Below are 122,500 nucleotides of genomic sequence, written 5' to 3' on the forward strand. Positions count from 1 at the left end.
TTGAGCACCCTTTACGTCTGTGTGTGGGTTTTACAAATATTGAACCAATGAAAAGTATTAAAAAGCGCTTCTGACTAAACTAACTAACTAACTAACTAACTAACTAACTAACTAACTCTATTGGGCCCTCAAAGTGTCACTCAAACCACCTAACTCCGACTTTGGAGTTCCCGCCATGGGCGTAGCTTGAACTTGACCCCAGGGGGGGCGATAGCATTAGCGTGCGGGCGCAATTTTTTTTTTTAGCTTTTTTAATTATTTTGCCGTTTTTATACAATGCCCTAACCCCTAAAAAATAGTTATTTAGGACAGCAGCGCACACACACACACACACACACACACACACACACACACACACACACACACACACACACACACACACACACACACACACACACACACACACACACACACACACACACACACACACACACACACACACACACACACACACACACACACACACGACACACGCACTACAGCCGTACAGCGAGTCATCATGTCATGATAAGAGAGATGATTACAAACTACAGTCAGAAGCACACCACAAGTTACAACAACAACCCGCATTGACAGGACACTGCAATCCTGCAAGTTTGTTTATTACCTGATTGCTGCAGTGTTGCCTTATAGTTAACTTTCTGAGTTAGAAAACTACGCAAATAAGTAGGCTAGTTCATTGCAGAGGGGTGGGCTGGCGGGGGCATCTTTGTAATATGTCTCGAATGTCCACACAATGATTATAATCAAAATAGTAAAGTTTACTGAAAAGCTTCGGCAACAACACAGCAGCATGTACATTAGAGTCACAACAACTCACATTAGTCACCCAGAGACGACCTGCTTTATGGCAGATTCATAACCATAGTGATGCCGGTCTCTTAAAGCAGGGGTACTCAACCCGTGGGTCGCGACCCCCCGGGGGGTCGCACATTTCTTTAATCCGCCCATGGTTCCCTCCTGTTTGGAGATAGTCCAATATTTGCACAAAATCATAACTTACTTTCATCCACTGTTTGCCTATGTTGTGATATCAGTCCAATTGATGTGCCCATATATCAGTCCAACCAGCAACAAATGGGTGCAAAGATGGGCGGGACCAAATTTATTGTAAATTATCATGTATTTTCTATGTATTCTCATTTTTTTGACTCACTCATTCGTTCATCCCTGTGATTTTAATATCGGTCCACCGGCACCTAGTCCCCTCTCCTCCTGCCCCTGTTCTTTGTCTCTCTCAACAGTGGAGAATCTTAATGAAGGCTTTTCGGAATTCGATGTTGAAGGTGGTGTAAATCACAGGGTTGACCGCGCTGTTGAGGTAGCCCAGCCAGGTGACGGCACTGTAGAGCGAGGGGGAAATGCAACAGCTTCCACAGTGAGCCTTCAGCACGTGGGTCAAGAAGAAAGGCAGCCAGCAGATGATGAACACGCCTGGGAGGGTGGGCATAAAGAACACACAAAGAGGATTGAGTGTTTAACCACTTTCAAACTGGGCGTCTCTATATCGGGCACATATGTGAACATTTTCAAAGGAGGTTACTGTATTTGAGGATGAACAAATAACTAATACATTATTTCACAGTTCCATCTATTCCTTCTATGCTGTTGATTTTCCTCACCCAGCACAATAGCAAGCATTTGTGTCGCCTTCCTCTCCTTCTGCTGTGACAGCCGTCCTCTCACCCTCTCCTTGATGAATCCGCCTTTGTCCCTGTCCCTGTGCCGATCCCTCCATCCCTCACGGCCCCTCATGCCGTCCTCCAAGGTGGCGGGGCGAGGCATTAGGGCCGATCTGTTCACGGTTGGGGGTGGGGCCGGGGTTGGCCCCACTGAGATGGACAGGGAGATTCTGGCTCGTCCCAAGTGGGAGGCCGGTGGGGGGGCCGGGTGAAGGGCCAGGCTCTCCTCCCCCTGGGACAGGAGTCGCCCTGGCTCTATCTCCAGGGGGTGCACCACCGCCTCCTTCACCAGCGTCTGACAGACCGGAAGAGATGGGAAGGCAACGAGGGGAGGGGGGTCAGGGAAAGGGGAGTAGATCACCTTGGTAAGCGGAAGCACAAGTCAAAAGCAGAGCATCATGGAAAAAGGCATGCCCATTTTAAATGAGAAGAAGAGGGAGAAGTGCTCAGGCATGGTAATCTTGTCCTTAGACTGAGTGTTGCTTAACTAAAAGGTCTTTGGCTTAACCCTTCCAAGAAAATGTCCATTACCATAACCACGTACTTTCAACCTGGTATGGCACGTGAACACTTAGGACTTATACATATGGATAAGAGCATCATTAAAAGCATGTCAGAGAGGATGGATGAATGGACAGCCATGTGCATGACTGAGTATTTACAACATCAAATGTCATTATAATTTATGATGAAGGTTCTTGAAAGACTAGCTGCCCTTTTCTGTATAACTATTCCTTTTTATTCCTTTGTGAAGCCATTTCTTTTCAGAGTGCGACGGTAGAAGAGTACTCAAGACACTCACCACTTTCTTGCGTTGCGGGGCAGCAGTGGGTGGTCTGAGAATCATGGTGCACAGCTTCACATCCTCTGGGTGTGTACACTTATTCTGACAGGGAACAATAGGAGCGATCTCATGCAAGTGCTCTACAGGGACGCAAAACTTACAAGTCAACATGACTTAATGGATGTCAAGAGAAAGGCTAACACAAGGTGATTTATTAACAGTGGTGGAAGTAAAGTACATTTAGTTGACTTACTGTACTTATTGTGTGTATAACCTTCGAGTATCTGTACTTTACTTGAGTATTTGTATTTTTGGATACTAATGACTTTCACTCCACTACAATACAAACATACACCTTCAAGAGCTATTGGACTTGAGGAGAAAACGTGAGGACAGAAAAGTCCTCATTCGTCAAAATGATGATGTATGATGATGTGCCCTCACTACACACAGGTGTGATTTTTAAGAATCATCTATCTACCCTTGTTTGCAGAGAATTTTCAGGGGTCACCTTCCTGTGCCGTTGCCCCTCTTCTGCCTCTCTCTGTGGGTGCAGGCTGTGTCTGCGAGGTGGGGCAGTGCGACGGCCACGCCTGCGCAGCACCACACAGATCTGTATATAAACCAGCAATGTCACGATGAAGGGAACGTAGAATGAGGCCACAGACGAGTACACCACAAAGGCTGGGTCCGCGAGGCTGCATTTGGTCCCCTCCTGGCTTGCTGGTGAAGGAAAAATATGAGGACTTGTTAGGGAAATTACAAAGTACAGGTTAGCTGTGTGAGTTGAGGAGTCTCCTTTCCTCCAGGGATGGGGGACAGAGAGCTATTGACTTTGAATAGCCAATTATGATAAAAAAAAGAAATCCCCCACAGGTTAGTTACTGTATACTCTCTACTCTGACTTTCCATCTTTCTCTGAAACAGATTGGTTCATCCCGAATCGATTTGTGAATTTTGGCTTCTTCTTCTGAAATAAATCTCTTATTAACATTGCAGTCAGGACCGAAAGCTTGCCTTTTCCCCGACAGACTGTTGGAAAGTGGACTAATTAAAAGGAACAGATTAAAGTAGGGAAAGTCGCCAATAGTTATTACGTTTAATTGTGTAAAGTTCCATCATCATTAGCTGGGTCTTGATCAAAGACATTGGTTCTTAAGTTCCCACATGAAAGGGATTGAAGGGAACAAATATTTGAAAGGCATACAGGCTCCCAAGTCAAACCGCAGAACACTTGATAGCTCATTAAACACACAGCCAATACATTAGTACAGAATCTCTTGGCACTCCACCTCCTTCAAGAACGTCCTTTTACCATACAGGTTATGCAGAAAGGTTTTAACCACATGAACCCTAGCATCCCCTATTCTGGAGCAAAGAAGGGAGACTAGTATAGATCCCTGCGGGACTTTGGTCAATAAAGTATAGGGTTTAAAACGATTCATTCATCTAAAGAGGAGCTATTCCTTTCTGTATAAAATGTTCGTACGAGCAAAGCATCTTTGAATTGAATGAATTGTCTTCGTTTTAGCATACATTTTGAACAAGAACATGTACCCTCCCTTTGCCATATTTGGTGAATATTATTGGTGAGTGAGATGAATATTACATCTTATATCACTTGCTATAGCCACTTCAGATCAAGTGGTTGCTTTTCAGCTCGACGGAAACACGCGCACGCGCGCGCACGCACGCACGCACGCACGCACGCACACACGCACACACGCACACACGCACACACACACACACACACACACACACACACACACACACACACACACACACACACACACACACACACACACACACACACACACACACACACACACACACACACACACTGCAAGTGCCTTCATTAAGGAAGGGGCTTAGGCACTGAAAACAACACTGCAATTGCCTTCATTAAGGAAGGGGCTCAGCTATCACTTGGTGCTTTGTGACACAACTCTTCAAGTGAGATGAGGTAAATCAAGGATTATGTGTGCCCACTTGTCCACCGAGCGTCACAGACACAGGGTCTGCTTTTACAGACATCAGGCATGTCTTTCAGAGGACATCTGTTCCACTGATAGGTGATGAGCAAAGCATATGGAGCCAAGATATGTTACTGAACACTCCACTCCATATATCTGTGCTTAGAAACATATTATAGAGCTCTAATTTGCCACACAGTTAGGCATCTCGAGTGAACAGATGTATAGGATTGATTGATTCATTTAGTCTCTCACCAACAGATGATAATCTAATTCAGAGCCAGCTGGGCCAGGATATTGTTGATGGCCATGTGCATGTTATGCCTGCATATTCATGACTGAGTACTGTGTCAATGTTCACTTCCCCAGTTTTATAAGTATGTATAGTCTTGAATGCCACGTCCTTTTTTTTAAAGATTTGTTTTTGGCTTTTCTGCCTTTATTGATAGTATCAAGTGAAGAACAGACAGGAAAGAGGGAGAAAGAGAAGGGGAGAGACATGCAGCAAAGGTCGTCATGAACGGGACTCAAACACGTGACGCACTGTCAGGCCAAAGCCTATATGTGGCATGCACCTGGACCACTTGGCCAGCAGGCGCCCCGAATGCCAGGTCCTTAAACGGCACATTAGTATTGTAGATCGGATATTTTTGCCCCGAATGCCAGGTCCTTAAACGGCACATTAGTATTGTAGATCGGCTATTTCCGTCAACAAAGTAGGGTTTAAGTGTTTTTTAATATAACTGACTCAGGAATATGTATGACGGCTACAGCGTTTCTTCATGGATATTATTGTGTTTAAAGGGGAAAATTGTGTTTAGAAAAATTCTTACTAAAGCAATACAGTGCAGTAGTACAGTAACTACTGTATACCCAGTCTAGCCCCTAATGTGCCTATCCCTAACCTCACAAAAAATACGCCTAAACCGAACCTCAAAACCACGCCTATCCCAGGCAAAACACCCTGAAAAGAGGGACTCCTGTGCATGCATGAATGTCAGCTGGATGGAGCTGCCTCTACCGGTGTTATTGAGTCCAAACAGAAGAGGGCAGGAGATGGCAAAGGAGAGGAACCACACCACAGCAATCATCACTGCCACTCTCCTCCTCGAGCTGTATCTGGTGTTATACAGCAAGGGCATGGCCACCGCTGTGTATCTGTAAGAGCATGCGCACGTACGTACGTACGTACGTACGTACGTACGTACGTACGTACGTACGTACGTACATGCATGCACGCGCGCACACGCACACGCACACGCACACGCACACACACACACACACACACACACACACACACACACACACACACACACACACACACACACACACACACACACGTTTGTATTACAACTCTTGTGAGGACAACATTTTAGCCACGTGAAAAACATGGACAAAAGTGGTTCAGCCTGATAGTGAAAACTGAAAACACTGCAGGTGTCTTCACAACAAATGCCCATTACCAGCAGCACCCAAAGCCTATTACCCCAAATGTTACTGTGGTTAAAGCACACGTGTGAACAGTTCTCTGCAGGAAAAAAACATTTGAATGAGTAAGAGAAGGCAGACAGGGTTAGGGACAGGGACCAACAGAGTTAGAGGGGCGAATGGCTTTACCCAAGGGACCATACTCATTCCACTCAATTTCCTATTTAGATTAGATTTGATTTGATGTCTTTATTATCCACAAGGGAACATTGTTTTGATCAGGTCAATGCATACATTCAGGACAATATACAAATACAATAAAACACCCAGCAAAGTACTAGTAAAATAATTTAAAAGGTTTTAAAAGGTATATTAATTGGCCCGCCACCACTTTACTACTGGTTAAAACAGCAGAGCAACAGGTATCCGTTTCATCAAGTCCTTCAGTTACACAGGGAAACCTGAATTCCCTTTTGCTGAGAGGAGGATATCATTTCACCTTGCAACCCAAACAACCCAATCAATAAAAACAATAAAAGCTAAGACGAGATGGGAAGGGGAAGAAAAGCTGAGGAACAATGACCCAGAGCCACGATGCATACCTGTCGATGCTGATGGCACAGAGGTTGAGGATACTGGCTGTGCACATCATGACATCCAAGGTCAACAGAATGTCACAGTGGATGAGGCTGAAGCGCCACTCTCCCACCACCTGCAAATAAACCAACAACAGCCGCCATATGAACAGGAGCTTATAAACCAACAACACCCGCCATATGAACAGGAGCTTGTGAAACACATGGCAACACGTTCTACTCAGGGACATGCACACATAGACATCAAAGGGGGCTTCAGCCGCTGCCCTTTTACCCGTCTGTAAAACAACTGCCCTTTCCAGACCACGAATGCAGTGTTTACTTTTTACTACATGGTGAAAGAAATGCAAATGCCACTCCTTTCTATGCCATACCGGAAGGCAGCATTCAGGAGAATAGCTTTTTTATTTTGCGTTGAACAAATTTGTTTTAGAAATCCATGTCGTACACCGCATCTCCACTAGCTAAAGAGTGCTGGGTTGCGCTCCAAAAATAGCTGATCTACATCCTGTATTTTCGCTATTTGTGTCCAAAAGTGTCCTCTTACGGGATTTCAGACCCTGCCCCTCTAAGACTCTCTGCACGTCCCTGGTTCCACTTCCCAATAATAATGCGACTTTCATGACTTTCAGGTGTAAACACTGAACAGTACTTCAGGGCTATAAACACCTGTAATTGAGAAATAAGACCGCACTGTACAAATCATGACATGACACTATTTTCAGAGCGCAACACCTGAGAGCAACCAAACATAAAATGACTTGTCTTTTAGTTCTGCTAGATCTCTCCTCCGCTAGTCCCTCCCTTACATTTTAGTCTATTTGTTGATGAAATTGTCAATATATTTAGTCTTAGTTTTAGTCATCAGTGAAAAAAGTATATAGTTGACGAACATTTTTTCCATAGTTTTCATGGTGTAAAGTAACTACCCCTATTGGCCTGAATATAAGACTAGACTATTTGACATTCAATGTTATTTTTCTTGAAAAATGGGGGTCGTCTTATATTCGGGACAATACAGTAGTAACGGTTAGGGATGGAGCCCGAAAATCGGGTCCATTACAAACCCGGTTTGGCATTTATCGAGACCCGAGTATCAATAAGCTTTTGGCTTGTCGAGCCTCTTATCGGGTATACCGTTACTAACGGTACATTTACATTTAAGTACTACTATATATAATATTTAGGTACATTTTTACTGGAGTATTTCCAATTTTCAGCACTTTTACTTCTACTCCTCTACATCTCAAAGGCAAATATTGTACTTTTACTCCACTACAATTATTTGAAATTTTTAGTTACTAGTTAGTTACTTTGATTATTATTACAAAACATGCATTGACCACTTCAGACATATATAAGTTTTGGCCACTTGAAAATAGCCAATCTACAAGCTCACAATGCGCTTGTAGATCTGCTAAAAGATTTTATACTGAAAAACGTTATTAGAAAACTTGTGAAATGGGACATTCTGCGTATGAGTACTTTCTTCTTTTGGTACTTTGGTACATTTTGACACGGATACCTTTGTACCTTTACTCAAGTACATTTTTAATTCCGGACTTTTACTTGTAACAGAGTATAGGCTACTTCTACATTGCAGTATTGGTACTTTTACTTAAGTAAAGGAAAATGTGAGTACTTTTTCCACCACTGATTTAGTGAAAGGAAATCAACAGTGCACCTCTAGGTAGACCCCCATGGTTAGATTAAATCAGTACCTCTAGGTAGACCCCCATGGTTAGATTAAATCAGTACCTCTAGGTAGACCCCCATGGTTAGATTAAATCAGTACCTCTAGGTAGACCCCCATGGTTAGATTAAATCAGCACCTCTAGGACTCTAGGTAGACCCCCATGGTTAGATTAAATCAGTACCTCTAGGTAGACCCCCATGGTTAGATTAAATCAGTACCTCTAGGTAGACCCCCATGGTTAGATTAAATCAGCACCTCTAGGTAGACCCCCATGGTTAGATTAAATCAGCACCTCTAGGTAGACCCCCATGGTTAGATTAAATCAGTACCTCTAGGTAGACCCCCATGGTTAGATTAAATCAGCACCTCTAGGTAGACCCCCATGGTTAGATTAAATCAGCACCTCTAGGTAGACCCCCATGGTTAGATTAAATCAGCACCTCTAGGTAGACCCCCATGGTTAGATTAAATCAGCACCTCTAGGTAGACCCCCATGGTTAGATTAAATCAGTACCTCTAGGTAGACCCCCATGGTTAGATTAAATCAGCACCTCTAGGTAGACCCCCATGGTTAGATTAAATCAGTACTTCTAGGACTCTAGGTAGACCCACATGGTTAGATTAAATCAGTACTTCTAGGACTCTAGGTAGACCCCCATGGTTAGATTAAATCAGTACTTCTAGGACTCTAGGTAGACCCACATGGTTAGATTAAATCAGTACCTCTAGGTAGACCCCCATGGTTAGATTAAATCAGTACTTCTAGGACTCTAGGTAGACCCACATGGTTAGATTAAATCAGTACCTCTAGGTAGACCCCCATGGTTAGATTAAATCAGTACTTCTAGGACTCTAGGTAGACCCACATGGTTAGATTAAATCAGTACCTCTAGGTAGACCCCCATGGTTAGATTAAATCAGTACTTCTAGGACTCTAGGTAGACCCACATGGTTAGATTAAATCAGTACCTCTAGGTAGACCCCCATGGTTAGATTAAATCAGTACCTCTAGGTAGACCCCCATGGTTAGATTAAATCAGTACTTCTAGGACTCTAGGTAGACCCACATGGTTAGATTAAATCAGTACCTCTAGGTAGACCCCCATGGTTAGATTAAATCAGTACCTCTAGGTAGACCCCCATGGTTAGATTAAATCAGCACCTCTAGGTAGACCCCCATGGTTAGATTAAATCAGCACCTCTAGGTAGACCCCCATGGTTAGATTAAATCAGTACCTCTAGGACTCTAGGTAGACCCCCATGGTTAGATTAAATCAGTACCTCTAGGACTCTAGGTAGACCCCCATGGTTAGATTAAATCAGTACCTCTAGGTAGACCCCCATGGTTAGATTAAATCAGTACCTCTAGGTAGACCCCCATGGTTAGATTAAATCAGTACCTCTAGGTAGACCCCCATGGTTAGATTAAATCAGTACCTCTAGGTAGACCCCCATGGTTAGATTAAATCAGTACCTCTAGGTAGACCCCCATGGTTAGATTAAATCAGTACCTCTAGGTAGACCCCCATGGTTAGATTAAATCAGTACCTCTAGGTAGACCCCCATGGTTAGATTAAATCAGTACTTCTAGGTAGACCCCCATGGTTAGATTAAATCAGTACCTCTAGGTAGACCCCCATGGTTAGATTAAATCAGTACCTCTAGGTAGACCCCCATGGTTAGATTAAATCAGTACCTCTAGGTAGACCCCCATGGTTAGATTAAATCACTACCTCTAGGTAGACCCCCATGGTTAGATTAAATCAGTACCTCTAGGTAGACCCCCATGGTTAGATTAAATCAGTACCTCTAGGTAGACCCCCATGGTTAGATTAAATCAGCACCTCTAGGTAGACCCCCATGGTTAGATTAAATCAGTACCTCTAGGTAGACCCCCATGGTTAGATTAAATCAGTACCTCTAGGTAGACCCCCATGGTTAGATTAAATCAGTACCTCTAGGTAGACCCCCATGGTTAGATTAAATCAGTACCTCTAGGTAGACCCCCATGGTTAGATTAAATCAGTACCTCTAGGTAGACCCCCATGGTTAGATTAAATCAGTACCTCTAGGTAGACCCCCATGGTTAGATTAAATCAGTACCTCTAGGTAGACCCCCATGGTTAGATTAAATCAGTACCTCTAGGTAGACCCCCATGGTTAGATTAAATCAGTACCTCTAGGTAGACCCCCATGGTTAGATTAAATCAGTGCCTCTAGGTAGACCCCCATGGTTAGATTAAATCAGTACCTCTAGGTAGACCCCCATGGTTAGATTAAATCAGTACCTCTAGGTAGACCCCCATGGTTAGATTAAATCAGTACCTCTAGGTAGACCCCCATGGTTAGATTAAATCAGTACCTCTAGGTAGACCCCCATGGTTAGATTAAATCAGTACCTCTAGGTAGACCCCCATGGTTAGATTAAATCAGTACCTCTAGGTAGACCCCCATGGTTAGATTAAATCAGTACCTCTAGGTAGACCCCCATGGTTAGATTAAATCAGTACCTCTAGGTAGACCCCCATGGTTAGATTAAATCAGTGCCTCTAGGTAGACCCCCATGGTTAGATTAAATCAGTACCTCTAGGTAGACCCCCATGGTTAGATTAAATCAGTACCTCTAGGTAGACCCCCATGGTTAGATTAAATCAGTACCTCTAGGTAGACCCCCATGGTTAGATTAAATCAGTACCTCTAGGTAGACCCCCATGGTTAGATTAAATCAGTACCTCTAGGTAGACCCCCATGGTTAGATTAAATCAGTACTTCTAGGACTCTAGGTAGACCCCCATGGTTAGATTAAATCAGTACCTCTAGGTAGACCCCCATGGTTAGATTAAATCAGTACCTCTAGGTAGACCCCCATGGTTAGATTAAATCAGTACTTCTAGGACTCTAGGTAGACCCCCATGGTTAGATTAAATCAGTACTTCTAGGACTCTAGGTAGACCCCCATGGTTAGATTAAATCAGTACTTCTAGGACTCTAGGTAGACCCCCATGGTTAGATTAAATCAGTACTTCTAGGACTCTAGGTAGACCCCCATGGTTAGATTAAATCAGTACCTCTAGGTAGACCCCCATGGTTAGATTAAATCAGTACCTCTAGGTAGACCCCCATGGTTAGATTAAATCAGTACTTCTAGGACTCTAGGTAGACCCCCATGGTTAGATTAAATCAGTACTTCTAGGACTCTAGGTAGACCCCCATGGTTAGATTAAATCAGTACCTCTAGGTAGACCCCCATGGTTAGATTAAATCAGTACCTCTAGGTAGACCCCCATGGTTAGATTAAATCAGTACCTCTAGGTAGACCCCCATGGTTAGATTAAATCAGTACCTCTAGGTAGACCCCCATGGTTAGATTAAATCAGTACCTCTAGGTAGACCCCCATGGTTAGATTAAATCAGTACCTCTAGGTAGACCCCCATGGTTAGATTAAATCAGTACCTCTAGGTAGACCCCCATGGTTAGATTAAATCAGCACCTCTAGGTAGACCCCCATGGTTAGATTAAATCAGTACCTCTAGGTAGACCCCCATGGTTAGATTAAATCAGTACCTCTAGGTAGACCCCCATGGTTAGATTAAATCAGTACCTCTAGGTAGACCCCCATGGTTAGATTAACCCATTTAGACATGAGGCCGATTCTAAAAAAAAAAATACAGTTTTCTGAAAAAAGAATGTTTCTATATCAGTGGTTCTCAAAGTATTTCATGTCAAGGACCCCAAAAATTATATGTATTTGGCCGCCGACCCCCATCTGAAAATATGTAGTTCCAGGGACGCCCCCGGAAAGCAAAGATTTGAGTTAAAACGTTTGCTCTAAAAGAATATATATTCAAAGATTTGCGCCACATTTTCAAGATTTTTCTAAAATAGCAGATCTACAAGCTCGTCGTGCGGCACTCAGTGCTGTGCTACGAGCTTGTAGAGCTGCTATTTTTCAACAGCTAAAGTATAAAATAATGCATAAAACACCAAAAGGGGTTCCCGTCAACAGTACCTCTAGGTAGACGCCCCAGGGCATGACCAGAGTGGCCAGCAGCAGGTCGGAGACGGCCAGAGAGACGATGAGGTAGTTGGTGGTGGTCTGCAGGGCGCGCTCCCGCGACACCGCCACGCACACCAGCACGTTGCCAAACACCACGCAGAAGATGAGCAGCACCAATAGCACCTGTCATCATCGCAGGAATATGCAACTTTACTTCAGTACTACAAAATGGGTAGAGGGTAGAGTGAAATTAATCAATGAATTTATTATACAAAAGAAATCACACCCGTGTGAAGTGAGGGGCGCTCTTATACATCATCTCATTCTGGCCAATCACAATTTGCGTCCTTGCCTTTGTCTTCAATGTTTGTGTTTACGTAATGTTTGTGTTGGGACAATGACGTGAAACTAGCCATGTTTGTATTTACACAAACCCTCAAAGCTGGACATAGGAGGTGCTAGCGCCCCTCAAAAATGAGAGCTCTCGGAGACTGCACCAGCCTCCCCATTGTCAGACATGTGTCACTTTTATACAAAAACAGACGGACAAATAGCTGGAGGTGTGGTTAGTGAACAGAGTCATACATGGTACTATTTAGAAATATTTATTCTGACAGCCTACCAACAGGTGAGAACATGGCTTGCTTTGTGAGTTCTAAATAGACCTGCAGAGTGGGCAAATGTCCTTTCAGTGGAAATATGGTTATAACTATAATCATGGAACAGTGTAGTATTGTCATATAATTCCATTACACACCGCGTAGAAGTTGTACGGGGGCGAGGGGAGAGGTGGCAGGCTGGAGCAGTTGGACGAGGAGGATGAGGCAGAGAAGGAGAGAGGGGAGGAAGAGGAGAGGGAAGGTGGCTCATGGGCCAGGGGGAAGAAGAGAAAGGTCCCATCTGTCTCGTTGAGCAAAGACATGGCTTCGCTCCCATGGACTGGAACACTCTGGAAGGTGACACCATACGACAGAAAAGGAGACAGGAATTGTAATGATCCCCCCCAGTCATCCATTTGAAAGTTTGCCAGTTGAAATACTTGGCAGCAAAACTTTAAAATGTATGCTATTCCATCGTTTCACTTTCACTTTTTCAAATTCCAACCTCTATTTATGTGGCGTTGTGCTTCAACCCAGGGTATCATGTCTTTGGCCAAGCTATAGCAGCAGCAGCACTATTATTATAGCAATTTGTCATTTCATATATTTGGGCATATGTGCACGTCCATTGTTGCTAGGGTTATTGCATTGACGTGTCGCCGATATCCTGTCCATACATGTACTTATATGGGAATATCTGTGCGCCTGGCACAGCACCACTTGAAATTTATAGTAGATGCTTTTCCAGGTTTTAAAGAAAAAATCAGACCCGTCTGAAGTGAGTGGTGCTGTACTGTACTTGTGCTGTACTACTGTACAAGCTCTCCTCCCTGGCCTGTGTGTGTCTGTGTGTTAGGCTGCGCAACAGTGACACTTGGTGGTGAAAATATGCTATTTCCGTGCTCAGCCCCAGCCAGCCAGGGACACACAAAGCAATACCATGACATTTATTTCTACATAATATATATTCTTTACAAATAGGCCTATTAATGTTATATTATCATTAAAATTGTAGTGTTTGCCAATTTGCTGGGGGCCGGCACTTGCAAGGCCCTTAATTGTGCCCCACTGAGAATCACTGCTGTATACTGTATTCAGTAGAAAAGCAATACAAAAATAAGAAAAAACTACTGCCAACTTGTGCAGGGGATATAACTAAACTGTAAGTACAGCTGCAGGATTTTTTTTTAAACTTATATACAGGAATCATCTGATCAATGCTTTTCCAGGATTCCGTAACAATGACAGGGGAGGAGACACACATAGCACAGCTGATCATAATGAAGGCATGGCTGATTATCCCTCCCCATTGGTCATGCATTCCCACCCACAGTAATCAAACAGATGGGAACAGATCAAACAGATGGGAAACGTCCCTTGGACGTTTCCCATCTCACCAGCAACTGCAGGATCAGCACCTTGGAGAGCGACATTGGTCTTCAACATTACTTTGTCTTGTGAAAATATCAGATCTACTTGGACTTCTGGTGTAAGCTCCAACATGGAGAGGCTTCACTGACAACTCGTTTAAACTTTTTCATCCATAGTACATGATTGATACATTAAGTGTGCCTATGTGTTTACATTTACAGTATGGATTCCAAACCAGACAATGTATAATATCCATACCTGTAGTTGCCATTAGGCCCATTACAGTCACTTTTTCCAACAGTTTTCTAGGGGTGCTAGTCCCTCCGAAATTACATCACGTGGCAGCCAAGTCTATGGACTTTTAATGTTTGTTTAGAGCTCTTTTAACAAAGATTGTTTGCCAGCCAAGTTTATGGACTTTAATGTTTGTTTTGCGCACTACAAAACACCGATATAAATACAACTCTTTACTAATTCCGTTTCATACAAAAACAATCCATTCATGTCTCGCAGAGGACGATGAGGATGATAGTGTTCCGAAGGCAACAATCGTGTGGCAGCCACAGTGGGCGCCCCTCACTTCACGCGAGTGTGATTTTTTTTTATATGAAGCATAATAGTATCCTGGTTATGGGAAACAATGGTAATTGTTCTCTGTGACGTTATTGGATAATATACAAATTACTAAGGGATCAATGACTATTAATCAACTGTAGTCCAATTGATTTTCCTGGTCATGTAGCTGAAGAGTCACATCAAATAGCACCGAACATTCTGTTCGTATATGCTTCTGATTTTACAACAAGCAATTCCTATTGGGCTCAGTAGTTCACTGAAACACCGTTGACTTCCAGTTAGTGTCACCTCTTAATCTGTGTCCGGAATAACATTTTAAGCACCTGACAATTGTGTTGCTTACTTGCTTCTTCCATTTTAAATACAGAATATGGACGTTAAGGTTAATGATGTGCTTCCTGAACTGTATTGCTGTATTGGTGAAGTAGAGGTTGGGGGATGTCACAGCATGGTCCTTGACCTCTATTCTGCCAGTACCACGCAAGCAGAATAAAAACAAAGATTTTAGATGTTTTGGGGCATCATGACAATCATTTTACTATAATGTATTATTATTATTATTATTATTATTATATAATGTATATTCTATTGTAAAGGTCAATATGTGTTCCTTCTGACTTCTGAGAAAAATCTACAGTACATCTCCCTTCCTGAAATATGAGCCTTTAAGTATACATTTTGTCTGGATTTTGACTCTTTGACCCCATTTGTTACTGCATTTAATTCACACAGCTGAATACAATAGCCTGTGGGCAAGGTAACGCATTAAGCCATTACAGCTATTGATTGTAATGTCAGACTGAATAATTGGCTTCATTTTTAGGACAGAGTTAGGTTAAAACGCAAATCATCATTTGAAGTGCCATTTGTCCTCGGCATAGTGTGAATGTGCATGCAAAATTTCACTGACCAATCCTGCAATATTGGAAGCCAATCTTAGCCAATTAGGATGGAATATGGAAAATCGGACAGATCCTTGTTGATCACATGACTATACTGTGTACTGATTTGCGTGATGTTTGCCATGCCTTCTATTCGGCCTAAATTAAGGCCAATATAGGTTAAATTAAAACAACACTCGATTCCCCAGAGCAGTCAATACAATCAATACACAAGAATACATAGAAGATTTGCAACCTACATATTGTGACATGGATTGATTCATCTTATTTAGAACTTCCTTCCAAAACCATTTTGATTGTCTGAACTCTGACCCACAGAGAAAATCTAATTCAGTCATGAGTTGTCTTCTGTTCTTTTTGAGGGGTGCCAGCCCCTCCTATACACAGGTTTAATGTTTGTCTTTAGTTTGTTTTGAAAATGCATTGAGAATGAAGGGATAATTTACGTCATAATGTGTAATTACTAATTTACGTCATTTGTCTCTTTATTGTCAATGGTGTTTAATGTTTGCACTGTTTGTTTTACATAACCATTACATCACCTTATCAACATGAGTTAGACTTTAATATATTAGCACGCCTATCGTAAAGGCCTTTGATAATAGCACTTGTGTTCCCTTTTCTTCCCATTTTTGAGGGGTGCCAGCCCCTCCTATACACAGGTTTAATGTTTGTCTTTAGTTCAATGTTTGTTTTGTAAACGCCATTGACAATGAAGGGAAATTTACGTCATAATGTGCCTCATTACGTCATATTGTCTCTTTATTGTTAATGGCGTTTAATGTTTGTGTTGGCACCGTTTGTTTTACATCACCATTACATCACCTAATCAACATGAGTTAGACTTTAATGTATTAGCGCCCCTCACTTCACACAGGTGTGATTTTTCTCATCAATTTCTTACTTCATCTAATCTCCTATTGCACAAATCTGGGGACAGCATTGCTACTCCTTTCAATGTTTACCATAATACCTTATTCTCTTCAGCCTAATTTATCCCCTGCATAACAGTATCGCAGATTCCTAAGACAACAATCACTTGAACATCAGTTGTATAATATATGAATATACATATTCAAACGTAAAATCAAGTCACAGGCAAGTCAGGCATACTTTGTAAAGTATGACTCACACACTGTCCAAGTAAAGTTACACTGATTTCCCAATGGATCATGAATATGGAAGTAAGCCTTGCCGAGCCATATGTGGCCCATAGAGCTTATCTCCTGTTTCTGCAGCATGACGTAGCTTGATGTACAAGTACACCCCCAGGACATGACGCTAATATGTCACAAGGACTTGGCACCAATGCAACTGTTGATGCTGAGTGCATTGGGTCCAATTGTAATAGTCTTTGGTATGACCCTGCCAGGGATCGAACCCTGACCGCCCTGACCTCCCAGTCTCAGGGCAGACACAACAAGGCCACTGTGCTGGTACTTCATCATGAATGGTTTAACAATAATCAATCAGGTTAATGTTATTGGACATACTGTAGATGCATTCCTCTGCTCTCTGGAAAGTGGTGTTGTAGAGAACAGGGCTAATGTCTAAACTTAGTGGCATGACTGTGTGAGTGACAAAAATGAAAATATGTTGTTGTCCAGCAAAACAGTCATACAACATACATGAATTAGGCTTAACAGCTCCTAAATGACACAATTTATCAACGATTATTGTGGATGAAATAATTACGATTACCGATTATATCGCGATAAAACAAATATTTTATTAAACAAATATTATGCTTAAAACTCTCAAACGCCACTTTTGTTAAACACTTGCACCCCAGAATCCATATTCTGGTGGAAACATTAGCCCAAAATATTAGATTTACATTTCACAACAATGCATTGCAATGAGCTTGTTATGAGCTTATAGATATGCTATATTTGGCAACGAGATTTGGTGTAGATGGAAAAAAGCAGTCCAAGTACAGAGCCAACAAAGGTCCAGTGTATGATGGAGAATTTCACAATAAATATATGATTATTGCGATAAACTATGATTATCGTCCCATTGTTATACAAGATAACTTGTGCAGGTACCTTTTGGTAACCTACCCAAACTACATTATACCTACACCCACTGTAGGTAGGGGAGAACAGGGTAAGATGATTCAGTGGGTAAGTTGACCCACCCCCTGTATAATATACTAGCTGGTTTTGTCTAAAATAGTATCTGTGGGGGAAAATGAGCCAAATGCTCTGGGTTAAATTGAGCCAATGGTTACCCCTAATATTAATTATTCATATATGTTTTTCACTGAATAATAATATCAAACATTATGTTTAAATTATTGTTTAAAGTTAGCTTGAGGAAAGGAAATAAGACTTGTTAGAAATGGGAAATATGGTGTTCATGTTAAATTATGTTTGATAATGAATACAATATATATATTTTTTAATTTAATGTTGAACATTTTTAATATCAGAGGGGTCAACCCCAGGACTTGGATCGACTTGAGCCATGGACATTTTTTCAGGTCATTTTTACTCATGTTTTTCAATCGACAGAAGACAGATTTTACTTCTCTCTCATTTTGCCTTGCCACAAGGACAACTTAGAATAGTGGCTCATCTTACCCCACTCTCAGTCTCCCCTAACATAGTACTAATAGGCTAAATGAGTAATCAAAATAATGGTCATTGATGAAATCAATCAATTGTTATAAGAAAATGCATAAAAAGTTAATATTATTCTCTAGATCAGTGAAAAAAGACAAATACAAACATAATATCCGTGGATCCAACAATAACAATTCCACTTACCCTCACTCAATAGTGGTGGTCACGGGTCGGGATCCCCACTCCCTCATAAGGACAACGATGAATAACAAATCAGGGTTAGCTGTCTGTCTGTAGCACATCCACCTCAAACTCAATGTGGTACGAGTTAACGGGCAGCACACTTCGCTGGCAGCGCTCCCAAGGAGCTCCCCCCCAACACACACACCCCCTCCCTTGCCGTCTGTGTGGTTGGCGGTGCTTGGGGGTCAGAGCAACTGAGCAGCAGCAGACTGAACAGCAGCAGCCTGTTTGACGAGCACTGGGCGGCCAACCGTACATTAAAACTAGGAGAAAGCAAGAAGGGGGGGCTAATCTATCACGGCAGCACACTTAGAGTGTATCTGTGAAAGAGTCAGAGATTGAGAGGTGCATGTTTAAAACAGTGTGTCCTATACTCTCTTTTCAATTTACATGTTGGCTCACATGTAAACCACCCCTTGGCTCACTACTTGTCTTTCATAAATCAAACAATGGATGTCATCAAACGTTTGACTCTTAAATTCTGGGAAAAAAAACGGAGATGTTCAGAGCAGATAAGACACCAATTAAATAATCTCACTTTAAATGTAGCTGGCTCTACAATTCCACAAAGCATTACTGTTAGAAATCTGTGTCCTATTCGACTCACATCGACTCACTCAATCAACTACCAACAAATTACAACTCATTCAAAACACCGCTGCCAGGATATTAACCAGGACATGAAAATGTTATCACTGTCACCCCTGTACTCATCTCTCTACACTGGCTCCCTACACAGTACATGCCAGATACCCTCTAGTCTGAACCAAGTACTATACCTTACAGTAATCCAGCTTGTTGCTTTTTAAATTGCTTACATCGTTTTCATGTGTGATGTTTATGCATGTGTATGTATATAGAGCAATTGTTTTATTACTGCTCGTTTGTTTTCTATGTACAATCAAATTTTACATGACTTGGCTGCAAATGAAAGTAGACACAAGCAAATGAAAATAGATGATCTTACGAGCTGGTAGATTTGCTATTTTCAATACTGTATGCTCTGCTCCTGTATTTACAATACAGGAGCAGTAGGACAAAGGCTCTATGTCCTCCTGGTGGGCGCTCCTCACTGACAGGTGAGTCAGTAGGATACAACAGCAGCAATCTGAGAACCCATCGTCAAAACATAAAGGAAAAACAGCACCCTCTTTTCAGTGAGACAGCAGTGACAAGTTGACAACACAGAAATGTGTGGGGAGAGAATTAATTGGCATAGCGATTAGATTGGGGAGTAAAAAGGTTACAAAATAATGTCTACTCTTAAAAAAGGAAAAAAGTTTGTCGGGCTCGGGACTCAAAACTCAAAACTGCGACTCGCTGTCAGGTTGCATTAGAGCCTATATGTGATATGTGCCTTAACCACCAGGCCAGCGGCACCCCAAGAGTGCAGTCAACCGTGCTGAGGACACACCAATATTAAGGCCTATTGCATACCCTCTCCAGAGTAAACCTCATCACGCCTGTCCTCCTTCCCACTTATTCATTTCCCCCCCCTAATCTCAGCAGCTAAAGAGCCCCCAGTGTCTCTGCAGCACAAAACAGGAGGAGCAATAAATTAGAAAGGAAGTGAGAGGGCTAGGGATGCAAGATGGGTGCGTGAAAGTGGCTCTTGGGCCAGAAAAAACAAAATAGAAACACAGGAGGACCATCCAATTAAAAAATAAAAACAATTAAAACCCCTTTAATTTGTATTAACAATGAATTTGAGTAAACAGTTAGAAGGCTGAGACACTTCCATTTGACAAACCACTTTCAGACTGCCTACATTGAGCATTTTGGAATGCAAAACACTGTTGTCCTCACAGCTGTTATGACTAGCTCTGTAGCTCATAAACAAAAATAAACGACTATAAACATAGAACTTTTAACACACGGCCACTCACGGTGACACCTTTCACTTGACTTGCTGCTCTCTTAATAGTGTGCCCTTTGCAGTATAGTAAGGGTATATCCTGCTACAGCTTCTTGTCTGTTTAGGTGTTGTTCCTTAGTCTTGCCTAATGTATGTATGTTTGTTTTGTAAAACTGTTATTTAGGGCCAGTCTTATTTTTCGTATTTGCCGAGGCTGCACTATTATAGACTGGACTGCACAGTGGACTGCTGGTGTTATTATAGACTGGACTGCACAGTGGACTGCTGGTGTTTGGGAGGTGAATAAAAACCTCAAATGTGCATTTTTGGACACTCTGATCTTTTTGGAGCCTTGACCATTCAGCCAACTATGACACAGTCCTTATGGGACCACTTACAGTGACACCTTTCACTTGACTTACTGCTGCTCTCTTAATAGTGTGCCCACTAAAACAAGGTGCCTGTAGCCGTCATCACAGGCCATTGGAGTAACCGGAGATAGCAGCAGAGCAATGCCAGATTGCAGCCCAGAATGCAAAGCGTTTTTAAAAGTTGAATTTTGTCTCTGCACCAAAAAGCCATCATTTTCAAATGAATAACTGATTACAAATGGACTGTCTTGTTAAATATTGAAGTAAATCCCCATGTCTAACTTTTGGCAAGGCTACTATCGGCAGACACTATTAATTTCCCAGAATATAATCTTCATTGAACCACCTAATAACCTCTCCTGAGGAAGTCTTGCATAGCCAAACCCTACACAGATACACAGGGGCGGCCCCGGGAGGCCCCGTTCATGATGTCATCATTTTAATATTTTAATAGAGTGCCTACTTGCGTGTTGCACACAAGTAGGCCTTAAATGGCCTAGTGCGCAAGCAGAGCGTGCAAGTACTGTCGACTGCTACAAACTTTCAAATCTCAGCCTCTCTGTAAAACATTGAAATTAATTACGAAAGTAATTACGATATGTTTCAATATTGGTTGGGTAACAGGTAACTTATGTATGTATACATGTATGTAAGTTGTAAGTTGAAAGTACTACTGTGGTCGGCTGGCTTTTCTTGTGTGCGTATGCTTGGTAGGTATATATACTGATGTTGATGGTGACGTAATTAAGATATGTTTCAGTGTCAATACAGGGTGAATTAAAGGTAATGTCTGTATATATACAACTATCTTTATTACGTCACCATCAAAAGCCAGTTATAACCTGGTATTGATACATATACTATATATACATGCCACTTTCGGTCCAGCCGACCACAGTATACTACTTTCAAGTTACATCTTTATACTCAGATTACATACATGTATGGGTCAGTGACATGACACCCCTAAAAAGGTGTTTTTTAAAAACCTTTAAATAACAGGAATACAAATTATTTACTTTTGTTCTACTCACTCTCATCTTTATGGAAACATATTTTGTTTTTAGATATTTTTATTGGAATCAGAATTTATTCAGCATTTTGTTGTACTAAAATCATCATATGGTGTGACATGACAATAATTGTTTATAAAATGAAAATGGAGTACACCTTTCTTAAGTTACTCACTTTATCAAAGTCCTTTATCATAACTAACCTGTAATCCACTATAGTTTTGTGAAAATGTATTAAATCTGTATATTATTTAGCTTTTTTAATGAAAAAGGTGTCACACCCACAGACAATGATAATTGATAAAAATGATAAAATGATAATTCACCACAGACACCTGTCATGCTATAGAGAGTATGCGCGTGACATCATCATCAAACCAGGAAGTTATGCAGGAATGCCTACTGAGTGGCAAAACACTACTTTCTGGCCTTGACAGCCCCTACATCCAAACAGAAAAGTCCTATCTGATTGCATTAAACAACATTAAACAATGTTAAACTCACTTTGCATGTTCCTTTGCCACTCGATGTGCCATTCACTTTAAGCATGTGCATACCCTCTATTGTAATGCAAGTGCTGAGCAGCCTTACTGAAGAAGGACCTCTCTATCCCAATGGGTGTCCAAACAATTGCCTGTTGAAATTTCCCAAAATGGTGTCACACAATATGATTTTGGTTTGGGGGACAAAATCTTTTTGATCAGAAATGACTGAAAACATTATGCTTGGACTTTGAAAAGATTAGGCTCACAAATAGACATCTATATTATATTTATGGAATTTTTAAAATAATTTTAGCATTTTTTCCCCTTAGTTTTATTCAAGTTCCTACTTTGAGAAACAGGGCCAGGACAGTCGCACCATATGAGTTTTGCTATGTTTGGTTGAAAATTCTGAAGAAATGAGGAATGAAATGTTTTAATCTTGAGTATGTTCACATGAAGCATAATGTCCTGCACAATATTCAGAAGGTTTTTGACAAATATATTTTTTATTTATACGCGTTTGACACTGAGGACAGCAAAGGGCAGCATGTCACGTCACCCACCCGTATACATACATAACCTTTTACCCACCCAACATTGAAACATATCTTAACTAGAAAAAGTGCCCCTCGGGGCACAGGTGTCCACCAGGGCAGGTCGGGTTGTGGCCTCCTGGTGGCGCTATAATAGGCCAATGTGAAAAGGGTGCCATTTCTTCATACGCCTTTGATGGCAATTGGATGTGTTTTGCAAAAATCAACCTGTTGGTGGCGCTATAACAGGCCAATGTGAAAAGGGTGGGATATATTCCTCAGCCTAGTAAGAAAATGTGTGAAAGATTTCACGTAAATTGCATGCTGCGTTCATGATTTGAGGCTTTTGTTCAAAACGGGGCAATCTTGCAAACTGTGAAAGCCAATTATAGCCAATTAGGATGGAATATGAAATATCGGACAGATCCGACTTGAGCACATGACCATAGAGATACTGTGTAACGATTTGTGAGATTTTTGGACAGAATCTGGAGGAGTAATATCCAAAAATGTGTTTTACAAAAGTCGGCCTCCTGGTGGCGCTATAAAAGGCAGATGCGGAAAATGCAGGTCAAAGGTTTGTCCTTGGCCTCTAGGGAGTGTGCATGCAACGTCACGCAGATCGGTGCAGTTTTAGGTAAAAAATGTGAAAAGCTGCCTCATGGTGGCGCTATAACAGGCCGTTCTGGAAAATGTGGGGCAGAGGTTCATCGTTGGCATCCAGGGAGTGTGTGTGCAAAGTTTGGCATCGACCGGGTTAACGGTGCCGGAGATTAGCTGGTAACAGACGGACGGACACACACACACACACACGGACACACGGACGGAGTGCAAAACATACTCTCTCCCCATGCCTTCGGCCTGGTGGAGACAATTATACGTCACCATCAACAGCCAATTAAAAGTTATAGAATATACCTACCACGCCTACCATACATACCGTACCTACTACCTTTCGGTCCAGCCGACCACAGTATACTACTTTCAAGTTACATACATGTATACATACATACGTTACCTGTTACCCAACCAATATTGAAACATATCTTAATTACGTCACCATCTGAAACCCGTAACCGCCAGCAGTACTTGCGCGCTCAAGTTGGCACTCGACAGAGTGCAGTTCTAGTTAATAATTATAAAAAAAAAAAAAATTGTGTCAGTGTGTATTATCAGACTTCAAAGCATGAACAGCATACAGCACAGTCAAGTAGAAAAATACACAAAAGCAGCTGGATTAAACAATTATTTTACTTAATTTGTCTTGAATTACTAAGGTAAATTATTAAGGTAAAACTGGGAGGCAGCATAGGCTATACAATGATGCAATCGCAACTCTCAGCGCTGCTAGTGCAGTGAATGCACACACCGGGAAATGGGAACAATTACAAACAAAAATGCAATATTACTACTACTGCTACTGCTACTACTACTAATACTACTACAAATAATAATAATTACAACAAAATGAAAAATAAATCAGGAGGCCCCTGGAGGCTCGAAGCCTGTTTCAATTGAAACGATTGAAACATATAAGGCCGCCACTGCAGATACGCCAAGTCTGCTCTAAGAAACAATTTTATTAGCTTGATTTGCACACCTTTACAGCTTCACATTGGCCTTAAAATAGACTGTCCTATGACTGTTCTACAATTAAAAATATAAGGCCCCTCACTTAACACAGGTGTGATTTTTTTAAATAATAATTTAACATTACAGTAACTCACATTGCACACGCTTGACTACCCAGATGCTTCCAATTAACCACCATACAGCAGGCTTGGAAGTGTGTGTCAAGTTGCAAAAGAACACTTGGCACTAGTCATGGCTTTAAACTTGTTCATGTATTGTGTGGAAAGGTTGGTCGACAGCACAAGGCCCCACTATTATTTAGGTCAGTCTTATTTTCGTCTTTGTCGAGGCTGCACTGCATTATAGACTGCACAGTGGACTGCTGGTGTTTGGGAGGTGAATAAAAACCTCAAAAGTGCATTCTTCTCCCTCACAGATTCTCTGCTAGCATGCAATGAGAATTTCAGAGGGTAGCCTAGAGTTCATATACACAAAAACTCATTCAGGATGTAAACAGTACCAGAAAAGACAAACAATATATAATTGATATGCCTTGCCAAGACTTCATGTAAGAAAGGTGTTCGCAATTAACATCAAGCATACTAAATCGTACTAAATCCTGGTGTAGCAGGAGAGCAACACCAGACAAGCCAAGAACACAAAAGCAAAAAGGTCCTAAATAAAAAAAGGTTCTCATTATTGAGCCAGTGGAAAGACTTCAGAATACTGGCTGAGGCTCTTTGAGGCGCTGTGCCTATGCACCAAAGAATTAAGGGGTGATGACAAATGGGACTGTCTTTTTAAATATTGATAGTTTTAAATCACTCAAACCCTATACACTTCATTGATTGGAATCCAGACCAGGGATGTTACTTTTTCCTCTCTATACCAATTCTCTTTGCAGAATATAGGCAAGCTACTCACAACACGACACATTTCAAGCTTGTAATCTTTCTCAGAATGTTCACCTACTTTTACTATGACATGCTCAAAATAGGGATGCTAGGATTCATGTGCAAAGGAGCGAGCCAGGTTTAAAGATGAGAAACTTTCTGTCAAGAAATTCAGTGTCAGAGTTTGGAAGATCTCGCTTTCATCAAAGCAACATCCTGCTGCCTCCTGCATCATGTGCAAATTCAAAACAGGTGGTACACAGGGCCGTTGAGTGATATATCACAGCGCATCTTTTCCGGGACTTATCAGACCGAACATGCGCTCTGTGATGCACGCTCATGCTTCCGCGGTGCTTCGCAAGGAATCTCGGGAAAGTTTTGCCATCCCTTGAGCAAAGAGCACATACGCTCCAGAGCCGGAAAAGGCGTCTACGTTTATGTCTATGGTAAATCACAAATGCAACTCATTGAGTTGCAATGTGTTGCATTGGTGTGGTCTACCTTAAAAACCGTTTTGTCCCAACCTGACCCTTTGGTGTGGTTTGGGCTTGAAACTCCAACACAAATAATCACCTGCAAGGAATTTCTTGACAGAAAGTAGCTCATAACATATCTACAGTGGATTTTTGATACACAGGTATACACAGGTTTAATGTTTGTCTTTAGTTCAAAGTTTGTTTAGTAAACGCAGTGACAGTGAACATTTACGTCATAATGTGTCATTTACGTCATATTGTCTCTTTATTGTTGATGGTGTTTAATGTTTGTGTTGGCACCGTTTGTTTAATACTTTAATATATTAGTGCCCCTCACTTCACACAGGTGTGATTTTTATGAAACAAACACTTTGCAGATAGAAAGAATTCAAGCTTTTTGTACAGCTGCAATGATGGTGAGTTTTATGTCGTTTAATACAATCAAATAGGACTTAATGGCAACAACAGAGCTTCTTAATACGGCACAGTTGAGAAGCAGGAGTCAAACTATTAATCTGGTGTCAGTGAGGTCAGATGTAGAGTTGCTGGCCGGCTCCATATATGCAGATCTAGTATGTCAAACAATGTATGGCTACCCAGGGTTTGATGAGGTCAGTGATCTTCATATATGGAGATCCAGGTGATGATAGTCAGCTCCACATATCAATGTGTTGTACCAACTTGGTTCATTTGCAAGTGTGACTCGCGTCACGGCAACCACACTGGTTATCATGAGACTGTCACAATATGGCCAATTGACATTCCCATATATTTCTCCTGTTTTTCATTGACCAAAAATGCACAAAGAAAAACAGGTACGGCCATGGGGTTCATGGCATATATAGCGTGTCTCGAGTGTAGAGGGTTTGATGATGTCAGATCGACATCAACGTGATCTTCATATATGGAGACAGCCATATATGGAGCGTGTCACAAGGCGTGACGGACTGACAACCTTCAGGAGCTTGTCACGAGGCGTTGTGATCTACATATATGGAGCGTATGGAGCGTGTCACGAGGCGTGATGGACAGACAACCATATATGGAGACGTGAGTGATGGAGAGACGGAAAGGTTTGGCAGGTTTTCATGAAATCTGCGACATACGGTCGCAAATTTCGCAATTATATTTTAAAATTAAATGAAGACAGGAGATATGCATGTATGAACTACAGTATAACTTTATTGCTTCAATCGAGTAATTCAACTAGAAGTGAATTGGGAAAACAAAAACAAAAAAAAAATCCATACAAATAGTTTATGGCTTTCCCCTTTGCTTGTATCATACTGTATGTATGTATGTATGTATGTATGTATGTATGTATGTATGTATGTATGTGCATTTCTAGTATTCAAGGGACAACAGAGTATGGCTGATAGGGCAGCATCTTTTGTCGTTCATTGATTGCATAAATCCATGTCGGTTTGACAAAACACAAATTGCCATTCTCCATCAATGCCTGCAAATGAAAAAAAGGTATAACATGATAGTGATGTGAACATATTACACGCACACGCTCTTTGTCTGAACAAATAAACCATATCTTTGGACATTAAATAAAATCTCCAACCAATGAACCCCTCCGCTGTTGGAATGGGGAGGGTATAGATAGACTACCAACTGCCTCACCCGACGAGTAGCATCACAGAGAGCGTAATTGCACAAAGGTTGATGCCATCTCCTCCACTATAGGTCTTCATGGGTCCAAAATGATGGACCCACACAACCGTAACACCCGGGATCGTTCAGAGATCAGATTGGGTCATATATTTTTTCATTACCACCCCGGTAGATGTGGATTCAGAGAATTTGTACCAATCCCATTCCGAAAATCCCTTGCTATTTGGTGAAAATTCACATGTGAAAGTCACTTTCAGTGGACATTCCAAGTAATGCAGCGACATGATCCCTCACTGGATTCTCACCCACAGAAACAATCAAACCTTTATGTAGTACATGTGTGCAGAAAATTGTGAAGGCAAAATTGGCAGATTTGCACATTCCTTTTTCTTTTTAAAACGAGCCTCAACTTACATCTTCAAAGGAGTCATGCCATCCTTCGCTGGTCAACACAAACTGCACCTTTTCATTCATGTACTCCTCCACCATCCTGGAGGGGACACAATGACCAGAATGAGAGAGTAAAGAACAGTATTAAAGCTATATGTTTGTCATTATAATATTTACTGCCAATCAATGTACAGGGTGGTGACAATGACAACTATCTGACAGCATTTCCTTGATAATATCTTTTGGCTTCAACGAGTTGCACCGCCAACAAAACCTCAACTTCCTCACCCGTTGAATGCAACGATGTACCGCAGAAGGAGACGTCTGTCGTTGTTTGGGAACTTGCCGTAAAGGAAAAACTTTTTTCCTGTCAGGAAGACTGAAATGAACAAAAATTAAAAATAAAATAAATAAATGGGTGTGGAGTGGTACAGTGAGAATAAGACTAGCTGTACTAATATGAAGAGAGGTATTTATTACTTCCCTTTGATAGGAAAGAACAGCTAATGTTACAAAAAGGGGTTCCCAGATTGAAAGGTATACAGTAACAACAAAAAGGGGTTCACGGTCTAAATGGATTAAACATACCATGTGCAGTTTAAACATATTCAGTCAGTGTATATACAGTATACACCAGGGGTGCCCATTACGTCGATCGCGGTCGACCAGTCGATCGCAAGCGCTGCGCAGGTAGACCGCTTGGCCTTGCCATGAAAAAAGAAAAAAAGAAAAACAATCCTCGCCTCGGGCAGGCGGCGGTGCGCGCGACCCCCGACGCGGACCCCCACGGAGGTCGGCGCGGACCCCCGCGGAGGTCCGCGATAGTCTGCGTGGGGGTCCGCGATAGTCTGCGTGGGGGTCCGCGCCTCCACGGTAGTCTCTGTGTGGTCTGTGCGGTAGCATCATGATGCCATCATCACAACCAAAACAAACTAGGACTAGCTTTGACGGTTGCCACATTTCGTGACTGAGAGAGAAACAAGCAACCAGGTCTATGAAAATGTTAACAGGCCAGATCAAGTCAGAAAATCCGAAAAAGTCAGAAATTAAGTCTCTTCTTTGCAATGCGGGGAAACTGAAAAGATAAATAAATAGAATTGATTTTGAAACCTAGATTTTGAAAGTCCTAATGCCTTAATGTTATTTATTTATTCGCCATATAGGTACATATTTTGAGTATTTTAAGCAAAGGGATAATTATCTTTTGGTTGGTAGATCACCTTGAGCTGGCAATTTTAAAAGTAGACCTCAAGTCAAAAAAGTGTGGGCACCCCTGGTATACACTGTACATGTTATGTATACAATATACAAATAAGATATAAGACCTGGTAACTCTGGGATGGGGTAGTCCACCTCTTCCTCTGCGTCGGTGTTCTCATCCGTCGATCCCCCGTAGGGATCCTCTTCTTTCACTCTGTGTTTTCCAGTCTCTGCTTTCTTGTGTCTGCTCTCAGTCTCAACTCTGTCAGGTAGACAAAGACAAGGGTACACTTCAGTGCTTCAGCTTGTGAAGCTGAAGCACTGAAGTGTACCCTTGTCTTTCCATTCCAAAAATATTAACTTGATGTAATTGTATATATAGAGAGGGGGAAAAAACATAATTACAAAAACCATGGATGTTTAATATTTGTTTTTAAAGCTGATAACTTGAACAATATTCACATTTTCCATTAATTCATTATTTTTTATTCTTGCACCCATTCAAAATAGGCTGATGTGGAGCCCGCCAAAGGTAATCTATTACTGGCCAGTTTTTAGCACACAACCCATCACGATCAATATTAGACACATTTGAATTTATCTTACCTCTTCAGCTCGTCCTCTGTGTCCATGGCAGAATCATCGTCGTCTCCTGGGAAATTGAGTGTTCATTTGTAATTAACAAGGAAGTTAAGCCAAAGACATCTTACAATGTGTTGAGGTCACAACATGGCCTTGTACTTAAGAGTCTAATTATTGAAATTACAATCACTGTACTCTAGCCCAAACCATGAAACTAATTAGGAAATTGATCAAACTGATGCACAATTACAACTTTACTGATCTCTGTGGTCTCCATCACATACATGCATGTGCTTTAAACTAAAGCTTAATCCCTTCAAACACAGATCTTTCTCCAATGGGTGTTATATTTTAAATAAAAGTATCAGTAACAACTGCACGGCTGCATTACCCATGCTCCATTCTTATGCCGGTGTTGGACATCACCTCGGTAGCAATGCAAGTTTGGGCTGATACTTTGCACATCATTTTTACCACTAGTTTCATTACATTTGAGTCTTGGGTATCCTTGCACAGAAGTGCACATCGTTTTCCAGCTGCAGAAATGTATTATACTAGAATTGCACTGCCACCCCAGAGTTGCAGCTCAATATGGGATGAAGGAAATTGCGTGTGCACGCGTGCGTGTGCCAGTCCTTATTGAGGCTGAATAGGATGGAATGGATGCCAGTCCTTATTGAGGCTGAATAGGATGGAATGGGTGCCATCCTTATTGAGGCTGAATAGGATGGAATGGATGCCAGTCCTTATTGAGGCTGAATAGGATGGAATGGATGCCAGTCCTTATTGAGGCTGAATAGGATGGAATGGGTGCCATCCTTATTGAGGCTGAATAGGATGGAATGGGTGCCATCCTTATTGAGGTGGAATAGGATGGAATGGGTGCCATCCTTATTGAGGCTGAATAGGATGGAATGGGTGCCATCCTTATTGAGGCTGAATAGGATGGAATGGGTGCCATCCTTATTGAGGCTGAATAGGATGGAATGGGTGCCAGTCCTTATTGAGGCTGAATAGGATGGAATGGGTGCCAGTAGACCAATCCTTATTGAGGCTGAATAGGATGGAATGGGTGCCAGCCATTTGAATAGGATGGAATGGGTGCCAGCCTTATTGAGGCTGAATAGGGTGGAATGGGTGCCAGCCATTTGTACGCAAGTGCTATTATGTTGCCTTACTAATGCACCTTGCCACTTTACTCCTGGCCTCACATTAACATAGAAATGAGAATCATGCACAAGTCCCTTCACGGTGATTGTGCATTCTTCATTCTTCCATTCCGTTCCTCTTATACATCGTGTTCCGTATCCTTTTCATGGTGTCCATCAATCCATCTCTGCCAGACCTTCATAAAACTAAAAGCGGTCTCTCTCCTCCAATCCCTTCTCTCTCAAACATGTGCCTTTGCCCCACTCAATTAATTTCATGTACTGTACTTAAGCCTTTTTTCTTCTTTTTTTAGATTTATTTATTTTTGCTTTTGTGCCTTTATTGATAGTTACAGTGAAGATGGACAGGAAAGAGGGAGGGAGAGACATGCAGCAAAGGTCGTCACGTACGGGACTCGAACGCGCAACAAGACCAGAGCCTAGACGTGGCATGCGGCTGGACCGCTAGACCAGCAGGCAGAATGTTTTTGAAGGTTGTTGTGAAGATTAAAGGATTCAAATTTGAGGAATAAAAAAGGCACCAAGAACATGGTAAAGCCTATATTCCACAAAAAGCACCATGGTGCATGCACGACTGTTGATAATACTGTATTATTGTACGTCTACTTGCACTGCAGCTGAACTCTTATCTTGGCAGTCAATCGTTCAATTTGTGCTGCTGTTGTCTTTCAAGGGTAAGTCTGTCAACTGTGTTACCCTCTCAGGACTCAGGATATCATTCAAGTGAAAAAATACAATCTCAGACTCTCAAAGCCCATTGTCCGTGTTTTCTCTAGCAAACCGACAGGGACTTCCAGTGTGACACTCTTATAAGACAAGTCTGGACCAACAATCTAGAAATGAACTATTGCTGTGAACGTATCCATGATGGACACACATGACCCGATTTACACCTGGATTAACGTGTCCTGGATGATCAGATTGTAACTGAATACAAAATCATACCAAGTCAAGTACCCAAGCTAACCAGCAACTCTGCCCTCCGCACTAGCAGACACTTAGCAAAACTCTCAAGACACTTTCCTCTAATTCTCAACCACACGCAAAACAGCAGTATTATTTCTTCTTTTTTTTGACAGCTTGTGCCGAATTTAACAAAGGCGTATTCCTGATCTGCTGCTGATTAGTAGAATTTGCAATTGGGGGAGGAGCTTGATTCAAACCTGGTTCATCTATGTCTGTGGAGCCGCCATACTCATCTTCCTCAGCCACCTTTGGAATCTTCTTTGGGGTGGCCTGCCTCTGCTGCTCTGTTGGAGCCCGCTATTAGACAGAGCATAGTGTCATAGTGTGTATGGGTGGCCTGCCTCTGCTGCTCTGTTGGAGCCCGCTATTAGACAGAGCATAGTGTCATAGTGTGTATGGGTGGCCTGCCTCTGCTGCTCTGTTGGAGCCCGCTATTAGACAGAGCATAGTGTCATAGTGTGTATGGGTGGCCTGCCTCTGCTGCTCTGTTGGAGCCCGCTATTAGACAGAGCATAGTGTCATAGTGTGTATGGGTGGCCTGCCTCTGCTGCTCTGTTGGAGCCCGCTATTAGACAGAGCATAGTGTCATAGTGTGTATGGGTGGCCTGCCTCTGCTGCTCTGTTGGAGCCCGCTATTAGACAGAGCATAGTGTAAGTGTGTATAGCGTGAAAAGGTTTTTTCCTCCAATTCGTTTTAATCCTTATTTTTCTGTTAAATAACAAATAGTAGTAGTAGCTAAAATAACACATTTACCCTGGTGTCTCTCTCTTCTTCGCTCTGTTCATCCATCTCCATCTCACTCTCTGAGCTGGACTCTGCTCCATCCATCAAATACCTGGCGTTAAGGTGAAAGGGAGACAGATGAACAAAAATCAACAAAACAAACACTGACTGTATGTTGCCCTGTATTAATTTGTGTCTGCAAACATACTGTTGCCTAAACCTGTGATGTGTCATGTGACAATGAAGTTGAGGGGAACCGTTGACATTCATAATTAAGACTTAATACCAATGTCAAAGCAGGTTTAAGACAGTGGTGTGCACACAAGGTGTGAAAGTTATGATGTTTTATTTGACAACACAATACCACAGAATAATGTAGACTGCAGTTTTTCTGGAATAAATATATCCTGTCGAGATATTGCATGAAAGCTAATTTCACATGTGTTGCCGTCAACACTAGAGTGGGAACTAGATGCCATCCATTGAAGTCAGGTAGGTACAGTAGCTGCTGCTTACAGTATTTCCACGATTGTTAACACGGTTCTCAAAACGATAACTGCTTTCTCAAACCCACACAAAACTGAAAACACACATAAAATGCTAAACCCTGACACTCAAATGACAAACATACTGTACCATTAATTTAGTACACTCAACTAAGCATTTGCTGCACACTACCAAGCATTTACAGCAAAATTGAAAACACAATCATAGAAATGGAATGGAACACACCATATGAATGACAATGACTCTGGAGAATGAGCCATTTCTCCTTTTGTAAAATGACTCTGCGTAGGCCTACACACAAATATTCACAAAAATATTGACAGACATCGAGTGGATCATGAAGCCCTGACAGACCTCAACACTCGCCACAAGCCTCCGCAATGGCCCTAAAGCATTGGACCCGGCTCTGTGGGTTCCGTTCATATAGCTTCCACCTCCAAGCTGAAAAGAACTCCTCAATGGGATTCAGGAAAGGAGAATGAGGAACCACTCACGCACTTGAGCAGCCCAGTGGAAGCTCACATTGTCCCAGACAGCAAGTTGCTCAAAAGACCGTAATGTTTAGAGATTTTAATATTTGTGTGTTGTAGGTTGATGCTTTGGGATTTTATATGAGAAGTGTGTGCAACAACTGAGGATTGTGTCTAGTGTTTGGAGTGGACAACAAGGTGATGTGTAACCGACAGAATGTAAATAAGTAAATTAAGAGTCTAGTGCAGATAAGGGAGCGTGTAGTAGTACCAAATTGGGCCGAGCGATTATGTGCATGAAGTGAAGGTTGTGCAAATTTTTTATGTTATAACAATCGTGAAAAACTGTAGAAATCCATGGTTACATTAATGTTGATTTAATATTAATATATATATATATATATATATATAGATATACAAAAACAGAAAACAAAGGGTGAACCACCACACGCACACACACACCTCAAACATCTCCACACACGCGCAAACACTACGTGACTATGGTATTCTCACTCAGTGAAGACCACCCCCACTCAAGAGAATGAAATACAACCACAAAGGGTAATCATATCGTGGCAAACAGGAGAGTAGGCAGTCTAGGCACAAAGGAAGAATGTGCACCTTATGTTAAATTGGTTGTTTGTTTCCCAAAATGTTAAAAAAAAGAAAATGGTCGTAATTAAATTAATGTAAAGCATAAATATTTCTACAATTACATAAGACAATTTTGCTTTTTTTCTTTCAACATGAGGTGCCCACCTTCCTAGATGTCCACACTTCCTGTATCCATCATCACCCGTCACATTGTGGGGAGAAATTAACAGACCCATGCTTATCTATCGCACAAGATGTGGCCAAAAGGAAATTTAAAAAATGAAAAAAGGAGCTTGTGGTTGCTTGTGGCAACAGAGGCTTATACCTACAAAGCAGACAGACATGTCTGCTCTAGTGATTATCACCTGGGTGAATGACTTTAGTATGAAGTGGACACAGGAAAGATGCTGTGGTGGTGTGAAGTCGTCGTCAGTGAAACAGCTCCAGGTTTTTTGTACTTGATAGGTGATAGATTTGCAGTGTGCGTTTTTTTTTTTAAATAAATATCTCACCTGCCCATATTGATCTTTCATTATATATATCCTTTGTTCCCTGGAGTGTGCAGTCCCTTCCTTGGAAGGTTTTTCCCTTTTTGATGTCTATGCCTGCTAACTAGACTTGCACCTCCCACGGGTCTTGTTGGATGTGCAGGAGTCCTTTTTCGTCTCTATATATATATATATATATATATATATATATATATATATATATATACACACACATTAATGCTGGGCCATTATCGGCGTTAACGTGCTGCGTTAACGCAAGACTCTTATCGCGCGATAAAAAAAAATATCGCCGTTAATCTATTCTCAAAGTTGGGTCTGGGAGCTGGGTCTATGTAACTGCGAGTGTAGCCTTAGCCTACTTCAAATGGAACCAAAGGAACATTTTCGAAAAATAAACTGTACAAATGGACTAGACTACCCTGCGCGGACCCCCCTTATCCGCGGACCCTTACAAAGACTACCACGGAGGCGCAGACACCCGCAGAGGTCGGCACGGGGGTCCGCGATAGTCTGCGTGGGGGTCCGTGCCTCCGCGGTAGTCTGTGTGGTCTGTGCGGTAGCATCATGATGCCATCATCCACATGTGCATCACAACCAAAACAAACTCTAGGACTAGCTTTGACGGTTTAAAATTAGCAACTATAGTGCTGACTGTCAAACATCATTGTCCAATGTTGTTTTAGAGCAGTGGTTCTCAAACATTTTCATCTCAAGGACCACCAATATTTTAAAAAAACTTTACAGATAAACAAGTCCAAAGTAGCTTATAATGACTAGACTTGGCAACACAATATGAAATATAAGGTATTAATAGGCTAGTTGTATTGTTAATATCCCTAATTAGCCGGGCACCTGGTCTAATGGGCCACCTGGCCTGAGAAACGCGTTCTCAAGGACTTACTTCTGGTCATTATTTAGGTAGCGCACACATATTTTGAATGACTTTGGCAGACTTCAAATGAGCCATTTTAATCGCGATTAACTCCAGGATTGCAGTGAGTTTAATCGCGATTAAAAAAATGAATCTATGCCCACTACTATATATATATATATATATATATATATATATATATATATATATATATAAGCTACAGTAAGAACCACATTATATGAAAATGACTTAGCCCATACACTTGAATTGTTGAATGTCCTAGTTACAGCTAGTGATGTCATTAAAGAAAGCACACAGTGGCTTCTTATGAGTCCAGTAGAACCAAGGTTAAGATCGGATCCTTTACCACGCTGAATTTATTCTAGATAGTTCTACAGAGCCAAATCCAGACTAGAGAAGCATGACTTTGAAGTTTGAAAAGATTGCATCACCACCGCCCGACTTCCCCTATATCGAACAAGCTTTTGAACATCATCACTATCAATCATGTTTTTAGTTCAAACGGTTATCATCACAGTTGGCAGGCGCATCTGCTCCCTGTGAGATTGCCAAAATGCGAATCTGAAATGTTTTCACCATGCTCTCTGAATGAATGCTACTACAGACCCTTCACATTTTAATGAGAAATTTGTTTACTCTACACGACTTGAGTGGAAGGTGGAAGCCAGAGCCACTTTTCCCCTTCTACTCTTTTCAGTCCCCAGGTTTTCTGATTGGATAAAGACTGTTGAGAGAGCATTACTGAGGTGCTTAGCTGATGACGAAATACCATAAAAATACATAAGAGAATTGTGCCTGATGCAAAGGCATTAATTATATTAGCACTGTTCCACCATGAGAGGTTGTGCATTTACATACAAATGTGTGTGAAGGAGCGACAGAGAGAGCGAGTGTGTTTATGCGTGTTCCATGTCTGTGTGTGTGTTTGGGTACTTGTCATCATCAAAGTAAGTGGCTGGTTTAATTACACATGACAGATGCAGCTTTTAAATAAGGGATACATCATCAAAGCAGCACTCTTGCACAATAGAATGGCTAGGATGGGGCCTGAGTTCATCCGGCTGGGGGAATGAGAGAGAGGATGGAGTAGGAGGTGGTCTCTGTACAATCGGATAATGACTTAAGGAAATGGGAGAGAGAAGACGATGCACTGCTTGCTACAATGTCTTTCATGGCATTTATCGATATATGGATTTTAGATAGGTCACTGTATGCCCATATATGCTTACATTCATTGAACACTTGTCTAACATTAGTTCAGTGAGTTCACTGGTTGCCCTTTAGACTATTGTAATTGTAACACTTTAACTAAATTTTAACTAAATTTGAAACCTCCTCCCACAGTTTTGACGGTACGCACTTGAGCCATATCTCAAATTGACCGGCTTCATCGGGAATGGTGTGCTTGCTCATTGCTAAGAGAAATATTGTATAGTTTAATTGATATTAATTTATTTGTGCATTCAATTTCCCCATTGACATGAATGGGAAAATGCGAAAATTCAAGTATTCTTTCCTCAGAGACCGTAAGCGCTATTACAAAACTTGGAGGGGATGTTCATAATAATTAATTAATTAACTTATGATTATATCGGTCGGCCTCATGGTGGCGCTATTACAGCCCACTTTACATTTTGGCTTATAACTCTTGAAACGTAGGTCGTAAAATCTAAATTCTCCCCATATAGGCCCGCCCATTTCCGTCAGGATAGATTTTTTTGTCCGTATCGTTCGGCCTTAATCGTCATCCGAAGTTAGTGGGAGGGGCCTATTTTACAAAAAATGCCACAAATCACGAATGGAATGTTCAATCCATCCCAAATTTGAATCAGATGTTGCAGGTGGTTTAATCGACCAAAAGCCAAAAGTGATTCCATTTCCATCCATAGGGGGCGCCGCAAATGCGAAAAATGTAACCGTTTCTTGCAGAAAAATGATTTTTGGAGGGATAAATCCCTTTTTACTTATACATGATCACAGGGGTGACGTGACATTGTAATTGGCTAGCAACATTTGTGGGAGGGGCCTATATAAGCGATTGCGGCAACCACACTTTGCAATTTTTCAAAATTGCGACTTTTCTAGTTATTGAATGTTGGGGCAGATTTAGCTATTATTTTTTGTTATATTTTTTCTGTCTTTTCTTGCATATATTGATAGACCACAGTGTAGTGAGACAGGAAAAAGGAGTAACATGCAGCATGCAGCTAGCTGGGCTCCTGGTGTCCCCAGAGTTACCTGTTCCAACTATTGGGAGCAGTGGGCACAATTAACACAACTCCCAGCAGTTAGGGGTCGAGGGTCTTACTCAGAGACTCAAATTACAAAAAATAAAATAATGAAACAATGTACTGAGGAGACTAACCAGTTCTGAAATATGCTCATCTAGATCTATCCCACCATCTAGCCAAGCCGTAATGTTGAATATGAATACTGAATATTTGACTGAGACTGTCAAAGATTTCTTACAAATGAGTTTGGTAATCTTGGGTAAGCTAACAACACCTAAGGCACAGGGGAAGTCTCACTCCTTAAGACAGATGGAATGAAGTGAAACCACAACCACAAAGCCTATTGTTATGAAGAGTGGGGGGGAACAAATACCCTTCAAATTAACTTGAGCCTTGCTCGGTCCAAGATGTGTACGACCATTCATTATTTAGGAGATACAGATTCATAAATGTCTCGACAGAGCCTCAGCAAAGTTCCCACGGTAATGAGACATATCATTAGACAACTCCTGGAGGTTGTCTGGGACTGAATGTGACATTATAGTGGCACACATCAACCACTCAAGCAAGGTCAGTCACAGGGCTTAAAGCCAAAAGAAATCCCAGGACTGAAACTTTTTTTTTTGCAATGACCCCTTTGAAATCCTCAGGACTGAAATCCGTCCCCAGGACTGATAACTTTATGCCCTGCAGTCATCTCATGCGAGTCAAGGACAAGGATCAAGATCACATTGTCGTCACTGCTGGGCCTCAGAGGTTACTTCAGCTTTACATCATGTGTCAAAGTTAACAAAGCATACAAATTGGAATGGGATGCTCATATTTTGAGCAAGCAAATTTCAATATACCAGCTCAAACATCATCAATCAGCGGCACACAACTCTGCACCTTTACGGGGGTGCCTGTTCCCTGTTCACAGAACAGGTATTCAAATGCTAATATGGTGGCTTTGTTTCACTGCTGCCAGGTAGACTATAAACCTATTTGCGACCCACAATGAGGAAAGCGAGACTAATCACCTTGCTCTGATAAACTGTCAGTGTGTGTGTTGTCGCTGCCCCCTGGTGATCGCTGATCGGGTAGGCTAATAATACAGCAACTGGCCTAATCAGCATATGATTGACTACTTGGTATGTCTGTAAACCTCGTACTTCCAGTCGCTTTGTAGCAAACGGTAGTGTGCGCTGGTTTGTTTTGGAAAACAGCAAAAAGCACCATGCACCAGTGACCGCACAGTTCATTCATACTCCTGCAGCAACACTGACACGGTCAGCGGAGAGGCTGCTGTCTGTGTGCCGTCGGCCCGTCTGTAAAGAGCCTAGCTCTGGTCCATAGCCCTAATGCGTTGCATTTAGAGCTATGTTACTCTCGACTTCCGCCGCTCGCATGAATGCAGACCAGCCTAAATAAAAAGAACGTTTTTGCTACTCACCAAAACAACAAAACAGCACTCTGAAACCCCCACCACACTTATAAACTGTACTTTTTGGCCAAAAGGGGATTTTGTTTCCACCGGGAAAAAAAACGATATTGCCCAGAGAATTGCCTCATAGAGAATATTTTTCCTCCGGTGAAAGAAAATCCCTTTCTGGCCAAAAAGTACCGTTTATATGCACCCACTGCCGTTATAAGAACTGTTCACGCCTGTCATCAATAATAGATAATTAATCAAATATATCAATAGTAGTGAAAATAGTAGATCTACAAGCTCACAATACGTCAGATCTGTAGATCTGAATAAATGTAGTGTAGTCAAAAGTACAATATTTGTCTTTCGAATGTTGTGGGTTTTTTTATTATCCACCATTGTACCACTGTACTTCAACGGTCCGTGGGACATATACCACCGGTACGCAAGAAGGGAATCCCAAGGTTTCCCGACCGTGAATCTATAACCATGCAATTGTAATAGAAAAGGCAAAAGGTTGGGAACCCCTGGTGTAGAGCAAGTGACTTATTTAGTAATACAGGAGTCCGTACTTCTCAGGCTCTTTTGTAAACCTGATGTACGTTATCTGTGTCTGCGTGAAAAACAGTGTTTTAGTTCTGTGTGTGCAATATCAATCACCCATTTTATTGGACTATAGGTCTGTAAGGTGCTTTTTGAGGGGCGCTAGGCCCTCTTATGTCCAGCTTTGAGGGTGTAAGTGTGTAAACACAAACATTGAAGACAAAAGCGAGGACGCAAATTGTGATTGGCCAGAGTGAGATGATCTATGATGACGTATGATGATAAGAGCACCCCTCACTTGATTGTGATTGTTTTATTCGTCTACTCATTATTTGTGGGAAAGTGATGTTTTTTTCCACACACAGCTTTACCGTTTAAAGGAGATCCTCTGTTTCCTTTTATGGCAGTCCATCACCCATTCCTTCCGTACAATGATGCCCCCTGCTGACTTCACTTGGCTGTACTTGGGGGTGTTGGCAAAGGCACAGCTAGACACAGATGGACAGAAACAAGACAATCAAAATTACGTTGACACCAGAGGGGCAACATTTTTGTAGCAGCAGGCACTTGTCAACTCAGGAAGTTGTGTGCCATATTATGCTTTTATTATGAAAATGGATTTTCACTGTCACTCACATAAGGTGTGTGGCGTCAGGGGTCCAATCAGGACGGTACTTTCCTCCCATGGCCAGTGCCTTGTCCCTCAGCTCCCCTCTGAACGGGTTCTGGAAGCCGCTGAGGACAAACACCACGCCCTGCATGATCTGGTTGAGAGGCACCTGCTCAGGGCTCTGTGGTTTGACTTTGTGTGGTTTAGCTTTAGGCTCTGGCTTGGACTGGCTCTCTCGCTTCTTGTCACTGGTCTTCTGAGCTGTTGAGGCTGAAGCACAAAGAGTTTTGTATTAATAAAAGACTAAATGCCCCGCGATTTGTCAATGTGATCGCTCAACTTTATATAACATGCAGTATAATAGACAGTGGTTGGAGCTAGTGCTTGTGTGCGTGTTGTGTGGGTCACCTTTATTAGTAGAGCTTGCGCTGGGGGTGCTGGCTGGGCTCGGTTTAGGCTTGGGTTTAGGAGTGGCAGCCTTCAACTCGGGTGACCCTGAGGGACTGGTCTTCTTTGAGATGGATGGAGCCGGTGCTGACAGGCGATCTTTACTGAACTCAAATTTTCTCTTCACCGGAGGCTATGAGTTAACGGAGATATAAAAGAATGTAATTTGTTCTTAATGTGACAGAGGCAATCACAAACACACAGCACAGAACATGCAAATGATTAGCCATGTCCAATTATTTTGTTCACACTCTGCTAAACTAAACTAAAGTCTAAAAATTGCAATAGAATCTCTTTTCATACGACTGTCTGATAGTGTCGGAGATGGTGTAATGGCAACATTCTCAAGTTAGTATTTAACATATTGCGTTGAAAGATGACTGCGTGATTTTGTTCTCCCAAGTCCCACAGGGCTATTCAACTGGCGGCCCGCAGGCCGCAGCGCCCCCTAGTGGCCCTTGGAATAATTAAAAAAAAAAGAAAATAAAACTGTTTTTTATTTTTTTTTATTTTTTAAGAGAGAAAGTTACAGGTATGATGTGTGCGATATATAAAGTGCTAGATTATCATGATGACAGTAATCCTAAATTATATTCTATCATATTCAAGGGCTTTTGGAGAGAAATTAGACTCCTGCAGGGTGTGTGTGTGTGTGTTTGCATTTTCAGCTAGTGCTCGTTGACGCTCGTTCTGTCAAATAGGTCTATTCTAAGGTATAGCATATACTTGTATAGACATATATCACCCTGTGCTAATACTGTGCACAAATGTATTAGCCTACATAGATCTTTGTGTTTGAACACAAAATGCATTTGTAGAATCCAAAAAAAAAAGTGTGCTTCGCGAGCACGCTGTGCGCAGTGTGCGGCCCTCCACACACAATCATTCTACAGTTGTGGCCCCGGCCTAATCTAGTTGAATACCCCTGTCCTAGGGGAATAGACTGGCTATTAATTTTGATGGATGATCAAGTCAAAGTCAGTCATAGACTGCAGAGCATTGAATACCACTTCAAATCTTCTGACTCTGCCATCTCAAGGGTCTGGCGAGGCTCAGTAGCACGCCTCTTTCCTACAACCGAGAACAGGTCGGGCCAATCGGGACACGGTATGCAATATGGGCGGGCTTTGGTACAGTGACGTTCAATGCTTGAGACCTTTGACTGACAGTAGCTCTGACCAATTGCGTCGAAGAGAAAATGTTTGAACCCGCCCCCCGGGAAATGAAATCCAAGTGGAGCCAGCCCAGACTAATATACCGCGACAGTGTTGTGTGATATTAGTCTGGTTTATTAGCCAGGCTACAGAGCTCTGGCAGCACAATGGGGAAGCTTTGGCAATTTTGTGCTTGGCGAGTCTTTGTGAGTCTAAAACGCTTCCCTGTTAGATGAGTCGTGAAAACTCCTGCATTTGATCATCCATTTATTTATATTAGAATTAGATTATTAGACCATAGACCATTTTTATGATCTTATCCAGAATTAAAACATTCTCTGAGGTAAATGAGATATAATGTTTTAGTTATTTCAAATATGCTACTGGCTGTATTCTTCTTGGAAAAATATAAAAAGATACTCCTATGGAAAGGCTATATTATTTTACTGATATTGACCAATTTAGTAGGCTATAATTTAGTATAGCCTACCGGTATGTAAGGTTTAACCTCGTCAGATAATCCCCACATAGCGTAAACTTACGAGCCTATATGAGAAATTCAAAGTTTCAACACCAAAGTAGTAGTAGTTGTGAATTAGCAAACTGGACATTTGGAGTGAATGTTTCCTTTATCCTCGTGTTGCCTGTTGGGCTTCTGTTTTCGCCGAAGTTTTTATTTGTGTCGTTTCTCATAAGCGCAGCTCCGTTGTGCTTCATGTTCCACACAGCCGCCTGCGCCTTGACTTCTGTGTGTGGCTGTGTGCTGACTGCTGCGGGCCTGTTGTAGGCTAGCCCCTCCCACCCCTCACTGGTGCGAAATCCGGTAGGAAAAACGGGGAAGCGTCTAAAACGCATTGGCAAATCATGAGGAGAAAATTATAAAGGTAGGAACTGGAAGATTGCCACAATCTACATGGTCAGGGTAGGAGGCTTTTAAAGGCTTTAGTATACTGTAGGCACAAATGTTAAACAAGGCGCCAAACTCGTTCCACTGGGATGATTGTAAAGAACGGCATTAGGCTTCTTGATTTCTGGTTAGGAACCCCCCAGAATAGTGTACACTGTGTACACTCCCACACTGGAAACTTCTCGACCTCCTGGTATAATTAAAACCCCTTTCAGAAGTGCTGCTGTAGACTGTTATTCTATACCTGTGACGAGGTGCTGCTAGAGGTGGAGGACGGTCCCGAGGACAGAGAGGCACCACTAGACTGCAGGGTGGCCGCTGCATAGCTCAGCTTCTCAATCTGAGGAGAAACTAAAAAGGAGATAGAGAGAGGACACCAGACACTCAATTGTTTGAAATAAAGATTAAACTAAACATGTTCTTCTGAAGACATCTCTACACACTCTCTCCATACTCTATGCCTTAATTGATCATACTACAGCGTCACATGAAGGCATCAAAAGTAGCAGATCCAAACTTTTCCTTTTTTTCTATTTTGTTTTTATCTTGAAAACGGTTTTGAACATATGAGGTTTCCACTTGACAGGCGATATATAGCTATAGCAAACATACATGTATAGCAAACATATTATTTTTGTGGTTTTATTTTTCTGAAAATTTAGGATTTAGATTTAGTTTTCAGAATCGGCCTCAGGTCTGGTTAATGTGCAGTGACATGTAGCAAAGGCCGTCGGGATCGGGACTTGAACTCCCAACACGCTGTCAAGACTATAGGTAGTACCCAGACCTCTACGCCAGCCATCCGGGCTATCATTCAGTGATATGTTTAATTGGTGGAGGGACATGTTTGTAAAGGAGTATTTCACTTGCATTTGCACTCTAGTGCAAACTAGAAAAGATAATTTGGACAGCATGCACCCTAGACCTAGTGTTCTTTAGTGATTAGAAATGGTTTCTAAAATTCAGTTCTACACAAAATTGTGTTCTTCGAATCTCCCCCAAAACAAAAGTGTGTTTACAATACAAATGTCAACTGTCTACTTTATAAAGACCTGCAAATAAAAGATGATCACTGTAGGGTAATTCCAATCACTGCCTCAATTCAATAAAAAGTGATGTTTTTACCTTTGAGTGTAGGGCTGGTTTTTGTGATGCTCTCCCGGTTGAAGAAAAGGTGGCCAGGCTGCAGACTGGGGGCTGCTGAGGGAGATTCATCCTTCACCTTAAACTGGCCCAGCTTTGTCAACTTCTGCCATGGGTGAAGAATTAGCCAGTTTGGTGTCAAAAATACGAGTCAGACTCAGATATATGTGACTCAAGTCTCATGTAGCCAGACGACTAGATATATCTGCCTATTGATACATCTGGTGAGATCTAAAACTGTGTGGAAACCAAGAAATTCAAATAACAGGCTCAGCATCACAGTAGCAATGTTAAGACTTTAGGGTGGTCGTTCATATTATGATGCTGATGGTATCAGGATTGTTTTTAGGTGGGGGTCACCATTACTGAATTCTTGAGTGAAGACGGAGCGAGAGGGTGCTTTCTAGAACAGAGAATGAGGACGTTCAATTGTGTGTATGGAAATATATCTCATGTGTGAATTCGAACAAAAGCAGTGAGTTGCTTCTTTGTCTCTAAAAACACTCAAAAAGAAAAAAAAACTACAAAAACCTACTTGCCAGTTCAGCCAACCAGAAAGCAAACTCCACTTGCCCAACTATACTTTTATTTTTTACTTGTCTCGAGCAATAGGGCAACCCTCGTATCAGAAGGCAGAGATCTCTGATCGTTTGGCTACACAAGACTATATGTAAATTAAAAGACCAGCAGCATCGTTTTCGAGTACTGTAAGCAGGTCGGAGAGGCTTATTGTTGCTATAGTGCAGGAGGGAGTCTACCGGGAGTCTATCCCCGTTTAATTAACAATGCACTCGACTAGACCAGTGGTTCTCAACCTGTGGTTCATGAACCTGGCGACCCCTCGACTGGCGACCCCTCCAAATGATTTGGGTGACCACCACCAACTCATTTGGAGGGGTCGCCTGTCGCCAGTTGCTTTTCTGAATATGCTAAAAAATAAATACACATTTTCTAAGTAAAAATTTCAGTAAAAACAGTCACAATACAGAATATGTATGTAACAATAATAATTAGTAGGCAAAAGATTTGGGATGCACATGTCTGCGTGTGAGACATTCACACTGGCTCTGCGCTCCCTTTGACACATAAACGTAACTTGCTCTGTGCAAGTTAAAAAGAAAAAAAACTTTCATATGACAAGAGCTAAAAGTTAAAGTTAACAGCAAAGAGTATAAGGGACAAGAGAGTGAGCCCTCCTTACCGGCGATGCTGCTGTTGGTGGATCATTTTTATCTGGTGGTGAATGAAACTTCACAAAGGCAACTCCATATGCTATGCTCTGGGGAGTAAGATAACAAAAATAATAATTTAAATTTGTATCTGTAGAATAACCTTTCCAAGTAATACAATCTTTAACAAATCTGCTATAAATGTGATAGACATCAAGTCTATCATGGTGTGCTGGTCTAATGCACTTCTCAAAACTCAAATCTGAACACATGACTGATATTCAACGGTGATGAATCAGACTATGCTTGCGGAAACATTGTAGCAACGCTTTATTATCAAATCAGTGATCATACACGTTTCGTGAATGTCATGATTCAAATTTATTTCAATTCAACCCTCTGGGTGAAACGTCACTCACCTTATTGTAAGGCTGACTGCACACAATCTTTACACGGTCCCACTTCTCCTGGGCTGTGGTCTTCTGCAGTTGGTTGGACCCAAAAAAACGCACTCGGTTCGTGTTGGTGCCGTTTCGACTCTCAGTGGGAGACATGAAGGATGACGTAACCAGAAGAACCTAGTAGAAACATTGAAATTACCTTGAACTATAAAAATGACAGATCTTTTGACAAAATCATCCCTCGCCCCTTTACCAACTCGCCCCAGGTGTACAGCCGGCGGAACTGCGTGGCCTGGTATTCCTAAAGTAACCTAAGTGAATTATGCTTAAACTAACCCTATACCTAAACTTAACCCTAAACTTATTTCTAACCTTCTCAGTAAAACAAAATAAAGAATACCAGACCCGTCGAACCGAGCGGTCGGCGGAAAAATCGAGGGGCGAGATGGTTTAGGAGCGACAGTACCTGATACCAAATGATGGTGTCTTTATTAAAAGGAGTACTTCTCCCCCAAAATAACTTTTTTCCTCTGTCAATTACTTTGTATTACTTACTATTTTTTGTTCCATTCCTTTACGCTGATTGAATAGAGTATAATCCAAGTATTTTTGTATCAGGTAGACCTGACGAAGACCCATTTGGGGTTGAAACGTTACTCCTTAAATAAAACTACCTCTGGGAGCTGCTAAACAGTGTGCAGACTGCATTCCTTTTTCCTGTACGTATCTTTCTTTTTTGAGAGATGTGTGTACTTTCTTTTGGATTCTATTTCTAATGATCACTGAGGTGCATTGGTTTTCATACTAATGAATACCTCATAGTCCTGGTCTCTGACAGCTGATGAGTTTCCCACCAGCACCTCGATGAAAGCAGACCCTTCATTCCCGATATCTATGCTGTGCACTTGCTCCTCCTTCTCAAGCTGGGAACATGAAAACAGCACATATTTAAAGCACATTCCAGTTATTTCAGATATTCATTAAATGGCTGGAAACTTCAGTTGAACCTATTTGAGCTCTGTGACTCACAGCTTACTTTAAAGAATATGGAAATGGCATACTAGGTCATATCAGCACAAAAAACATTGTTTAAACAAAAGCACAAGAGGAATACCTGTAGAATGACTGAGGTTTGTTTTTCTCCGGGTTTTGCTGCCTTCCATTTCCTGTAGGTGTCAGAGCTAAGCAAGTTTTCAGCCTTGTGAGTCTGCAAAGCAATACAATATTGATAAATAAGAATGTGGCAAATGTGCGTTAAATAAGCTAGAAATAGTGAGGAAAAAACAACGAAAAACAACAGTAGGTGTTGGGAAACTATAATTGTGATTGATTGTTATATTATTACAATTCTGAGAGTAAAAGAATGTCAACTTACAGTGTCTTCGCTGCTGCAAGACACAACGTGCTTGAGTTTGATTTCTGGCATTATGTTGTTGACACTAATAAAGTAGGTTAAGCAAATGCCTCTATCTAAATTGGCTGTTTAAAAATATGTATATATTACCGGAACTATGGTTACTACAGGTTAATATTGTAGTTAGTTACTAGTTATGGTCAACCAATGACTGGTTTTCAGCCAGGCGAGCTAACGTTTAGCTAGCAAAGCAAACAATGAGAGTCTGTGGCTAACTAGCTAGCTTGGTTAAAACAATACGTCTAAAGACTCATTTCATGTGAACGTTGAGAAGAATTACGCATTTGGATCATATCTCATTGTTATACTGGTATCTTTGCGTTTCAAGAAATACCAGAAAATAAAAAATCATACTTTAAATTTAAAAAATAAAGCCAATGACAATACCAACTCAATTTCGCACCAAAAACTGACGTTGACTGATGACGTAGTTTCCTACAGTCCGTAGTTCCAGCCAATTAGATTAGCCGTTTTCTTCTTCGAAAATTTGCTGTTGACGTGAGGTTGGTCGCCCCCTACCAACATTAAGGAGGAATTGCCTGGACAGTGGACAACTGTAAACTCTCTCAACAGTGACAACAATACTGACTTAATTATTTTAAAACTTGAAATTCGAATTGAAGACATTATGAGTGATTATGTGTGCTGTGCACGCAGTTACTGAACAGTTATTCATCATCATCAAAGATAAACTAGTGATGATGAATTCCTGTAATGTTCTTTGTCTATATAGAAGTGTCTATTTGTACGTCTCTAAATGTTTTGATGAATTGAACATGGTGGACCCTGTTGTAAACAAGTGTAATGCTTAATTGGGTCGTCCACTCACAGTTAACAGCCTTTGTATTGAGTTTGTGCTTGAAATGTACTGTAATTCTGCAAACTGTTAATAAAAATTTCAATCAATAAAAAAAAACGACTGTGGCTCAGGAGGTAGAGCAGGTCGTCCAATGATCCATGGGTCGGCGGTTCGAATCCCGGCTCCTCCTGTCTACATGTCGAAGTGTCCTTGGGCAAGACACTGAACCCCAAATTGCTCCCGATGTGCTGGTTGGTACCTTGCATGGCTTCTGCCGCAATCGGTGTATGAATGGGTGAATGTAATGCACAATCTATGTAAAGCGCCTTGGATAAAGGCGCTATATAAATGCACCATTTACCATTTAACAAAACACACCAGTGCATCAGGTGTAAGGGTCAGTCTGACTGGATCAGAGCCATGGATATCTAAGGCTCTGGACTGGATGAAAGACACTGATTAATAATAATAATAATACATTTTATTTGTAATGCACTGTTTCAAAGTGCTACATGGTTTAAAAACAATGACATCGAAAATAACAAAGGCAAGACAAAAAACAACAAAAAACATTTGGCAACATAAGACCCTTCTTGGGGTAAAAAGTATTAAAATCAAATTAAGGCATATTGTAAATGATTTCGAAAAAAATAGACAAAGCAAACGCTTTATGTTTTGAGTCCATTTAAAAAAATCATCGGTAGATTGCAGGGATTTGTAGCTGAATGCCCGGTCGCCCATGGTGCGGAGATTGGTCATAAGGGCAAGGAGGAGGTTGGAGTTGGACGAGCAAAGGTTGGAATAGAGGGTTGTGGTTTGAGAAGTTCTTTGAGGTAGGGGCGCGTGTTCCCTCTTCCGCGTCATCAGTGCCCATACCCGAGGTGGGGTTGGCGAAAGGGCCTTTCTGTGTGGAGTTTGCATGTTCTCCCCGTGTCCCCTAGGGTAGGTACCCTCACAAAAACATGCAGTAATCCTGGTCTCTAAAACTACCTCCCCCTGGCCAGCCGGGGCGCCCGATGAAGGGGAAAGGAACTGGTCTGAATAACGTGTTCCTTCCACGCGTTATGTCCGGCCAGGGAAATTCCCCCCTGTCAGGTGAACAGAAGCAGCTTGGACTCCTCATGCATAGGAGGCATGAGGTCAGTCCGCTGCCCCCCCAGGTTGGCAGAGGAAGTGTAGCGCCCAGGATTACATTAGATAATTGGCACTGGGTGAAAAAACTGGGTTGCAAAATCATGGGATAAAAATTATATATATATTTAAAAAAAGAGGTAGCATTGCCATGGATGCACTGATGATGAGTCAGAAGGGAGATCTTGTCATCAACATCACTGTTGATGAACATGGTTTTAGCCATCACGGATCCTCTGATGTAGCACTTTATTAAATTGTGATGTAGTACTAAGCACTTTAAACCAAAACAAGAACATTAACAAAGGGTAAATGTGTATTCATTAGTTGTGTGAGGGTATGTGACAAGCCCTGTGTGGAGCTCAGAGTATTTCCAGGTAGATGGCCGTCTCAGTTTCAGGTGTAGTCGTGCTGCTATGTGTCTCTTGCGTAGCTCTAACCCGGGAACCACCTTGTCTCACTCTTCTTTCTCCTCCTCTCCTCTCACCCACTCGTCTCTCCCCTCCCCTTCTACCTATTGGGCGAGTCTGGATAAGGGACACATTAATCATCAAATCAGGGAGGCACAATTATGATTTTCTCTTTATGGCCCCTCTGCAGCCAGCTATAATGTAATGTAAGGTCATCCATATACTGTACCTGTTTAGTGCGGACAAACAGAGGGGTGCAGTTCTGGTATACAAGCTGATAGCTGCCATTGTTGTAAATGTTGGTCACTTCTGTGCAGTTAATGTAGAGGGGCATCCGGTCCTGATAGATCCCCATGTCTCCTGGGTAGACTGGTGGAGGTCTACTGAGGACATGTCTGAAAGGATCAATAAAACCAATTCAATTCCAATTTGGCCAAAACATGTGACAAATTAACTGTAATGTAGGCCTACTACGGTACATGGCGGCATTGCATAGCTCCTTACTTTCCAGGCTTCCTTCGGCAATATAACAGGACAAGAAATGAAATTAAGAATATGATGATCAGGCTGATGGCCACAGCTCCTATCACCAACCACAACAAAGAGTCCATCACTGCACATTGACGACAAAAAAGAAAACAAAAAGTGCAGTGGATCAGGATATTGTTGTCAGCATGTCTTTCTTTTCATCTCAGTATAATTTAGTTACACTTTAAAAAGATGTGTCTTGGTACAGTACAGTACAAGGTACAGTATCGGTTGCCTGGCAAAAGTGCTAGAAAACAATATTTAATGATATGGGTTAATTATTATTATACAGAGCAGGCTACAGATATATGGATAGATAAATAGATACTGTAGATACAGTTGTAGATGGATGGGGTGAATGGTTTAGAACACACCTTCTTCTCCCTGCAACAGGGTGAGGGAGTCATTGCCCAACGCATTCACAGCAAAGCAAACCACCCTCACAGGCTTGAACACATGGCCCCTGAGTGAAGCTGTTTGAGTTCCATGATCAGATGTCACTGACATGTTGTAACCACTAGGGGGCACACTCCCATTGACACTCCAGGTGACTGCTGGCCTGGGGTAGGAGTCAACTGAACACTGACATTGCACCTCCAAACCCTCAATGGCACAGGAGGATGACAGATGGAGGATGGCTGGCTTGTCTGGGAAGAGAAAGTATATGAGAAAGAGGGTGTTGTATTAGTCAGTGATGGGGGGGTTATATTTCTTTAAGACAAGTGATGCCCACCATACCCTCTAAACTAAAGAATTAGCCTCTGTAAGGTGTTCAAGTTTACTGCACTTCAATCACAGGAAGTGATGTAAAGCCGTGTCATATAATCATCTGGAATAAGTATTTTGTGCCACCCTTTACTTTGTGAGCCACTGATTTACTTGAAAGCCCTGTTGGAAATATTAAATTGAATTGTATGTAACCAAGGTACTGCAGAATTACATTGCACGCTCAACGGTGTAGGATGGGACTCTCCTTGACCAATCATGTTTCGTGCTGAGCAGCGGACCCTTATGTCCCGGGTCACGTTGTACAAGCGGACCATGTGTGATGTGCGCCGGTGAAGCTTCACAGTGACACCATGCTGGGTGTAGGACCAGTGGTAGTCTGACACAGGGGGGTCAGCTTTACAGGAGCAGCTCAGCAATGCTGTGGCCCCCTCCAGGACTGTCAAGGTCTGAACCTGAACCTTCACATCTTTCGGAGGAACTGGAGAGTATGCAGAGAGGGGTATTGTATAAATATTTATTTTAAAACAATGAACAGCAAAACATTTAAAGTTATCTGCAATAATGTTTCACACAAATTAATTATATCATAGAAAAATGACACAAAAAAGACAATAGTAATCAAAATGTTTACATTACATGTTATGTGAAGATCCTTCAAAGCTGATTGTATGTTGTTGCTTGGATAGGTGGCCTCACAGCGGAGCCTGGGTTTTACATGGTATGAGGTGATAAAGGACAAAGAGGCCACTATCATAGGACTGGGCGACTGGGGATGTAGCACCTCCTTTTCCCTATGATCACTGCCATTTCCCTGCAGGACTCCTCTTTCCCAGTGCCACAAGAGTGCAGGAGGTTCGATAGGACAATAATTGCTGACGGTGCAGTTCAGGGTCACCAACTGTCCTTCTGTGGCTGATTCTACGCCACTGATGACAGGAGGCTCTGGGGTATCTGTCCATGATGACCAGATTGGTTCCATTATTTTCATTATCTTTATATTATTTAAGGTTAATTAATTGCACATAAATTACTTAAATATATTTACAATACATTGTTAACTCAAGGAATAGTAGGAATGCATACAGACTGGATTTTAGGTATCAATGTATAACTAATAAACATGCTGTAACAGAGACTTTACAACAGGCTAACCACTTCAATAGTTATGTTCTAAAAATTGTTTATTTAACATGTTTATGCAAACTGTGTGTGTGTGTGTGTGTGTGTGTGTGTGTGTGTGTGTGTGTGTGTGTGTGTGTGTGTGTGTGTGTGTGTGTGTGTGAGTGAGTGAGTGAGTGAGTGCGTGCGTGCGTGCGATAGACTGTTGGGGGGCTTTCTCCCACTCACCTGAAACTTCCAAGATGAAGTTACTTGGCCTTCCCCAGAGCGAGTCATCTCTATCTTTCAGTGCTACCTCAAAGAGGTGAGAGTCATCCATGCTGACCCTTTCCATCTTCACAGAGCAGTCTCCATCTGCCATGCGTCCGTAAAGGGCCGTGCGTCCCTGGAAGTCCCTGCTCACTTGACTTCCGTCCTCACTGTTGAAAGCTGTGCTGCGGAGAGGGAACAAGTAGCTTCCACCTTTGGCTTTGAACCTCAGCCTGACATCCACCCTCCCCCTGGCAGCATAAGGAGCTAGAGGAGTAAAAGAGCAGGGTATGACCACGCAGGAGCCCGCCAGGCCATGCACATGCTCAGGGACAGAGGGTTTCGGGGACACAGCCTGGGTGCCTGTCCAAAAGGCTGATGCTATGACAGAGAGGACACAACCACAATAAATGTAATGTTTGTATGACTATTAAGTGGACATGGACACACAGCACAGTGCATGGAACTAAGTATCAAATGTACATGAAGCAGATTAACACTACTTGACAATTTGACCGCTTAAGCCTCATTTTATACTGGATGTATGACAATAGCTATTTGATATTACAATGTGTGAGTGTGTATACAGTAATAAAATAGGGCTTAAGCGGTTCAATTAATGTATCAAATTGTCAAGTAGTGTTAATCTAATGTGACACAATGAAATATGTTTCACAACAGATGTATTTTTAGAAAGGAGAAACAGCATCCTCTTGATGTGATTCGGCAGCAACTTTAGCACGCCAAGCACGCATGTTTTCTTTTTTTACACTGGGTTATGTGCAGTGCCTTATTAAAATAAAAAGAATTGTCTTTGAAAACATAATAATGTGGACCTATCCAATGAGCAGAGTGTACTATACCTGTACTTTAAAAACCTGCATCAAACAATTAACATTTCAGCTTAGAAAGAAATACATTATTCCCTTACATCTCTTACAGTAAATTTCAATTTAGCATGATTTGTATCTGTTGTAATATACAATTAAGGCCAGTCAATAGTCAACATTTTCAAATTCAATCAGACTGACAAAGAATATCTAATTGAATTAAAATATTTTAAAAACCAATAGAATGAACACACTCACCAAAAATCACAGGACATACAAGAAACATTGTGTCCAGATGCACGACTGCAACACCACTCAGCCAACAGACAAAGTCTGGAGACAAAGTCGCAGGAAGAGGAAGTTGTGATTGGTTTCATTTGCCTTTGTGGATACTGTAGGTATCTTCTGTCCTGTTCTTCTGTCCTCTTAAACTTGCATCTTACTGGGGGACATACAATATTTACATTATTTAGAAATTAATTCACCTAATTTAGACTGCTTTTTTTTTCTTTTTTAAAAAGGTCAGTAGTTCAATTGATGGAATTATCCATTGTAAAAGTTTGCAACTGAAAGACAGACTACAGCAGAAATGCGAGATAACTCATGACACTGAATGAGTCACTCTCATGCCAGGGTTTTTCCTACTTGCCAAGCTATTTGCAATTTCTCTGACTGAATCCCTCTATCGAAAACCTAACCACTAGTTGTGCGACATTCATTCTGATGAAAATGTTGTGACTTTTCAAAACTTTTTACAACCACTATTATTACAGTATGTAGGATGTTATTGAAACATTAATGCAAAATATTAAAATGTAAAGACCAACTGTAAAACATTTGTCATGCCACACAAATTAATGTTTTTCAATGATCCAATAAAAGACTGCAATCAGGGTCATACTATATAACACATTATATAAACTATGGACTCTAGACTCTGTTGAATTGGTGTCCAAGCCTTGACACTCCTCCTTCCAGCACAGAATAAATCATCTCTATACTACAAGCAAGACAGGCAAGTAGAACACGGACTATGGAGGAAGTGGATCGATGTATTATCTTTTCTAGCTAAGTATGTTAAACACATTATTAATTTGTGTGTTCTCCTTTCTTTATGGTATAGTTTACATTCAGGGTGTGGGTCTGTAATGAGGTTAAAAGTTTTTCTCTGATAGTTTAGCATAGCATACTCTGCAAGAGACAAGAGATTTCTGCCTATAATTGAGGGACTGTAGCAGATTATGATGCAAAGCTAATTTATACCCACTTCTTTATGTGTGGGTTTGACTTATTAGCCTAAACTTCCTTAAAGACCTGATTGTGTCATTTTGTGTAAATTAGTTACATATATTCAACATTTATTCTTGACAGTGACACCGTTCCTATAAACCATGAGCTCAACCCAGCAGCTACTTCGATCTCAGAGAGACTTGCTGCTGAACTGGACCCGTGACCACCCGGCACCATTGCTGCGTTGGCTACGTGACGCCAATGTGCTCTCCTCCAGTCTCTACCTGTCCCTGCTGGAGCGGTCACCTTCAAATGCTGTGGCGCAGGCCCTGGAGGCAGTGTGTGCCAGCGAGGAGAGTAGCCAAAGTTTCTTGCAAGTGCTGAGGGAGGTGCAGGATTATTACTGCGAGGATCTTCAGGCTTGGGTGGAGAGACACTGCAGAGATGAGACAGACACGAAGCTGGAGCCTGTTCCTGTTCAACTTGAAGGTAGAGTAAGGCTACAAGAGCAAGATATATTTATGATCTCTGCGCCTATTAGGAAAATAATATAGTTTAGGTTTTAACACAGACAAATTGTAATGTTTTTTCAGAACCAAGCAATCAGAACAATAAGGGATTCGAATTGAGCCCAGGATTTACTGCATGAGCAGAAGTATTGAAGGAAAATGATTGACAGGGTGCAATTCAGATACTCTGATGTCTTGCCAATTTCAGTGCCATAACCCAAGCAAAGATGTTATTGTGCAAGTGCAATAGAAAAGTTCTATAAACTGAGAATGACCACGACAAATGAAAAGGGATAGGACTTTGAAATGTATAAATCAAGATCAAGGTTACTAGAGATGGTTCTGACTCAAGACAAGTACAGTATACTGTACGTTTATAATGGCAGCATCTTTTTCCCCCTGCATTTTATTTCCTTACTGTTTACAGACAAAATATCCAAAGGCCCATTTGCTAAGCTATTCAAGGGGAAGAAGAGTAAAGGTTTCACCGTAACCACTGAAGGTAAATTTCCTTACTCATGCATCATGGAAAGTTAGTTCCTCCTAGTACCACTATAAATAATGAAAGACATTTCATATATTCATTTGTAGAAGAAATTAATTAAATATTGAATTAATGATTTAAAAGCATGTTATGACAATTCAAATTATCTTTTGCATAATGCAGTTAAAAAAGAGTTGAAACCTCGCAGGAGCATAAAGTCAGCCAATATCAGAGGTATGTAAAAATGTTTTTTTTTACCATTTTCTCCCAATATTGACTTTGATCAGAACTGCTTAGAGATGGAGTGCTGTGATTTTTTTTACCCCTTAAAACATGATCATCAGCTACTATGATTAGTAAGACTAAGTAAGATTACTACGATTGTGTACAGAAAGTGTTAAAATTGTGTTTGTGTGTGGCCATACCGGCACACCCACCAGTTCATAAAGTATACCCGTTTTTCACCTTAGCACAACCCAACTGAACTTAAGCCTCGCCCACAGCTGTGTTGTATGATAATAATGGGGGAGGGTTTAGAGTTATGTCACAAAAATTGTGTATTTTTGATTGGGCCTTTTGACTCAAAAGCTTTCAGCTGTCAGGAAGAAACCAAAAATCACACCCGTGTGAAGTGAGGGGCGCTAATATATTAAAGTCATGTTGATTAGGTGATGTAATGGTGATGTAAAACAAACGGTGCCAACACAAACATTATACTTCATTAACAATAAAGAGACAATATGACGTAAACGACACATTATGACATCAATTTTCCCTTCATTGTCTGCGTTTACTAAACAAACTTTGTATAGGAGGGGCTAGCACCCCTCAAAAATACACAGGGAAGACATATTTGAATATTCTAACCACACCTTGGGTCTATTATTAGAGTAACTCCACAGACACATACAAAACAGAAAAAGTAAAACAAAATCACTCCATCTTTAACAAGCTATATGTGAAAAAAATTCCATTGACATAAGTTGCTTGTGATTTTGTGTTGTCAACTACAGTTCCAATTTCTGCCCACAAAACTACTCTTTTGAAACGCACAGAGCAACTAAAATGCTACTCCGAGGGTGAGGGAAATGCTTCAAACTCTGCATCTCATATCGAGATCCGCTATACAGATCTCTTTGTGACAGAAGACTATGAATTAATTGACAGCAGCCAACATGAGTACTTTGACCTAGCCAGTCGGCGTGCGCGCATCTATGTCCACCAGGCCTGCCAGCGCATCCAGCCACGTCACCTCCTTAGCCCCCAGGAAACAACAGGGAGGCCACCAAAAAGGGTTAAAGTGAAAGGTATTGCTGGCATCGGAAAGAGTGTAGCAGTACAGAGACTGGTCTATGAGTGGGCGTTGGGGAAGAACATGCGCAATTTCACCTGCGTCTTTGACCTGCGCTTCAGAGAGCTAAATCTGATTGAAGTGCCATTGAGCTTATTCGATCTGCTTGGAGACCGCTTCTTGTATCTAAAGACAGTTCTACCGGACCTTTTTGCTTCACCAAGCTCTTTGCTGTTCATCCTAGATGGATTGGATGAGTTCAAATTCCATCTCAGATGGAATGCTCCTACTTGTGACATTGGTGTGAACTCTAAGGTGCCAGTGTCAGAGCTGATGGTGGCCCTGATCAAAGGGAGCCTTCTTCCAGAGGCATCAGTCATTGTCACAATGAGGCCTTCTACAGAAGCACCCAAGCGTTTCTTCCAGAGGTGTTGCATGGTACTGGGCTTTGAAGAACAGCAGGTGAAGGAGTACACTTCAAAGTTCTACAAAGACAAGGAAGTAGCTGACAAAGTCTACGATTATGTCCTGAGCAATGACAACATCTTTGTGTTGTCCTTCATCCCCCTCTATTGCTACATCATCTGCACGGCTATGGCCGAGTTTTTCAGCTCAGGGAAACAAGATGATCACGGTGATTCAAAGTCTCTGGAGCTGAACCCACCCAGAACAGTCAGTGAGGTTTACTTTTGCTACCTGTTTACAGCCGTGAAGCACCATGCACTGAAGGGGAGGGCAGAGAGGAGCACCCCAAAATCAGAGGTCCTGTCACTGGCTAGACAACAACTGACCAGCCTTGGAAAATTGGCTTATGAAAACCTTCTAAACAGAAAGATCCTGTTTGACCGGGCAGATCTGGAGAAATACGGTGTTGCACCTGCTGAAGTACAGAGCACCTTCCTCAACATCCTACAGCCTCTTAAAGAAGAGACAGGTGACATGTTTTCCTTCTTTCACTTGACTGTTCAGGAGCATCTGGCTGCCCTTTACTGTGCGATCAACCTCGACAACGAGGAAGATATAATCCAGGCTCTGGATTTCTGGTGTTTTGGTGAAACCCCATCATCCCCCACTACTGTACCTCTACTAAATAAAGACCTGGATGTGGACAAGCTGGAGAGCCTGCACATGTTCACACGTTTCTTCATGGGTCTTCTCCGTGCAAGGCTGGCAGGTCAGCTTGAGGGGTTGGCCCTTACCCCCATGGAGCAACAGGATGGCCTCCCCAAGAAGCTAGGTTTATGGTTCCAGGCCCAGTTTAAAGGCAGGGTACTGGAAAACCAAACTGCCCTGAATCTTCTCCACTGTCTAATGGAGTTTCACATGGTGGAAGCTACAAGCACTGCAGCACCAGAGATCAAGAAACTGAACCTGTTTAAAATGAAGCTGAGTGTGGTGGACTGTGCAGCAATGCATTACGTGCTGCAGTTCTCCCCGCACAAGTTAGAGGAGCTCAACCTAGGCTACTCAAACATCGGAAACAGAGGACTCAACAGACTGGGTCCAATCCTTCATCGCTGTGAATCTCTCTAGTGAGTGTGGATACAACATACACTATATAATGTGTGATTACAATATGCATAACAAAACAAAGATAGTAACTAACTTGTACACCACATGAAACACATACATTCCAAAATGTTTTATTTACTCTAAGTATCTCTTTCAGTTTGAGATACAACTGCCTTGACAGACAAGCAGCCATTTTAGAATCTGCTGTTTTGAAATCAAACGAATGCCAGGTGAAGAAGCTGTTGTAAGTATATTAAAAAACATACTCTCTCCCCATGCCTTCGGCCTGGTGGAGACAATAATGTTGAATTCAAAGTATTACTTTAAGAACATTTCACCACCTAAAACATAATTATATAGACGGAATGCTATTATTGAATGGAATGACTTTGGTCCTGCAGTATGTGTGGCAATAATCTGGGTCCAGAAGGGGCTTTGCAGCTGTGGAATGCTCTGGAATACAACACGACAGTGGAGGAACTTTACCTGGACATCACTGGCATCACTGAGATGGGCACAGAGAACATTGTCAACTGCCTCAGCAAGAACACCTCTCTTAAGACACTGACGTAAGTACAAAGACTCCCATACATACATTGTTCAGTTTTCAGAAACATGTTCACACTGCCATGCCATCTACTGGAGTGTGGAGAGAATGACATTTCCATCGTTGTGTGTGTCTGATCAGCATTGTGGGGAATGACATCGGAGAGGGAGGAAGGAGAAGGCTGAGGGAGCTAGAGCGACGAAGGCCCGATCTCCGCATTATTGGAAACTTTGTAGATGACCTTGGTTTACTTCAGGCCTACCTGGACTGGGTGGAAGAGATCCGGGCTGACCGGGACCAGATGGACTCAGTGAAGAACGCTGATGCCTTGCAGTCTGTCCTGAAGGGTCTGCAGGTAATAGAGGAGGGAGAGAATGCAGTAAAAGCCAGGGAGCTGAAGACCAAGATTCTGGAGTTGCTGAAGCCCTCTATTGTTCGAGCTGGTGCAAAATGATCATATGATTACATGTATATTTAGGGGGTGCAGTTTGTTTTAAAGCACAGAAAGCTTGAGAAAAACAAAGAAACAATTACAATAAAAAGTTCTTAATGTCACAATGAATGAAATGTATTATAATTCATATACGACACATTTCAGTATATGTTAGTCTTTTCCAAATCCCAATTGAATCAGTGACTTGAACATTAGCTACACCACTATGAAACATGTTACTTTTTTTTTAGGATGTCAAGACCTTATTAATTGTAACATTTATTACAATTTAATATGCCATTAACATAGTTGAAAATAAAAATGTAACAATTTGAAAATCAGACAACTATACATTTGTATACATGTAGGTAGGCTATGTTGAAAATGACAAACCTTTCCAATTGAATGTATGATATCAACAAGTCCTCACTGTTCACTTGACTCCCCTTTCATAGTACCGAGGCCATTTGCCTTTCATTCATTTCCAAACATTAAAGGTAATCAAATCTAAGAAACAGGACACATAGAAACAGGCACTCTGATCCAAGGAAGTCAGTCTGATTATATTAGGAGAATTTTAGCTCAAAACTTTAACAAATCCAAATTATGCCCAAATAAAATGACAACCATTGATTATATTAGATTAAAAAACAGTTTACTTTATTGTCATGGAAGGTATCTGTACAATCTACACAGAATCGAGGCGCTTGTGGTAAAAAGTAAGCTTTACGTGTTCTTTTCTTTTTTTTCTTCTCTTGCTCGTACTGAGAGACACTATCTAGGCAGACCTGGTGCCCAGTTTCAATTATATTTTATAAAATATACAGACAAAGTCACTCAGTAGACATGTCACTAATGCTCAAGTACATATTCAAATAAACATGTTGGGCTCCATATTTACATATACCATTTACACAAACTTACACAGCTGAGACATGCCTAATACCCCGAAAATGGCCCATCTACAAGCTCACAATGTGTCGCAAAGTGACGCCCGGCGTGTTGTACGGTGAGCTTGTATATCGGCTATTTTCGGCATGTGACAACGTTGTACGATAAGGTATAATTCAGACTTCAAGTCACTTAATGAAATTGCTTTGTACCGATCATGGCAACATGTATAGTGCAATACAAACAGGGACATTAATGGATGGCGGCAAGAAGTTTGAACGTATTGCATGTTAAGAATGTTGGTGTTCTGCTGCTTCTGAAGCAGGTTGTCTATTACTCCACACCAGGTATGTAACCCACATTATACATGTACCATGTGATACAAAATTCACATAAAAGACAGGACTGGCCCCATGGGTCTGGAAGATGGCTGCTACAAGACAGTGTTTCTCAGTACTCCACCCAAGTGTACTTCTTGCTTGAACAACCGCTGGAGTCACAGTCCCAAACAGAGGGATTAGGTGGATAAATAGGCTTCCGCCACGAGCAACCAGTCCTCAGGGTAAGCTTATATAATGATGGTCCATTTATTCACCCAGGACTCCTACAAGCAAGAAAGAGAAGTCATCAGCACTCAGACATAGGTTTTAACTGTAACATTTTAATTAGTTTAATCATGAAACAATTGCTACATTTTATCTATCTATATCTTTGATATTCTATGAAGTCTTTTGATTACATGATTACATTTTGGGACATATCACTGATCACAATTTGGTCAAATATATATTCTCCCCCCTCAATTTTAATACAAGCCTTTAGAGTATTTCTACAATGTGAAATTATTATTAAGTAAAACAATGAAGGAAAATAAATCGGACTACCCTGGACCTGAATTGTTTTTCACCTGTACTATTGCTCTACAAGTCTACAGTATGTATGATGGTATTGTGGGAGCTGTGTATAAGGGAGATCCAGTAGATCCTCCACATCCACATCAAGCCAGGTTGGAATAAGCATGTGAATACACATCATGCAGAAGCTATGGAGGCATTAAAGGCTTGGGTTCAGGTAGGCCCACATAGAGCCCTGCCCTGGACTAGAAAAAGCTGACCAATTAGATTTGTAAACACGACTGTTGACAGATTCTATGTTGTCCATAACGCCAGGGCTCCACCGGACGCGTTGCGTCTCCGTCGCGTGCGTCAAAAAACGCACCGGTTCAACTTTAATGCACGCGTTAATGTCACACAACGCGGGCAGTGGAGCCCCCCCTTCATTGATTAAAAAGGGAACATTCCCTGACGGTGACGGAGACGCGACGCTGACGCGCCCGGTGGAGCCCCGGCGTTACTCTTGTTCCTGCCACCAAGGTCAAATCTGGCAATGCTGGGAGGTAATTATAGCCTAGGCCTGCCCAATTTGATTAGCTAGTGTGGTATCTAAAGTCACGGAAATTATTCTATTGGATCGGTTTCATGAATATAAATATAGAAATGATTAATGAACAAAACAGTTTGACTTCAAGGCTAAGCATGGTACTTATTTGTGCCTTGAAACAAGTAGCTGAAATGTGGAAAAGACAGTCTTCCCTGTGTTATTGATGCTGGCTTCAAATTCTTTAGACCGCGTCACAGATGAAAAGTTATTTCAGAAATAGAGTCAACAGTGCCTGATACCATGATGATAAGAATCCTGGCATACTGGCATGTCAACCAAAGTATGCAGGTCAGATGGGGTAACAGCGTTTCTGACTCCTTTGGTGTTTGAATAGACTATGACGGGGGGCTGGTGAAAATTGCCCCCCCATCTTTAATGTGTACATGAATGATTTATACGAACAACTAAGAGGCTGCAAAACTGGTTGGCATCACCCCAATTAACCATCTTAAGTATGCAGATGATGCTCCGATTATGGGGTCAAACATGATGTGTTATACAGTGAAATGCTAAAAAGAGTGTCGGCATAACCTAAAGTGCACAAAATAAACAACAAAATGTCACAACACAACCTTGTTTGTGTTGCATGTTTTACAAATGGACTCTGAACTAATTAACAAGTTGTGATTTTCCATGCGTGTAGATTTATGACCATTAATTAGTCTATCAGTCGCACCCCCACATGCTCTGCATCTTCTTTAATGTTTGACGGGACAAATATTAGCCAACTTGATGAACAAAACACATTAGTGCCCAATTATACTTCATTGTTCGATGCCAAAATTAACAGATCTGCCAGCTTTTTTCTGCAAGCAATGCTATTGTACGACTAGGGGTGGGATGATGATACTATACTGTGACAATATTTGACTCCACAATATCTGCAATAATAGATATATTGCAAGATATTTCATTCACGATATATCATGATATCTACGTAACTGAAGACAAAAAGTATAACTGTGATATACAGTAGACATTAGACAGTATTCACAAACCAGATAATATCCATAATGTTAACTATGGAGGACAGAGCAACATTATGGTGAGCAATATTATAAGGAACAGAGATGCAAAGAAATGCAAAGAGACTGCAAGGTTTGTAATGAATCTCTGCCGTTGACTAGGGTTGCTTATACCACCTGCTTTGAATGTTATCAACCGATAATCACCAATATGTTCAAGACCATGCAATGGAGGTAATATGGACATTTACACATACTGCCTAACGCCAGTAGGCGACTAGGAAACGGGTACGTGAAATTACTGTCGCTGAAGCAAAAACATGATGAAACTGCGCTATACAACAACTTCGCTTTGTTTACTTAACGTGGCCAGTTAAGACTGAGGTTAGGGTTCGGTTTCTGGTTTAAGGACTTCAGTGTTCTGTACCTTACAATTTTGTTTATGTAGGTTAGATTTAGGGTTAGTAGTGGGACAACGCGCCAAACGCAACGTTGGACAATGACTGACATCAATATGTAGGAAATGTCCATACTGGCTCCATTGCATGGTCTTGATAAGGGCTTAAATGATTAAATCATCTGATAACATCCGAAACCGCTAGTTATACTAGGTAATCTGTTCCCCATCTTATTCACCTTTACATTACAGAACCCGTTCATGTGCGTATTCATAATATTGTAGTAAAAGCTTGCGAGACGTTATTGATAACGTCTCGCAAGTTCAACATTCAACAAAGTATAAGAGATAAGTATAAGAATTGCATTGATTGCCCAGATTGGACACTGTCATTGAGGTGAGGCTATTGCAGCGGTGAATGTAAGAGAAAGGCTGTAAATGTGTGTGTGAGTTCAGTGTAAGATGTGTACATATGGAGAGTAGACTCACCCTTCTGTTTTGTTCCTGTGCTCTCCTTCTCAGCCTCTATATCCTCCCTGCCTCCCTGAGCTTGCTCACCAGGTCGTCGACCGTCTCCACTTTCACACCGGCCAGTCTCTGAGGAGGCTCATCCACTCTCACCACCTCTAATCGTGACGTCATGTCAACGCCCAGGTCTGCTGGCAGCATTTTAGCGATCTTCTTCTTTTTGGCTTTCTAATAATGGAGACGAAGAACACGAGTGAATCTTTGCTAAAACAATTTGGGTGTACCGTAATAACTGCTTATCTTTGGAGCATTAACACAATCTGTGCCAGGAACGTCAGGTTACGTTTTAAGCAGCATACCCTACCTGTGCCAAGACGTAAAGTTATTACGTGCCAAGACGTTTTTTTATCATTTTTTCAGATTTAAAAAAACGTGACGTGCACGCGATGTACACATGGATGCGCCCACGGTTATTTATTCTTTAAATTGTCCCCATATCTCTGGCAACTGCACTGCGTTTCTGTTTAACAGGTTGGGCAGATTGGGTTAATTCATGGTTGGGTAATGGTGAGTAAGTGCACAACACCAAACTACACCAAAATGCATCAAGACCAGATGAACAAGAGCTTTCTTATTTCAAGAGTTGACAGATTTATGGGTCAACACATCCCTGAAATACAATCAACTCTGTAACTATAGTGTGTGTGGATGTCTGTACCATGATATTGGGAAGAGTGGCGTATCTGGGGGTATTGAGTCGTAGGTCTGCAGTCACCACTGCAGGCATGTTGATCTTAATGGTCTCCAGTCCACCATCGATTTCTCTCACCACTTTCACCTTACCATCTTCAAATGTCAACTCAGATGCAAAGGTGCCCTGAAATAACAACACTGAGCCTCAATTCAAAACCTCGGGACAGGCAACATTAACATGACATTATCTTGTTTAAGTCCCTATGTTATCTTGTAGTCAGGATTAATACATTTCATCACCAATGTGTTTGTAAAGGTGTCTAGTAACACATCTCACAAAGACTGAAATTCAGTTTCCCTAAGGGAATCAAGTTGGTGTACCATAAATAACCTATATGCAGGCAAGATGTACACATTTGTATTATGCTTTAAGTAGCAACATCCAGCAGTCGTTAAGCATCAGTTGAATATGGAAGTTTGTTCTTGTTGGATGGCCATTTTGAAACACTCTTAAAAGTTATGATTGCTTAAACCTTAGGATGAGTTTTTAACAGTGTGTTAGTGCCTCCTCTGTTGGCTGAACATAGTAACTACACCCTACAACACTGATTCCAAGCAGCCTTTGACCTTCATTGTAGGATTTGTGTAGCTCTGACTGACTTAAACTAGTATCCACCATACTTGATAAGACACGTGGTACAGTGACATAATGTCAACACAGTATGCTTTTAGGTGCGAGTCAGTATACTATGACTCAATCACCACATCAAAGTTAAAACTCACTTGAGGCCAGTCCAGCAAGGCAGCTGTCATCTGACCTGTCTGGTTGCAGTCGTCATCAATAGCCTTTGGAGGAGGGAAAACAGCAGGGAGTCTTAAAATATTGGAATATATAATATATTGGATATAAGGAATGCCAAGGTGCCAAGCTACCAAAACAACTTTTGATGAGATAACCTAATGATATGCACTTTATGCAGTCAAGTAGACAATATTTGAATGGGAATATTATGTGGTTGGTTTTCAATCATTTTATTGATATCCATCCAATAGTAATGTTTCAAGCCGAATTTGACTAAAGTGGTAGTTTTGCTTTCGGATATCTCAAACCTGTTTGCCGAGGATGACGAGTTGAGCCTCTTCCTTCTTTGCCAGAGCCGCAAAGATCTTGGAGACCTGCAGGGGTCCCATATTAGAGTAATCCTTTGCAGGGACTTCCACATGGATGCCACGATCTGCCCCCATGGCAAGTGCAGTGCGGATGGTTTCCTGAATAAACAACATACACTTAAGTTGAGACACAGCTCTGACAAGACAAGACAGAGCTCCAAGAATGCAACCCCCAAGTAACAATTATTCGTCATTAGACAAGTTTTGCAATCCATGACTAAAAACATACAGTAGTATATTCTTTAAGTGGTAGCGATATATAGGTTTGGATGTGTTCTTTTGCTCAAAGACACATTTCACAAATTAACTGAACTGAAACTTGTATGTATTGGTATGGTTAGGTTTTAAAGGCAAAAAGGAAGTCCACAGGCACACACCCTTAAGTGACTTTATTAATCAAGACGTCCAATGTGTGATGTTTCAAGCTAAAGCTCTTGAGTCTGAAGAAGAGAGCTTTGGCTTGAAATGCTTAATTTAAAAAAAGTCACTTAAGGGAGCTACAATGCAGGCTGTGCTTCTTTGCCTTTGATCTTTGCTAATTTTGGGTCCAGCACTTCAAAAGGTTTTTGGATATCTTCTTTTTTTTATCTTGATGTGCACTTCTTTTGAGCTAGTTTCATGTTCAGATTTAGACATGTTCTTTGAAAGAATATTATGCCATTTGATCAGATAGATTAATTAGAATCCTCAGGCATGGCTCTCAGTCTCACTACCACCTCAGATGAACTGCACTCACCACCTCACCACCAATCCCATGAAATGGTTAGGCAACAAATCTTTCTAGCCTAGGATATGGGCTCAAACATTCTCAGACAGCAAACACAACAAATTGCCCAAACAGCTCATGGCCTGGACAGAGGCTGCAAAGGCGCACACAAACACAATTATGTTAATATAAGGTATTTAACATAGTTATTAGGAGTGCAACAGTAAATAAAACTAATCAATGTAATACGTCATAACAAATAATCATAACAAACGTCGTAATATAATGGCTTAGTAATTGATCCCTAATGTCATTATAGTCGAAAAGCTTCACTTTTTGTTGGCAATAATAATATAAAACTTAACTGGTTAATCGATTTGTTGATGTATAAAAACTAAGAAATATTTAAAAACACACTATTCGGAAAAGTAATCAATAGAATAATCGCTGAAAATAATCGATAGTTGCCTTGCAGCCCTAACAAATAAGAAAACAGTCCTACAATAGCTAACAAAGTACCCCATACAACTCAAAATAATTAATCTATGCCTCAATTTTTATTCTGAACACACAGCAGACAAGTTGCCACAGTGCATGTCTAGAGGACATTGGTAAAAAGGCACTTGTGCATATTAAGCCCGTCTGGGTTGTGGCCCTGAATATCCGAGAAGGGCCATAGCAGGTGGCTCTACAATTGTTAAATTAATTTGTTCTGCAAATGTACTTGTAGCTGTGAAGAAATGCGTACTATTATAAGCCATGGATGAAGCATTTCGGCGTATGGCACTACTTTCACATTTCAATGCTTAAATCCTGCTTCACCCAGCACTTCAGAAGAGAACTGCTGAGCATAGCGCATTTACAATCTATGGAAACGCTTATTTTTAGCATGGTTATAATCAACAAATGAAAACATAACATAACCAGAATAAAGATGTATTCACTCTCGGAGACTCCACGTGCACCTGCTCCAAGAATGAGTACTATATGGCTATTATTGGCCAACTCCCTGCATGTCTATAAGGACATCTGTAATGAGGCAGTGGTGCAGAGGCCTGGTGCTCCGTCACACCCACCTGTACTTGCTGCGGCCCGCAGCTGACAGCCACCACCTCCTTAATCAGCTTCTTCTCCTTGAGCTTGACCGCTTCCTCCACAGCGATCTCACAGAAGGGGTTCATCGAGTGCTTCACGCCATCCGTCACAACGCCGCTTTTGTCTGGCTTCACACGAATCTGTAGGAGGAAGAAGAAAGCATTAGGACAGCCAGAGACACGATGGGGGCACAGCATGATGAAAGGGACAAGTAGCGTTAGATTCTAGGACAACCTGACAGACGGGGTGATAGAGAGCAACGAGAGAGAGAGAGAGAGAGAGGGAGAGAGAGAGCCAGGTTGGTGGTGCATTGTGCTGAAAGGCAATAAACCAAAGTGACACTGCTTCAGGTGCTTTGATCCATGCACTGTATATGCATTAGACAACATGGTCCTTGGATGCCACTCTCCGGTTGACTACCTTTGGTGCATGCCACCCCACAACAGACCAGATGCACCAAGAAATATGTTCTAATTGCTATAAAATAAAATAAAAAGGTGGAATCTTTCTGCTGCTTCAGCACTGGGAGAGTGCAGTGTTTGCGTCCCCTTCCGAATGCTTTTGTTACCATCTGTATCGTAATGCACTCCAGTGAGCAGCTGAGAAAGAGAACAATACATTAACTACAGATTAGACTCTGACTATATATTAATTTATTCTAAATTCTAATGTAGGTCTGAACTTTCACTTCAGATAGTTGTATGCTATTTGCATTGTGTATAGTAGCGTCAAAAATAAATATTTCATCTTCTATCAGTTGCCTATTGACACATAAAGAGTCTTTACGAACTATCGTATACTGTGTGAATATTATATATAAAATACAGATTGAATATGTTGATTGACAATATATGTATTTATGGCAATGTACATTTTAATCCACAAAAACGGTTATCTAAGCCTTAGACTAATCCTCGAAAGTGCCAACTCTCCCAGAGTGACCCTTCCCTTAACAGAGCTTGGACAGACACGTTTTGCTCCCCTGTCTCATAGTTGAGAAAATTGCTAGTAGGAAAGAGTTGTATCACTGTACAAACAGACTGAAAGCCTGGCTGTATGACAGATCCAGTTGAGTGCAGCTAAAGCAGGAACACTGCAGAGAGCAGCTGTAAACAGATACACATAACTGCCAACAGTTGTGAATTTAGCAGGAGACTTCAGATTTTTTAGCCCATCTCTGGCAGTGCTTCTGAATTGAAATTTCTCCTCTGAAAATATCATCCTTAAAGAATAAAGACAACTCAACCCGCGACTCTATGTTAACAGTGAGCATGGCCATGGGTGTTACACATCCCTTTGATAATATGCAGACGGGCCATAATGTGAATACTATGTCAGGAAATACAAAGTCAGTGAATACTTTTAAGTGAATAAGTCAGTGAATACTAAGTGAATATACTCCTATTTTTCAGTTTAATGTTGCCAGATATGCAGATACTGATATATGCAGATAATAAAAATAACAAAATCACACCCCTGTGTGAAGTGAGGGGCGCTCTTGAGGGGGTACATCCTCATGACGTAACATGTCTATTTGGTCAGACTCATATGATGTAAATTATCCATTCATAATTTGCCAATGGGAATTTAATCTCTGTGTAGGACAGAAATAGCCGATTTGGTCGTCCACATATGACGTAAATTCTCCATTCATTGACAATGGGAATTTAATGTTTGTCTAAGACGAAAATCTACACTAATAGCTGAATATAGGTGGGACAGCGCACCCTCAAACATAATATCAATGTCTGGCAAACGTGGTTTGAGATGAGAGGCAATGAATTTCTGATAGAATTCTTGATTAAACAAAACACCCCAGTTATGATAATAACAGTTAAAATATCTTACACACTATACAGGTGTGTAGCACGTTTTGATCAAATTGAATAGGATTAGGTTAATCTTTGCAGCTAGATGTATGGGAATTAATAAATTATAACTACAAAAATAAATTGTTGACATTGCAGCTGACCAACTTCAGCATTGCATGGAATATCAGCCATTATCGGGCTAATTAATTACATACCTTTCACAACAACCTTATGAAAGGTATCCCAGCAGGTACACATTCTACAAACTGTTAATACAATTTTCAATCAATCAAACTGGTCAATTGATTTTCACGTTAGGTTATAACGTAAAACCGTGTGTTATTAGCAATGTATTGTAACGACGTTAGTTTTCCTACAATACAAGCTGTGTTGTAACGTGTCTACTGGCAGTGCAGTGTACGCCGTCAGGCGTCAGTCAGATAGTGATATGGCTAACAGTTTGCCTAAAGACGACCCAGAGGATAGCAGGTCACAGCACCTCAAAGAGTACGACAAATAGCATATTTTGCATGTTCTGGAAATTGTTTTTAAACAAGGAGAGTTTGGAGACAATACCTTGACTGCGTAGTCAATGACACGTTTAACTCCAACGAGAACTCGGCCAGACATTGCAGTTGTGTGGTGTTATTGTTGCAAGCTCTGCTAACTGAATTAGCCACACAGCAGTCAGTCACCGCAATGAACCTTAAAGGAAGGTCGGAAATGTTTTAGAGTGAATCCACTGAAGGCGGGACTAAATGGGACCGCCCACCATAGACGCCAATCAGAAGCTGCAAGTAATGCAAACCATCAACCATATGGAATTTTGTAGCCAATCACAGTCCATATTGTAGTGTGTTCTCGTCATCTCCGTCGCAAACAAAACCCTCGTAAAGAAACGTTCCGCTGCCGGTAAGTAGAGTAAAGTTCATAGCGGGTGACTGCTGTGATATGCGGTCATCATTGGACATAACACAGCTAATAAGTAGGCATTTATTCCCCCAACCTCGGCCGGCAGATGACATACATTACATAGGCTACGCAGTCGCATTGTGACATACATAGATTTCCTGTTTTTGGCTATATAGAAGTACCGGTATATATTTGTACGTAAATGTTATGATGAATTGAACATGGTGGACCCTATTGTAAACAAGTGTAATGCTTTATGGTGTCGTGATGTCGTCCACAGTTAACAGTTTTGTATTGAGTTGTGCTTGAAATGTACTGTAATTCTCCAAATAAATACTTCAATCAATCAATAGGCTACGCATTGATATCAAATCAAAATGCACTGTCCATGGATCATCTATGGATCATCGAGTCAAGCATAACTTTAAATCACCCATTCAGAGACCACTCTGATTTTATTCATTCACACAATCAGGGCAACTGCACAGGAGTACTGTATTCCATTTATTTTCGCAGTGGAATGAAACCATCACCAGTGAAACAATAACACACACATAACTTATTAAATTGTCCCTTTTTAAAATACATGGATGGGACATTGCAGAACATGGATGCAGACAATATAAACTCTACACACATACATAGTATAGGTACACATACATCATTAGGCTTTTGACACCGTGAACCACTCCATACTGGTTAACAAGCTAAAAGCTATTGGTTTTGATAGCACATCAGTGAGCTGGATGCAATCCTACCTGGAGGGGAGAGAACAGATGGTGGAGGTGAACGGAACACTGCCCCCCCCCCCCCCCCCCTCCCAGTGAGCTGTGGCGTTCCACAAGGAAGCATACTAGGACCTTTACTGTTCCTAATATATGTAAACGACATGACATCAGCTTGTGACTGCAACTTGTTCCTGTTCGCAGATGACTCAGCACTGCTGGTCTCGGACAAGAACAAACTGCAGGTTGAAAAGACCCTCAGCTCTGAACTCGGTAGAATCTGCACCTGGCTCGCTGATAACAAACTATCCTTACACCTGGGAAAAACTGAATCCATTCTCTTCGGATCAAATAGTAATCTCAGCAAGGCAGATGGCTTCTTGGTTAGAGTGGGTGACAATATTATCACACGAAAAGATGAAATTACCTACCTAGGTTCCATCCTGAGGCTAATCGTTCCGGTGATAAAATGGCCACCAACGTAATCAAAAAAGTCAATCAAAGAACAAGATTCCTTTACAGGATCTCCTCACTGGTCAACAAAAACACCTTGAAGACCTTAACAGGAGCCCTCGTACATATTTCGTAATATTTCAATCAATCAATCAATCAATCACATTTCACTAACAGAAATAATATTTAGTTAGGTGCATTTACCTATCCATGCATGCTTGTCATGGCCAGGAGATCAAAATCCATAAACATGTGACTTCTCAATTCTCATAGTCCGGCAGCTGGGGGTGTGGAGTGGGAAATTTGGTAGGCTATATCGTTTTTTTGTATTGGCCTAAAATATTGTCTATATACAATACATACATTCATGAATCCACTTGCTGACCGGATGTCGGTATAGAGGGTATGCGCGTGACATCATCATCAAACCAGGAAGTTATGCAGGAACGCCTACTGAGTGGCAAAATACTACTTTCCTGGCCTTGACAGCCCATACATCCACACAGAAAAGTTCTATCTGATTGCATTAAACAACAATGTTAAACTCACTTTGCCTGTTGCTTTGCCACTCGATTTGCCACTCGATGTGCCATTCACTTTAAGCATGCACATACCCTCTATTGAGCAATTTTATAGGGGTTTATATGTAACCATATCATTATTGACCGCAGGTCACATTTACTATGGAATCCTGCATTTCCTGTCAGTGAGTTGGTTGGTTGGTCACCCCCTTAGAGTAGGCCTATATATGAATAGAGACAGCACCCGGAGGAAACCCTGAGGTGCCCAGGTCTTGTGACATCATATGACATCAGGGATGGAGATGTGGAGACCCTGATGTCATAGTAAATGCGACCTGCAGGCGCAGTTAAGCCCATATATGGAGATCCCTGATGTCATCAATATTGTCCAGCAACTCTACATCTGACCTCAAACCTCAAACCCTTAGATCTCCATATATGGATATATGTCCATACCTGTTCTGACATTCAATATGTTGATCCTTCGACCATCCATCCTTCCTCTTCGATATCTCCCTTTTGACTTATACCTGTCCATTCAAATTTCAAACTCTAGACGGGCCTGCCCCAAAGTTATGATAGTGCAGCCGCACCCGGCAGCCAGCGAAAACTAGAGTTCTCAACAGGCCCAAAAATGAAGGCCTGGCCCTACCTGGGCCCTCATCAAACTCTGTACACTCAAGAGAATGTCCCCGCTACCACCCTTATATCTCCATATACTGTATGGAGCTGACCTGTTCTGACATTCCATATGTTGATCTGACCTCATCAAACCCTGTACACTCAAGACATGCTCCTTATATGGCCAGTACAGAATTCATTCCATGTTGATCTGACCCCCCATGCCAGCGCTCCCACAGCAGTCTGCCGTCAACGAGGCAGATGCGTGCATGCGACCTCGCCAATCACGAGGAGGTCGCTACTATGATGACTAGGTCGTCTATATTTCATAAGCTTAGTTAGGTCAGGTTTCACCTGACAAAAATTGCTCAATACCGACAGCCGGTCAGCAAGTGGATTCATGAATTTATGCCAATAAAAAAAATATATACCAAATTTCCCACTTCAAACAAAAGAAGCCTGTTGGCTGCCGGACTATCATCATTTTCTAATGAGTCAAACTTTCTCCCAGAGGCGGTGCCTAACCACTCCAATGAACAGCTGTGTCTGTCCCCATGTATGTCCGTTTGAGTACGGACAGCTCCTTCAAAACCGCTCTCAAATAATGCTTACGGGCAGCTGCAATTCGAAACTGGCCCCTGTAAAAAAGTTAAAGTCCCCCCGTCCCCCGCTCCCCCCCGCAGATCGCGCAAGTACTGCGATCGGCTGGGTATGTATGTATGTATGTATGTATGTATGTATGTATGTATGTATGTATGTATGTATCCTCTTAGCAGTATTGAACTGTACTTTCTTTGAACTGTATACATTCTATAAACTGAATACAAATTTCAATCAATCAATCAAAGCTGAAATACCACTGGGTGACCTACAGTAAAGTGACACTGTTGAGCAGGGCTACAGTACGGTACCAGGTCGTCTCGCCCCTTTTCCAACTCGCCCCCGCGAAAAGTGAAGACGGCTCGCCACAGAATTTCGAAAAGTGAAGACGGCTCGCCACAGAATTTCGAAAAGTGATGACGGCTCGCCCCGAGCCGTGGAGACAGGTGGATTTTTAAAAATGACTCAAATCATGAAGGCAGCGTGCAATTTACGTGGAATCTTTCGGCTACTATTGTGAATCAGTGGACCATGACAGCTTAAACACAACTCTTCTTTACTTTCAAAACTCAGAGTCAATAATAAGGCAAAGCAACATCATCACACATCATGTTGTATGTATGTCAAGACTGAAGGGGCGACCGCTCTTCCCGTCGGGGCGACCGCTCTTCCCGTTGAGGCGACCGATCTTCGCCGCTTTGGGCGAGTTGGAAAAGGGGCGAGCCGTCTCGTATTCTACAGTACAGCTGTTGAGCTTCACAGTTCACACTGACCACTATAACAGTAGAGAGTACACACACACACAGCCTGCGCCGCTCAGTTCACAAGGGGTCATTTTTTCCATAGCCTACTTCGCTAGTGACAGTTTTGACTTTTGCCATAACACCTTCACTTGAGCAAAAAATCACAATCGTGCCAAATCACGCACTTTGATGGATTGTCAACAACAAAGTATTAAGAAACACAATAGAATAATGCGACAGCCTTCAGGCCCTTCACACATCACATCTCTGTTTGGGATAAGAGTGGATGGTCTGCATAAATTCGACCGAAGGCAGCTGTTTCTGGCTGCACGGAAAGCTGTTATGATGAAGTATAACGGTAACCGATATTAGCGTAAGACAACGACTAGAATAGACACTTTTAGTTTCTCTCTTCCTATATAGCCTATATATTTTAAGTATTAAACTTGTGCAAGCATAGCTTTGAAGGGGTTGTGCCGTGCGCCACTGAAGTTCCCATCAAAAAAAACAATACTGCGACGGTCCATACCAGACCAGAGGCAGTGGATCAGACCCGATCCAGATCCACATCTGCAGCAGCGCTCTCCATTTTAACTCCGAGACCGATCCATACCTCACGTGTCTTGGGCTGTCTCTCTCACATGACCCGAGTGTTTGTTCCCGTGATCAGCACTTCCATCTCCGTCTGTGACACAGAATATCACTTTTATTCCAACCCTGATGGATATGCTCGAACAGAGTCTGGACACCACAAGGTAAATTCACTGCCAGCTAAAATGGCTAACTGAGCCCAGGCTAATGTTATGCGCGCTAGCTGGTGACGCTAGCACAGGCCTGACCTGAAAACTAACAAGTTTAAAAAATAAGTAATTATTACTTATTTCAATACACGATTCAGCTAGAGAAGCAGGCCACGAACATCTTACGGTTGAAAGCCGTTGCCAAGATGTTGGAGGCAACACGAAGGCAGAAACATGTTCGGTAGCTTAATCTAATCAACATAAAACTATCTTTCACTGTTGCAAGTAACTTAACATTGGTGACATTTTGCATTACAAACTCTGTAGCCTATGTTTCAAAGTATCTAAGCTTGAGGATGACTTTAAACTAGGCAAGAGATACTGTCAGTCAGTACTGCAGCTTGCTGCCAATTTAAAGAATATAAGGTGATCATTACATTCACCTAGTTTTTTTATTTGCTTTCAATCCTGTTTTGCAGCCAAGAAAAGCAAGAAGAGGAGATTGTTCAGATATCTGAAGGTATTGGATCCTGCGGTCATGTGTTGTCTATTATATTGGACAGGGCATTGACTCACTTTTTAACAGCATTCATGTTGATGGATAGAGTTGTCTGTGTTTTCCTGCTCATCCTTATGTATTTTTTGGTTCTATACCAATACAAAGCAGTTTGTTGTCCTACACAGCTGACTTGGGGCTTGGTAGGATCATCAATGTCATCATTGCATTGTTTCCCCCCTCCTTATACTGCCTTTTTACTCCCTTTCCTGGAGACGGTGCAGGGGGTGAGGAGCAGACAGCTGTTACAATAGCCAGCGTACATCAGGCTTCAGCATTCGGTGACCACAACATACAATACCAGTTCCGCACCGAGGGGGGGCAGGTACGTAGTGAGTGGGAAAATAATACCTTCACATTGCAGCACATGCGTCTTTTTCTTTGGTGGAGTTCACACGAAAAAGCAGTGCTCACACTTTATTTTTAATGTTTGTCAAATGAAAATGAAATATGAATACAGGAATGGATCTGGGTTGCATTGAAGCTCAGATGTACCATACCATACCACCTTTATTTATATAGCACATTTAAATAACACCAGTGTTGTACCAAAGTGCGTTACAGTGTCGTACACATACTTCAAGTTCACATGCAGTGCGAAACAACACCAGTAAATATTACTTTCAGTATCCATTCACATCACATAATGGACATTTTTTATGGTTGGGTAAACAGGCCAGGGTAAACACAGCTGAAGGTAATAACAATCATTCTGAATGTTTAACATTTAGTTGTTTGTTTACTATCATGACGTTAATTGTTCTGGAGCTGTCCATGCTGGTAGACAGTACTATTGTATCCACTATCTGCATGTGTTTACCCATACTGTACATGAAAATGGTTCATGAAAATAGTACTGCTGTCGTTGTACTCTACATCTTGTGACCATTTCAAGACTATAGAGAATGGTGTAACGATTATACATTATTTGTGAAAGACATAGCATTCACACTTTGTCTGATTAATCAATGTTTTCTACCACTTATGTACCATATAAATAGCCCTGTTGTTGGGGTCTGTTTCTGTTCGGCCCCTCACTCGCTCATGCCATTTTAGTGCACAAGTGCAATGTAAAAAAAAGTATATATATTTTTTCCCCCCCACACATTAATTCCATACTGCATTTTGCTTTAAAAGGGAGATTAGGCTACGTTGTTCTGCCTTGCAGTGCCTTCAGCCTTACTAATTAACTCAGTTAGGGTAATTTTCTTGATATTGGCGGCAGACTGTTTCAAAATGAATACAGAGGAAACAAGTTTATAGGTGATGCGTGTTGCTCATTTGGCATAAACAGCACTGGTGTGAGTGATCATGTGATTCCAGTCTGGACCAGGATTGGCATGCGGCCGTGTCACATGTCAGTCAGGCGGAGAGTCACATGATTAAGGGTTACAAATACAGATTATTTTGAACAAACAGGCTGATTTCTTTTTTTTTTATTAAATTGAACACATTCTGAAGCATAATGCCTGGGATCTTTACATGCTTAAATTTGAACTGTTGCGTCAAATGGTAGAATTGTCTGAACTGAAACGACTGGATACGATAAAGACATCTTCTACATGGTAGGTACTGTTTACATTCATGAGAGGCTAACTGATCCCTCTCTGTTTTCTCACTCCATGGGTCTCTATTTCTCTCTTGTGGTCCGTCTCTTTTTCTTTACTCTTTGTATCACACCGCCCTCTCTCCGTCTCAACGGCCCCTCAGGTGACGTACCGTGTCGTCCAGGTGACTGACCAGCAGCTGGAGGGGAGAGACGAGGGAGGAGGGGGGGTGAGCGTGGTCTCCTCGGCCGCCTTCGCTGGCGCTCCCCAAGCAGTAGCACAGGTACCAGAACCCACAGCAACTTGGCAACAGTGTCCCACGAACCTGCCTCCACTAAAGGCTAATATATGCATATGGTCATTTGAAAATTTATATTAGTTTTCTGAAAAACGTATCTTTTTCGTTTCTATGTCAGTGAGCAGTGCTCAAACATTTTCATGTCAAGGACCCCCAGAATGATCTGCATTTGGCTGCAGACCCGCATCTCAAAATATTTTGTTCCAGGGACCCCCAGAAGCAAAGATTTGAGTTAAAAATGTTTGCTGTGAAAGAATGTATATTCAAAGATTTGTACACATTTTCACGACTTTTCTAAAATAGCAGGTCTTCAAGCACATAGCAGGCACTTGGTCAGTGCAGTGCTATGAGCTTGTATATCTGCTATTTTTCAACATCTAAAGTGTAAAATAATGGTTGGAGGCTAAGGAGACCTGTGCGAAGCATGAGCCGTTTTATGATTGAGCCGAAGTTGGCAGTAGTATTATGTGACTTGTTTTCTACTGTCTGCTGCTGTATGGATGCATGCAACCCATGTATTTAATGCACAGAATGTCACATACTATGTGCAGACCTCTCACCTGCCACTCCTCTGCTAACAAGTCTCCCACTCGCCTCCCTTTGTGCCAACTGCCAAAGTGTGTGTGTGTGTGTGTGTGTGTGTGTGTGTGTGTGTGTGTGTGTGTGTGTGTGTGTGTGTGTGTGTGTGTGTGTGTGTGTGTGTGTGTGTGTGTGTGTGTGTGTGTGTGTGTGTGTGTGTGTGTGTGTGTGTGTGTGTGTGTGTGTGTGTGTGTGTGTGTGTGTGTGTGTGTGTGTGTGCTTCGAGTGACCAGCTATGTGGAGAGAGAGAGAGTCTTTGTGTATATACAGTGCGTGTGCACAAGAGAGGTGTGTTGCTGTTTGATAAAAACTTTCTCCCCTATGGCTTAAGTTATGTGTTGTGAGCTTGTAGATCAGCTATTTTCGGCACCCAACTAAGTATAAATCAGGCTTATGTCTGTCTGTCACAGGCTGTGATCCAGAACCCCTTCAGTAATGGCGGTAGCCCAGCAGGGGAGGCAGTGGGAGGAGAGACACGCTTTGCTTACTTCCCCGCAACAGCGGTGAGCGACGGGACAGTGTCTGTGCAGGCCACTACGGATCCCACTCTCACACAGGCAGGGGGTGAGTCAAGACACTAATAGCCTGATTTATACTTAGTTTGAGACAGTGCCGTTGTCGTACACTGAAAGTCGCAGCTTGAATTGTTGTGAGCTTATTATAAACGGACTAAAACAGTGATTGTGACGTGGCACAGAATAAGATGAAGCCTCACAGCAAGGCTCGGCTATGGGGAGGAGGGGAAAGGAACAGTAATGAAATTACCTAAAAATGAACAAAAGATATGAGTGATGCCACTATATGCCTATGCCTAAACAAGACCAGAATCATATACTTCCCATGTCTTTCTACTCTTCTCTTCTGACCCCTCTCATCACTTCCCCAGGTCAGTTTTACGTGATGATGACCCCCCCTGATGTTATTCAGACAGGCACGCAACGAACCATAGCGCCACGCACACAGCCCTATCCTGCGTGAGTATCTGCTCCACTATGCTATCTACCTCCAACTTGGGAAGGGGACACCACTGACAGTGCAGTTTCACTGTTTCTTATTTTGCTGGGGAATAAGACAAATTGCAGTACTGCGTTTGACTGAATATATTTTGCTTTTCAAAAGCAGAGAGGACCGATATAGAGCTACTATGTATGTATACCTTTCTAACTTGAGCTAGACTGTGTTTGCCTGCGGGGTCTCTCTCTCAGCTCTCTGCTGAGCTTGGTGCTGAGCACGGTGATGTAATCCTGGGGATCTTTATCTCTGCATGTCCTGCCTGACCTGGTTTCTCTTTTCTTCCTTCTTCTGTTTACCTCGACAGCAGAACTGTGCATCGTAATGATCATTTGACATTTAATCTGTTGATTGCAATCAGAGAGATAACAGACAATCAGGGTGCATTTAAATATAGAGAAAATGTACTTGTGGCTACATATTCCTCAGCTAGACATATAGTACCTTAGGCTTATTAGCTATAACTTTCATTCAGAAATAGTATTCCAGTGTCCTTCCATTCTGACTCAGAATATGCTTATGTGCTGGACAGGCTGTTTCTCATGAGCCTTATGGCTCAGAAATATAAAGCCATTTAATAAGGTCAATTGTTTTTTTTTATTTCTTTTGCATTTGGAGAAAAATGAATACACAGTCCTTTTACTTGTTTATCTGCTCAAGATGAGCACATGATCTATTTGACAAATTAAATTATCATGGAGCTGAGTGTATATTTCTGCCATTTCCCTCCACGCTTGCATTCTCTGAATATGACAACATTTTAGGCATTTGCCTGACACTCTTAGCTAGAGCGGCTTACTATGAATGTGCAGGTAGTCCATCAGTGTCTTGCTCAAGGACACAAACACGTGGTTGTTGAGGAACACACTTTCCCATTGTCTGTTATTCCTGAGCACTAGGCCATTCTGCTGCCTCCACCTCAGAAATGCTGGTGGCGAGCAACACATATGAATAGGTGAAACATTTTCTATCTTTCGCTTAACACCAAGTTGGGGAGGTCGTAGCTTAGTGGGTAGCTAGGTCTCGTAATCAGAACGTCGTCGATTCACGGCCCTACGTCTTTGTGTGGAAGTGTACCTGAGCAAGACACTTGGCTAACAGCTAGTCAGCTACCCTCCGAGCACTCCTCACAACCATCTGAGCAGCCACCCACTGGTTGAAGCTAAAACAGAATTTCCCCCATGTGATTAAAGGTCTACCAAGTCTAAGGCCTGACTCACACCTTTACAACAGACTGATGTATAGCTGGTGCATGGGACTTGTTTACTGATGCAAGCTCGCAATTCATTTCCAATGGGAGTCACATGGTTTGACACAACATTTGTGTTGTATGGGGGGGGAGGGGATGGGGGCAGTCGAAACACAGCCGAAAGCCGTACAACACAAATGTTGTGTCAAACCATGTGACTTCCATTGGAAATGCATTGGGGCAAGATGTAAACAAACCCTTTGTATACATCTAGCATGCATCAATGTTGTATGCTAGATCGAAAGGTGTGAGTGAAGCCTAAAACTGTCTATTGCCAATTCCCCCTCCTGTCTCGCTAAGCAGCATTCTCTGTTCCAGTCCATTCATATGATTGGCTGAGCATTGTTCTGCGTGCTGGTCCACTCATGGTTCCATGCAAGAGATTTCAAGTGATGGGCCTTTTGTACATTTGAGGTCCACTGAAGGGTGTTTCAGCTACCATTTACGGCTAATTGTGGGAGTTACTGAGGTGGCCTTAAAAATTGGAGGTGCATTCATGTGTGTACAATTTTAATTGAACTGGGATGTATAAAGATTACTTGTGCAAGTTTATGATGGTTTTGTACATCTCAATGTTTCTGGGCGTACAATGTTTTTCTCATTTTGTCTGTACACTCACACTGATGTGAATTCTACACACAGTTTTATGCATGAGGCCCCTGGTGTGGATAGGATTAGAATATGAATCACAGGGGGTCCACAGACTCCACAGCAGAGATTGCTTCTGCCTCTGTAACATTCAGCTAAGCATTGCTTTGAGTCACAGATCTGTACTCCCATTTGGAATTACTGTTGGGGTGTTGTAATCTCAGCAGCAAATGGACTGTCTTGGATAACCCTAACCTACCACAGACCTCTTTACTGTCAGTTATGAGAACAGGCAAGTTTCATAATTCATATTCCTGCACATCTGTACAGTATGTCAAAACAAGAAGCACTTTGTTCTCTCATCTGTCGGTCTGCCTATCTACATGTTCGTTTCTAATGATCTCCTCTGATACAATGACTTATGATTCTCTTTATGTACTGGCATTTTTCGTTGTGACAAAGGCTTCACGCCTGACATGAAAGTGTAATGTAATTACTACTGACATAATCAATTATGTGTTTGAGTAAAATGAATTAAAACTTCCTGCCGTTCACAGAGATGAAAACGAGGCGCTGCAACATGATGGTTTAAACTGGTGAGGACAACTTCCACGACCCCTCCACCCTCACCACACACACATTCACACACCTTTGCAGCCAAATAGACTAATTAAATTGGCCTAGATCGCACAAAGAAGGATGCAGCACACCCATTCCCTCCAGTCTTCTCCCTCCTGATTCTCCCTGCTCTTGATGTGTGGGGACACAGATATAGCATTTTCTTCAATGTCGTCCTTGATCCACTATTGTTAGTTATGCCTCTGGCAAAGTTGTTTTTCCATTAGGACTTTAGGAAATTGGGTTACTCTTATCCATTTGGAAATGGATGATATCCTCACTGCTATTCTGGTGTCGATTTAAAAGACGTGCATTCTCTTTCCTTGTTCTTTCATTTGGTCAGTAGTATTATAAAAGTATTGGAACAGCAGAGTAAAATATTTCACAATGGTGAGAAATACTGTAGTTCTAATCAAAAGATTGGATAATGATAATTAACTTTTATTAGCAGTTCCAGTCTGGCCATTTATCCACTGAACAAAATGTTGCATACAAATTGTTGGTGATCCATCATAATCACCTGTCTGTTTAGCATCCAACAAGAGAATTGTCCAAGCATCAAAATGACATCTTTTGTCCCTTACGTCACATTTAGCAAAGATTGTAATCCGCGGACATGGATGAGTGTGTCTGACTCAGGTTCCAGGCCTTGAATTGAAATGGGGCATTGGGTGAAAACATTGCCAACGTCTATTCCTCCAGACAGTACAGTATAAGGGCATTGAACCAGTCAGGTTGTTCATGGCTAATCTTCTGGCCAAGTCATTCATACCAATGGTCCACTTTTATCGCACCATACATACAATTACTGTGGGGCAGGATCCTTTTATACAGCTGAAATTCCATTAAGATTCATTGAGATAAAAGATAGAATCCAGTTTCTAGCTTGGCTTACTTGAGCAAAGATGTAAACAGTGCTGTGCCATTGTAGATCACAAGCTCGACTAATATTAGTAAATTGGTATGTATTTATCGGAATTGGCTGTGAGTGACATTCATTTACTTTCACACACACACACACACACACACACGCACGCACACACACATCCAGACACACACAGACCAGGGAGGAGGCACAGTACAGTACAGCACCACTCATTTCAGACTGGTCTGATTTTCTTCCCCGTTTTTATCGTACCCACAATCTAGTCTACCCTAATACCCTGGTATGTTTTTGACACAGCCTGTATTTTCACATTAATTGGTTGAAATGCATTCCACTAGCAGGACAAAACCATGCTTGATATTTATACTATATGCTAGCTTTGTCATTATGTATGTGTGCCACTGCCCTGTGCATAGCGTGGTGGGCAGCTGCATAACTCTCCCCGTCACGTCTCCGGAACTTAATTAACCAAATACCTAGGGGGAGAGACACGGAGACAGTTGTGTCATTAGCCGTACGCCCAGACTCCAATAGACAGCATCTGTGTGTGTCTGTGTTTTTTCTCTGTGTTTTCTTTTTCTTTTTTTTTAACAGCACTGTAATTTTACCACATAATAAAACAGCAGGTTCCCTCAGGGCCACACCTGGGAAGACGACAACCAGATAGAATAAGAAGTCTGCTACAGACTCAATATTCCAGTCAGAGCATTTCCCCAGTTCCCACCCCGGGGATGGTGTCATTACGGCATATGTTGCTTCATATGGATATAAATCAACATCGCTGCCAAAAGGCAACATGTAGCCTCTAATGCCCCTCCGTCAAGTAGCACAGAGGTGGTGGTGAGGACTGTGATTACAGAAGCGGCCAATTTAAGGATAATGGGGAGAACGGTTTTTAATTGGCACCAAATTTGATGGATGTGAGGCTTGGGGGATTTGTGGCTGATTTTTATGCAACTGAGAAAGTATGAGAAGTGTGTTAATTTGGCATTTGTCCACAGGAAAATGGATGGACCTCGAACGCCCCGCGATGAGAGGAGGAGAGCTCAACATAATGAAGGTGGGCAGAGGCTTCTGTTCGTGTCTTTGTGGTCTGGCCCCAAGTTTTGCTGTTGTATGTTGATGTCACCATAGTGTTCTTTAATTGGCCACTAGAGACTGCTGTTGCCATACTTGAGAGAAGATATTGTGGTTGGGGTGGCAGGGTGGGGGAGCAGTGAATGAACCATTTCTAAAAAAAAAAAAAACTAATTCTGCATCTGTGGAGACTAGAATTAAAATTTCATTAATTTCTTCCAACAATAACTCGAATGATTTATTATGTCTAATGACCCGTTTTCATCTGTCTTTTTTTCCCCCCAACACATAAGTTGAGAGGAGGCGGAGAGACAAGATCAACAACTGGATTGTCACTCTCTCTAAAATCATCCCAGACTGCAACATGGACAGCACCAAGACAGGCGCAGTAAGGCCATTTAGCTTCAGTTTAACTTGTCGGGTTACTGCTTAGCATTTCTGTCATCTACCATTTAAAAACTCCTGTCCCCTGTCAACTTCTAAACCGCGTGACATCACGTCTCTCTGTCCTCTAAGAGCAAAGGGGGCATCCTGTCCAAGGCATGTGACTACATCCGAGAGCTAAGGCAGAGCAACCAACGGCTCCAGGACAGTCTGAAGGAGACGGAGAGGATACAGGTGGACAATGAGCTCTGCAGGCAGCAGGTAACCTGTCAAATATTCAGTATATATACAGATGGCCTTCTAGGTAGTGGATTCCAGGAATGTTATTATATTATATTAAGATGAGATGTGGCACAAGTCACAGTATGTGGTGCAATAGAGATAAAGAGAGGTGCTGGTGTGGATCAGATCCCTTCTGTCAGTAAATAAACTCTCCAGAGCTTTGAATAAGAATGAAAGAGATAAGACGATCTCCTCTTAAAGATCAATGCATTTTTATTGCTGTCCACTAGTGCTGATCAGTCGAACATTATGTCCTGATTTAACGGACTAAGCACTTTGTGTTTCTAAGCTTTCATGTTGTGATGTTGCCAACTAAGCTGTATGTGTGTTCACTTTCAGGATATTTGCAGGTAGCTAAATCTGATCAATACTGACAATTTACTGTTGGGGCTTTTGGATATTTCTTGTAATTAAACAAATAATTCTGTAATAAAGGTTGCCCTCTTGGTTATTTCTCTTAAAGGACCTTAACAGTATCATGTTATTGTTTATTCACAGCTTCAACCATTTGTTGTACATAAACAGACTATTTATGTACTTTTTTTAGATTTTATCTAAAGTAATTAAAACATTATCTCAAGTCATTAAAACAACCAATTATCGGAATAATTGAGCCAATATTGCCTGAACATGATTTGTGTGGTTAATAGCTGTGGATGTTTCAATGGATGAAATCAATATTTCATCAAAATGCAACAAATACAATAATATAACCCAATGATGTGTGTTGGATTAGCTATCTCAAGGAGGTTTCAAGTAGTGGACTGCTACGGGATCAGGTTCACATAGGGCCCAATACATATGAAATGAGGTTAATGCTGAGATTTGGCTCAAGTCACAGTATGTGCTTTCAGTGGAGAGAGGGTGTGAGATACAGAGAGAAATACGTTTTACTCTGCTGCAGTCTAGCGTCAGGTGGTCAGCATCATCACTGTTGGATCATGAACACAGGATCAAAAAATACATTTTAATATCGTTATCGGGGACAAACCTTGTATCACCATAGTTCACTTTCTTAGTTTTTTCATAAATTGATTAACAAATGTATACTTTGACGTATGAAAGTTGCATGATTTAGCCGATCTACAAGCTGTGTCGCATGGAGCTTGTATCTCTGCAATCTTTTCTATTTATGAAATGTTTAGAAAACATTCGCTGTAATGACATACCCAAAATAAGGAAGTCGGGTTGAATGGTCTGAGGGCTAAGTATTTTAGAAAGGAAAAGGGGGTATTAACAAGAGCTTGTGACTAGATTATAATGACATTGGATCCATTGATCCTGTTTTCTGGCCGAGAGCGACAATATAGCGGAAATAAGGTATTTACCACGTACATGTGTCCGTATGTGTGCATGCCAAATCTGTTCAACCCACTGTAGTCTCATTTCCATGAACTATGATGTGTAAACTAATCTCCAGACATTAATCTTGTGTGGCCATCTCTGTCCTTTCTCTTGAGAAAGACGAGGTCTGGCAACGTCAGATTGATACTAGGTTATCGGGTGATTGTTTTGGAAGCGCAGAGAAGTTGTGGGGCATTGACGCAAGCGAGTACGGTCCCGTGAAATTGTCGTGCATGCTCCTTGTGCATGCGCCTGTGGTCGACTAGACCTGGATTTTGGTGAGCCCCTCATGAGCAGACTGATCAGCTGATCCAGGTGAGAGCGCCTGAGTCACTCACTCCCCGTCTGAAACAGCCTTTAGTCATTTAACATTTTTGTTTGACAGATTTGAATAGAAAACATGGTTGTGGGTGGAAATGATCAAAATGCAGGAGTGGTCAGACTGAGCAGGGCTCTAGTCCCGGTGGCAAGTTTCTGTAGCTGGATGATTAACCTTGCTGTTTTCTCATTAATGGCCTAGAGCAGTGGTTTCCAAACTTTTTAGCTCAAGACCCAAAATGGAAATTAGATATTTGTTCGGGTCCCAAACCAATGAAAATAGCAGATCTACAAGTTATTGTAGATCTGTTTTTTAAGTTTTAATTAATTTTCAATTAATGGAAATTTGTAATTTCTGTGGAAATCTTTAGAAAATCCTTTAAAATGACAATTTTGCGACCCACACATGGATCTGCAACCCACAAATGGGTCCCGACCGGCCTAGAGGGTGTCTTTCAAATATCACGTTTTTGTAATTTATGTTCCCATTAACCCTCTCTGCCCTTCCACCTAATAGTATTGGTTTTCAGCTATATTTCGGGTCCGGAAATTCTAAGATGGTGGATTTGAATTAGCTGAAATAGTGTCTTCAAAATGGTTGTGTAGAAACCAATGGGTAACGTCACGGCTCTATTTGTCCATATTTTTGGATGCTATAGTCGCTGCATATTGATTATTATAAACATGATCAGTATAATTATTATTAATGGATGACTTGCCTTACTCAGATGAAAAGAAAACAAACCAAAAAAACACATTTTTGGGAAAACGGACAGCAGGAATGTCAAGTATATTGTGGGTCTAGTCAATGGGCTCTTGCAGTTTTGTAGTTGCAGTCTGGCATGTTCAGCCAGACTGCAACTACAAAACTGCAAGATGTGTGAAAAGCTGTGAATTTTAATGATGCGTAGCTTGTGAGCAAGTTCAGGCTGATACACTCGAGAGGTTACATGCGCCTGCATCACTATGTGGGAAATGTACTGTATGTGACGTGTCAGCAACACTGATCTGTCAAGCAGCTGACCAATTTGGCGGTCTATTTCATCTCATTCACTGTTTTTCCTCTTGTCAGTGTCACTGAATTGGTTTTGTTTGCTCCCACCACCGCACCATCATTTGTATCTGCTTTCCCTAAGGGTTCTGTTTTCCCCTGGGAGGTTGGTTTTATATGTATAACTCCCTGCTCTTAGTCTTAAATGGTTTGTCTTCTAAGTTGCTGAGGAGGGAATAATAGGGAAAAGGGCCAATATAGCAGTGCCTGAACGCCAAGATATATCCAGTAGCAGTGTCTTCCCCAGCCGAAGGCTCGCCAGAACCGACCCCGGAGACCCCCACACGGAGTTGCACCACTCACTTCACATGGGTGTGATTGTTTTCCCCTTCTTATAACTTATATTTGTAATCCTTAACAATGTAGGAAATTTATTTGTTTTTGAGGGGCGCTAGCCCCTCCTATATCCAGCTTTTAGTATGTTCACAGACTTTGTCCTACACAAACATTTCCGTCTATTTCCGTTATGATGATGTACGATGTATGTAAGAGCGCCCCTCCCTTCACGTGGGTGTGCTTTTATTTTTATTTAGAGCAGTGCCCAACGGGCGTCCGAATGAGTCAACGATGGAGATCTCTGTACCGTTCTGTACGCCTGGGTCCCTTATATGCCCATATATGGCTCCAAATATATATGGAGATGATGGAGATACCTAATGTCATCATGAGGGCATGCCCGTATATGGGCACGACCAACTTGACGCGCCGAGATTTCTTTTCACACCATGGGGAGATTGTCCTCATCAGTCGTGCAGCAGAAACGGTGACACGTCAGGCTTGCCACGGACACCTGACTCAACCAGTGAACACTTGTAGTTGCACTTGTATTCGCCGCCGGCGTCTCTCGTGATGGCCGGCAAGGTGTAGGTGTTCGAATTCTCAACCAAAACCATCCGGCCCTCGAGGTGGAAGTTGTAGCTGATGGGAGCAGGATTTCCGTCCGCGTGGCACGTCAGCGTCACGGTGTCCCCTTCTGCGACGACGGGTCACCATCAGACTCGGCCTCTCCGTCTGATAGAGAAGAGGAAAGGTCTGCGTCTCGTCAGACTCCACCGAACCCAGCTTGTGGTCGGAGTGACAGTTGAAGTGGGCGCCCACGTCCTCCCTGGTGGCCAGTTGGCCACGTACCGCAGAGAAGAGGAGGTGGTGGACAGGCCCATTCCGGGGTCTATCGTCACAGTGGAGACGACGACGACACGTTTCCCATCGGCTATCAGCGGCAGGCCGTTCCTCTGCCACGTGATCTCAGCAGCAGGGTGGCCGCCCCTCGCGACACATGTTCCCAACGGCACAAGTCGATCCTTCTCCAGGCGTTCCGCTTTGTCCACGATCTCAGGCTGGACTGTCGTGTAGACCTCAACGGAGACACTACGCACCCACACGTCGAACTGGGAAAGCACCACGCAGGTGTAGACCCCGCGGTCCGTCAGCGCACTCCGGCCGATAACCAGGCCAGACCGGTCTCAGGTTCAGGGCAGAGGATTTTGTGCTGGTTCTGGACAGCCGGCTATCCGACGGACTCAACACCGGGCACTGCACTCCATGTGGGGGTGTGGAACTTGTGTGTCGAATTTGAAGTTGGTGGGGCGAACGGTTCTTGAGTTACGTGGATTACAGATTTATGTACAGAGACTTGGTGCATTTATAGATAGACGATTTTCTGTTATTGAGCATGTGCACCCCTTATTAGTATTCTCACTTCATTTTGACAGATGGTAGAAAAGCGCAAGGGGACATGCAGCTCAGCTGGCATTCAATCTGAGGCCAGTACAGCTGTACAATGTGGCTCCAGAGATGGCTCTCTTCACCACGCTACCCAATCTCGGAGCACAGCAGTGCATATGCGCTTCATATCAACTAGATTAGACTCCTTCACAGTGCACAGCAATGCCTGCAACCCATCCCCGTATGTATTTTCTGTAATTTCTTTAAAACAACCCCCAACCCGCCAAAGGTCCTAGCCTGCATAGTTTACTATCAGGCCCTGACAAAGAGTTTATGCTTTTACAACAAGAACTGTTACCTGAAACGAGCAGTGGGAGAGATAGCGGTGTTGTACTTTATGGGGTTGTGCAAGGACTACCGGCATACTAATGCACTTAAAGGTAATGTGAAACCTTACTGCGCAGAGGCCGTCTCATTCTCCCGCTCAAACAAAGGCCCGCGAGGGCATTGACGGTAGATATATTCCAATTCCTACATTCAAAGCTCAATATCCGCTTGTCGAACCCGCAGCCTGAGCGAACAGCGCATTAGGGATTCACCCAAGGGAATAGAGCAAAGTGCCTTCAGAATGCATAAGCTAGGTGCTTGTGGGCAGGAGAATCTTTGTGAGGTGCCGAGTGTGATACTGTTCAGTCGCAGGGACACTAGTCCCGGTTGTACGTCAAAAGCATGTGTGCAACACATGAGAGTGTGTAAAGTTTGGGCCCTCTATACTTGTGACAGGGATGATGAAGATTACAGTAATATGATGTTTTTTGTGTTTGTTTTTGTTTTTCAGATTGAGGAGCTGAAGAACGAGAATGCCTTGCTCCGAGCGCAACTCCAGCAACACGGCGTTGAGATGGTTGGTGAAACGCCACCTCAGTGAAGGAGAGAGAGAACAAAAAAAGGAGTACCACCACTTGAATACATCACGAACTTGGAGAGAAGACAAAAAGTAGAGGGCAGACAAAATGACAATGAACTTTCTTTTTTGCTTTTTTTTGCCGAACACATTCTTTCTCCTGGGATCCCAGGCTGTGTTCCAGGAAACCCTTGGCTGATATTTTCTGGCTGCTCTACTCTTCCACTCCTATTGAGATAACCACCATTTAGAAATGTGCTCTAAGAACAAAAACGCTCACCACCACTACTACTGCCACTACCACCACCAACAACGCTACAAGAGCCATTTACTAGCATTTAGAAAAGCGAAATCTCAGCTGACTCCTTTCTTGTTTTTGAACTTATGCAACCTCACTCATGGACTGTGATGTTGACCTTTTAGTCATTCACTTTTTCCCCTTCTCCTGACAACTGTGTGTGTGTGTGTGTGTGTGTGTGTGTGTGTGTGTGTGTGTGTGTGTGTGTGTGTGTGTGTGTGTGTGTGTGTGTGTGTGTGTGTGTGTGTGTGTGTGTGTGTGTGTGTGTGTGTGTGTGTGTGTGTGTGTGTGTGTGTGTGTGTGTGTGTGTGTGTGTATATTCTGTATTCATATTTTGTTGTTTTTAGCTGTTGTGTGTTAATTTATTAGTCCGCTTGCTGTCAGAAACCTTGACGGAGACCAGTTACATTGAAGCTACGTTACGTTGAAGAACCCTAGAGAATTTGATTGAAGTGCAAGTGGAAAATGGCAAATTATGCAAACCACTATGTGATTTGGCACAGTGGGGAAATAATGCCTCTGTTTTATCCAAGTGACACAGATATCTGTGATATTGTTCCACGCAAAGCAGAAGCTTTACTTTGATATATTTGACAGTTCATGGTGCTTGGGTGAAATGTGTTTTGATACAACTTCCGGATGTTAGCGCAGATGTTTTAAGATGTTGGAGGAAGATTATGTTGCTAGTGTAAACATAGGAAAGAATAGTAATCAATAACTCATTAACTATGCTGGCCCTTTGTCATAATAATTGCTATAAGTGTAAGCAACCTTAATACTTCATTGCAGTAGTGTTCTACAACATGGATTGTGGGGCATTTTATTGGCCAGAGAAATGGCAGGTCTGTGAACTTTCATCAAGTACAGATGTACAAAATTTCCAAAATACTTTGCAGATCGGGTGCAGTGCAGAATTCTAACTTTTGCCAAACTAAATATAGGCACTACATTGTGATTTTCTGGTGTCTCGATATATGTGACAATATCCCACATGTGTTTCATTCGAAGCGGTTTGCACTATTCTAGTAATGCAACCCTTCAAATGGAGTTCAATGCACAAGAGGACGAGTACCCTGGAGAGAAACACTGAAAGACTTTCAGCTCAATATAGTAAGACAACAGAGAATATTCTGTGTTGCACTTCTTAGCTGAGCAGAACTCACTCTCCAAGGTGGAAAAAAAGAGAAAAGAAATGTCTTGCATATTTCTCCACCCACTCAGGTGAACAATAACCAAGCTGTAATTGGTTGTACAAACTGAAAAACGAATATTAATCATGCTGATGATGTGTATGAATATACATGATGTATTTTTCTCCTGCTTTGGGCAATGTGGGTGAAATTGGAAGAGAGATATCAAGGTTTGGAGTCACTTATTGGAGTGTGATTGCGTTTCCCTGTGTCAACAGCTCAGGATCCAGCAAACCAAAACCAACGCTGAGACCCCTGGCAAAATCGCAGACTTATCACATTTGAATATCTCAGACTGTTAAGTTAATGCCATGTGCTTTGGAAGTGATGTTCTGCTCTTGCTGCTAAATTCAAATTTATCTTGGATAGTGCGCAGTATGTGAGCTTTCAAAAATAAAGAAAAAGCCTAGCCAAAGTTGAATGTATTATTAATGTAAATATTCTCTAGAGAGGTCTGAGCATGAAGATAAGATTAATGCTGTATGCAGATGAAAGGTCATTTGTGACAATTTAGTTTTACTTCCACTTTAATTTTTGGAACGAAAACTTGAAAGCTTGTTTTTTAGCCCGCTCGGTAGCAGCCTTGCTGTTCTCAGGTTAGATTGTCTTTTCTAAGTAAAACGATGGAAAAATAAAACTTCACTGGCTAATAACCTTGATGGGCTGTGGTGGTGTGGCTCATTGTCTGTCCCCACAGTATAGACGTTTCCTATATAACCCATTCCATTCATTGCTGTTCATGTAATTAATTGATAAATGCACTGGTGAAATTTAAATTAATAAATGGGTTGGAGAAATGGAGGGCACCTTGGGTGAAAGGTATGATTGAATGTCAGAATGGGACCTCTATTCAAAAGATTGTATTCTATATTTTATTGGCATCACCTATTACCAGAAGAGTAGGCCTGCAGCAGATCATTTAATTTCCAATAATGTAATGACTTGGCAATATATATTTTTTTTTATTCTTGATGAGTCGATAATAATCCAATAACGGAACAACATTTCTCAATACATTTGTTTTACATAATGTAATATGCTATTGGCTGGGTATAACGCAGCCAATATAATATAGTAACCTCAAACTTCCAGTAATTTTTTTTTTATTGAAAGCCTAAACTACATCACTATGTACGTTTTATACAGATTGGCTATAAAGAATCGCTTTTCACAGTATTTGTTTGAGGTACTTGATGCTGAGCTTTTTCTCCGGCCCTGTCGTCTACTGATTAGCCACTTGAAAAATGTGTGAGGTGAGCACGCCTTTGGAAACACAATTAAAATAAAAATCATGTTGTATAATTATGAAATCTATGCTTCTTTGAAGATGCATAGATTTACATAATTAAGACCATTTATTGTCCTGAAAATGTTATTTAATTAAGCAATATTACACTAGAGGGTGTTCTTTATCGTCATTAATGCACACCTGCGGTGCCGTAGTAACTCACCCACAGGGCGAGTTCCGGAAGGTATCGCAGAAGTGCATTAATGATGATAAAGGACACCCTTGCGTGTAATATTGCAATTATACAACAGTTACCCTTAAAACTAAGATAATCGCAGAAAAATACTTTTTCCAATGGCAAATGTGGCCACTACAGCCAGGCTATCACTCCTGAAATGTTGCATGAAAAAGGAATACCAAAACAATCATTTTCCTATTAGTAAGCCTTGCCGAGCCATGATGCCCATAGGGGCAGGAGCCTGACTGTTTCTGTAGCGTGAGGCAGCTTGATATACAAGTACACCCCCTGGACATGACGTTAGTATGTTAGTAGTACGACTCACCCCCAATCCAACCCTTGATGCCGAGTGCCAAGCAGGGAGGCACTGGGTCCCATTTTTTCAGTCTTTGGTATGACCCGGCCGGCGATCGAACCCTGACCTCCTAGTCTCAGGGCGGACACTCTAACCACAAGGCCACTGAGCTGGTATCTGGTAATTTCCCTGGCTATTTGAACGAAGCAATGAGAAGCTCAACAAAGAGTACAAAACAGGACCATGTATTTTCTTTAGTGGTGCATAAAACCAGTAGGCTCCGAAATAGCTGCTTCTCACAGGCAATCAGGTTTATGAACAACACACACTATGCATGGGCCTGCCTGTCAACTGTACTGCGTGAGTAAGCAAGCACACACACACACACACACACACACACACACACACACACACACAGTTATTACATTATTGGAACGAAGTTAGTATACATCATCGACTGCTACAAAGGCCCACTGCTAAACACTCAAAATACTTTTGATACAGCATTTAATTAATCAATCACAGTGCATCAGATCCATTTGTATGGAGCTAGTGTTAATATACAGAAACAAACTCAAGGCCTTAAGCGATGTTCTATCCTGCCTATGCTTCCATAGACTAGTGCATGGGTTTTCAACAGGTGGTCCGAGGACCACTGGTGGTCCGTGGAGGTATTGCATGTGGTCCCTGACCATGGATTTAGTAATGCAGGATTTGTTGATTTGTTTTAAATGTTCTTTCCACTAGTTGAGAAACCGTGAACTGAATGACCTGGTGACCTATGATGAGTCCATCCATGTAGTCATTTACTGACAAGTTGGAGTTCAAGAAATTCAACAGAAAAAGGGAGTTAGAATCTCAAGAAGGGGGAAGTGCACCGGATTGTCTGGTTGAGTCATTATTATTAGGACATTTTACCAGTAGTAGCCAACGGTTGAGAAACAGTGGGATGTATACACATGGGATGCATAGCAAGTGTTAACTTACAAAAGCACTAATCTTAGCCCATATCCCCACCCAACACAATAGTGGTCCCCAGGTTGATTCTAAGTCAGGGTGGTGGTCCCTGGTTCACAATCAGTTGAAAACCCCTGGACTAGTGGCATTGCCAGTTCTCTTGTGCTTGTCGCGTCAGGGCCAATGGCATCGCTTGACTTCTCACCCTCAACGGACAGTTAATCTGACTGTCCAGTCAAATGCAGCTGAGTCTGTTTGAAATCTATTGTGATGTGATCTTGCCGCTCATCTCTGACCTCTCTCAGTCCGACATTCATCTCTTAAGTTAAGACATTAATCATCTCTTCGGAGATGAATGTAGGGTTAAAAATTAAAATGATGGGTGAAGTAGAAATCCACATCTATTGTAGGCCTACATGTCACTTGTTTTGCTGCAAGTAATAACATTTAATTGCTGAAATGATAGCCTTGAAAAAGCCAGTTGTCTATCTCTGGTCAGTGTCAAATGTGTTTACCCATCTGACTTGTTTCTGTTTGTTTCTCAAAATATATCCTCACTGCATTGGAAAATAAACAGCAAACTTCAATTAATCTGAAAATCTGATCTTTTCGTCCTGGGTTTAACTACTTCTACCAACGGCCGGTGTGAAGAATACTGTGCATGGTTGAACGATTCTCATTGAATTTCAATACCTAAGGCCAACACAAGCCAGAAACTACACGGCCCACATGCTTGTCTTCCCTTTGTGTTTTGAGCTATACTGGGTGTTAAAGAAATACAATGTCAGCAGCGGGTATTGTCCACTGCCTCAGCCTAATTCGCAATGCCTCTCTCTTGGAGGTTGTTATTTGTCGAGCAGAAAGGGCTTTGTTCCGTCTTCTGCACAGTGCTCCTCACACCTTTGTATGGTACAAAGATATCACACAGAGTCTCATCTTCCTCAACGCCTCCAGTAATCACTACACGGCACTACCCTGTCTCACTCACAGTATCCACACCTCACGTATAAACTACTCTTTGTTAATAGAATGTAGCCCACATTCATAGGCTAAATTGAATGTACATTTATTCACTTATTCAGAGATCCACTGCAGATATCTAGGGTCAGTTTATTTTATTTAATCTGATCTTGATTTAGTTATTTTATTTTATTTTTTACATTATTTAGATTTTTTGTCAAATACAAGACACAACACAACAATACAAGACATCAAATGACAGAAAAGTAAGCTTAACAAATAACAATACATACAAAAGAAAGGGACACATGGGTGGGATCGATGACCATCAGAAAGCAGGGCTAGTTATGAGTCCAATAGTGAAAGATGCAAGGTTGCACCATAGCAGCCAGATATACAGAACATTATTCTCAACTATTGTCAAACACTGCCAGGAATGGCATCCACATTTTTTGGAATTTGCTTGCGTCCGTCATGACGGATTTGTTCCAGCTTAGCATCTGATTTAGGTGGGAATTAGGAAGGGTCCTTGTCTCATCAGAGCACCAAATATTGCTAAACAGCAATGGCTGAATATCCATTTCCAGTTGTCTGGAGAACCAATTAAATATGTTTCCCCAGAAATTGGTTATTACTGACAATACCTGATCTTGATTTGGTTCTTGACTCTACTCTTATTCTGATATGTACACCTCTCCATACAGTATATGGAGATTCTCTTCAATTCAATTCAATTCAATTTTATTTAAGTGTCAAATCACAACAAGTTGTCTCAATACACTTTACATATAAAGCAGAAAACCAACAAAGCAGAAAACCAACACATTTTCTGGCCTGTTGAGAACTCTAGTTTCCGCCGGCTGCCGGGTACGGCTGCACTAATAACTTTGGCAGGCCCGTCTAGAGTTTGAATGGACAGGTGGGCCTGTTGAGAACTCTAGTTTTCGCAGGCTGCCGGGCGCGGCTGCACTAATAACTTTGGGGCAGGCCCGTACCGTCTAGAGTCAAAAGGGAGACATCGTGGTGATGATGATCTGCAAGAAGGGTCCAGGCCCCGGCGCAAGTCCCACGAATATGATATAGAACAGTTTCTAACCACATTTGAAAAAATAGCCCATGTCTAATGTTGGCCTTCAGATGAGCTGGCTGTCCTTTTGGTTCTGTAGTCACTATGGAACCAAAAGGACAGCCCATGCACTTATGCACTACGGCGTATTGATTATGTTCTTATTGACAATAAGGACTCAGAAGACTATAAAAAGGTGAGATGGCTGATTCTTTCCATGAAATCACCCCTGAAACATACCAGCAGTGGTTTCATGCCTTGGATATGCAGTCAGACAAAATATTGCGCTGTAGTTGCGCTGTATACCCGCCTGAAGGACATGTTTGGGTCGACATTGCTGAACTTTTGATCCTGGAGCAGTTCCTACAAATTATGAATCCAGAGCTGGAAGTTTGGATGCAGGAAGGAGCATGATCCAAAGACAGCTGAGGAGGCCAAAGATTTTCAGCCAACCAGAGTGGTACTTGGCTGGAAAGTCCAATGGGGATGAGATGGTGTGGTCGTTATGGTCAGGGAAGCCAGATGTGAGGTACTATCAGAGTGAAGAGTTATGTAGGCCACACCCTGTACTCATGTTGCTAAAACGTCTCTTCTGTGCTCTGTTCCTAGACCTACAATAGGTTAACTGCTGTCAGTCAGGAATCGGGATAGAGGTCAGCAGGAGGAAGCACTTGTAGATACAGGCAGTTTTCAGACTGTAGTGCAATCCTAGACTGCCATGGCCAGACTAATATCATTGCGTAGATAAATCCTTTTTTTGTTTTTGCAATGGCAGATTTGTCTGGTGATTATAAGCTAGTGCTAGTGCTATCCACCCTAGTCCTCAGAGAACAGTGGATTGATGACAGGCCTAACATTATCTGTAGTCTGTACCCATAGGGTCTACCCCACTACTGAGTTATATTTGACAGTGAAAGGGAAGATCTTTGTTCTTTCAGTGGCCCCATGCTGCATCCAAGCTCCAATCCGGTCACATGATGTTACTTTCACTTGTACAACACACACAGCCACAAAACAATTTGTCTTTTGTCACAATCACAAGTCTTTATACTCTCATTGAAACTCTGTCTTCAGGAGAATTGCCCCAGGAGTCAGTACCTTAGAGTATATATGAATAGAGACGGCACCGGATTTCTCCTCCCATCCACTTGCATTAAGTTGCTCAAAAGCGCATGAGGCGATTTCACTCCTCCTTCCGGGTAGGAACAGAGTGCATTCTGGGATGGATTGGGTCCAAACACATGAACGTGCTGCCGCTGACTATCATTGCACGCGTTCACGTGCGTTCACGTATGAAACAGCGTTCACGTGTCATCATGAACGTGCTCAATGATAGGCAGCTTAGGGTCGGCGACAGAGTACAGCATCTTGCAATGGGTCTGGTCCACAAGATTCGATACTCCACCAAGATACCCATGTACCTGTGTAGATACTTCCTTAATGTTAACGAAGTCCACACCCACAACACCAGAGGGAGTGCAACGAATCATGTTCAACCCAGATTCGGCACAAACAAGGGACTAAATTCTTTTCGCTCCTATGCCACCAAAATGTGGAACGCCCTACCAACAGTCATTAAGACATGCGAATCCCTTGACTCCTTCAAAACCGCTCTCAAAGGGCACCTACGGATGGCTGCAATTCGAAACTGGTCCCCGTAAAATCTGAATCCCCCCCCACCGCCCCCCCCTTTTTCCCCTCACTGTATATGTTTCTTTTCCCTTTTTACCTCCATTATGATGAATTCCTGTACTGTTCTGTGTCTATATAGAAGTGTCTATTTGTACGTTTGATGAATTGAACATGGTGGACCCTGTTGTAAACAAGTGTAATGCTTAATTGGGTCGTCCACTCACAGTTAACAGCCTTTGTATTGAGTTTGTGCTTGAAATGTACTGTAATTCTGCAAACTAAAATTTTCAATCAATCAATCAATCAACGGACCAGCGCGTTCATGTGTTTGGGCCAGTGCTGCAATACCAAATTCGGCCACTATGTCCATTTCGCCTCAGGGTTTCCTCCGGGTGCCGTCTCTATTCATATTATACTCTAAGGTACTGTGATGCCCCACACATATAGACACACAGTATGTGTAGTGGTTAGGGAGCACCTGCCTAATTGTCTCCCTATAGGTGAGCCTGGGTGGGGCATTCCATCTTGATTGCTCATTGGAGAGCACCTGGGCCCGGTGCCTCCAGTGAGCTATAAAAGCAATGTCCCTGCCATTCACACAGAGAGATCCAGAGAAGGCAGACCTGCTGCCTGTGCCTCCACTTCCTGCTTGCCTCCATGTCCTATTATTTATGGTTACCTTATTCTTTCCATCCACACACCCCATGTTCCACACATCCATCACCACCACACCACTGATTACTGACTCCACATCTCATAGGATCCGTTGCCTTGTTATGTTGTCCTCCAGTTCAAAGTTATAATGTCTAGTACTATTTTACAATAAACACAGTTCTTACACTGTTGCTTCGTCTCCTGCCTCCCAATGTTTGTCATGGCCAAGAGCCAACCATGACCGATATATGAAAGTCCTGTAATGTGGCCACTATATAGGGCTCAAACTTGCAAGTGAGGCCCTCAGGGGACTTGTGAGGCTGAGTTGAAGGTAGGTCCAGAGATGCCACCTAGTTCATATGGCCCAAAAGCGAAGGGACAGGTTTTTGGGTGTCTCTAGGGAAAGCATAGAGCTGCCCAACCGACCACCCCTAGACATGGACATTCCTCATGATGTAGGTGTACTGCAGCGATCAGGTTCTACACGGAATAGTTATCGTTTCAGTTATCATTTCAGAAAAAGAAGGTTAAGGGGTACAAGCAGGCCTACCTGCCTGCTTGTACCCCTTAACGTTCTTTTTCTGGGGCTTCAAAAAGGTAACCAGCGTGACAAAGGGCTGGGTTTCCCAAAGAAACGTTGTGTTGCACGTAGCTTGAACACACCCCTCTAGGCTGCAAACAGAAGCCTGTGTGCAGCCAAATTGGTTGCATGGCAGCCAATCAGACACTATGGTCCTCATTCACAACGGCGTTTACGCTCATACCGTTACGTAACGTGAGCGGAGCGTGAGCGGACAGGCATTTACGTGGATTCCCACATTACGTGGGAATTCATGAACTTGAACGTGAACTTGACGGTGACGTCGGATGGTCGGAATCTCCGCTAAAAGCTGCGCCAGCTCAGAGGGTCGTGTACTGCTTGCGTAGATTTATTCAGAAGGCTTTAGTCTTCATTCTGAATCAATTAAAAGTCCCCAAATCTCAGATAAAATATGTAGGAATGTGTCCAAAACATTGGTCAGCACATAAAAAAATGATAGCTTATATAAAAGCCAAGTATCACTTGGATGCCTAAATGCATGCATTCTAGAGGCAGGTTAGCCTAGAGTCCCATACAGAAACTGCCCCTGCAAACCCGACACCTTTTTATTTATTTATTAGGATATTTCTAGCATGCGCGATTGCGCTGCACTTGACAGCTTTCTACTCGCAGTGCAACGCGTTGTGAGCTTGTAGATCGGCTCTCGCGGACTCGCGCTGCATGTTAAAAAACAAACTCACAATTATAATAAGAACATACACTTATCTGCATTCTGCACTGTACGAATTCATTGGAAAATGAATTAGCCCTATAACAAAATAGAAGTCCACATTATTGCATCAGCGTGCAATTCGGCCAGTCATAGTTTTAAGCCAGTGCACCTTAATTAATTATAATATGGGGAACTTATAGCTGGGCTGTAGGCTACTATATTGATGAGATCAATCAAGTTTGGTGCCAAATGTCCCGCGAAATTCGCGAATCATTTTAATATGACATCATCATAAATTAACCTGCACTTAGATCTGACAAAGAGGAGGCTACCCGCCGTATATGGTTGAAATTTTAAATAGCTATATAGGCCTATGCCTACGTGTCCATGATCAGAACAAATCCATTCTCCACATGGCATTCAGACAGATGACAGTGAGATGATATTAATCTATTCCCCGCATGAATCAATGCAGCTCTGATAAAAATATCGGATATATGTTTTACCTCTGCAAAGGTGTGAGTGAGCAATTGTTTAATAGAAAAGAAAAGGCTTTATAATATAATTGCCAAGTATACGCTAGCTTGCTGCCTTGGTCCCGAACTTAAATAAATAAATAAAAAAGCTGCATTTTATACCGTAAGTCAGCTTGACATTGCTGCAGCGGTGCGGAGCAGCGTTCACCGTTTTGTAAGCTTGGGAAAATGATTTATATAGTTTAATGGTAGGCTATAGACAATATAAAGAATCACGCACAAATGTAATGGTATATGGATGTAAAAAAAGAGACTGCAGGTGGTGGTCGTCGCTCCGGCGCTTGACATGGTCAGATCATTTTCTTTTAATTTCCTAATATAGCCTAATTTCTTTCCAGCAATCATTTTTATTTTAATTTGTGAAGCCACTATACTGGAAAATATCATTATTTTGTTGCATTCCGTCAGGAGGACCTCTATTTCGTTTGAGCTGTAAGGCCTATAGTTCTTTTTTGTTTTTTTTTACTGCTGTCTGCTGAGTCATGCTTGACGCCTTTTATGGTGTGAAATGGGGCGTGGATCAATGCAAATTAAGTTATCCGCTGATTTTCCGATCATTTGGCACCCGTTCGCATTCACCTGCGTACCTCACAACATACACCTGCGTACCTGTGGTACACACCGCTCTTTGAATTGCACGGCAAAACAACGTTGCGTGATCGGACGGAATTTCCCGCATCTGTTTACGCTTCCGTTAAGCTTCCGTTACACTCTTGCGTATTTCTCCTTTGTGAATGAGGACCAATGTCCTTTTTCGGGAAACACTGTCAAACACAACAACATAGAAAAATAGACAACCTAGACTAGAGCACAGCCATACTTCATGGCGCACGTAAGGCCTCCTGCATAAATACAATACATTTAGAAGCAAACCTGTTTCCCTAAAGCCTCTTTAGCCTACACACACCTGTCGACATGTGGCAGTAGTAAAACCATTCGCAGAGAAATGTGGGATGTGAGTGGTGACTTTCTTCATCTCATTTAAATATAAAAACCTTGAAATTAAACAAATGGTTAGGCCTACTTCAGCATCAAAGAAATTAAATTGCATATATACATATTTTTTTTTAAGAGTGAAGAGAGCCTACTGTCAGCTGTCCAGCATTGTTATTAAATTAAATTTCAGAGGCAAAGTGATGTCGGCATGGTAAATGTAGGCATATATGAAAACACTACTGTCCCATTGTGCAAGTGAATTAAATTGGGTTAATAAATATAGGCCTAGACAAGGAGGTTAAATGGGAGGCTATTGTGCATGTCAAAGTTACCAATACAAGCTAGTTAATTCAGCATTATTTGATTGACCGTTCAGGCCGGTATGGTATGGTAGGGGAGGGGAGGAGGGAGAAACAGGAGGAGAGGTGGAGACAAGCCGATCGGATGTTATGCAGTGTGATTCTGTTGACTGGAGTTGTATGTGCGCTCGCATGGGTGCCGCCATTACGTTTACACAATGCGCCCCTCCCGTCCTGTTTTCAGGAAGGGAGGGGGAGAGGCATGTGAGTGTTGTGGGATGAATCGGGGCTGCTTGATCTATTGTCCGGGTGTGTAGAAAGACGATTGATTGAAAGTAATCAATAAAAACATGCGCTAAACGGAGATCTACGTGTCCCTCATCGGACCATTGGGATTCGAACCATGTAGAAAACCGGTTCTCGCATTCGGGGTGTTAACATTTTTTTTTTTTCAAAAAGAGTGAAGTGTCCCTTTAACCATGCAGTGCCTTTCCAGGATATATTCCACACTGCCCCCTGAGTTTGAAAACATGCACTGCATGTGGACAACTTAATCGATATAGTCCTACAGCTCTAGGCGTTTATTTACATTTTCATGACAACACTGACCATGGCCCAGTTTTGATGGAACATACTGTGTCCACCAAACATTCAAGGCAACAGTCTGGCTGTATTGCCTGTGTGTTGGCAAGGCAGTGATGTGGGTTGGGACTTGGGGGTATATTTCAAGAAGTGGGTACCACTGGGTAGCCTATATGGCAGCAGGCTAGCTGCCACTGTAGTCAAACCTCTCATGGGGGCATAAAGATCAGGGCATTATGTAATACGGTATGGGGTGGGGATTGCCTGGATGTCGAAAGAGGAACAGACAGGGTGCAATGCCCTGGGCCAGGGGGAAGAGGTAGACTGGCGCCTATTGAGGTGAATGTGGCCGCATCGCTTTGTTTGACCAGAAGATCCTCACTGATAGCTTTTGGTGGTTGGAACAGATGTGAATGCACAAACATGTGCTTTCGTGCTCTCTTTCTTGTTTCCTGGCTACATTTCTCTGTCTTTCTAATTCATGTGTATCTTTTATTCTTTCACATTCACACGTACTCTTATGCACTCATCATCATCATTCAATGAATCATTATCTTCTTGGTACAGTTAATCAATTTTCAGAGGCAGAAAACTGCCAACTAATGTTCATTGTTGACTCATGCATACTGAAAATTACATGTGTCAACTATGACAGGACATAATGTACAAGTTCAAGAATGTAGTGACTGTACGCACGCACGCACGCACTCACGCACACACACACACCATTTGGCCAACACTTTCATCTATTCTGAATCCTAAAATATGGATAGATTCCATTGGATGCCGAGTCATTCATGGCTAAATTCGTTGACACTGACATTGTGGTCACCCAAAGTCAACACATAGTACCACAAAGGTTATCAGTGAGCTAGACAGCCTGGCGCAGTCTAGCCTGACTCCCATAACATGTTGTTGCACCCAAGAGTATTATAGCATTATACCATGTATGAAGGCTTTGAATAAATAAATATATTACTCTTGTGACAATTTAAATAACCACATATTTCATTAATGTCATTTTTTTCCTAATCTTATACAGCAATCAATTTATATCCCGTTACCGGTATGTGTTTTTAACCTCAATATTATTATTGACACCTTTTTTAATTTTGTTTTTAGTTTGTTAACATAATTGACCACCAGGTTAATTAATTAGTCAGGTAGTTTAACACCTATTACATTTTTTCTCGATTGCTTTAGCATATTTTCCAAACAGACTGAATTTCAGAATCACAGTTTTCAAAATTGAATTTGCAAAATGCTATATATAAGACACCCAAAACATAGAATACATGTCATAACTTTCATCTCACAGAAAGTTATGTCTATCGATCATTAAACAATGGCCCAATAAACAGTAACAGCAACTATACCCTAACATGGCCAACCTTTGTGTGTGTACTTTTGAAACTATAATTAAGTTATCTAAACTAAAGGCAATCCACTACCACAGCATTAGCCTGGCTAATAATCCAGACCGAATCAGCCGTTGGCAAAAAAAAAAATTGCCTGCCGGCGGATTACGGTCTGGAGAGGCTCAATTGTACGCCCATTTCCTACACCAGAGAACTGGTGTGGCCAATCGGGACACGGTATGCAATATGGGCGGGCTTTGGTACAGTGACGTTCAATGCTGAGACCTTTGACTGACAGTAGCTCTGACCAATTGCGTCAAAGAGAAAATGTTTGAACCCGCCCCCCAGGAAACAAGATCCATACACAGCATCTCCAGACTCAAATACCACACGATGTGATTTGAGTCTGGCTTATTAGCCAGGCTACCACAGCATGGCCTGTATTCTTGTATCCTCAAAAGATGTTACAAAAGAAGACCATATAGTAGTAAGAATTTCACTCAAGAGCAAAAGCTGCAGCAAATGTCTTGAATTTATTGTAATGAAATTGATTGTGGGAAGGTGGTAAGAACAAGTTCACTGCAGATAGCACACATGGTTATTGTTGTGCTCACAACATGTCGCTTGCAAGGCATTGTAAGTTTATACCGGTAGATCTGCTGTTTTTGTATAGCTTTCAATATGACAAAACATAAAAAGTTGAAATGGAAATAAAACAGTATTAATATTAATATTATTGTGCTCTTGAATTACTGTTGTCTGGTGTTCTTGAATCAAATGGCATTCTTGGCAACAACCATACCCATTATGTGAGCTTCTTGCTCTGCAGTGAAGACTGTATCCCTTTCAACAGCCCAGGCCTGTCTTTGAATTCTGTGAAGACATTTGTGAGGGGAGAAAAGGATGTATTGATCATTACATAAAGGACATGGATAGAAAAACTGTTTACAGTTTTACATAATAATTAATGTATACAGTAGAACTGAAATACAGTATATATAGCACACTCACTTTTTCATTCCTGAATATTCTTACTATTGATGCCACAGTTGATCTTCAACAGCGCTCCCATAACATGTTATTGTACCCAAGAGTATTATAGCATAGACCATTTATGAAGGCTTTGAATAAATATATATTACCCTTATGACAATTTAAATGCCCCCCCCCCCCCCTAATTTTATACAGCAATCAATTTATATCCAGTTATGTGTTTTTAACATCAATATTGTTATTGACATCTGTTTTTTATTTAGTTTTTAGTTTGTTAACATATTGACAACCAGGTTAATGAATCTTAATCAGGTAGTTTATCACCTGTTAAATGTTTTCTTGATTGCTTGAGCACATTTTCCAAACAGAAGTCACTATTGCAAAACAGTTAACACAGTCTCCTAGACTGAATCACAGTTTCCAAAATGCTAATAAGACACCAAAACATAGAATACATGTCCAACAAAAATACCCTATACCAAAACAGCATAACTTTCATCTCCCAGAATGTCATGTCTATCGATCATTAAACAATGGCCCAATGAACACTAACAGCAACTATACTCTAACATTGCTAACCTATTGTGTGTGTGCGCGCAACTTTTGAAACTATAATTAAGTTATGTAAAGGCAATCCACTACCACCACATGGTCTGTTCTTGTTGCCGGAAAAGATAATACCAAAAGAAGACCATAGTAGTAAGGATTTCACTCAAGAGCAAAAGCTGCAGCAAATATCTTTACTTTATTGTAATTAAATAGATTATGGGAAGGTGTGTAAGAACAAGTTCACTAGAGATTTCAACACACATGGTTATTGTTGCTGTCAAGTGGACATCTTGTACAGTATGTCCAAAACAGTTAGCTTACAAGATCTACTGTTTTTGCTACATTTGTCATATGACATGTATTAACCTCGCGTCACCAGGCTTTCCACCTCGGAGGAAAGCCCAGGCTATGACATGTATAAAATAGAATAGAGCTTTCGTGAAATATGGAAATATGAGATTTCCCGACAGCAACATTATTTTGATACCACTTTGACCCGGTCATTACTTTTACTTTTACTTTCACTTTTACATATTGGTATTCCCATCATCTGATGTCTTTTACAGTAAGGACCTGGTCAGCATGTGGCTACATGCACTTACACTGTTGACATTGCTAAACATATATTGTGCTCTTGAATTACTGCTGTCTGGTGTTCTTGAATCAAAGGGCATTGTTGGCAACAACCATACCCACTATGGCAGTTTCTTGCTCTGCATTGAAAACTGTACCAGTGTACCCCTTTCAACAGCCCAGGCCTGTCTTTTACTTATGTAAAAGACATTTATGAGGGGAGAAAGGGTGTATTGATCATTGCATAAAGGACATGGATGGAATAACCGTTTTACATAATTATAGTTTACAGTAGAACTGAAATACATATAGCACAGTCAACTTTTTCATTCCTGAATATTCATACTATTGATGCCACCGTTGATTTTCAGAGATTGGTCTGGACCCGCTGCCCAGCTTATCTCATTAAAAGGATGTGATTGATTGCGTGATCAATGGTACAGATTTAATCAAGACATTGGCTCTTTGTCTTCCCCTTTGAGTTACTCTTCCATCACACATCCTCTATGGGCCCCTCTTCCTCTCCTTTGCAGTTGTACTTGATCTCTTTGCTCCATTCTTCTAAACACCAACTCAGAGACTTTTATCCATGGATAAGGACTGATTGATTGTTGATTGAATGAATGTACAAAGTCAAATGTAAATGTCCATGTTCTGCATAATGACAAGTATAGGCATGTTACGTAAGAGCATGTCAGATGTGATACATTAAAGTACAGCTGTAAGACAGGCCATATCCCGTAATTTAAATAGTTTAAACATACTGTACCACACTTCAGTGCCTGCACCTGACAGTGTCCATAACTTACAATATACAACAGCTTCTTCTCACAAATGTTGCTTTTTTGTATTATGATCTTTAATGATTAAAACACATTACCTATTCACCAACACCCAAGACCTTTTTATTCAGGCCTTGGCTTCTGTTCTGCCACTCTCAAAGCGATTTAATTTGGTTCAACTGCAGGTTTCCATGTATTACACACAACAAGAAAGTGTTGAAAATGAAAGGGTAATTATTCAATTTCAGAGGTTGCAATTACTCATCCTTTGGACTGAGCCATGGGTATTCCAGAGTGACTTCCTCTCCTTGGCAGAGGATTTCCTAGGTCAACAAAGTGTGTTTTATTCAGCCTTATACAATTTACAATTTAGGCATTTAGCAGACGCTCTTAATCCAGAGCGATTTACATTAAGCAAGAACAAAAAGCATGGCAATACATCACATACATAAAAAGTAGTTATTATAAATCATACGTAAGCTAAGAAACTATGCATATATACTTTATAGTGCTGTCTACATAAAATGCTATACGTCTACATAAAATGCTATCTAAGTTACATAAATTGAGCCTTTGCATACGCCTGTAAGATCATCGGGTGCTACGGGCCATGATGGAGTCTGAAGAGGTGGGTTTTCAGACTACGGCGGAAGATTGGGAGTGAGGCTTATTCTAACCACTTCTGATGCAATCTTGGAGCCTGTGGTGTGGGAATTCCCTTTTTAATATAATCGAGGGTGGGGGGTAACTATTTTTAAGGTTGTTGTCAGATGGCATTATAGCACTGCATCAATACAGCGCATATTGCTACTGCGGCCCTTGAGTGACAACAGCCTCCTTCAGCAGAACATTTCTCACGTGTGGAATTGTTTGTCCTGTCTGTGGAAAACAATTTAGAATGTTATCGTTGATTTGATATTATGGGGCCATAATCAAAAACAGATTAGAGAATGTGCCTTACTTTTTGTATTACAGAAATATAAAGAGGAGAAAGCCAGAAAGGCTAAGAGGAGGTCAAAACATTCCCTGCTGGAGTTAGGTAACACTTGCCAGGAATGGGCTGCAACTCCATGGAGGATGAGGCAACAGCTGGGGCCAAAGGGTGTATAAATATCAACTCTGTCTCTCAGTCAACCACCATACAGAGGAGGCACTCAAACGACTCGAAGAAGGCATCACAGCCCAATAATTAATTTTAAGATTTTGAGGTAGTCTTCAGTGACTCGACACCCATGAGAAAGAAGACCTGTCGACCCTGACATTCAAAGGATTGAATAAATAAACTATCTAAACTAAGGAAAGGAAAATGAAGGCATTCAGCATTGCAGTTGCAGTGACACTCGTGCTCGCCTTTATTTGCATTATGGAGAGCTATGCTGTCCCCATTACTGGGGTAAGTATTTGAGTTAATCAACCTGGTGTCTGTCAAAAACAAATTTTTAATAGTGAAAAATAGCAGATCTACAAGCTCACAAGTTTCAACGCGACACGATGTGACGCAGTGTGATGTGGCGTATTGTGACGCGTTGTGAGCTTGTATATTGTGTCTTTTCACTATTTCAGAAAAAAGGTCTTAAGTAGTTAAGCTCACATCATTTGCTTGTTAGCTATAAATGATTTGTCAGCAAATGCATACGACGTTGTTCCTGAATGCACTTAATTCATTATCAGGTACAAGAGCTGGAGGAGACAGGGAGCAATGACACTCCGGTTGCAGAACATCAAGAGATGTCAATGGAATCGTTGATGGTATGTTTCATTTACAGAATGAATTAAACCAATTACCGTGAGCAAATTAAAACCTTAAGTGGATGTGTTTTCCCAATGGAGTGCCACTCTGCTTTTGCCGCAGAATGAGCCATCTGTGTGTGTGTGTGTGTGTGTGTGTGTGTGTGTGTGTGTGTGTGTGTGTGTGTGTGTGTGTGTGTGTGTGTGTGTGCGTGTGCGTGTGTGTGTGTATGTGTTAATTTCACTGTTAACTGAGTGTAAAAATGAACACTCGTGATTTTGCAGTGCATTGTGTGTATGTGTATAACCTACTGTGTACATCTAGAGATGTAAACACCATGCGTCACTGTTTTTTCCCCCACACAGATGCCAGGTCACACCAGGCAGAAGCGCCAGCTCTACATGCATACGTGCATCTGGTGCTATAGCTGCTGCAAAGACCAGCAGGGCTGGGGGCCCTGCTGCCGATTCTGAGGATTCCCTCTGATGACAACTGCAACCTTTAACTTATTATGCTGACATAAAACAAATTGACCTCCTGTCTTATATTGCTTAGTTTTGTATGATGTTTGTCAATGTGACAAAAGTAGATGTGTTGGAACTAATTAAAATAAGGGCTACTCTTTTCTATTTATTTTGTTGTAAGATTCTAATATTTTCACCATGCTTTTTTTTACAAGCATGACAATGTCTTTATCTAAATTTGGTCCAAAGTCTGCACTTGGTGCTAAATAAATATAGGTTAACTGAACAGTAGAATAAAACTGCCTTGATGTGTTGTTTATCATTACCGCAGCACTAAATAGGATCCATAGCTCACTGAATTCAGAGACACCACAGTGATTTCCATTTTCAAAGTTAACTATGGTTCCAGATTGTAAATTATCTCAATATTTGGGAGTGACAAAATACTAATAAGTAACATAATTGAGATTTTACCCCTTTATGTAAACTAAGGTGTTGGTGCTTTTTATTATAACTGCCATGAAGACTGCATATCCAAAATGCTATATATCCAATCTGTAAATCAGTAGCCTAACTAATACATTTATCAATAGATCTAATATCTCTAAGAAAATTGGTCTGTCTGTAGAAGTGTCATTTTGTCAACTCAGGACTTATGCTAATGTAGAAGATGTACAATAATCAGTTTGTGCAATGCATCATTTCATAGATATCACATTATTGACATTCAATAACACGTTACTGCAGTGAAATTTGTTCTCCACATTTGACGGTGAGCCGCAGCGTGCGCCGCGCTCAGGAATCATTAGTTGATTTGACCCCCAATCCAACCCTTGATTCTGAGTGCCAAGCAGGGAGGCATTGGGTCCCATTTTTACAGGCTTTGGTATGACCTGGCCAGGGATCGAACCCCCGACCTCCCAGTTTCAGGGCAGACACTCTAACCACAAGGCCACTGTCTGGTGATATTCTGAACTGAATATCTCATTTTTAAACATAAGGCATCACTGTTATTTATGTATCATATCAATCTACTGTATATGTACATAACATAACTATCAGGTAAGTTACATTAATGGTAAGCTAATGCTGCATATGATTAGCCTGTTCTCAGCTAAAGTTAGAAACAAAGCAGAGCTGATGTGGCCTTCAATGAAAAGATGGCATGACTAAGGTCAAGTTTTGAGGTGAAATGGAGGTAAAACATTTTGGAGTGATGCCAGTGCCATCTGCATCCAGTCAAAAGGTCATACAAAGAGTTATACCCCTATGCTTATTAGGACAAGTCAAACTTCAGTGAAATCCTGTGTTCAGAGAAAAAAAAGATTACTTTTAAAACCTGGAGATTTGTGCCTGTTTTGTCCAGTGGTGGAAATTAACAAAGTACATTTACTCAAGTACAATTTTGAGGTATTTTTTTACAGGGTTCCTCCACATGTTTACCAATGAATTTCCAAAACTTTAATTCACAGAATATGTAACCCAATTTCCAGACCTATAACCTATATAACAATCATAATAATAATAATAATAAAACTTTATTTGTATAGCACCTTTCATGACATGAAATGCAGCTCTCAAAGTGCTTTACAGAGCAATGGAGAAAAAAAGAAAAGAAAGGCAAGGCATAAACATTAAAAAACAAGAGCAGTAATGCAATACAGTGAGGACATGAATAACAAAAAAATAAAAGATCAATCATTCAGTACGAGTCTCTTACTCATGTGCAATGCCCAAAGACAGCATATAATATAGAATGCTATAATTCTATTCCAAATGTTGTGCCAAATGTTTTGCTACACCACCTATCCCACAATTTATACATTTGAAAACTTGTGAATACTTGTGAAATGGGACATTCTGCATAATGAGTATTTTCGACTTTTGGTAGCCTACTTCAAGTACATTTTGAATTTTTGATACCAATCATTTTTTACTCAAGTCAATTTTGAATTCCAGACTTTTAATAATAGTAGAGTATTTCTACATTGCAGTATTGATACTTTACTTGAGTAAAACTTACTTGATTACTTTTTCCACCACTGGTTTTGTCTACAGTTAATGCAAGATGGTTGTAAAGAGTCATCAACAGGAAATTAGTCATATTAAGTGGTAAATTCATCTTGGATAATTGTTTTCAACCCAACTAAGGCCGTTGGCACAGCATTCGCAACTCATCCTTAATTGTATCTCGTCTCAAGTTCCCCTTGAGGCAAGTTTATTTATTAGATTTTGTTCAAATTAAACCTATCTCATCAACTGTGTTAATGTGAGTATTACATTTTAGATGCAAGCGGGAGGGGTGAGAAACATCCCTAATTCTATCAGCCCCATGCAGTAGTAGAGTGTCACTGAGGGTGATAGAATTGATTTTCATCTTCACTTATTCAGTCATTGCTTATCCATTTGTCATCACTTCACCTTTTATTTTGATGTGATGTTTCTTTTCTTTTTTTTATCCCACAATTTTTCACCCCTGTGTCAATTATCTAATGTGATCCTGGGCTCTACACACCCTCCGCCAACCTAGTCCCCAAAAATGGAGACATGGGGAGAGCAATGGACTTGATCTCATGCTTCCTTCATGCCCGAGTGTCCAAGTTGCTCCTTTGCACATGACAGGGGGGAGTTTCCCTGGTTGGACGTAGCTTGGACCAGAGTAATCTAGTAAGAGAGTAATGACACTCCCGTTGACTCTCATTGTAACAATGGAATGCGGAAGTGCTCATTCTATCTCAATGGAATAGTTCCAGCCATAGGAGCAATGTTTGGAACTATCGCCCATAGGCACCCGCTTTGCGGCGAGATCAAAGCGTGTCACCACTCTCTTACTAGATTACTCTGGCTTGGACGTAGCGGGTGGAAGGAACACGTTATTCCAACCAGTTCCTTTCCCCTCCATCAGGCGCCGGCTGGCCAGGGGGAGGAAGTTTAGAGACCAGGATTACTGCATGTTTTTTGTGAGGGTACCTACTTTAGGGACACGGGGAGAAAATGCAAACTCCACACAGAAAGGCCCTTTCACCAACCCCGCCTCGGGTATGGGCACTGATGACGCGGTGGAGGAAACACACCGCCAGGACCCACAGCGTCCCGAGCGGGAATCGAACCCAGGACCTTCTAGCTGTGAGGCGATAGCACTACCAACTGTGCCACTGTGCCCCCACTGATGTGATGTTTCTAAAACAAATTGTCATTGGCAGGAAAGTGATTGGTAACTCTTTATTACTTTAGAAAGAGCATGTAACACTGACTTAACCTGGGTGAGGCGTGTTGTCTTCAGCTGGAGGGATGGCGGAGGACACAGGAGGTAGTCGAAAAGGGAGGAAGAAGGGGCGAGTGAGGAAGAAGGTGGCGGGGAACGAGGGGGGGTTCAACCCATCCAGCCCCCTGCCGTCGAGGCCCACTAGTCCGTTCTACAACCCGACCGTGTCTGACGATGACCTGAGACAAACGAGAGAAGGGAGTGAGGAAGTGGCATCTTGTGAAGAAAATTTGGAGTCGGACAAGGAAATGTCAGGTGCTGAAGAAAGTGAGGACAGAAGAGTGTATGGGAAAAGGCGGAGGAGCGAAGCTAGTGGGGCCAGGGATGACAAGGACAAATGTGCTGTCGGAATGACAGCGGTGGCTCAGAGAGATGGCGTCTTCAGTGACCCACGTCAAGTGGGAAAGTTTGTGGAGAGTGCAGTCGGGAAGGTGGAACTAGTGAGGATCACGAGAACCGGAATGGTCATCATCCAGTGCAAGGACGAGGAGCAGGTGGGAAAAGCTGTGAAGATTAAAAAGTTTGGAGAGTGCCCGGTAAAATGCTTTCGACTCGAAGGAAGAGAAAGGAGAAGAGGAGTAATCAGCGGAGTGCCTACAACAATGAAGGAGGAAGTATTTTGCGAGGTCAGTGGAGTGAGTGAAGCTAGAAGGCTAACACGCTTTAGAGAAGGGGAACGGGAAAAATCCAAGTCAGTACGCCTGACGTTTGAGGGGACTGCGCTACCAGAAAGAATCTACATGGATTACATATGCTACAGGGCCAGGCCTTTTGAAAGAGCACCTCTGAGGTGTTTTAAGTGCCAGGACTATGGGCATGTTGCGGCCGTATGTGGGGGAAGTAGTAGATGCGGGAGGTGTGGGAAGGACAACTGTTGCGAGGAAAAGTGCAACAGAGAAGAAGAACCCAAGTGCTTGCACTGCAGTGGAAAGCATTACGCAGGGGCAGCGGCATGCCCAGGAAAAGTGAAGGAGGCGAAAGTGAGCAAAATTCGGGAAGAATCGAAGGGAGTACTGTCATATGCGGAAGCAGTGAGGAAAGTGGAGGGGAGCACGAGTGAGGCAGAAAAGGAGAATACAGAGGAGACTCAGGATAATAATAACGAGAAGAACATCATTATGGATAGAAGGCAATTTCTAGCGTTCATTGCTATGGTTATCAACTGTGCCGCGGATATAAAAACGAAATCGGAGAGAATTAAAATGGTGCTGGATGCAGCCAGAAGGTTCCTCAATGTGGTGGATGTAACAGGAGAAGATCTGGACACTACGCTAAGGGAGGGATTCTCGTCCACTCCGGCGAGTGGGCCAGGGAGTGGATGACCAACGAGAGATGAGAAGGGGGGGAAATGGGAGCACAGATGGAGATGGGGTAACATGGGTGGACTAAGCCATTTTAAAGAATGAGACAAATCATAAAGGAGTTTACTCCCGAACTGTGGAGGGCAGTAATACGCGAAAGCGTCTACACTGCCGGAAATCCCAACAGAAGAAGAAGACTTAACCTGTGTTGAGCTAAAGAAAATTATTATAAGAGCACAATAGTACTGTTAGTATTTGATGAAAATATAAATGTATTTTTTACAACATGGTAAGCATATAGGCTTACTATATGAGTACATTCAAGAGACATTTTTCACTTTCACTTAAAGCTGCTATAAGCAATAATATGTCATTTTAATGATTTTTTTTTTTTTCAACCAACAATGAGAAAAATGCTCCCAGATTTTTTTTGTCTCTGTGACACATCTAGGGGCCACAATCTGCATTCAAAGATGTTCCTAGAAGCTTTGCCATTGGTCGAAAAAAAACCTGTCGAAATGACTAACCAATCAGGAAGTAGACAGGCAAATCGACCAATGACAAAGCTTCAGATTGTGGCCCCTAGATGTGTCACAGAGACTAAATTCTTGTTGGGAGCGTTTTACCCATTGCTGGCTGTCTGAATACCACTGAATACCATCATGAAAAATTGGACATAATATTGCTTATAGGCTATCAGCTTTAAACCAAATGAGAAAATAGCAAAAATAGCCGATCTACAACGCATGGTGAGATTGTAGATTTTGTGTTACGCTGTTGAATGAAGAAAAATAATAATAATAATGGAGATGCAAGACAGCAACAATAATATACTGTATCTATGTACTTATCTATGTAAATTAGCACACACATAGCCCAGATTATGACCATATTGGGCATGATTTAATAATATATTAATCTTATATTTAAATTGGGAGGGGAAGACTGGCGAGCCGGCTGTCCGGCCAGCGAACCACATCACTGAGTGAGTTAATTCAGTGCCAATCTCGTGTTTGGATGCCAGTAGTCACTTGAATAGCAGCGACGCAGTGTGCCTTCTGCACTTACGCTTGACTTCAATGAACTGCAGTGGCCAATGAGGCATCTATAATTGTGCAAACCACTCCAACAACCAGCTTTGTCTGTATCTATGTTTGTGTACCTGTGTACGTGTCCGTGCACAGGTGAGCATGGTTACCATGGTCACTGACATTACGTCAGACCACAGCTGATCAGGCTATATAAGACCTTGCACCACTCAGTTCACACGGGTGTGATTTTTTAAAATATCTATGGTTCTAACTACTAAGATGGACATCGCCACCATGAGGCTTGAAAAAAATTCAAGTGGCAATTCTTCCTCTGCCTATTGGGAATATGTGTGCAAAATGTCACGGACATCACACACGTGTTCATGATTTGAGGCATTTTGTTCAAAATGGAGCACTCCTGCAAACTTTAGAAGCCAATCTTAGCCAATCAGGGTGGAGTATGGAAGACCCATTTCGTTTAATGGCTATAGAGAGACTTTGTACCGATTTGCATGATGTTTGGACAAAATATGTAGGTGTACTGTCCACATTTTTTTTTTGGAAAAATTGGCCTCCTGGGGGCGCTATAACAGGCCCATGTGAAAAGTGTGTGTGCACAGTTTGGTGGCGATCACGCCAACGGTGCCGGAGATAGATGTCCACAGACCAACACATGGACGGACGGACGGACAGACAGGGTGCAAAACATAGTCTCTCCCCATGTGCCTTCGGCCTGGTGGAGACAATGTCACATGCCCAGATGACAGAGAAACAGATAGGGAATGAGGGAGAGAGGAAAAGGAAAGGGGGATGGACAGGGTGGGATCAGAAAAGAGGGAGAGTGAGAGGGGGAGCTATAGGGATGGAGGGAGAGCAGAGCCTATTTTACCCATGCAATAACCCGTTATATAGCATTGTAATTTCACTGTTTAAGTTTAACATGGTTTATTCACAGTGTAAAGGCCTATTCATAGCACGCGTGCGTGCGTGCGTGAGTGAGTGCATGTGTGTTTATGAAATACATTATCATTTTAAAGGAAGCCGTTTGTTTACACTGACTGATTGCTGGCCATTGGACACAGCAACTGCAGCATCTCTGACACAGGGGACAGGCTTTGATGTTGGAAAGTGCTAAACGATGGCAAAAAAACAGAGACAGGGCAACAAATACAGACACACACACGCACGCACGCACTGAATCCTGTCAGACCCATTCAAACAATTCATTCAACCCAAAGCTTTGATTACAAATGTGTGTGTGTGTGTGTGTGTGTGTGTGTGTGTGTGTGTGTGTGTGTGTGTGTGTGTGTGTGTGTGTGTATATATATATATATATATATATATATATATATATATTATAATAAATTATTTAGATGTGGTGGTATGATTGGTATCTGCTGCCTCTAATGATACAGTTACAGTATGTGAATCAACTTGCTTGTTCTCGTTTTAAAAGCACTGTACGTAGCCACCGGCCTACTTGAGAACGATGCAACTTGGGAACCTAATAATCCCCGTTGTCAACTTGTCATAGCACCCGTTTTAACTGTCTGTCTGTCTGTCTGTCTGTGTCCCACATGGAGATCTCTGTATCTGCCTGTGTGTGATAAAGAAAGAGGGCAAACTGACTGACTGTGAAAAGTGGAATGGTTAAGTAGGCTAATCAATTGTCAGGTGTGGGGTTGCCATGGCAATCAATTGGCTGAGGCAGAGGCTGGAAATTGCACAGGTGAGGGGATTTAGGCTGATTAGGCCCACTGGCCAGTGTTGGGCATCGTTACTTTAGAAAGTAACGTCGTTAGGTTACTGGATTACTGCCCATAAAAATAATCCCTTACCGTTACAAATTACCTTCTGAGAAAAGTAAAAGGTTAGATTATTTTCCGTTATTTTCCGTTACCCGACAATTAAAACCCATTTTTGAATGCTTGCGCAAGTTGTTTACATTGTATTAGGCTACTGCCTACCGTCATTGCGCCGCATTATCACGGCCCGGTTAAAAACGAGAATGATACACACCATGAACTGACCATAGACAATATCCCCTTTACAGCTCTCTCTTTATTAATGAATATAATTTGCCACAATCGGCACGTAGGACTGGACAGAAAGAGAGTGCAGAGAGTACACTACAATATGCCATACTAGGCTGTTGCGCTGCGCTCTGATGCCCTCTCCACGCCGCGCGCCGTGGCGCATGAACAATAACAACAATCCACGTGGACCCAAGACGACCCACGTATGAATTAGATAGTTTATAAGCAATGGCACGGCGGCCATCCTTGCAGGCAGTGACAGTAAGGCGCGATTCATACTCCTATTTTAGAGCCGAATAAAAGTCGGTTCGGCTCTGTAGAGCCTACAATGTGACGTAATTTTAGGTTCGGGGGGGCGGGTACCGTCCTAGGGCCGATTCATACTCCTATTTTACCGCTGTTTCGGCGCTGTAGTGCCGAAATGATTTCGGCTCGTCAGAAATTTTCAGTAGCACCGAAGCGCCGACTTTAGGACGGTACCCGCCCCCCCGAACCTCAAATGACGTCACATTGTAGGCTCTACAGAGCCGAACCGACTTTTATTCGGCTCTAAAATAGGAGTATGAATCGCGCCCTAAAGTCGGCTCTTCGGTGCTACTGAAAATTTCTGACGAGCCGAAATCATTTCGGCACTACAGCGCCGAAACAGCGGTAAAATAGGAGTATGAATCGGCCCTAACAGAATGAGAATCCTGTAGGCAGTAACCTGTTCATTTTGGGGGGGCAACAACAACAGCCTGTTGTTGATGATGAATGATACTATGAAACTTAACAATTCATTAACTAGTACTCACCTAATGACGCCGCCACGGAGGATATACCATGTTAAACGTAATTCCAAAGTGTTTAGCCTACATTGTTTAAGTCATAGACGCATGCGGTTTTCATGAACTTTGGCTAAAAGCATGTTGTTATTATTATTCCACTACCACCCGGCACTTCTAGTCGACTAGACTGTCATGGCAGCTGGCTAACCGAAACAACTTCCTCTTCAAAATAAAAGCTACTTGTAACAATACTTTTATTTCTTAAGTGAACTACAGGATGTAGTAGACGCAGGATGTATAGTACATGGTATAGTGGGCTTGGAAGGATAACTCACACAGAAGGCAGGAGAAATAGACTCCGCGGGCAGTCGGGGCTTTATTATTTTTTAAATCTTGCCAACAAAATGAACAGGGACACATTATAGTAACGGGATTACTTTTTTGGAAATGTAACTGGGTAACTAACTACTACATTGCAAAACTAAGTAGTTACTTTATTCCGTTACCAATGAAAGTAGTCCGTTACATAACGCCGTTATTAATAGCGCCGTTACACCCAACACTGCCACTGGCAGAGCCTGACCAGAGCCTTTTGTGGTGGTTCTGGGGAACCGTGGGTCCGACCGACTCGAGGCCGGGCACTGCACTCCCTGTGGGGGTGTGGAACGCATGTGTCAAATTTGAAGTTGGTGGGGTGAACGGTTCTCGAGTTACATGCATTACACACACACACACACGCACACACGCACACAGACAGAGCTGTGGCGCATTTATAGTAGGATATCTTTTACACAACACTACTATACATTATTTAGAATTAAATGCAGGCCAATTTTCCACTGTGTTGGTGATGTATTGGGCAAATCAACATCATGTGTCATTGTTATGAATGTCTGCGATGCAGTTGGCAGCCTTTGGGTAGAGCACCTTGTGTGTGTGTGTGTGTGTGTGTGTGTGTGTGTGCGTGTGTGTGTGTGCGTGTTTGTGTGCGTGTGTGTGACCTGTCCCCCTCTCTCTCTCTCTCTCTCTCTCTCTCTCTCTCTCTCTCATTGATCACAGCCTTGCTTAAAGGCCAGGGAAATAACATGTTAATTGACTGTTTGACTCCAGAGAAACATCCTTCCACATGGCTTTGGGGGACATTTAGAGGTGTGGTACCGTTATTGACTGGTGGCCATTATTGAGATTCCACCACGACGTGCGTGCTCTCCAAAAAAAGATAGCTTCCTCACGACACTGCCTATATCACCACTACTCACACCGCGTGTCTAATATGCCACGCGGTTGCGGTATGATTTGCATTTAGACCACCATCCTCCACCCCGTTCTGTTGCAGCTCTGCAATACTGTATGTCAGGCTTCCAGTCGATACCGTGGCGGCATCGTAAGGAGAATGGATGGAGATGGTAATGAAGGCGAACCAACAACGCAAACACCCCGCCCAGCCTCTCCTCCAGTCCGGCTCCAGCGCCGCACCTGGTGTCGTTAGTTTTAATTAGCAGAAGGGAGTGATAGGGTCTCCCTCCCCCTCCCACTCGTCCTCTCAGAGTGCAACGGAATACTGATGTTCCCTCATCCCGCTGTTTATTTGTTATTTGTTTATTTATTTGTAATAATTTGTTTCTGTTAGGCTCAGTCTCCCAGTGTTATTGTCCAGAATCCCACCTCCTGCCCAGCAGGCTTGGCATAGTTGGGTGGGCTTGAGGCAAGGGGGAAAAAAATACACTGACATGTAGATTAACTAATTTAGAGAGATTAATTAATTTGTAATTAATGTGTGATTACCAGTAGCAACACCTCCGACGTGTCAGGAAACATCTTGAGATGTCAACAACAACCTGGTTCTGTCAAATGCATTTTGCCAATTCACATGCTCTAGTCTGGAGTACATGGTAGCCTATTATTATCTCTTGTGCTGCACAGAGGGTGAGAGTGGGGAGCACACTTGATAACCCGGCTTAACCCATCCCCTCTCTAAGGATGAGTAGGCCTGAGGAGGACCACATTCAGCGCATCCATCACACACCACAAAGCCACTGGACAGTCATTTGTGCCAGTGCCGACTGGACAGTCATTTGTGCCAGTAGCCATCAGGGTTCACAACCATGCCTGACCCACATATGAGAGCTTAGACCGGCACCGTCTGTTTTGTTCCTTGGATTACTGGCTCCTGCTTTGACTCTGGCAATATCTGTTCTTTTGCATTATTACTCTGGCTTTGATGTGTGCACTATATGGAACAGTTGACAGATGCACGTTAAGGATAACTGTGATGAGATATGTTGTGATACAGTATACTGTACATATATTCACTCATATATTAACTGGGGATAAGTAAGTAACATTGTGAATGTGAACCAGGGAATCCCAAGCGATGTGACCGGATGTGACTCCAGTTTGCTGTTTCTGTAGCATGAGCAGTATAAGGGCGAAATCCATTTCACCCGACCACAGGGACTTATCCCTGTGACATATCCCTATGCCTATCCCTATCCACCGTTGATGTACAGGTACAGGTGCCAAGCTGGGAGACATTGGGTTCCATTTTTATGACTCGGCCCGGCGATCGGACCTCAACCTCCCATAGTCGCTGGGTGAACGCTCTTTTTTTTTAAGATTTGTTTTTGGCTTTTCTGCATTTATTGATAGTATCAAGTGAACTAAACTCAACTCAACTCAAACTTTATTTATATAGCACATATCACAACGACCAATGGTCGACCAAAGTGCTGTACAGGTATAAAAATAGAAAAGACAGAACAGTACATAACAAAAGTGCAACAATATGGAGGAACCGAGAGACAAAATAAGAAAAGAAAATAGAGCTATGGACAGTATAACGTTTACATAATCAGGCACTGTCGAAGGCCACAGAGAAAAAGTGAGTCTTCAATAGGGACTTAAAAACCTCTAATGAGGTGGCAGAACGAATGTGGAGGGGTAGGCTGTTCCAGAGTCTAGGGCCGGCCACTGCAAAGGCCCGGTCACCTCTCATCTTGTATTTGGTTTTGGGGTCGGTTAGCAGTAGCTTGTCAGCTGACCTGAGGGGTCTGGGCGGAACATAAGGGTCAATGAGTTCTGACAGGTACAGGGGGGCCAGCCCATTCAGGGCTTTAAAAACAAATAGCAAAATCTTAAAATGTATTCGGAAATGAACATGAAGCCAGTGGAGGGAGGCTAGGACCGGAGTAATGTGGTCACGCTTCTTCTTGCCGGTGAGAAGGCGGGCGGCAGCATTCTGCACCAGCTGCAGAATGCTGGGGAATTGCAATAATCTAATCGTGTAGTGATGAAGGCATGGTAAGCTTGTGAAGAGAGACAGGAAAGAGGGAGAGAGAGAAGGGGAGAGACATGCAGCAAAGGTCGTCATGAACGGGACTCGAACACGCAACGCGCTGTCAGGCCAAAGCCTATATGTGGCATGCACCTGGACCACTTGGCCAGCGGGCGCCCAGGGTGAACGCTCTTAAATGATGCAATGTGGGATCCTATCGTGTCAGACGGGTGATGCATGGTCAGAGATGTTACCCCAACTCATCAATATAGTACAACTTGTGAGTGACAATGTGTAGGTAATAAATAATACATTGTTGATTCCTTTATGATTGGATGCAGTTACAGTTAATAAGCCTAACCATTTTTACATCACTAACATGAAACTAAGAAGTTACTATGAACTCATAAAGTCTTTACATACATACTTAGTAATGGATTGAGGAATAGCTGCTGGACACTGTCAAATACTATAGTTCCTATGACGGCTCGTCGGCTCTTCCATTGTTTATCTGCTTCATTGTAATTCAAAGCTGTATTTGGAGAGCTTGGGTCCTGAACAGAATTCCTCTGTTATACATCTCTCTCTCTCTCTCTCTCTCTCTCTCTCTCTCTCTCTCTCTCTCTCTCTCTCTCTCTCTCTCTCTCTCTCTCTCTCTCTCTCTCCACTGAAGCACAAACCGTGATTTACATTACCTATCAAGTCCTTGAGTCTCTTGCGACCAAAATAGTCAAACCAGCCTTGTAGCCAAGTGGAATGGTTTACTTCTTCATTGCAGTGCCTAGATTCATAACCTCGCGTCACCAGGCTTTCCTACTATATATTCTAAACCCATGGGGTTTGTGTTGATTTTTATTATTATTAAGGGATCAATTAGTCCGGAGGGACTTTGGTCTCTTATTGTTTTTGTCTTTTTTTTCCTTCTCCTCCTTCTTCTTCTTCTTAGCAAAAATAGCAGTTCTGGCTGAACCTTGCAGTCGGTTTTCGCGAAACAGGGCAATATGGTAGAGGGCCATGCCAAACGCTGACTATGTGAAGCCCATGACCATTGGCCAAAGGGTGGCGCTATAGCACTCAATTGAAAATGCAAACTTTGAACACGCATAGCTCATGAACCGTTTGAGCGTTGGCAATGAAACTTTGATACATGTGTCTCCAGCTCATGCCGAACAACTATCGTGCTCTGACTTTTGACCTCTGACCTTTAAAATATTATATAAAAAAACAGTTAAAATCTATCTCCTCCCAGGATCTTTGATCAAAATGCACAAAAACTTCTGCACGTGAACTTTGGACCTATACGGACACAAAATCGAAAATGCAACCTTTGAACAGGCATAACTCATGCCTCGTTTGGCCAAAATTCATGGCACTTGTTTCCACATGTTCCTTGACTCATGGGGAACACATCTATCACTTTGACCAGTAAGCTCCGCCACTTTGAGCAGTTAAAAAAACGCTTATACCTGATTTTCTGCCTTTTTTTTAGCAATTTGCCTGAAACGTTCTACACACAATCTATGGACCATTATCTGAAATCCCAGTTGAAGAGAAGTTTGTACGTGAAAACATTTACAGCAAAACACACTGTAGTAATGGATAAAGATATCCCCAAAACCAGGACACACATAATTGTCATCAAAAACACTATTGCCTACCTTCTTGGTCCCGCCTTATCGCTGCTTGCAGCTATATTTATTTTTATTTTTTATTCTGAAATAGGTGCACTGCTTTGGAAACTTTCAACACCCAACTAATCCCATTGGTATGTAAAGACCCAGCTTGGCCAGGCAAGTGGAACTTTTTTCATTTTCCAAGGCTTCTTGAGTCCCAGCCAAAGTGTCGAAATGTATACAGTGTTCGAGTGCGTTGCAAAGCTATGGTACGCATCCATGCCTAATATCTGCATTAGGCTACGGTATATTGTATAGGGCAGATTGTGCCTGAGAAATAATGCATTTTAGGTGCCCACAAAATATGCCCCTGGGCAACATCCTCCCTTGGCTTATGACCACGTAAACACAGCTCTTCTTGTGTGTGTGTACAAGCATGTATGTACGCACACACACACACAAACACACCTACCAAGAATCTGTTAAAATAAAAAACACCTCACCACGACACCCGTGGAAAATTCTGGGTTCCCGCCTCTCTCACATGCAATATCGCACATAGCCATGTGTTGAATCCACATAAATCATGTCAGTGTTACCAAGACTTATATTACCCTTGGGAGAGGTGTGTGTTTGAGTGCAGCGCAGCACCCCCCAGGTCCACGCTGATTATATCAAACAATATGCAGCACGACAGGAATACATAAGGAGTGCAGGGCCACCCCGCACACCCGCTCGCCACCCTTCCCCCGCGGGTGAACTATGCATGAAGCCGCTTTATCGCAGAGCTCAGTTTAATACGGCAGATTTCGCCAGAGCCACCCTGGGGTGGATAGATAGGGCTTGTCATTGTTTTACTGGCTCACACTCCACCATGCTGCAGTATAGACTCCCCAGTGTGCCTTTACTCAATGTTAACAGCACTACAAAGTCACAGAGTGGGAATTTGTCATTCCTACATGTGTACAGTACGTGCACGTGTGCACGCACGCACACATGCACGCACGCATGTACTGTACTTTACTGTAATGTACCTCGTAGTACTGTACTTCATAGTACTGTACTGTACTGTACTATACTTTGTAGTACTGTACTGTATTTTGTAGTACTGTACTGTACTTTGTAGTACTGTACTGTACTTATTGGTACTGTACTGCACTTTACTGTACTTCGTAGTACTGTACTGTACTTCGTAGTACTGTACTGTACTTCATAGTACTGTACTGTACTTCGTAGTACTGTACTTCGTAGTACTGTACTGTACTTCGTAGTACTGTACTGTACTGTACTGTACTGTACTGTACTGTACTGTACTGTACTGTACTGTACTGTACTTTGTAGTATGTTGTACTGTACTTCGTAGTACTGTATTGTACTGTACTTTGTAGTACTGTACTGTACTGTACTGTACTGTACTGTACTGTACTACTACTTTGTAGTACTGTACTGTACTTCATAGTACTATACTGTACTGTTCTTCGTAGTACTGTACTGTACTATACTGTACTGTTCTTCGTAGTATTTTACTGTCCTTCTTAGTACTGTACGGTACTTGTTGAGCGCCGCTTTGTCACGTGTTGGTGCACGGCAACACGTTGGTGCAGTGTGAAGCTCAACAGTGCCACTTTGTCACCTGTTGGTACCAAGCCCCCAGGGAGGCTCTCCAGCGTTGAAGCACTCAGCCCTACTGGTCAGAGCTGAGAGCTGACTGGTTTATTAACATTGAGCGCTCGGTTGCACTTGGACACCAACTGGACACCAAGGTTATACTTACAGTATAACCTTGCTAATGCATGCTTGCTGGCTGACAATAAATACCAGTCTCTTGCATCGGCATACTTTGTTGTGTTCTACAAATGTATTCCATGACTCTGGTGTCTATTCAAATCATAGTCAGGTCAATCTTAAACATAGCAGAGCGGCGAGCCATTCTTGTTTTGGAGTATTGAATAGAATAGAGCACTGTTCCCTCATGATTGCATTATTGGCTCCTCTCGTACCGTATCTAGGCACATCCTGATATCCTTGTCAGGGTTAGTAGATCCTCCGCCGCTCCGCGTTTACACAGGGCTGTGCTTTTGTCTCAATCTACAATGCCCATGTCCATCAATTATTTTGTCTTTTCCTACACCACCTGTTGAAGCTTCGATGTACAGGCTAATCTGTTCAACTTTCCCACTCACTTGAACATAATGTGTGTATTGCTGCAGGAGTGTGGATTTTGTCTGTAACAGCTGAGACATATTGACCTATTCTCAGCACTCTTAGCTTCATGGTTGTCTTTTCCCCCAAGGTGTGGTTTACCTTACAATGAATGCTGCCTAGGCTGATCAGTCCTGTAACAAATTTTGCAACCCATTTTTTCACCCAGTGTCATTTATCTAATGTAATTCCGGGGCGCTACACTTCCTCTGCCAACCTGGGGGGGCAGAGGAAGCCCTACCTACAGCACTCCCGACTGTGCCACCGTGCCCCATGTGATTTCACACTTGAATTCCTTGCTTCTTTATCCATTATCTTACATCCTGTTTTTATAGTCCTTCTCTCCTGTTTGTGTGGTATGATGAATAGTTCCTGTCTCCCTCCTTTCTCCATTCAGAGACATATAGCAGCAATATGTTCTCCAATTCTTTCACACTGAGAGGCCAATTCCAACGTGTAGGTGAGTGTTAGTCCATGCCCTTCCTCCAGTAATTTTCTCAGAATTGCATCCCATATCTGGTTATCTGTATCTGCTACAGTCCTTCGTCTGGATGTGCAGAGCAGTGTTGCACAGTCTCATCTGATTTTTGACTTGTGAAACGTATGGTTGAACAAAGTATAGGCTACCGTATGTATTCAGCATAATGTACATCTTGTCACAGTCACA

The 122,500-nt window shown here is 42.0% G+C and overlaps 7 protein-coding genes across 13 annotated transcripts; 3 read left to right on the forward strand and 4 right to left on the reverse strand.

Moving 5' to 3' along the window:
- Positions 1-473: 473 nt before the first annotated feature.
- drd2l (dopamine receptor D2 like) lies at positions 474-22,198 on the reverse strand. 3 transcript variants are annotated; one of them, XM_079504599.1, is made up of 9 exons: positions 22,159-22,198; positions 12,915-13,106; positions 12,170-12,340; positions 6,470-6,579; positions 5,461-5,597; positions 2,948-3,189; positions 2,485-2,568; positions 1,623-1,977; positions 474-1,434 (listed from the first exon to the last, which is right to left on the reverse strand). In XM_079504599.1, the coding sequence occupies exons 2-9, from the start codon at positions 13,077-13,079 to the stop codon at positions 1,238-1,240; spliced, it is 1,461 nt and encodes a 486-aa protein (XP_079360725.1). In that variant the 5' UTR covers positions 13,080-13,106; positions 22,159-22,198; the 3' UTR covers positions 474-1,237. The 3 variants fall into 3 exon arrangements, with proteins under 3 accessions (XP_079360725.1, XP_079360726.1, XP_079360724.1); XM_079504600.1 differs by lacking the exon at positions 22,159-22,198 and adding an exon at positions 18,377-18,818 and having other exon boundaries at positions 2,978-3,189; XM_079504598.1 differs by lacking the exon at positions 22,159-22,198 and adding an exon at positions 18,377-18,818.
- Positions 22,199-26,775: 4,577 nt separating this feature from the next.
- On the reverse strand, positions 26,776-47,114 carry xrcc1 (X-ray repair complementing defective repair in Chinese hamster cells 1). Of its 2 annotated transcripts, none has more exons than XM_079504594.1 (17): positions 46,625-47,114; positions 46,364-46,456; positions 46,065-46,172; positions 45,268-45,426; positions 44,881-44,958; positions 43,662-43,785; positions 42,781-42,887; positions 40,437-40,608; positions 40,055-40,298; positions 39,790-39,906; positions 32,294-32,376; positions 31,738-31,833; positions 29,430-29,475; positions 28,949-29,085; positions 27,912-28,002; positions 27,648-27,723; positions 26,776-27,072 (listed from the first exon to the last, which is right to left on the reverse strand). In XM_079504594.1, the coding sequence occupies exons 1-17, from the start codon at positions 46,673-46,675 to the stop codon at positions 26,965-26,967; spliced, it is 1,890 nt and encodes a 629-aa protein (XP_079360720.1). In that variant the 5' UTR covers positions 46,676-47,114; the 3' UTR covers positions 26,776-26,964. The 2 variants fall into 2 exon arrangements, with proteins under 2 accessions (XP_079360720.1, XP_079360719.1); XM_079504593.1 differs by having other exon boundaries at positions 31,738-31,837; positions 32,295-32,376; positions 46,625-47,113.
- A 1,491-nt stretch (positions 47,115-48,605) lies between these two features.
- Positions 48,606-52,882, reverse strand: LOC306925640 (B-cell receptor CD22). The gene is made up of 8 exons (XM_079504597.1): positions 52,717-52,882; positions 51,608-52,009; positions 50,897-51,211; positions 50,472-50,738; positions 49,906-50,178; positions 49,508-49,616; positions 49,233-49,398; positions 48,606-49,120 (listed from the first exon to the last, which is right to left on the reverse strand). The coding sequence occupies exons 1-8, from the start codon at positions 52,742-52,744 to the stop codon at positions 48,956-48,958; spliced, it is 1,725 nt and encodes a 574-aa protein (XP_079360723.1). The 5' UTR covers positions 52,745-52,882; the 3' UTR covers positions 48,606-48,955.
- A 967-nt stretch (positions 52,883-53,849) lies between these two features.
- LOC306925637 (NACHT, LRR and PYD domains-containing protein 12-like) lies at positions 53,850-59,288 on the forward strand (the record flags this gene model as incomplete). Its single annotated transcript, XM_079504592.1, has 7 exons — positions 53,850-54,177; positions 54,625-54,699; positions 54,865-54,915; positions 55,695-57,504; positions 57,642-57,728; positions 57,886-58,053; positions 58,173-59,288. The coding sequence occupies 7 exons, from the start codon at positions 53,850-53,852 to the stop codon at positions 58,483-58,485; spliced, it is 2,832 nt and encodes a 943-aa protein (XP_079360718.1). The 3' UTR covers positions 58,486-59,288.
- etfb (electron transfer flavoprotein subunit beta) lies at positions 59,171-68,835 on the reverse strand. The gene is made up of 7 exons (XM_079504611.1): positions 68,677-68,835; positions 66,271-66,429; positions 64,429-64,587; positions 64,102-64,164; positions 63,344-63,502; positions 62,647-62,853; positions 59,171-59,959 (listed from the first exon to the last, which is right to left on the reverse strand). The coding sequence occupies exons 1-6, from the start codon at positions 68,728-68,730 to the stop codon at positions 62,683-62,685; spliced, it is 765 nt and encodes a 254-aa protein (XP_079360737.1). The 5' UTR covers positions 68,731-68,835; the 3' UTR covers positions 59,171-59,959; positions 62,647-62,682.
- Positions 68,836-73,184: 4,349 nt separating this feature from the next.
- On the forward strand, positions 73,185-89,919 carry usf2l (upstream transcription factor 2, c-fos interacting-like). Of its 4 annotated transcripts, XM_079504601.1 has the most exons (11): positions 73,185-73,430; positions 73,895-73,935; positions 74,187-74,296; positions 75,682-75,801; positions 76,806-76,959; positions 77,282-77,369; positions 79,801-79,839; positions 81,749-81,807; positions 82,118-82,212; positions 82,341-82,469; positions 87,707-89,919. In XM_079504601.1, the coding sequence occupies exons 1-11, from the start codon at positions 73,396-73,398 to the stop codon at positions 87,794-87,796; spliced, it is 960 nt and encodes a 319-aa protein (XP_079360727.1). In that variant the 5' UTR covers positions 73,185-73,395; the 3' UTR covers positions 87,797-89,919. The 4 variants fall into 4 exon arrangements, with proteins under 4 accessions (XP_079360727.1, XP_079360728.1, XP_079360729.1 ...); XM_079504602.1 differs by lacking the exons at positions 79,801-79,839; positions 81,749-81,807; positions 82,118-82,212; positions 82,341-82,469; positions 87,707-89,919 and adding exons at positions 77,515-77,541; positions 79,468-79,782; XM_079504603.1 differs by lacking the exons at positions 79,801-79,839; positions 81,749-81,807; positions 82,118-82,212; positions 82,341-82,469; positions 87,707-89,919 and adding exons at positions 77,518-77,541; positions 79,468-79,782.
- A 15,388-nt stretch (positions 89,920-105,307) lies between these two features.
- On the forward strand, positions 105,308-106,488 carry LOC306925646 (hepcidin-like). Its single transcript, XM_079504612.1, has 3 exons — positions 105,308-105,544; positions 105,823-105,900; positions 106,246-106,488. The coding sequence occupies exons 1-3, from the start codon at positions 105,458-105,460 to the stop codon at positions 106,351-106,353; spliced, it is 273 nt and encodes a 90-aa protein (XP_079360738.1). The 5' UTR covers positions 105,308-105,457; the 3' UTR covers positions 106,354-106,488.
- Positions 106,489-122,500: the final 16,012 nt, after the last annotated feature.

The sequence above is a fragment of the Electrona antarctica genome (assembly GCF_951216825.1).
Source record: "Electrona antarctica genome assembly, chromosome: 6".
NCBI classification, from domain to species: domain Eukaryota; kingdom Metazoa; phylum Chordata; class Actinopteri; order Myctophiformes; family Myctophidae; genus Electrona; species Electrona antarctica.

Excerpts from the sequence above, each read along its gene's own strand:
- drd2l (XM_079504599.1), bottom strand. The coding sequence starts at position 13,079 with ATGTCTTTGCTCAACGAGACAGATGGGACCTTTCTCTTCTTCCCCCTG. Across the intron at positions 5,598-6,469 it reads TGTGCCATCAGCATCGACAG|ATACACAGCGGTGGCCATGC; the intron begins GTATGCATCGTG and ends ATGCTCTTACAG. Across the intron at positions 1,435-1,622 it reads AATGCTTGCTATTGTGCTGG|GCGTGTTCATCATCTGCTGG; the intron begins GTGAGGAAAATC and ends CCACCCTCCCAG.
- xrcc1 (XM_079504593.1), bottom strand. The coding sequence starts at position 46,675 with ATGCCAGAAATCAAACTCAAGCACGTTGTGTCTTGCAGCAGCGAAGAC. Across the intron at positions 46,457-46,624 it reads CTTGCAGCAGCGAAGACACT|ACTCACAAGGCTGAAAACTT; the intron begins GTAAGTTGACAT and ends ATTGCTTTGCAG. Across the intron at positions 29,086-29,429 it reads ACAGAGGACGAGCTGAAGAG|AGTTGAGACTGAGAGCAGAC; the intron begins GTAAGATAAATT and ends TCTACCTGACAG.
- LOC306925640 (XM_079504597.1), bottom strand. The coding sequence starts at position 52,744 with ATGTTTCTTGTATGTCCTGTGATTTTTG. Across the intron at positions 50,179-50,471 it reads TACACCGTTGAGCGTGCAAT|ACAAGCCAGCCATCCTCCAT; the intron begins GTAATTCTGCAG and ends TTCTCTTCCCAG. Across the intron at positions 49,617-49,905 it reads CCTGTTGCAGGGAGAAGAAG|TGATGGACTCTTTGTTGTGG; the intron begins GTGTGTTCTAAA and ends GTCAATGTGCAG.
- etfb (XM_079504611.1), bottom strand. The coding sequence starts at position 68,730 with ATGTCTGGCCGAGTTCTCGTTGGAGTTAAACGTGTCATTGACTACGCA. Across the intron at positions 66,430-68,676 it reads TCATTGACTACGCAGTCAAG|ATTCGTGTGAAGCCAGACAA; the intron begins GTATTGTCTCCA and ends TTCCTCCTACAG. Across the intron at positions 64,165-64,428 it reads TCGTCATCCTCGGCAAACAG|GCTATTGATGACGACTGCAA; the intron begins GTTTGAGATATC and ends CCTCCTCCAAAG.
- usf2l (XM_079504601.1), top strand. The coding sequence starts at position 73,396 with ATGGATATGCTCGAACAGAGTCTGGACACCACAAG. Across the intron at positions 75,802-76,805 it reads CTCCCCAAGCAGTAGCACAG|GCTGTGATCCAGAACCCCTT; the intron begins GTACCAGAACCC and ends TGTCTGTCACAG. Across the intron at positions 77,370-79,800 it reads CGCACACAGCCCTATCCTGC|AGATGAAAACGAGGCGCTGC; the intron begins GTGAGTATCTGC and ends TGCCGTTCACAG.
- LOC306925646 (XM_079504612.1), top strand. The coding sequence starts at position 105,458 with ATGAAGGCATTCAGCATTGCAGTTGCAGTGACACTCGTGCTCGCCTTT. Across the intron at positions 105,545-105,822 it reads ATGCTGTCCCCATTACTGGG|GTACAAGAGCTGGAGGAGAC; the intron begins GTAAGTATTTGA and ends ATTCATTATCAG. Across the intron at positions 105,901-106,245 it reads TGTCAATGGAATCGTTGATG|ATGCCAGGTCACACCAGGCA; the intron begins GTATGTTTCATT and ends TCCCCCACACAG.